Here is a 128,016-nt window from a genome sequence, read left to right on the forward strand (position 1 = left end):
TTTTAAACTCCGTCATTGGTGGGTCATAGCGGTAAGAGAAAATTCTTTACAAAATATGTTTAATTATATATTTTGTAGTTTCCCAAGCTGCTCTTATAATGGATCTTCTTTTTTCTTTCTCCTTTTCTCCTCTTCATCCCCAAGATCACTACATTGGTGTGTAGCACTTTCCTGATAGTGAAAGTGATCTTCTCAGATGTGAGTTCATGAAAAAACTGGGTTCTATTTGAAGTTTCTAATGGTTGGAGCAGATTAAAATATCCTGTATTAGGTCATGGGAATTTAGTTCATCATTAAAATTCCAGGGGTGTTAATGGGATTGGAGGTGCAAATGTGTGTTTACAAATAAAGTAGTTTATTCATAACAGCTGATCTTCCAAGATGGTGAATAATAGTCTTTAAGAAATTCTGAATACTGTATATTTACCTTTGTTAAGCTAACATCTCCAAATGTGTTGGCTGTAATTCCCATGCACTTTAGATAGTCCACGTTTAATGATTACAATTGAGACTATTAAGTGAAACTGCAGCGAGGCTTATAATCTTATTTCAGCTTCCTTTAGCAAACTTGTAAAGATCATAAATTCAAGGATTGAGTGTATAGTCATTTTTTCCATCACCATCATAACTGCAAACAATGCTAAATGAGGCAGTCACCATATGAAGTCTAGGGGTAATCAGTGGTCATTAATTGGTTGCCGATCAGTTTCTGGTCACAATTCAAAGTGTTGGTTATGACCTATAAAGCCCTTCATGGCACCGGGCCAGATTATCTCAGTGACCGCCTTCTGCCGCACGAATCCCAGCGACCGGTTAGGTCCCACAGAGTGGGCCTTCTCCGGGTCCTGCCAACTAAACAATGTCGGTTGGCGGAGCCCAGGGGAAGAGCCTTCTCTGTGGCGGCCCCGGCCCTCTGGAACAAACTCCACCCAGAGATTAGAATAGCCCCCACCCTCCTTGCCTTTCTTAAGCTCCTCAAAACCCACCTCTGCCGTCAGGCATGGAGGAACTAAGATAATCTTTCCCCCTAGGCTTCTACAATTTATGGATGGTATGTTTGTATGTATGATTGGTTTTATAACAAGAGTTTTTAGCTGTTTTTAGTATTGGATTTTTACATTCTGTTTTTGTCACTGTTGTTAGCCGCCCCGAGTCCACGGAGAGGGGCGGCATACAAATCCAATAAATAAATAATAAATAAATTATGCCTGGAATGTATGAAGGTTGTAGATCCAATCCGACTGGAAGGATCTAATGTTAAGTGATCTCCAATACATGCCTTGAAACATCTCTCCTTTTTTTCTTTCTTCATGCAACAGCTGCTGGCCAAAGGGGCATTTGGCTACCTTCTGCCCATCGTTTCCTTTGTCCTTTCCTGGCTAGAAACATGGTTTTTGGATTTCAAAGTCTTGCCACAGGAGATAGAGGAAGAACAATGTGAGTCTGCTTATCAAGTGAGGGCGGGTGTGTCAAATAAACCTGCTCTCCCACCTATTAAAATGGTGTTATCAACTTTCCTGGTGAGGCTTTTTCTGACCATAGACTTCCTTGTGAAATTCAGGGAAGCATTTGCTATTTTAGAAGAAAGTTAGAATTTACCCATGACAAATCCTTTCTTTCTATCTCATTTTATTTTTGACATACTGCAAAAAAAATTGTAAAGATGGTGGGATTAAGATGTCACCTTTAATCTAGAAATATAACCGAGATTGCTTAGATGAAAAAAGCTCTCTATTGTCTTTGACGGGCTGAAGAACTAATTATTGTTATTGTTGTGAGCCGCCCCGAGTCTACGGAGAGGGGTGACATACAAATCTAAATAATAATAATAATAATAATAATAATAATAATAATAATAATAATAATAATAAGCTAAGCTGAAAATAATAACAGCAGCAGCCACAACAACAACAGAGTTGGAAAGGACCTTGGAGGTCTTCTAGTCCAACCCCCTGTTTGAGTAGGAAACCCTACACTACTTCAGACACATGGTTATCCAACGTCTTCTTAAAAACTCTCAGCGTTGGAGCATTCACAACTGCTGGAGGCAAACTGTTCCACTGGTTAATTGTTCTAACTATCAGGAAAATTCTCAGCTCTAAGTTGCTTTTCTCCTTGTTTAGTTTTTACCCATTGCTTCTTGTTCTATCCTCAGGTGCTTTGGAAAATAATTTAATTCCCTCTTCTTTGTGGCAACCCTTGAGATGATGGAACACTGCTAATATGTCTCTCGTAATCCTTCTTTTCATTAAACTAGACATACCCAGTTCCTGCAACAGTTCTTCATATGTTTTATCCACCAATCCCCTAATCTTGTGAAAAGCTGTAATAGTTTGGCCAGCTGCTATATAAAAGCAAAATCTGCTTTTTAAAAAAAATCCAAACATGCTAGATAGAGTTGCTTATTTGTCCAGCAGAATGTACATGTTCATGATCTGCTATGGTGTAATTAGATTTTTATGTGACTTTGATGTAGTCGTGATTTGCAGCTGTTTGAAAAGCAGTAATGGCCTGGCAACTTTATAAAATAATGTTTATTTATTTTATTTATTTATTTTATTTTGTCCGATACACAATGAGGGTTTTAGTGGGTATATATCTATATACACATAGTAAAATACATGATGAGGGTTATAGAGGAGATACTCATAGTAAAATATATCTATGAAAGAATAGAAAAGAAGATACAGGAATAGAACATATCAATGAAAGAATAGAAGAAGAGATATAGGAATAGAAGAAAGGTATAGGAGATATAGGAAAGGGGACGGAAAGCACTCTAGTGCACTTGTACTCGCCCCTTACTGACCTCTTAGGAATCTGGAGAGGTCAACCGTGGATAATCCAAGGGTAAAGTGTTGGGGGTTTGGGGATGACACTATGGAGTCAGGTAATGAGTTCCACGCTTCGACAACTCGGTTACTGAAGCCATATTTTTTACAGTCAAGTTTGGAGCGGTTAATATTAAGTTTAAATCTGTTGTGTGCTCTTGTGTTGTTGTGGTTGAAGCTGAAGTAGTCGCCAACAGGCAGGACAGGACGTTGCAGCATATGATCTTGTGGGCAATACTTAGATCTTGTTTAAGGCGTCTTAGTTCTAAACTTTCTAGGCCCAATGTTCCAATAATCATGAAAATTCTAAATTTGCATTCTGGAAAAAAGACTGGGGATTTAAAATTGTACTTATCCTTTGAGGCTTTTGGATTCTGCTGATATATACTTTTGAGAAATAAATGGGCAAAATTGTTGGAAAATAAAGAATTGGTATGAGGCACTTTAAAAAAAAGCATTCATAGTAACTTTCACCTTGATGACAGAGTCATCATATGAACTGTTGCTTGACAGGATGTAGGATACATTTGTTTGTAGTGATCTCAATTGCTAGATCAGTGAACAGGTAGCCAGACCACCGAGCCTTTGCTAATCTGAATTGAAATTGCAATTTTCACTCCGATTTGCTTTTTATTCTTACACAGATAGATATTCCATGAAGTCCAAGCCAGTCCACATTAGACCAGCCTCTCCTAAGTAGGATTTAGACTTTTTAAAAACCTTTCTCATGAACAACTGATCAACATTTCCATGTCTTTCAGTCTCACCTGGATTTCAGTGAAAGTTATAGTCCCAGTTAGGGAAATTGTCTCATTCCTAAGAAGATTGCTCACTATTTTCAAATATCTTTTCCCCTTTCATCCAGTAGGCCTTCTCGTGTCATATATTGTGTAGACCAGTGTTTCCCAACCTTGGCCACTTGAAGGTATCTGGACTTCAACTCCCAGAATTCCCCAGCCAGCATTCGCTGGCTGGGGAATTCTGGGAGTTGAAGTCCAAATATCTTCAAGTGGCCAAGGTTGGGAAACACTGGTGTAGACTGAGCAATAAGCATTTGTATTTGTATTTATTAGATTTGTATGCCGCCCCTCTCCGAAGACTCGGGACGGCTAACAACAATAAAAAAGACAATGTGAACAAATCTAATATTAAAAATAATGTAAAAAACCCAATTTAAAGAACCAATCATACATACAAGCATACCATGTAAAGTATCACAGGATAGTGGCTAAGCCAATCAATTTTTCTCTTGTCTCTTCTCTTCTTTTCTCTTCTCTTCTTTTCTCTTCAGGGTACGTGGCAGCACAGGCTGCTGTGTCTCGAGGACCGCTCTTCTATTCAGGAGCACTTTCAGACGGCCAGTTCTACTCCCCTCCAGAATCTGTTGCAGGTGACTGATATTTATCCCTCTCAAACCCTTGCTAACCAACTTTTTATAAATGGTGGGTTTAAGAGTTGGCCTGACGGGGAAGATAGAAGTTATAAATTCACACATAACATTAACATTTGACTTTGTTTACTGTTTATTGACATTCACACCTTGGGTATGTTTTAGCAATTATTTTCTAAGGAAACTCGTATGCTTCCAGTAGGTAAAGTCTGCTGTGAACCCCAAAATCTTATATATACAGTGTATATCTAATGGTTTTTTCTCCTAATTTAGTGTTCAGATTATACCTAACGTCAACAGAATGGGATGGAGGAAATTGATGCAATTTTAATGGGAACATTTGATTCATAGTTCTGCAGAATTAGCATTAAATTATGTAATTCGCCTGGTGCACCAGTTGCGGCCCTACTTGGACCGGGACTCATTGCTTACAGTCACTCATGCCCTCATCCCCTCGAGGCTCGACTACTGTAACGCTCGCTACATGGGGCTACCTTTGAAGAGTGTTCGGAAACTTCAGATCGTGCAGAATGCAGCTGCGAGAGCAATCATGGGCTTTCCCAAATATGCCCATGTTACACCAACACTCCGCAGTCTGCATTGGTTGCCGATCAGTTTCCGGTCACAATTCAAAGTGTTGGTTATGACCTATAAAGCCCTGCATGGCACCGGACTAGATTATCTCTCGGACCGCCTTCTGCTGCACGAATCCCAGCGACCAGTTAGGTCCCACAGAGTGGGTCTTCTCCGGGTCCCGTCAACGAAACAATGCCGCTTGGTGGGACTCAGGGGAAGAGCCTTCTCTGTGGCGGCCCCAGCCCTCTGGAACCAACTCCCCCCAGAGATTAGAATTGCCCCCACTCTTCTTGCCTTTCGTAAGCTACTTAAAACCCATCTCTGCCGCCAGGCATGGGAGAATTGAGATACTCTTTCCCCCTAGGCCTTTACAATTTTATGCATGGTATGTCTGTATGTATGTTTGGTTTTTATATTAATGGGTTTTTAATCGTTTTTATTATTGGATTATTATTGTACACTGTCTTATTATTGCTGTTAGCCGCCCCGAGTCTCTGGAGAGGGGCAGCATACAAATCCAATCAATCAATCAATCAATAAATGAATAAATAATGTTTGATTTTGTTTACTCTTTATTGACATTCACACCTTGGGTATGTTTTAGCAATTATTTTCTAACGCACTAGTATGCTTCCAGTAGATAAAGTCTGCTGTGAACCCCAGAATCTTATATACACAGAAAGTGTATATCCAGTGGTTTTTTCCTAATTTAGTGTTCAGATTATACCTAACTTCAACAGAGTGAGATGGAGGAAATTGATGCAATTTGAATGGGAACATTTGATTCATAGTTCTGCAGAATTAGCATTAAATTATGTAATCTGCAAGCCTTCTTCCTTTACTTGAATTACATTCATATAGCACACATGTCTAATTGCTATTGCTATTTTAGACTTGCCTTCTTCAAGTTGTAAAACAAACCATTAATTCATACAGAAAATAATTAGTTTTTCTTAGGGTTAGCAGTTTTTATGCCTTGACATGTTCTAAAAGCAAACTCCGGACTGAATAATCTAAACTGGAATTTAAATATTTAGAATACATAACAGGAAATATCTAGAATTTCTTATTTCGTTTTAGTTTTCTCCCAGAATAGTTGGCTTTGTCAAGAAATTCTAGAGTTAGAAATGCTTCTTCCTACTTTACACGTAATACTTCTATTTTTTTTTCATATTTTTATTAATTTTTCTTAAAATAAACGAACACACATACAAACATTAAACATAGAGTGGGGGTACATTTCCCCCGCTTATCTTGAAAGTATAAATTCAAATACAGAAAAAGAATACATAGTTGAATATATATTGAATATTGAAAAAGTCTAGTATATTTGGGTTAAGATTTTCCAAATTTTTACTAATATATGTATATAAACCAAAATTCTTACTATGTTACTTATACATAAACTAATTGTAGCATAATCATCAAACGGTATGTTTAAACTAATGTTAACATTGTTATTACCCAGGTAAAAACAAACACAAGAAATTAACTAAAAGTAAATTTATATATCTTATTTTTTCTTATCTATCCATTTATAAACGTTGTTCCATGTTTCATAGAACTTAGAATCTTCTTGATCATTTAAACGTCTTGTCATCATATCCATTTCAGCGCAATCTAATATTTTTGCTATGACACGTGATACTTCTAAAAGTCATAACCAAGCTTGTAAATATTTACTTATTTTTCTCTCTAATGCAGGGTCGGATGACTCAGATGATGAAGTTATTGGGAAAAGTGCAGTGACTGCTGAGGTATGCCTCGATATAGCAAAACCCTTTGGGGCTGTACAATAGTGGGCAGCAACCCATAATGGAAAAGAATCAGGTGTCATTTATTAATGCCACCTCACCCATCTACCTATTCTACTTTGAAGGTGTATTAAATTTCTTTGCTAATCTTTCAGTTCACATACAGCTAGAAATGTGATGGGTTCTAAAATATCCACGGAAATATTTCCCAGGCAGGTGGTCAAATGTACTCTGTGGTTTTTATTCTGAGATATCTCAGCATTTATCACAGTGTTTATCTAAACACCATGCCTAAAACTTCCAGATCAGCTGCAGTGATCAGATGTTATATACCTGCCTGTTTTATTTTTATTTATTTATTTATTTTGTCCAATACATAATACACATTGAAGAGAATAGATATGTAGTAATATAAATTAAGAAAAGAATAGAAGAAAATATATAAAAGTATAGGTGAACATATTTGAAAGGAAGAAATGATAAATGAGACAAGGAGAGACAATTGGACAGGGGACAGAAGGCACACTGGTGCACTTATGCACGCCCTTTACTGACCTCTAAGGAACCTGGAGAGGTCAATTGTGGATAGTCTAAGGGAAAAATGTTGGGGGTTAGGGGATGATATTATAGAGTCCGGTAAGGAGTTCCACGCTTCGACAACTCGGTTGCTGAAGTCATATTTTTTACAGTCAAGTTTGGAGCGGTTAATATTAAGTTTGAATCTGTTGCGTGCTCTTGTGTTGTTGCGGTTGAAACTGAAGTAGTCATTGACAGGTAGAACGTTGCAGCATATGATCGTGTTTTAGGCATTGTAGTTCTAAGCTTTCAAGACCTAGGATTGATAGTCTGCTTTCGTAGGGTATTCTGTTTTGAGTGGAGGAGTGAAGGGCTCTTCTGGTGAAGTATCTTTGGACATTTTCAAGGATGTTGATGTCCGAGATGTGGCATGGGTTCCAGACAGATGAACTGTATTCGAGGATGGGTCTGGCAAAGGTTTTGTAGGCTCTGGTGAGTAGCGTGAGATTGCCAGAGCAGAAGCTGCGTAGGATCAGGTTAACAACTCTAGAAGCCTTTTTGGCGATATTGTTGCAGTGGGCTTTGGCACTTAGATCATTTGATATTAGTATTCCAAGGTCTTTTACTGAGTGGGAGTTGGCTGTGAGAGTTTGTTTATTCAGTTTATATATGAGGTTCGGATTCTTTTTGCCGATGTGGAGGGTAGAACATTTGCTGGTTGATAATTGAAGTTGCCAGGTGTTAGACCAATCTGAGACAAAGCTGAGGTCTTTTTGGAGAGTAGATGTGTTGTCTGTGGTGTTGAAAAGTTTTACATTGTATCAAATGTATCATGTATCAAATATGCAACCATTTCCGATGGGTCTTTGAAAATAGTATATTAATATTATATATTATTCATATTAACTTCATACTAATTCTATAATTAGGGTAGTATCTTACTCCTTGGAGAACCCCGTGATTTTCACAAAAATCTGAAATCTCTTCAGTTGTTTTGACCAAGCATCAAACAAAGCTGAATCTTTGCTGCAGAAATTTCAATAGTCACTGTACATCCCAGATCTTGTGGGTCCCAATTTTTTGCCTAGCCTGGGCCACATTGAATGAAGAGGGATTGTCTTGGGCCGCAAGTAGAATATATAATATACTTAATGTATATAAATCACAGAATCACGTCAAAAGTTTATGATCTTGCGGAACCACCTTACTAATTGTGCTGGGTCACATAACAGACCATGGCTTGGACATGCCTATCCTAGACTTATAAGAAAAATCCACTTGTTTTTGTTTCTTGCTATCCAGCAGGGGGCAGGATTATTCTGTCTAATATTTTCTACCAATTTCTCAAAGAAGCTCCAAATGGTCATCGTTTTTGGTACTATGCCGGTCCTGTTGTGACATGGGCAAACAATTGGTATTTGCTTCTCTGAATGAGTAATAGGTTTTTTGTTTTTAGTATTAGGAAAAATAAAACAGCAGAGATGGCTGGTGCCGATTTAGTCTGGGATAGCTAGCTTTTAAAAAATGTGTACGGCATAAAGCCTGGATTTGCCCATTCAGTCTTACTCTTAAAGCAATAAGACTTTTTTCAAAAGGTAGGCTATGCAACTAGAGCAATAATATTTAAACTGATCGTATAATTAAAATTTCTGTTTTGTTTTTAAGGAAACTCACACTTGTATAAGACTTCGCAATAACTAAGATATTAAAAATGACAGGACACTTGCTTGGGCATGTTTATATTTAGCCACTTCAGACAGTACTATTAAATATTTATGGAAAGATTACTGACTATTCAACTCACATAAAATAAAGAAGAAAGACATTTTCCCCTAATATAACCTGGGGGAAGGGACAGAAATTATCCTTCAATTCAATTTGACTACCCCAAGGTTCCATTTTAGTATTCTTCAATAGCTTCATAAATGATTTAGATGAGGAATTGAAGGGGACTCATCAGATTTGCAGATAACACTAAACTGGCAGGAATAGTCAACACCCCAAAGACAAGCTTAAGATCCAAAAAGGTCTTGACAGACTTGAACACTGGGTTTTGTCTAACAAAATAAAATTCAGTGGAGATTTATAGTTTTAGTTTAGTTTTACTTATAATAAAACTATAAGTTTTATAGTTAAGTAAGAAAAACCAACTATATAGGTACAGATTAAGTAAACATGGCTTAATGTCAGTAACTATGAGAGGGATGTTGGAGTCCTAGTGGATAATCACTTAAATATGAGCCAGCAGTGTGTGGCAGGCAGCCAAAGAAGCCAATGCAATCCTAGGTTGTGTTGAATCAAGATCACATGAAGTTCTAATACCAGTTTACAAAGCCTTAGTAAGACTCTACTTAGATTAATGCATCCAATCCTGGTCACCACAATACAAAAAAGATGTTGAGACTCTGGAAAGAATGCATAGAATTGCCAAAAACCAAAACATAATTAGGGTGCTGGAGGCTAAAACATACGAAGAACACTTATAGGAATTGGGTGTCTAATGAACAGAAGGAGGTGTTCCTACAAAGAAGAGGGATCAAACTATTTTCCAAAGCTCCAAAGACAAGAGAAGCATCCTAGAACTAAGGAGAAATTGGCTAATATTGAGAGCATTCAACCAATGCAATAGCTTCCCTTCAGCAGTTGTGGGTGTGCTCCATCACAGAACGTTTTCAAAAAGAGACTGCACAGTCATTTGTCTGAAAAGATATAGGGCAGTGATGGCGAAGCTTCTTTGGTTTGCGTGCCAAAGGGGGTGTCTGTGTGTGCTACTAACCCATTCCCTCCACCCACGCATGCACACCCCTCGCTGCCCTTCGCATATGCACTATCCCCCATCCCATGCATGCGCACAGGCCTCACTGAAACCTAGGACTGAAAAAACAGCCAAACAGGCAAACCAGAAATTCAGAAAAACACACTTCCGGTTCGCCCGTTGTACTGTTTTTCACACTCCAGAGGCTCTACGAAGCTTCCTGAAGCCCCGGAGTGCAAAAAACACATAGTGGGCAAACCGGAAGTCCGTTTTCTGAACTTCTGGCTTGCCCATTATGTGGTTTTTTTGAACTCTGGGGCTTCAGGGGAGGGGAAAACGGCCTTCCCCAAGGCCGGAAATCAGCTGGCTAGGACGTGCATGCGCCCTGGAGCTGACATAAGGCAACGCCTTGCATGCCCTCCAATACGGCTTTCTGTAAGCCACCACAAAGAGAAGGTCGGCCTATAAATGCAATAAATAAAGAAATGGCTCCACGTGCCCCCTATGGTATGCCTGCCATAAGTTCGCCATCTTGGATATAGGATCTCCTGTTCAAACGGGGTTGGATTAGAAGACCTCCAAGATCCCTTCCAAGTCTAGTTATTCTATGTTCTCCGTTCTTCTTTTCAAGAGAGCTGATTTTATTCTGATTCCATTGATAACAGTTTCTTCTTTCCTTCACCCTGAAATGGCGCCTGTCATAGAATGTGATCACTTTGTCCGCCAGGAACAGTATAGTGATATACAGGATGCAGATGGTAAATGAAGGTCTGGTTGGTGCTGCATGTAGCCAAGAGAATCCTTCTATCAGACTAGATTAAATTAAGTCTTGATCTAATGAACTTGAGATACCAGCATCTGCTGGGTATAAAATAAATTATGTGTTGCTAAGCTGTGTTTCATATTTTGGCCTAGGAGAGAGAATATGTCCGGCAAGGCAAAGTAGCAATGGAAGTGATGGATCAGATCTTAAGCCAAGAAGAAAACTGGATTTTTGAGAAATGCACAGTAAGTTTACATTTCTGAGTGACTGCTGGCAGAAATCCTTAGAACTAGTGTTCGGCGAATCCAACAACCCTTTGCCCTGAAGTTCGGGTGAGTTAGCCAAACCCGAGTAGCAGCACGCCGCTGCGGCGTCCTTTTCTGTAAAAATAAACAAGGAGGTGGGGAATTCCCCACCTCCTTTTGCTCCCTTTTATTTTTACAGAAAAGGATGCCGCAGCGGTGCTGCAAGCAAAAGTAGGTGGGGAATCCCATGATGGGATTCCAGGGGCGGGGCTTTGACGTCACGGAGACTCCTTCCTCCCCGTTTCAGCCGACCAGGAAGTAGTCTCCGTGACGTTAAAGCCCCGCCCCTGGAATCCCATCGTGGGATTTCTCACTTCCTTTTGCTTGCAGCACCGCAAGCAAAAGGAGGTGGGAAATCCCACAATGGGATTCCCCACTCTCTTCCCGGGCGGTGGCGTTTCGCGGTGTAAAACCCATGATAAACCCTAATGCAGTGTTTCCCAACCTTGGCAACTTGAAGATATCTGGATTTCAACTCCCAGAATTCCCCAGCCAGCGTTTGCTGGCTGGGGAATTCTGGGAGTTGAAGTCCAAATGTCTTCAAGTTGCCAAGGTTGCGAAACACTGCCCTAATGAACTATCCAAACAAATCCACATACAAACAGGGGCCTGTGAGCCTGCATTGTTTAGTCAATGGGACCTGGAGGAGGCCAACTCCTTGTGATCTAATTGGTCTGTAGGAAATATATGCCAGGAAATGGTCTCATAAATAGACTGGTCCTAAGCCACATATGGCGTTACAACTAATAACTAACATCTTGAATTGTGACCGGAGATCAATTGGCAGCCAGTGATCTTTCAATGTAACAATTTGGAGCACTTTTTCAGGGAAGAATGGGTAAAGATTCCCAAGGTAAGATGTGCCATGGTGATGGGCGTCTATTGCAACATGCTGTCATTAATGTAAAGGCAATTCACACTTAATGCAACCACATTTTGTAAAAAATTTTCCCCACCTGAAATATTTCAGTTTGTTTTTCAATTGACTTGTACCGTTTACCTGTTATATTAGAACAGTGCTTCTCAAATAGTGGCATTTTTGCCGCAGGGAATAGGGGTTTTCGCACCGAACAATAGCACACAGCACAGAGTAGGAGATACGAAGTGCATATAACAAACCTTTAAGAGACCCCATGGAAAAATATTTAACAGGAATGAAAAGAAAGGAGGAGAGAGACAGAGATAATGAGACAAACGTAAGTCTAACGAAAGCTAAGGCGAGGTAATATGATGAAGCATATGTAGCACTTGCCTTCACTGTGACCAGGCATGGGCAAGAGGCGGAACAGCATAGAACGCCATTCCACCAGTGGAAATGGAGCTGCGCGCGCTGCTCCATCATCGCCAGCTGTGCATGCGAGATTTGGCTTCTGCGCATGTGAAGCAGCTGAAAATTGCTGGCCCGGCGCCGCTCTCCCCAGACGAATCAGCTGCTGCTCAGAGGGCAAGGGGAGCAAACAGAGCACCCCTCCACAAGCAAGATCTTCCCTCCTCACCCACATCTGCACAGGTAAGATGTGAATGGAACAGAATGAGGGAGGCAGCGGGTGGAAGCGGTCTTACTTGTGCAGGGAGGATGGAAGATGTTGCTCGGCGGAGGGGTGTTCCCCTCGCCCACCACTGCTGCAGCCGATTCGCCTGGGTTCGGGCCCAGCGGCGCGCACTCTCCACCAAGCCCGGACAAATTGTCTGCAGCAGTGGAGGGCGAGGGGAACAGACAGACCACCCTTCCATTGAGCAACATCCTCCATCTTCCCTGCGCAAGTAAGACCACCTTCGCCCACCCCCCTCCCTTGTTCCGTTCCGAACCACCACGTCTTACCTGTGCAGAAGTGGGCGAGGAGGAGGGAGAACCTTGCTCTGTCTGCTCCCTGACCCACAAGAGCGATCTAGCAGGCCTGCGAATGGCTGCTCTTTACTGACTGTGATTACGGTGGGAGATGAAGAAAAACTGGCATCTTTAATGTGTCTGAAAATATTGGCAGCGGACAGCATGAAGCCAAATACATTAAGGTGTCACTTAAACACATTACACCTCAATCTGATAAGCCCCTTGATTTTTTTTTCAGCGAAAACATGTTGAATATTGCACATAATTATCCCAGTGGAGAATTGGTGTGTGTGTGCAAAATGTTTACTTCTTACTGGTGGGGGGTGCGTAACAGAAAGTGATTGAGAAGCATTGTATTAGAACTAGGAGGAAAGAGATTAAGGAAGGGGAGGAAGCAATATGGAGAGGGGCGGCATACAAATCCAATAAATAAATAAAATAAAATAAATAGGCCTAAAATTAAGGAGCACAGAAATAATAATTAGGTAGCCTTTTTTTTCAGCGACAGATACCTAGAATAAAGAGTTTTATGTACAGTAAGTAAATATCACAATAATAAGAATTTTTTGAAGATCCACTGTTAATTTAAAATTTGAGAATACAGTGGTCCCCCGAGTTTCGCGATCCCGATCTTCGCTAAACGCTATGTCGCGATTTTTCCACCCGGAAGTAAAAACACCATCTGCGCATGCGCGCCTCTTTTTTCTATGGCCACGCATGCGTAGATGGTGGAGTTTGCGTTCCCCCGGCAGATCAGCTGCTGGGCGGCTTCCCTGGGTCTTCCCCCTCTTGCTGGCGGGAGGGCGAGCGGCGGGCATCAGCGAGGAGCCGGGGTTTCCCCTTTGCGTGGGCGGCCGGTAAGACCCCAGCGCCGCTTCCCAGCTGAGTCCCGAAGCCAAACGCGGAAGTTCGCCTTTGCCTTCTGGCTTCAGGACTCAGCTGGGAAGCGGCACGAGCGAATGGCGTGGGCGGGCGAAGGGCGGGCGAGCGGCGGGCGCGCGGGCAGGCAGGCGGCGGACAAGCGGCGGGCGCGGCAGCAGTGAGGAGTTTGCGTGGGCGGCAGGGAAACCCCAATCTTCGGCTCCTCGCTGCTGCGGCGGAAGTAAAAACAGCATCTGCGCATGCGCAGATGGTGTTTTTACTTCCGCACCGCTACTTCGCGAAGAATCGATTGTCGCGAGGGGTCCTGGAACGGAACCCTCGCGATAATCGGGGGACCACTGTATACCATTAGTCTGTTAATTATGGGGTGGAAGGACGAAAAACACTCTGGGAAAGGGGCCATCCCAGTTAATTAAAAATGGGGGATGAGGGAGCGAGTGCTACAATCCTGGGAATTTTCATGAGACAATAAAAGGACAAATGCTGAACTCATGTGACTTTAATGCTTCTTGTGCAGGACTTTGGGGATACAATTCATTTTCTCGAAATGCCCTTCTATGGCAAGATTTTCATCCTGAAGGTAAGGTGCCTTTCAGCTTCCTTCCAAACTTTCTAGCCATCTTTTCTTTTCTTTCCTAAACTTTTTGTTGAGAATGGAGACAGTAAAGACGAGCAGATACAATCTATGTTTTGAAAGAGATACTATTTTTTAAATGAAAAATAGTTTCTCACAAACACATACAAAACAGACAAACCAATAGGGGTACAATTTCCCCATATTTACATCAAGCTTGCATCAGTAATTATCCACAATTATATTATCCATAGACATACATACAGACATTATTTATTTATTTATTTGCACTTTATAATTTACTTATTCTACATTTCTTTATTTTTAAATTTTCTATAATAAATTCCCTTTAACATTCTGAATAATCGTTTGCATAACAACAATCTCAATCTTTCAATACATTCCTTTAATTATTCTTCTCCTCCTCCTCCAACCATTCATATAGTTTATTCCATACTTATTTCCTTTGTTAATTTATCCATCTCGGCACATTCCAATATCATCTTTTGGTATGCTCTCATTTTTTCCAGAATTGCACATAAAGAAAGAGATGCTTTTTTGAGTGACTGGAGGGGAATATACAGTAGGGTGATTGCTTGCCACTCTGTTACACACATTTCTTATTGTCTACCCTGTATTTCATTCTTTCCAGCACTTCTCCCAATGATGTTGTTTGTTTGAGAGATTTTAAATTGGGGTTGTTCTGCCGGGCTCTCTGGTAGAAGCCTCCCGAAAATTCACGGGTACAAATTTCAGGCACACACAGGTTTGAAAATTCAAAACAATGTCCTTTATCACAAAATTCAAAAGAAACAAAGCACCCTTTTTGTATTGCAAAGAGCACTCTTCCCCAAAACAACCTTGTCCGCTGTACAGTCCTTAAGTACTTAGCTAGTAGCTGTGAAGAAACGTCACAGCCCTCCTTCTTCCCATGAAGTGAAACACACACACACTTTACTCTGCTTTGGTGTCAAAGGCATGAGAAATCCACAAACAAAGTTCAGACCCAGCGAGACACGATCCTGTAGAACTGCGATCAGATAATCTTCCACAACGGCCAAACTAGCACGCTGCTATTTATATCAGCAGCTCTAATTGCTGGAGCCCCACCCAAACACAGGTGGCCTCTCTTATCTCCTGTAATATGTCCTCAATTGGTCTGCTCTACCCATACCTCTGCGCCTGCGTGGGTCTAACACTTCCTCCTCCGAAACAACCGAAGATAATGAAGATTGGCTTCCTGGTGTGTGCCAAGGCCCCCTCTTCCAAGTCACCCCCACCTCCTTCTTCGTCTGAGGAAACTGCACTCCCTGACTCTGCCGGCAACAAAACAGGCCTAGGACATGTTGACGTTTCCCCTGTCTCCACCTCCACATTCCCTGGGGCAGGAGCTGGGCCAGAGCCAACCACAACAGGGGTATGGATACATTTCAGCTCCCATCAGGACTGGCTGACATGACTATCGGTTAGGAATGAAAGGGAGTTGGAACCCAACAACTTCTGAGCATCACAGGAGTCTCAAATGAATATTCCTTTTAATTATTGCTTTAGTGAATGTTGAGGATATGCCATTAAATGAGGTGTTGGGGTATTTATTTATTTTATTTATTTATTATTTAGATTTGTATGCCGCCCCTCTCCGAAGACTCGGGGCGGCTCACAACATCATCCTTTAATTTCCACTGACCGTTTAATGTTACCCTTTGTTACAAGTGTTTCTAGAGGCAGAGGCTCTGAAATGTAACCTGTGTCCCTCATTTGCAGGCTATTCTACAATGTCCAGCTGAGTTAGTATACCAAGAGCTGATTCTCCAACCAGAGAAAATGGTCCTATGGAATAAAACTTTACTAGCATGTCACGTACGTCTTTCCAAACAGGCTTGTAACCAAAAGTTATCACTAGCATTATTTGTAGTATTGATTATTCTAATCTCTCTAATCCCCGAAACTGAAATTCTGAAATATGCGTGGCTCTTCTTGCTATGAATTGCTATCTTCAGAAAATGATAGAGAGGTAGAGGAATTATTTCTACGCTGGTGGGTTTTTTATTTGTTTGTTTGTTTCTTTATTTGTTTATTTATTGGATTTGTATGCTGCCCCTCTCCGGAGACTCAGGGCGGCTAACAGCAACAATAAAACAGTGTACAATAGTAATTCAATACTAAAAACAATTAAAAACCCATTAATATAAAAACCAAACATACATACATACATACATACCATGCATAGAATTGTAAAGGCCTAGGGGGAAAGAGGATCTCAATTCCCCCATGCCTGGCGGCAGAGGTGGGTTTTAAGTAGCTTACGAAAGGCAAGGAGGGTGGGGGCAATTCTAATCTCTGGGGGGAGTTGGTTCCAGAGGGCCGGGGCCGCCACAGAGAAGGCTCTTCCCCTGGGTCCCGCCAAGCGACATTGTTTAGTTGACGGGACCCAGAGAAGACCCACTCTGTGGGACCTAACTGGTCACTGGGATTCGTGCAGCAGAAGGCGGTCCCTGAGATAATCTGGTCCGGTGCCATGAAGGGCTTTATAGGTCATAACCAACAATGTTCTGTTGGGCTTATCTTTTCAATAGTTATGAATCAAAAGCACATTTACTCATCCTTTTGTTTGCTAAAGACACTTGTGCTGTTTGATGCCACTTCCATAAGCATTACATATCAAGATTGAAAAGCTCAAAAACACCACCCCCACTGAATTAATCTATAATTTATAATTTTTAAATTAAAAATATACAATATTTATAAATAATATTTATAAAATAAGAGGATTTTTGAAATGCTACGGAGTTAACCAGGATTTTCTACTTAGATTTCATTTTCTATCCATTGGTTTCTGCCAACAGCAAGTATTTTTCTGCTTTTATTTAATGGCAAAGCCTATGACTTTTCATTTGTCTTGTGCTCTATAAATATATTGGTTCAGAATTTATTCTGTTACCAAATTAAATATATGAATGTTTACAATACCAATCAGTGATATTGTTTTTGTTCTGTGTAAATATGGAAGTTAATTTTGTGAACATACCTAAAATTAATCATCATTATTCTGATTTCTTCGCAAGTCAGTGTTCCTTTGCAAAGAAATCATGCCAAAGAAATACACTAAACTAGCTTATGTTGGCAGAAGTGGGAAAACCTTCTGTTTTCTTACCAGATCTTGGAACGGATTGATGATAACACAACTGTATCCTATGATGTAGCAGCTGGTGCTGCAGCTGGTGTTGTCTCTCCTAGGTAAGTTCTAATTCAGACTATTTTTTTCACTATCTATTTTGTTTTCATGAACTGATGTTTCACATGTGCTCTCTTTACAAATCAAGAGATTTTGTGAATGTGCGTCGGATTGAGAGAAGAAGAGACCGGTACATTTCATCAGGGATGGCAACAACTCACAGCTTGCGCCCTTCTTCATCCAAATATGTCAGGTATGAAAATCATATTATTGTCAGGTAGGAAAGGGTGGGGGTGGGGATATTAATTATAAAGCTTTTAGTTACTGTCTGCATCGGCAATGAAAAAAATACAGTAAAGAACTTCCTATATACCAACATTTTCTGAGTACCATATTTTCCGAAGAGGGTGGAAATGTTGGTGCATCTTATACACCAACTGCACACATTTTTGGTCTCCTGAAGTCCTGCCCAAGCGTCCCATTTTTGTGAAGCCTACAGAGTGCTCCTGGCAGCTGGGGGAAGACAAAAATACCCCCGTTTTTGCAAAACGGGGGGCAAAAAACTGGCAATTTTTTGCAAAGACGGGGCCGTGCGGGCCTCCCAAATCCTCTATGTGCATTGTTGTTGTTTTTTGCAAAAAATGTGCTGCACTGAGGGTTTGGAAAGCCTGCAAAATGCTCCCAGGGAATGGGGGAAGGCAAAAATGTATTCGTTTTTGCAAAAAACAGGCCCATTTTTGCAAAAAACAGGGCGCGCAGAGGATTTGGGAGACTTGCAGAGTGCTCCTTGGGGGCCAGGAAGGAGATAAACTTTTTTTCTTATTTTCCTCTTTGAAATCTTATATACCGGTGCGGCTTATAGCCCCAAAAATAGGGTAATTAGTTTGCTTTTGATCTTCAGTAACAGGGAAAAGAATTCATTGTTCATTTGATAATAATTGTAAATAATTTACGAACATTCTTGGATATAAGCAGAATTGCATAATAACAGCTCACATATACTTGGGGATTCTCCAGTATTCATAAGTCAAGTTTCCTTATTTTTTTTTAATTTATTATTAAATTTATTTGCTGCCCACCTCATTTCAAAGGAATTTGAGCAGATTTTTTTTTGGGGGGGGGGGGTGTATTATTTTTTTATTTCTTTCCTCCCCACCTTACAGAAATACAAATTCACATACCTTCAAGGTTGACTCAGCCTTCTATCCTTCTGAGGTGGGTAAAATGAGGACCCGGATTGTGGATGCAATATGCTGGGTCTGTTAAAAAGTGCTATTGCTAACATGTTGTAAGCCGCCCTGAGTCTAAGGAGAAGGGCAGCATTAAAAAAATTGAATAAGTAAGTAAGTAAGTAAGTAAATCTATATTCCAATAGCCACACTGACTGGGGGTGATTATAGACCGGCACAATACAGGTCCACTTTCAACAGTTCATTTAGTGACCATTCAAAGATACACTGAAAAGTGTGACTTACGACCAGTTATGACCTTTGCAACCTTCCCATGGTCATGTGAACAAAATTTGGACAATTGGCAACTGATTCATATTTGTGAATCTTGCTATGATGGGGGTCTTCGGCAGATTTAGAGATAAAGGCAAAATATTCAGTTTTCTACTTCCTGGAAGAATAGAAATTTGGAGTTTTTGTATCAGCAGAAATTCTTGAGTTTTATGTCAGCACTCTAGAGCAATGTTCCCTCTAATTTTCAGTGTGGGTGGAAAAGTATAGTGTCTGAGCGGCCATCCCTTTGGGACTGGGCAGCACAGAAGTCAATATATATATTGTTTGTTAGCTATGGATAAATTAACTGCCTTGAACTGGCTCTGGGTTGGGCGTAGAGGCAAAAAGGAGCTGTGACATTCCTTCAATATACCAGAGTGATCCAACAGAAAAAACATATAGCCCCTCCCTGGTACAAAGCTGAAGGGACCAGATCTGGTGGGCTAGAGGTTAATTCTCTACATTACAAGGCAGAAGCCCTGGGATCAAATGGGTATGGCTAGCTGATGAGGCTAGAACAAGACTGAAATAGCGCTATCCTAGTCTTCCTTAATTTTAAATATTCAGCAAAAATATGTGAGATATAGATATATATATATATATATATATATATATATATATATATATATATATATATATATAAATTATCTTTTTCTCCCATTTTTGCTTTCATTTCTTTATCTCTCTCTCCCTTCCTCTCCTTTTCTCTCTCTCTTGTTTTCTTTCTCTCTCACTCTCTTTCTCTCTCTTTCTTTCTCTCTTGCTATCTCTGCCTTTCTCTTTCTCTCTTTTTCTCCCTCTTTCTCTCTTCCTCTCTCTTTCTCTCTTGCTCTGTCTCTTGTTCTCTGTCTCTCTTGCTTTCTCTCTCTCTCTGTTCCTCTCCTTTTCTCTCTTTCTTGCTTTCTTTCTCTCACACTTTCTCTCTCTATCTTTATCTCTCGTACACCACCCTGGCAACAGAGAGAGAAAGAGAGAGAGAGAGAGAACGGAGAGAGAGCGGAGGGTGGCTTGCCAGTCCGCGGCCCCCTGGATGAGCGGCCACGCATGGCCAAAGCGCCGGACTCCGCCATTGCCTCCATACCCGTCCGGCTCTGCAGCTAAGAGGCAGCAACCACGTCCATCTCTTCGCCCTCCCAGGCATCCACGGTGCCCAGCGCCCGGCCCCGCGCCGCCTCCACGTAGCACGCCTGACCTCTACCTGCAGGAACGGGTGGTGTGGCGCCACAAAGGGCCGCGCTTGAAGGCTGCCACGGCACCATTGTCGTCGCGGCGCAAAGCCACGCAGTCCCGGATTGCTCGCTTCTCTGGCCAGCAAAGCCGGCTGCCCGGGAAAGCGGGCTTTGCTGGCCGGCGCAGGAAAGTGGCACGTTTAAAAAGCGTGCCGCTTTCCCGGGCAGCCGGCTTTGCTGGCCGGTGAAGCGAGCAATCCGAGAATTAACAGTGCTCTGGAGTTCCTTGTGCTAAAATAAATGGAACAATCATAGCACTCGCCCTTCACAGGGGTAGGTTCCTCTTGTCCTCTACTGATGGTGCGCTGCATGTGCATCACGACGTTTCATGTACATGTACACACATCCCCTCACACGATTTTGCTTTTTCGCATGCATAGAGGGACAATTTTCTTTCTGTGCATGCTCAGATAGCAACCTCCCCCCCCCAAAAAAAATCACAATTTTTTTTTTAAAAAAGATGGCACCACACATGGACCAGCAAAGATAGCACCTGAGCTGTCATGTGATAATTGCACAATCAGCAGGCCACTACCGGAGCGATGCAGTGGATGGTCTTTCGTGTGCTTGTAATGAAGGCTACATATGAATAAGATACACTTTGTGGTTTTAATGCAGAAGCCACCCCCGTGGGATGGAACATTTCAGAGCTTCCTACATAAAAGCATTTTCTAGGCAATTAGTTTGTTTTTGGCCTCTATATAATGTCTTGTGATGAGTAAATTCCAGTTGTGAGCAGTTTCCAACAAGGCCTCTGTTGTTGCTGCTGCTTTCTGCCTCGGGTGACCAGTCAGGGTATCTTTGTTCACCACCTTTAATTTTTCTGAGTAATAGCATTAAAACATCATTGGCCTTTAACTCAGAATTTGCATTGCAATTGGAAAGATATATGAGAGGGACTGTGTTCATTTCACATGTCAGTATGTATTATCGAGTGTTGTGCATCTTTATCTTGTTCAAGGAAATTGAGTTTCTGGTATTCAAAATGCTTTGTTAAAAAAAAACACAGTTTTTTGCATTTGTTATCAAGCTAGCATTAAAACATCGTTGGCCTTAAACTCAAGATTTGCATTGCAATTGGAAAGATATATGAGAGGGACTATGTTAATTTCACATGTCAGTATGCATTATCGAGTGTTGTGAATCTTTATCTTGTTCAAGGAAATTGAGTTTCTGGTATTCAAAATGCTTTGTTTTAAAAAACCAGTTTTTTGCATTTGTTATCAAAGATATCAAATACAGATAAAAACTAGCATCTTTTCACCTATTTCTTTTTCTCGGTTTTAAATTTGTGGGATATTATTCATAGTGAGGGCATCTTTTATGGTGAGAAGTCTAAGGTTGAGATTCATTTGGTTGATAGGATACTGGCATTTATGGACGTATCTGTAATAATGATTTATTTATAAATGCACCGGTATGGCATAATCGGTGCAAATCGGTGCTGTTTCTGTGGTTGGTGGCTTGCTCATAAATAAATTTCCCATGAAATGCAGCTTACATATTTTTTTAAAAGTCAGTAACTTGCAAATAATAGTATGGCCTGGACCTAGTATCACTGAGAGCTACATTCCCATCTGAAATAATATCGGTGTCTTTGAAATGATTGGTCCTCTCTTTGGCACTCAGTTGATGGAATGTTCATAAGGAAACTCCAAGCCAGTAGCTTATTTGTACTACTTTTAAGTAGCTGGATTGCAGTTGAACTAAAACAATAAATGATTCTAAAAAAGCATCATAAGGTATAATGATAGTGATAATGCTTAATTTGTTTACATAATGTAAATGTACATTGCCTTGAACTTTTCTGTTCATTGGTTGGTCTGCCCTTAAACTAAACTTTATCTTAGTTGTTTCTGTTCCATCAGTATATCTCCAACATTATTTATTCTTTTGGCTTTTTTCAGAGCAGAGAATGGACCTGGAGGTTTTGTTGCCCTGAAATGTCCAACCAATCCAAATATTTCTACCTTGTTCTGGATACTCAATACAGACCTTAAGGTAAAGTATATTTCATCTTTATATGTCTTGATTTAATACAGGCTTATAATTACAAATTGTTCCATTGTGCTTTTCTCTAGTCTAATATTTCTCAACACAACTGGCTGGCTATTACTGCATTGTCTTTGGCTCCTTGGTGCTTGTGGGATATACCAAACAGAACATTACATGGATTGCATAACAACTTAGATTCTGTTGCAATATAGTGTTCCCTCGATTTTCGCGGGGGATGCGTTCCGAGACCCCCCCGCGAAAGTCGAATTTCCGCGAAGTAGAGATGCGGAAATAAATACACTATTTTTGGCTATGAACAGTATCACAAGCCTTCCCTTAACACTTTAAACCCCTAAATTGCAATTTCCCATTCCATTAGCAACCATTTAGATTATTACTCACCATGTTTATTTATTAAAGTTTATTTTTAAAAAAATATTAAAGGCAGATGAAAGTTTGGCAATGACATATGACCTCATCAGGCGGGAAAAACCATGGTATAGGGGAAAAAACCATGAAGTATTTTTTAATTAATATTTTTGAAAAAAACGTGGTATAGACTTTTCACGAAGTTTGAACCCGCAAAAATGGAGGGAACACTGTACATACTTTACTTCCTGCTGTTCCTAGGAGGCTCAGTATTGTATAAATATCACAGATTATTTCATACATACTCAGGCGTTTTGCAAAATGAGGTCCCACTCATCTTTTTATTCTAACTGGCAATATGAATCTAGGAGCCTTGGTGATGCAGTGATTAGAATTCAGTATTGCAGGCTAATTCCGCTCACTGCCAGGAGTTCGATCCTTGCTGGCTCAAGGTTGACTCAGCCTTCCATCCTTCTGAGGTTGGTAAAATGAGGACCCACGTTGTTGGGGGCTGTTGCTGACTGTAAACAGCTTAGTGGGGGCCATATAGCACTATGAAATGGTATATAAATCTAACTGCTACTGCAAATGCTATTCTGATCTACAATATAGATATATTATGATATCCATAAAGTACTGTGATTACAAAGTTTACAGTATATAAATTATGAAGTTACCAATATGGGTTGAATTCAGTTGAGTGCAGTGGAAGTTTTTAGTTCCAGGTTAATTTTGTTTAGTTCCATTTGCTTTGTTGCTGCAATTCCCTCGTTAGAGATTCATGGGGAGAAATTGGTGGTGTTCTTTCTTATTAGAACACCCAGTAGAACCATTTTTAATTATTTCCTGGCTTCAAAAAACTGTTGTTGCCAGAAGAAATTGAGGGAAGAAATAAAAATGGTGAGAATGTGCTAATTAACCTGTGCCTCTCTAATAAATAAGCCACCATTTGTTTAAGTGAACTTAATAATAGCTCAATTTTGCAATTTCCCCCATTACATTATTCTAATCTTATGGTTAAAAATGGAACTATGTTGTGATGGGAAATTATGCTTTGTAAAATGTTGCAGATTTCATTTCTAAATATACTTGACCAAAAAAAAGTTGTCAGAAATACTGAGGTTCTGCTTGAAATTAATGTAGATGAAACTGAACTAGATAGGCTAGTTATACAAAGTAAGTTCTTGGATTCTTCGTTCGTTTTAAAAAGAGAGAGTAGCCATAGATTGTGGTTAACCTCATTTACTCAGTAATGCCTCAGGTAAAACTGAAGTTGGATGGCAGAACTGGGAAAGATCTTGCTCTATCTTAAGAGGCCACAATTATGTACCAAGTATTTGATAATTTGACTAGCTTAGAAAGGACCAATGAGCATTAAAATATATGAGCATTAAATTGATGTGTTTTGATTTGCTTGTTTTGTCCTATAGGGTCGGCTTCCCCGATATCTAATTAACCAAAGCTTGAGTGCCACCATGACAGAATTTATGTTCCATCTGCGTAAACGAATTATGGATACCACATCAAGATCTAATTCTTAAAACTTGGTTTAACATTGCCTTTTGAATGTTCTGTGAACTTAACAAGGCCCAAAGAAGTGGATACCTCTTCCTAACAGTTGGAAAAAATTATTCAGCTGTCATTCAGGATAAAAATGAAAAATGAGCCTGTGGCCAGTGATGTCAATGTATAGACATACATACATGCATACAATATATAGACATACATACATACAAAGATAATCATGTGGGAAGAGGAGATAAGACGGTTGATGGTTCAGAACAGAACATATTGAAGAGAAAAATTAAGACAAAAGTCTTTCAGATCTTTTGCTGATGATCAAAGTTGACACTGCAGCTGTGCCAAATTAATTCATGAACGTAATCGCAAAATCCTGTCGCTTAATAGCTAATACTTCTGCCTGTCCCTCTTTTCTCCCTTGACATGGTCATGCTATTTCTGACTAGTATAAACTCACAAACACATGGAAATGTGAAGAGCACCGTCAAGTAACCCTGCATATGAAGTAATACGGTTGGAGTGCTGCAGAATAAGCCAGATAATTTTCTAATCCCTGTTTTATCAACTCTGGACCTTCTTCCACTTTTCTAAACAAGTCAGAGGACTAAATTGCCCAAAGGTGTGACTGTAATTTGACTGTGTGTCCTTGGAAGAGGGGATGGTTTCAGGAAATGAAATTTCCACTATCTCCATTGAATACATGGACCGGAATTCTGCTTCAAATTGGTATGTGCCTTTCTGGGCTGCTATTCTAGTTCTAGTTCTATCATTATCATTGTTGTTGTTGTTTTTAAAAAAATCTCCTTTCTGAGAATATGAAGAAGGTCCCATCTCTGACTGCAGAACTGAACCTTCTACAGTGGTTGACATTTCATAGTTTGATTATGATATTCCCTCCTGTTGTGGGTAGGCTGGAGGACTTGCTAATTAAGGTCAAGATTTATATTCTGTATATTTCTAAATGGCTCCTTAATCCAGAAACAGTGAATTCCAGCCCTTTCCTTCAAGGATTCATGTTAACGCAAGAGAAGTTTACTTGAAAACACCTTGTCATCTGCTGCTTTTTCTTGCCCTAACAACACCATGAGGCAAGTGCTGGATTTGCCATAATAATGAATGGATCTTCTTAAGGCAAAGATAAGAACTATCAACGGAGCATGAGGATTATACTTCCCTAAAGTAGATACTTGTGGTCAATTTTCTCCCCCCAAAATTTATTTTCATGGAAGATGATTCCTTAATAAATGCAGGTTCTGAAAAGGTTGTAGGATATGAACCGGACTAGCAGTTCCATCTGTTACATTATATAAATATATATATATATATCTTGCCTATCATTATTGAAGTGAAACCTTACTGCCTATCATCTCCAGGAATAAGGAAAGTCATAAACAAGAAGCTGCTTTAAAATACTTTTTTAATTTTTTTTTTAATAGCCTGCCCCACTATGAAGTATGTGAATATATTCCCATTTCTAAAGATTAGCAATTAACCTTATTTAAATGCCTTCAATCACTTTCAAAAATTCTGGATATCATTGGGAAGTGGCTTGTACTTTTTGTAAATCTAACCCAGATTTCTTTGCCTTTCACCTCATAAAAAGTCACTTGAATTTTAAAAAAATATGCCTTTTGCTTCAAATATTTGAGAATTAATTAAATAAAGTAATAATAAAAACTTCACTGTCTCAATGTGCACTTCTTTTGAGCCTGATGTATCTTTTTGTGTTCAGCTTTGCTAATCTAATCTAAATCTAAACTTTGTTTTCATTGTTCTAAAGAAGTTTTTGCTTTTTTGTATGTGTTATGCAATTAGTGGGAGTTTATATATAAAATGACACAAAGCCTGCTTTCTCATAAGTACACATGTGTTCTGTTATAATTTATTCTTCATATCTCTGATTTTCTTTATTCTATTGCATTTAAATAATTTGTGAGAAAGAAATAACAAAGGCCCTTGTGGTACCTTAAAAATAGCACAAAATGATCTTAATGTATAAAATATAGGCAACAGAACTATGCCTTAAGAAATTATTTGCATTTTAGATATAGATTAATGTGGCTATTAGCTCAATTAAGATCAGTTACATATTTTGATACCTCACTTTGTGGCTTACACATCAGAACTGTTTGTTAAACATAATAGATCTTTCATCTACTTAACAATGTGGCATCCAAATTCAGGATTTCTATAGGATTGTAGTTTGAAGATCTGTACTGCAAACAAGCCACTTCTGGGAGCAATAATTTTTGTTCAAGCTGGATGCTGGCTGATTAAAAGACAGAATTGCCTGAGATTGCAGTATGAACCTATAGAGGTGGGTATTAAAACTGGTCCAAAGTATGGAGAGAACCAATGGAGCTATTTAAGTTGATTTGGCTAATGTGGAAGGGCTAATGATAATTTTTTTTGTTGGCAAAAGTCCAAGAAATAGGAAGAAAAACGCATGCAAACATTTCTGCCTCACTACTCAAAGTAGCGATAGATCTTGCAATGAGAAAGATTTCAATATGCTTGGATTGTAACTTACAAAAACAGCTGCTTATTAAGAAATATCCTAGTAACATCTTAACAAAAATCCTATTAATAACATTTCAGTAAAGCCAGATCTTGTCCCTTTGGTGGTTAAACAGAAAAGAAGCTATGGAAGATTATATCAATATAAGCAGCTATGATAAGATTATTATATGCACAGATGGAAAGATTCAACACCAACCACTTAGAGCAATGGTAATTGAAGCTGAATTTGCTACATTTTGCTGAAATGGATAAATTGTTTTCTTTAATTAGAGAAAAAAAATCTACATCTATTGGTAACTGGAAGCCTTTCATGAATTTTTTTACACATAAATGAACTTTTTATGGGTTTGATGATTAGACTCAGATTAGACTATAAAAAGAATAATAAGATGTAGCTTTAACAAGGTTAAAATATATATTTTACTTATAACTGCTGTGAAGAATATCAGAAGTCATTTCTTAGATCTTTTTTCTTTTATTTTGTTTATACTGTATTAGTCTATGTTAGGGTTTTTTTGTTTAAAAGTCATAAAAATATAGACAATAAAACAATCCTAGAGCAGATAAGTGTTCTGATTCCCAAATTAGCCTTATTAAATTAATGTTTATAGCTATTAAAAGTACTGTGACCACATGGAAATTTCATTCATTCATTTAAATCCTTATAAATTCCTACTTTCTGAGTGATATTAATGCAGAATTTTAAGGATGCAACACATATGAAACATATTCTAAAATCTAAAGTGCTTTGCTGGTGCTTTGCATATGAACCATAAAATATAGCCTAGGACAAAAAGAAAAATAAATCCCAAACCAATACAGGAATTTAATTGACATTGTGCCTGTGAACCTCTCTTCTATCTGCTTTATTATAAGTATTTGTTGTGATGTCCAAAGATATAATGAAAGATCACTTGAAAAAAAGAGAGTGGCTTATTTTTGTGCATTTCTCAGGGTGTAAAATTTTAGGTGAAGCAATTAGTATTAGCATTTAGACATGTATACTGCTTCATAGTGCTTTTACAGCCCTCTCTAAGCGGTTTACAGACTCAATATGCCCCCAAAATCTGGATTCTCATTTTACGCACCTCGGAAGGATGGCAGGCTGAGTCAACCTTGAGCTGGTGGTGAGATTTGAACTGCTGATTTACAGCTAGCAGTTAGATGAAGTAGCCTGCAGTGTTACATTCTAACCACTATGCCACCCCAGCTCTTGTGATTCATGTACCACAGCACCGTCAATTTTGTTATTGAAGCTAGATCATTTTTATTGCAACTTGACATCCAGATATCTTGGTGCCTGTAGTCCAATATAAAGTGTCCAGAACTGGAAGTTCTCGTCTCGAAATTGGGAAAACCCATTTAAAATATTGGGTTGATTTTTTCCCTTTGCAAGACTTGAAAAGCTATCAAGGCAAAATTATCTAGCTTAGGCACTCTATTCCTCCACTGAAATCAAACAGTGTTTCATCTCAGAAATGATGTTCACTTTTGTTTTGGCAGGCCAGCATTATAGTCTCATACCAATCATATACCATGGTTGTGAAATGAGTCCCATCTATGAATCTGTTTACTTGGGAATACTGGGTACTTTGTCTTTTTAAAAAATTGCAAGATAACTCACAACTAGACTAATTCTTTGTTTCAGAAGTCCTTAGGGACATCAGGAATTTTGAGGGTCAAGGGCACTGACAGAAACTGCCCATCATTTTGTGGACTGACCCATTTATTTAAAAGAAAAATGTTCTAAAAGTCAAATTAATACAGCAATTGCTCACTGTTTACCATTCTAACTTACCTTTTGTATAGTGAAGTATATTTCCTGACAAGCATGGATATGCAGCCTCCTTGTATTTTTATTTTTGAATTACATCCATTGAGTTTAAGTAAAGGTCATGGAACTACTTCTATTTTAAAAAAAAATTAAGGGAATAAACAAAATCAAGTCCAACTAATACCAGGTTAGAAAAGTATCTCCTAGAGGCACGTCATTATTTAATATTGCTTTAATAAGTCTTGAGGAAGATAATAAAAATGAACTTACTCTTCTTCCCATATAAATGCCAAATATACCACATTATGTTGAATTTTGTATGTCTTGCTCAAACGCCTTAAGCCATAGAGGATTGGAGGAAACATTTCACATGATCTCTGCTTATGACTGTCAGACACTATTTAAAAAGAAAAATATAAACAAATTTGCCTTTTTTCAAGTGCAGCTTCTGTTATCCCTACCATATACTCTGATATGCTAGTTATAGGCATATTTTATAATCTGCAGCTTTTGGAAGTGACATGGATTTCTTGGGCAAAGTGTGTTGTTGCTGTTACCACGATGAAGATGAATTAGAGAAGAATTCATTGATCACTGGGTATGTATTTTAGCATTTCACAATTATCTCAAGGTTCCATAAATATATGGTTGCAATGGTACGAATTTTGCATAATTCATATGAAAATCTTTTGCTTTGAAAATTAATGCTGGAAAGTCTTTAGATCCATCTCCAGGACTCTCCTAGCATTGTCAATTCTATGGCTTGTTGCCTTTTTTCCTGTGACTCCTCTCTAATTCCAACCGAAGGACAACTTTTTGTATTCAACATGTTCTGGTCTTACTAGGCTGAACTCTTCCCTATATTTTTCTATGCTTTTAGCAAGGGACAAAAATGTCCTGTACTTACATGGCGCCAAAGCAGGATTATCTCCCTTCACTGGTTTCTAGATTTAAATTTGGCAGAGTTGGACATGCTCCGAATACATTTATGGAGCAGTATCACCTAGAGCAGTGGTTCTCAACCTGGGGGTCAGGTGCCCTTTGGGGGTCGAATGGCCATTTCACAGGGGTCGCCTAAGACCAAGGGAAAAGACAAATTTCCCATGGTGAAAACTTCTATTCTGGTGCGTTGGAACATATTTTTACAATCCCACCAATCAGACGTTTACAGTGGGCATGTCCCTCTGACCTTCCTGCCAATCAGCTTAAAGATCTATTGGGAGAATTGGCACTAGACTTATGGTTGGGGGTCACCACAATATGAGGAACTGTAATGAAAGGGTCACGGCACTAGAAAGGTTGAGAATCACTGACCTAGAGGGCTGGATAAGCATGCTGGTTATGGTGCCCACCTTATATGGTAGAATGACCTCTACCTATAGTTAGAATGGCCTGACCCTTTTGGCCTTCAGCAAAACAGTGAAGATCTGTTCCTTTCCTCCAGGCACTGAGGCCAGGATTTGATAGTTTGAACCCTGGTGGGTGGATGATGGATGGATGGAAGTTTTTTTTTTAATTGAGACCTCAGCACAGTTTATTTCATTGAATTATTTTTAATGTTATTATGTTTTTATTTTGTTTGCTCCCTGGAGTTCCTTTGGGAAATGGGCTATTATACATGTTTGTTTAATAAATAAAATCAATATTTCTGCAGCCTGGAGATATTTGTTTATCTTTTCTGAAGCTATCTCTCTAGGTTTAGAGGCTGCTGTTTGAGCTGCATAAAGTAATGGTTCGTTATTAGTATAAATAGGACAGCATCTGTGAGTGCTTTTACTTAGCTTCAAGGCAGATTTCTCCTGTTCCTGTTTTCTACAGGATCTGATCTCTTAATCTCTTGAAATTAATTTCATTATGGCGGCATGTCTAATGTCAAAATATTTTGCTTTATTCTGTATTTCTACATGGGGCTACCTTTGAAAAGTGTTCGGAAACTTCAGATCGTGCAAAATGCAGCTGCGAGAGCAGTCATGGGCCTACCTAGGTATGCCCATGTTTCACCATCACTCCGCAGTCTGCATTGGTTGCCGATCAATTTCCGGTCACAATTCAAAGTGTTGGTTATGACCTTTAAAGCCCTTCATGGCATCGGACCAGAATATCTCCGAGACCGCCTTCTGCCGCACGAATCCCAGCGACCGATTAGGTCCCACAGAGTGGGCCTTCTCCGGGTCCCGTCGACTAAACAATGTCGGTTGGCGGGCCCCAGGGGAAGAGCCTTCTCTGTGGCGGCCCCGGCCCTCTGGAACCAACTCCCCCCAGAGATTAGAACTGCCCCTACTCTTCCTGCCTTCCGTAAACTCCTTAAAACCCACCTTTGCCGTCAGGCATGGGGGAACTGAAACATCTCCCCCTGGGCACGTTTAATTTATGCATGGTATGTCTGTGTGTGTGACTGTTAGCATATGGGTTTTTTTTAAAATATTTAAATATTTTAAATTTGTCTGATTGCTTATGATTTGTTTTTACATGTTGTGAGCCGCCCCGAGTCTTCGGAGAGGGGCGGCATACAAATCTAAGTAATAAAATAAATAAAATAAAATAATAATTTGTAAGTTGAATCTAAGTGCTGTTCTCCTTTAATCGTAATCATAATTCCTTTAAAAGTTACCTTTAGTATCTAACTTTCAAATTCCTATTCTTTTTTTTTAGATTTCAATCTTAGCCAAAGAGCAATGTAATACAATCCAACAAATAATAATAATAATAATAATAATAATAATAATAATAATAATAATAATAATAATAATATATTCAAACTTGACAGCCTAACCCTTTACTATCCTAACCTAATAGATGTACCTTGGAGATTTTAGGGAGTGGTTATTCTAAACCGTATCCTTTTTCCACAATGTAGTTTTGGGCTGTGTTTCCTCTTATCTCACACCATTCCTTGGAATGTGCTCACTTCTTCCAGTTAGCCTACTGTCAGGGGTGGGCTACTGCCCAGAGGGGGGGGCACAGTGGGGTAGTGAAAATGGAGCTCCACCCCAGAGCATCCAATTTGCACTGAAAGATGTTGAAAGAAAATGCAGGGCGTCCTGCACAGGCCACGCCCAAAGTGTGGTAGTAAAAATTTTGGTAGCCCTTCGCTGCCTACTATGTTACACAAACGTTTTCTGATGGGAAGCATTCTTATACAATAGTAAATAATTAATTCCAAAATCGTTACTTTCCAAAATCAAGCTTCTAATAACCTTTTTTGTTGGTTATTTGAACATTAAAAAAAATTAAAGCTGTATTTAAACTTCTTTCACTAATAATTAAAGGAAACTCATCCAATGTTTTAAGATTTGTTGACCCAAAGCTTGCTGATAGTTGAAAAACAGTTAACAAGCAATATTCAAAAGTGATTAGGAAATGAAGGATATGAACCCTGCATCCCTTTGAAGGTTCCAACCATGGTTTGAGCAAGCTGGCCATTTCTTCTTCTTCCAGAACTCTAAACTACGTAGAGGCAGTTGTCTATATTTATTTTTATTTATTTTTTTATTGTATTTATTTATTTATTTGTCATACAAATATAGTATTGTAGTATGTTTAACATAATATAAGTATAAAGTAGAGATCGAAAGGATAAAAAAAGACAGTAGGACAGAGGCACAAAGGTGCCCTTATACACGCTCCTTACACACCTCTTAGAAAAGGGGAGAGGTCTATTGTAGATAATGTAAGGTTGAAGATTTTGGGATTGAGGGAGGAAACAACAAAGTCTGGCAGTGAATTCCAGATGTTGACCACTCTATTGCTGAAGTCATATTTTCTGCAATCTAGTTTGGAGCGATTTACTTTTAGTTTGTATCTATTGCGTGCTCTTGTGTTGTTGTTGTTAAAGGTGAAGTAGTCGCTAACAGGGAGTACATTGTGATGTATGATTTTATGAACAACAGTTAAATCAGTTTGGAGGCAGCGTAGCTGTAAATTTTCTAAATGTAGTACAGTGTTCCCTCAATTTTCACGGGGGATGCGTTCCGAGACCGCCCGCGAAAGTCGAATTTCCGCGAAGTAGAGATGCAGAGGTAAATACACTATTTTTGGCTATGAACAGTATCACAAGCCTTCCCTTAACACTTTAAACCCCTAAATTACAATTTCCCATTCCCTTAGCAACCATTTAGATTATTACTCACCATGTTTATTTATTAAAGTTTATTAAAAAATATATTTATTAAAGGCAGATGAAAGTTTGGCGATGACATATGACGTCATCAGGCGGGAAAAACCATGGTATAGGGGAAAAACCCATGAAGTATTTTTTAATTAATATTTTTGAAAAACCGTGGTATAGACTTTTCGCAAAGTTCGAACCCGCGAAAATCGAGGGAGCACTGTAATTGAAGTCTGGAGGGGTAAGGTAATTTGTTGCGTGAGGAGGGGTGAAGGATTCTCCTTATGAGGAGCAGCTATCTGGAGCACTGGTGGGCAACCTCAAGTTCTTGTCTGTTTTCAAACTTATTGCCCTGGGTAAGGAATTCTGGGATCCCATATATCTCAAAGTTGCCAAGATTGAAAAAAAAAAAATACTGTTCCAGAGGAATAGTGATTGATCCACTAGCAAATGTGAAGCCCCACAGCCTGTGAATCACAATTCCAGACATAGCATTGAATATATCTAAACCCACAAAGCCCCCAGTCCCCTGGAAAGTCTGTGCAAGGCCTTTAAAGGTTTTGGATGAGATAAATGATACACGTGGAAAAGACTAGGCCAGCTTCAATAACTCCATTGCAATGCATTACTGTGGATTCTGCTCACATTGCCATCTAAGACAAATCCTTGACTCTTTTTCATTTGCTATTGCAGCGACACGTTTCAGCATTTCAATAAGTTGCGGAAATGGAGGCAGTCAGAGGCCGCTAACTTGTGGAATGAACCCGCAGATTCTGCTCACGTGGAGCGGGAAGATGACCATGAGCTTCACAAGCTGCTAGAGAAGAGGTCAAAAATGTGTCGTGGGTCAGAGGTCAGTGGCCCACACAGTGGGAGCTCTTTCAGTTGAATTTAATGGTGTGGAGTTCATGTTGCTTGATACTAAACAGTGTCATTTGGCGAGTCCCAGGGGAAGAGCCTTCTCTGTGGCGGCCCCGACTCTCTGGAACCAGCTCCCCCCCGGAGATTAGAACTGCCTCCACCCTCCTTGCCTTTCATAAACTCCTTAAAATCCACCTCTGCCATCAGGCATGGGGGAATTGAGACATCTCCCCCGGGCCTATACAGCTTATGCATGGTATGTTTGTGTGTATGTTTTTGCTTTTTAATAAGGAGTTTTTTAGTGACTTTTAAATTATTAGATTTGTTATACAGTGATCCCTCGATTTTCGCGATCTCAATCTTCGCGAAACGCTATATCGCGATTTTCCCCACCCGATGACGTCACTCTCTTCCTTTCTCATCTTTCTTTCTCTCTCTCTTTCTCTATCTTGCTTCTTCCTCTCTCACACTTTCTTCCTTCCTCTCTCATCTCTTTCTTTCCTTCTCTCTCTTTCTCTATCTCTCCCCCTCTTGCTCTCGTGCGGCGGGCGGGCGAGCGGCGGGCGGGCAGCAGCGAGGAGCCGAAGATCAGGGTTTCCCCTTTGCGTGGGCGGCGAGGAAGACCCAGGGAAGGTTTCTTCGGCCGCCCAGCAGCTGATCTGCTCGGCAGCGCCGCAGCAGCGAGGAGCCGAAGATCGGGGTTTCCCCTTTGCGTGGGCGGCGGGGAAACCCCGATCTTCGGCTCCTCGCTGCTGCGGCGCCGCCGAGCAGATCAGCTGCTGGGCGGCCGAAGAAACCTTCCCTGGGTCTTCCCCGCCGCCCACGCAAAGGGGAAACCCCGATCTTCGGCTCCTCGCTGCTGCGGCGCTGCCGAGCAGATCAGCTGCTGGGCGGCCGAAGAAACCTTCCCTGGGTCTTCCCCGCCGCCCACGCAAAGGGAAAACCCCGATCTTCGGCTCCTCGCTGCTGCGGCGCTGCCGAGCAGATCAGCTGCTGGGCGGCCGAAGAAACCTTCCCTGGGTCTTCCCCGCCGCCCACGCAAACTCCACCATCTGCGCATGCGCGGCCACGGAAAAAGGGCGCGCATGCGCAGATGGTGTTTTTACTTCCGCACCACTATATCGCGAAAAATCGAGTATCGCGAGGGGTCTTGGAACGTAACCCTCGCGATACTCGAGGGATCACTGTACATTGTTTTATTGTTGTTGTGAGCTGCCCCGAATCTACGGAGAGGGACGGCATACAAATCTAATAAATAATAATAATAATAATCATCATCATCATCATAAAAACTATTTTAAATGAATAAAAATAGAAAATGACTCTAGCTCAATGTTTGCTTAATTGGAGACTTAAAAGGATGCAAGGATCAACTTCACTGGTTAACTTCTGGTCAGTGGTGTTTTATGACTGGGTTCAACCATTGTGGTAGCCATGTTGTGAATGGACATATACCCTAGGCCAGTGTTTCCCAACCAGTGTGCCGCGGCACACTACTGTGCCGCAGGACATGGTCAGGTGTGCCGCGAGCCCGGCCTGGCTGGAGCTTCCCTGGCGGTGATGGCAAATGAGCTTTTGGGGCCCGGTGGGAGGACACCGGCCACTGTTGCTTCTAAGCTGCGTTGGCGTGTGCCTGCACAGCCATTCGGAAACACACACACACACCCGCAGAAACTTTTTCAGTGGCGCAAAGCCACGCAGTCCTGAATCGCTCCCTTCTCCGGCCAGCAAAGTTGGCTGCCCAGGAAAGCGCTGCGTTTGAAAAGTGCACGTTTAAAAAGCGCGCCGCTTTCCCAGGCAGCCGGCTTGCTGGCCGGAGAAGCAAGCGATCCGGGACTGCGTGGCTTTGCACTGTGATGACAACAACGGCGCCATGGCGGCCTTCAAGCGCTGCCCTTCGTGACGCCCCACCACCTGTTCCTGCAGGTAGAAGTCGGGCGGGGTACCGGGAGGCGGAGGCGGCGCATGGCCGGGCGCTGAGCGCCATGGACACCTGGGAGGGCGAAGGGGTGAATGTGGCTGCTGCCTCTTAGGTGGAGGCGGAGGTGACGGCGGAGTCCACGCTGGGGCCATGCGGGGCCGCTGATCCAGTGGGCCGCGGACCGGCAAGCCACCCTCCACTCTCTCTCCGCTCTCTCTCTCTCTCTGTTGTCGGCGTGGTGCACATGAGAGAAAGAGAGAGAGAGAAAAAGGAGAGAGAAGGAAAGCAAGAGAGAAATCAAGAGAGAGAGAGAGAAAGAGTGTGTGTGAGGGAGAAAGCAAGAGAGAGAGAGAAAGCAAGAAAGAGAGAGAGAGAGAAAGAAAGCAAAAGAGAAAGAGAGAAGGAAATCAAGAGAGAAAGCAAGAGAGAGAGAGAAAGCAAAGGAGAGAGAAAGAAAGAAATAGAGAAAGAGAGAGAGAGAAAGAGAGAGAAAAGGCAAGAGAGAGAAAAAGCAAGAGAGAAAGAGAGAAGGAAAGCAAGAGAGAGAGAGAAAGCAAGAGAGAGAGAGAAAGCAAGAGAGAGAGAAAGAGAGAGAGAAAGAATGCAAGAGAGAGAGTGAAAGCAATAAAGAGATAAAGAGGGAGGGAAGGAGGGAGAGAGAAAGAGCAAAAAAGAGAGGAAGGAAGAAAGAAAGAGGGAGGGAGAGAGAGAGAGAGAAATAGGGCGAAAAGGAGAAAGAGAGGGGTTTTTTGTCCAAACCTTTTTAGCCACCCCCCCCCCCGCTCAATGTTCCCCAGGATTTTGTAAATGTGAATAATGTGCCGCGGCTCAAAAAAGGTTGGGAAACACTGCCCTAGGCAACAATTAATTTTGATTGTGTGTAATTTATCCCCAAAATATTAATGGGTTCTCTGGTTCCACAAAGTTCGAGATCTCTGCACATACCTTGCCCTCTACAAGAGCTTGTATTTTGCTGTTCTGTATAGTTTGGTGATTCTTTTTTCCCCCCTGTTCTTTTTGTTCTGATTAAGGGATACCGACGTTTGAGCTTTGACATCATTGCCCACCGACAGATCCGTCGAAAGTTAAAGGATCGATGGAAACATATCTTGGAAGTCTTAGGTAAGTATCTTAATAAGAACATTTTTCTGTTAATTTATTTAATTGTTGTATATTCTTTTATTCTAAAGGAAAATTTAAAAAATTTAAAAAGGCCCTCAGATATTGTTTCTCCTGTTTCAGATTTTAAAACATAAAATAGTAAGAGGGTTTTTTTCCCCCATTGGCTGAGCTATTGTGGGATGTTAATTAATATCAACAAATACAGTATCCTAGATTCAAAGAATTAAATGTGCTGTTGTCTATTGAAAATAATTGTCAATTGGTTTCTGCAATTCTGACAACAAAAAAACCTATGGAAAGAAGGTGCCTATGTATTTACCATCTAAAGAGCTTTCATCTAACAAAAGTTGTTATTTTTAAAAAATCCAGAGAATTAAATAGATTGTATGGCATTTTCCCTTACTATATGATATTGCAAGATTTAGTAGGCTTTGATAATTGAAAGAGGAAATTTCAAATTATTCCAGACCGCAAAATCTATTAGTTAAAAAAAAATATATATCTTGCAATCCCTAATAAAGAGCCACAATCTGTCTGTCTGCTTATCTCTGGGTATGTTTAAACTGATCTGAACAACATTAAGTTAGTAGTTAATGGGGGTTGGGAACCTTCTCAGGGTTTAGGCTGATGCTAAATTTGGGCTACCTGGTCAAAAATTACTGTAGGTTTTCCCTCTACACCGGCTTTTGTCTGTGTCTATCTTGAAATCAGGCTTGGCTCTTGGCAACTCCTGAACTTAGTCTCTTCAGTCTTCTTAACAATGTCTTTTTTAAATGGTTTATCATTGCCCTCTTCTCATGGCTGAAAGCAGGGACTGGTCACTGTCCCAAAGTCAACCAGCTGGTTTCAGGCTTAAGACTGGACTACAACTCATGATTTCTTGATGCTTTTGCTGCCTAAAGCTTCAACCACTACATAAAAGTGGCTCTCCCATTGAATTTGATGGGAATTTATTCTTTGGTAGCTTCATTCTTGCGTTCTGTAAGACTTGGTAAAGTGAAAGATGGGATTGTAGAAATTTCAGCTGCACGGGGCTATAAGATTATATCTTAGTCTAAACATTTTCTATCAGTGCTTTTTGCTTGCACTTTCACTGAGCAACAGAAATTCTAACCTAGAGATTTTTTGGACCTTTTCAAACCACAAATGCCATTCTCCCCAATCCTTCCTCTCTATGTCCCTGGATTCAGGAATAACATTGAAAACTTTGATTTCAATGTTTTTTATTTCAATATAAATGGGAGGGTGGCAGGTATCATTTTTGGTGTAATTGATGTTTTGATTGATCTCCCGTGCTGTATGCTGTACCTATCTGAACTTTAATATCTTCTGTAACCTGTTTTAGGATAGTTAAAGTTAGAGGATGATTACGCTGTATAAAGCCTTTTCTCTTGTAGCACATTTGTAGCATGTTTTGTAGCGGGTTGATTTGTAGCACATTTCTATGTTCAATAATGGCTAAATTGCCATCTGAAATTAAGTGAACTATCCTTGTATATCTGTTTGAATGTGTATTTTAATGTTGGAATTTTTTTGGCAGTCGTATGATTGCAATAGAAGATCATTTAGTGAATTGCTATGAATGAAATATGAAGATTAATGGTACTTTCCCAATATAGGATTCAAAGCTGAAGCAGATGGCCTGCTCAATGTAACTTCATGCACTTCCTATGAATCTCTCCACAATCCTCAAGAGGCCCGCAGACTCCACACTATTCTGGCTGAAGAGACATCAATTTTTGGTCATCACCATGGTGGTCCACCAGAAAGATATCTCTTTGTCCTGGTGAGTAGGGAGGTTTGTGTGTGTGTGTGTTTATTTGAGTTGGAAGGAACCTCCGGAGTCTTCGGAAAAGGGCGGCATACAAATCTAATATAAATAAATAAATAAATAAATAAGCAAACAAACAAACTAACAAACTAACAAACCAACAAACCAACCAAACCAACCAACCAACCAACCCAACCAAACCAACCAAACCAACCAAACCAACCAAACCAACCAACCAACCAACCAACCAACCAACCCAACCAACCAACCAACCAAACCAACCAACCAACCAACCCAACCAAACCAACCCAACCAACCAACCAACCAACCAACCCAACCAACCAACCTTATAGGTCACCTAGTCCAACCCCCTGCTCAAGCAGGAGTCCCTACACATTTCAGACAAATGGCAGTCTAATCTCCCCTTGAAAGTCTCAAGTGTTGGAACTCCTATGACCTCCGCAGGCAAGCTGTTCCACCGGTTGATCGCCCTCACTGTCAGAAAGTTCCTCCTTATTTCCAAGTTGAATCTCTCTTTGGTCAGCTTCCATCCATTATTCATTGACTGGCCTTCTGGAAAACAGCTCGACCCCCTCCTCTCTGTGGCAGCCCCTCAAATATTGGAACATTGCTGTCATGTCATCCCGTGTCCTTCTCTTCGCCAGACTGGCCATGCTCAGTTCCTGCAACCGCTCTTTGTATGTTTCCAGTCCGCTTATCATCCTGGTTGCTCTCTTCTGCACTTTCTCTAGAGTTTCAATGCCTTTTTTGTAGTGTGGATGCAGTATTCTAGGTATAGTCTAACTAGCACTTTATAGATGGCATAAGTACCTCCCTAGTCCTAAATTATATCCCTCTGTTATGCAGTTTAGGATTGCATTGACCTTTTTGGCTGCTGCTGCACATTGCTGGCTCATTTTTAGTCCACCAAGACTCCAAGATCCCTCGTGCAGTCGCTGCTATTGAGTGTGGTTTCACCTATATATAGTCTATACAGTGCCATGTCAGAAGAAGCTCTGGATATTGCTCACAGCATCATGGAAACTATTTTAGTGGGTAGTAACAACAGCTGCACCTCTCCTAATTAATTGAAATTTGATGTTGGTCTCCCACAACGATTAACCTAATGTGGATCCAATGTAAGTTGATTCTTTCTAATGTACTTTGTGGTTCACAGCCTGGAAAAAGAAAAAAAAGATTTTTAAAGGTGGCCAGAGGCAAAAGCAATCCATTTTATAGTGGACAAGTAGAAGATTTTATTGCACAGGGCAAAGGAACTCACCCAGGTTGGGGGCCATCTGGGAGTTCAAATTAAATGAAATGGGGCTCCCCATATAGTTACCCGGGCTGCCATTGAACACACCTGCAAATTCTGAGGGTGATGTTGATAGGCATGTCAAGGGTCGTAGAGTGAATGACAGACACCGTGAGAACCAGTCGAGGCCCTGGAAGGATGGCAATTGTCCATTGACCACAATGAGTGGCAAAAGCCTTGTGAGTGACCTGGAATGAGCCAACAGTCTGAATCAATTTGCCCTGGTAGTCCTTGAGAGCGATTGTTCTGGCTCAGGCAATGTGTAACAGTCCAAGGAAAAGAAATCAAACACACACGTGCTCTGCTAATTAGCAAACTTGTATTAAATAAACAAAAAAGGGTTACTCAAAACAGTTCGTAGTGTCCGAAAACAATGCAAGGCTTACTTCAGCCACATACAAAAACACAGGAAAAAACAAACAAAGACCACCTGGAATGAGCAAAGACGTTTCAGGAGTCCTTTTGAATCTTTGGAGCAAACAGCAAGTCCCAGAGTTTTCACCTCCCACTTGTCTGAAAAAGCTGGGTTGAAAACTCCAATGGCACGGAACAGAAACTTCAGAACAGGAACCACAAAATAACACAGATAAACAGCCACAGTTTGCCTTGGGCCGTTGTTCCCTTTTATACCTTTAGCCCTCATTAAGGGAACCACACCCAGCCCTCAGTATAAGAACTACACCCAGCCCAGGTGCTCCTATAATGACTTGTAATACTCCTTAAAGCGATCCCTTCTTTGCATAGCTCTTCAGCTACACAGATCAATATATTGATCTGCAGAAGAACCCAGGGACGAAAGACTGTCTGAGGGACTGCATGCCAAATCCCCTGGGCTGTCTGCTGAATCCAGTGTCCCAGTGGCCTCGTCCTCCTGGCTGTCTGCCACATCTTCCTGGCTGTCAGCCAGGCTTTCACATTCACTTTGTGCCGCGTCTCTCCCATCTGTGGGAGCAACGGCTGGCCCAGGCCCAAACACAACAGCGATGGGGCAAGGTTGAACATACTGTTTGGTGAAATGGGGGCAACAACTTGGTTATTGTGGCCCCATGAGATAAGGAACCTGAAGAGATTTAAATTGAATTTTTCAATTCTTCTGAAATCTTAATTTTCTTAGACTTGCACCAGGAAGGACTTTGAATTTTCTAGATTCCAAAATAAATTCCTTCAAGCGTTTTTTGTTCCCCACTCACACCAAAAATGTGGAGGAACCACCATGAACAGTATTTTAAAAAGCCAAATAATGAAATCTGGCAAACCTAATACTATGTTTAACCAAACTTGGGAGACCTGTCACCCCCCCCCCCGGAACTATTTCAGAATCGTTACCTCCTCGTATTTACTATATCACATACGTTTTATAAGATGGAAATGTAATGTAACATATGCTTTACTGCTAATTGGGATTTTTGTGATTTGAGTAATTTCTTATCGTGTTTTGATGTATTTTTTCACCTTCACTGTACTGTTCAATTTATTTAGATTTTAATTTCTAATATTCTTATTTATATTTCTAATTTCAGGACCAGCTTATTCTTCTTGATGTGGGAGATGATTTTCTGTCAGCTGCCCGACACTTTTATCATGTGGAGGAAGAAGAAGATAACATATCTTCCAGCGATGAAGGACCATCTACTCCTGGTCCCATCTTAGTACAATTAAACAATGAAATTCAAAAAGAGGCTGAAGTAGAAGTAGGGAGGAATTAAATGAGGACGATGCGCATTTTGGAGAGGAAAAAGGAGGAAATTGTGAAACCTGAGGAAAGTACCCTAAAGAGAAACCAACTCAAATCATTTAGTATGGATCTATGAAGTGCAGTAGTACCTCTAGATACGAGCTGCTCCACATGCGAGTATTCCAAGTTACGAGCTGAGACGCAAGCAAAATTTCTGTTCGACACCCGAGCTCAAAATCGGGATACGAGCCGAGCGTCCACTAGGTGGTGCAAGAATTCCATTTTTTCCAGTTATCTCGGCGCGAAAAGCCAAATCTAAATGTATTCGTTCAAGATATGAATTGATCGACATACAAGCTCGGCTCTGGCACGAATTAAACTCGTATGTCGAGGTACCACTGTATTAGAGCAGGGATTACCATTTTTCATTTTCTAAAATTTCCCCTGTTATCATACAAAGTAGGATCCACGTAACACAAAATAAAACTCCCCATACACTGACAATGACAGCGGTATATTTATAAATAACCTGCTACTAAATTCATCATGTACAGTAAGTTTGAAAGACTTGAAATTTCATGTAGTTATTTTGTGTCCCATCTAGAGCAGTGTTTCCCAACCTTGGCAACTTGAAGATATCTGGACTTCAACTCCCAGAATATCCCAGCCAGCGAACGCTGGCTGGGGTATTCTGGGAGTTGAAGTCCAGATATCTTCAAGTTGCCAAGGTTGGGAAACACTGATCTAGAGTGCTTCTGACTGCCACTGATGCCATTATTGAATCTAAGCAACTTATATTATGGACTTTTTTAAAAGTTATTTTTCATATAATAAACTTATCTTTCCTTATTTCCCACCTCTTGTTTTCTTTTTATTATAAAATAAAATGTTTAAATAATATACTGTATAAGATAATCTTTGAAATTTATACTATAAGTCACTATCTCTTCTAAATGATAAAAACAGGAAGTGATAAACATTTGGGGGTAAATAACGAAGCAGAATTGTCTTTCTTTTCTCTATAATTTAATGTCTCTGCACTGCCCTTTGCTACTTTTGGCTGATACCTTATTTTGCATTGTGTTCTACAAGACTCAGAGTCTTTTTATGTCAGGTGCAACAAATGACACAAGGAGCTGATCAGAGTGGTATTTTTATTGCAGCTTGTCTATAGAAAGGAATCTAGCCAGACTAAAGCACTTGTCACATAACCAATAGAAAAACACTGTGAAGATTTAGGGAGGATCTCCTTTCAGCTGTTTCCTTCCCATCAACTCAACTCTAAGTTCCACCACATTTTATTTTTCATTTGTGAATATTTCTTACGCATGATAGAGGTTGAGAATGAGAAACGTAAAATTCTCCAAAGATAGCAATCACATCATCCACCCGTCGTACCCTGCACCAATGATGGTGAATCCTTTATTTTTTGGGTGCCAAAAGCATGTGTCCAAACCCATAATTTAGTGTGCCCCCCCTGTGCATGGACATGTGACATTCCCCATGCTGCCCCGCCCCATGCATACGAAACAATGTTGTCTGGCGGGACCCAAGGGAAGCGCCTTCTCTGTGGCGGCCCCGACCCTCTGGAATCAACTCCCCCCGGAGATTAGGATTGCCCCCACCCTCCTTGCCTTTCGCAAACTCCTCAAAACCCACCTGGAAATTGATTCCCTGGGGCCATTTTCGTTTTACGCAAGGTTTGTCTGAGATGTATGATTGTTTTTATACTAAGGGTTTTAAATTGCTTTTTATTGTTGGATTTATACCGTGTTTTGTGTTGTGAGCCGCTCCGAGTCTCCGGAGAGGGGCGGCATACAAATATAATAAATAATAACAATAACAATAATAATAATAATAAGTGCATGACACTGTTATATAAGAGCCAACATGCAAGGAGGAACACTCGCTTTATTGAAACACAGAACTGAACAGCAGGCAACAGTTAACAGTTGGCAGAAGAACTAAGCGCAAGGAATGCCTCCACAAAGTCTGACAGCTCTTTTATATGAGTTGTCAGAAAGAAAAACCAATCCGGTCTCAGAAAACTCCTGCTTCCCGAGCCAACCAATCAGGGAAGTTCTGGCTATTGCTATGGACACAACAGACACCACCAACCCCAAGCACCATTTTGGGTCTAGCAGGCCTCCCTGAAGCCTCTGGGGCTAGAAATGGATCATTTCTAGACTTCTGGTAGGCCCATTTTTCATCCTCACCAGGCTCCAGAAGCTTTCCTAAAGTCTGAGGAGGCCGAAAATGCCCCCACAGAGGCCCTCCACGGGCCAAAAATGCCCTCCAAGGGCCTCTGTGATGAGCCAAAAATCATCTGGGCAGTGCTGGAGCTGAGCTAGGGTGACAGTTTGCATGCCAGCAGATATGGCTCTGCGTGCCAGCTGTGCCATAGGTTCCCCATCACAGCCATACATAATAAGCCCAACTTAGAGTTTCTTGTATAACATAACAATATTTAATCTGCATACAAGAATGGCTTCAGATACCATGCTAAGCCATGATTTAATTAACCATGGTTTGTTGAACAGGTCAGTTCTCTAGTTTTTAAATGGAGGGGGATTTTTTCCTGTCCCCCCCCCCCTTTTGTGCATGTGCAAAAGCCGATTTCCAACACTGCACAAGCATCGCCATTTTGTTTTTTTATTTGGGGGGTGGGGTTTGCACATGCCCAGACAGTGCAGGGGAAAGCAAACCAGCTGTGAGGTAAATTAGAAACCACCTCTGATTGATGCCCAAACTCTGTGTGAGTTTCCTCAAAAGAGACTTTGTTCAGGTAAAGAGTTAAAAGGGGGGGAAATTATGTGTTAAAGCCCCCCCCCCCCGAAAATATATGCTTGAATCTCTTTGCAAAGATAGAAAATTTCTATGTGTTTATCTAGAAGTGAGCCTCAGCAGGAGGGAGGAAGGCACCTTCCCTGTATACAAAGAATGAGAGCAGATGAGGGTTGTCTTGGCAACTAAAGCCCCCCCCCCCCCCAAATTTGCATAACAGAGCTTGTTTTCCCTCTACTAAATCGTTCTGAATCTGCAAGTGAAAAGCATCGGAATGAGTCAAAGCCAGGCTCCAGCAATAAGGAAATCGTTTTAAAACACTACCAAGAATAGAGTGTGCTGCTTTGTGACAAATGCGACTAATATCCAGATGGGTTCTTTAACTTCTGTTTGGAAAAATAATTGGAAAAGCAACCCCCTACAAAGTTTTTACATAACTTTCATAGTCCAAACTGTTTTCCAATCTCTGGAAAGTTCCTTAGGAATCATTATTAGATTTAAACACATGGTAAAATTCGAGACAAAAGGGATGCTAACAATCAGTTTAGTCCAAGCATTAGTTAGTTCATAGCGCCTACTGGTGGCTCATTTGAAAACTACAAACTCATTTAAACTAAGCAAAGCACCCTAGTGGCTAAAAGATGATCTGCACCAAACACACTGGACTTGAACAACTCTCCCTAGTGTCCAAAAGTGAACTGCACCAACAACACCGTTCGCAAGCAACAAATCCTAGTGGCTAAAAGATGACCTACACCAATAATGTCACACACAAGCAACTTTCCCTAGTGGCTAACAGGTGAACTGTACCAAACGACCAGACACAAGCAACATTCCCTAGTGGCTAAAAGGTGAACTACACCAACAATGCTGCATGCAAGCAACACACACTAGTGGTCAAAGAATGAATTGCACCAACATTTATAAAAGTGTTTAGGAAATTGTCTTTTATCTTCCTAGTCATGGCAGAGGTTTCTGAAGTGCCAGAAGAGCTGCCCTTCCCAACAAGCCTTGACACAAATAGAGAAACCGATTTCTAAAATTTAAAATTGGCTGCCTAAAATTCAGAAGTAGAGGCATCTCATAGAGTCTATGATTTAAGGCCCTGTAGAAAGCTTACAAAGGACATATGGTCAAAACTGAATGGGATAACCACTATTGAAACCATACCAAATTCTGGAATAAATTAATATTTCTTCACAATATATCCAAAGAAGAGCTCTCTCCCAGGCTGCATGTGGGGGGGGGCAGCAGGGTTTTTTTGCATGCATGCATTGGAAAAGGGCATTGCCTTATGGGTGTGGGCACCCAAGCAAAAAAAGGGTTGCCATAACTACCCTGTACCATTTCTGACAGATAGACTGTCCAGTCTATTCTTGAAAGCTTCCAGTGATAAACCTCCCACAACTTGTTCCATTGGCTGATTGCTCTCACTGTCAGAAAATTTCTCCTTATTTCCAGGTTGAATCTCTCCTTGTTCAGTTCCCATTCATTATTCCTTGTCTAGCCTTCTGGTGCTTTGGAAAGTAGCCTGACTCCCACCTCTTTCTGGCAACCCCTCAAATATTAGAACACTGCTATCATGTCTCCCCTTGGTTACTATGCATTTCTATTGTGAATATTTTCAAAAGTACATTTATTCTTTTTTTATTATTTAAGAAAAGGCATTATGCATAGTAATGCCTGATAGTGATGGGCGAACCCAGCGGTGTTTGGGTTCGGCAAGTTCGGACGAACTTTACGCAAAATTCAGCCGAACCCGAACCGAACCCAAACTCGAACCCAAACAGGGAATCCCTCCCACGAAGAGATTCCGGGGGCGGAGCTTTGATGTCACCGGCAGGTTACTAAGGATGCCAAGGTGATCACTTCCTGGATTCCATGGAATCCAGGAAGTGATCACCTTGGCGTCCTTAGCAACCTTCAGGTGACGTCAAAGCTCCGAACGTCAAACACAACCCCGAACTTTGCCCGAAGTTTGAAAAAAAATCGTGTTCGTGTTCGGCATACTGAACACCACAAAATTCGGTACGGACCCAAATTGTGTGGGTTAGGTTCAGCCATCACTAATGCCTGATGAAACTCAGAAACCAGACACAAGCTTTCTGGGCTCTGCATGATACCTTTCCTTTTTCATAAATAATAAAAAATATATAGTTCAAAGAATACGCATGCCAGCCTACGCCCTTTTAATCCCACTTCTCTCAGGCAGTATTTAGAATACTTTAAGTGCTGAAATATATTCATTTACATTCATCTTTGCAAATTTATTTGGTGATTGCTCTTTTGCAATAGATTCCAGAGTACAGAATTTGAATATAAGGATCGAAATGTAGGGATTTTTATTAGCGTTGGCAGCAAGATAATTATATGCACAAAGATGGAAGAGTATTGAAATTCCCACAAGGGAGGATTGGATCGTAAAACTCTCAAAATTAGCAGAAAGGGCAAAACTGACTTATTGGTCAAAGAGATAACAGTTTCCTTTTTTTTGTGCAGATTGAAAACCTTATGGATTTTCCTAAAGAAAGAAAAAAGTGAAATAATGATCTATGGATTTAATCATTGAAAAATATGAGAATATAATATGGAAGACATACAAGGGAGCAGAGGATAGATTTGAAAATAAGTTTAAAATAAGTTTGAAAGTCATTTTCTTAAATAACACTTTTTTGATTTTGAATGTATTTTTTCTTTCTTTTCTATCTCTCTAATTTTACATTAAGCATCTCTCTCTCTCTCTCTCTCTCTCTCTCTCTCGATGCTTTTTGCTTAATGTAAAATTCTGAACACAATTTTTATAAAGATTTTTTCTTAATTTTAAGTACATTCCTAATGAGAAAATTACCTTTGATCTCCAGATTTAAAAATATATACGTATTAGTTCAAAAATGAATTCAGATAAGCAAACTCTGACTAAACAGGAAGTGAGTCTTACATGCAATACTTATCATTTGTTTCTATAGATACTGAACAAAAACTGCAAAATGTATCAGTTGTGCTGATTTGCAGGATATAAACAGCAGGATAGGTTCAGCTTTTGGCACAGAACATGTGTATATGAAACAAGAAAATGATGGGAAGTTTTAGTGTACAATATGAACTTGACGGGGCTTTCTTCTGTAATAGTGTTTTTCTATACTTTGAAAGATGAATCCTTTTTTTTTTTTAACTTGTTTTTCCCCTAGCCACATTTTCTGCTTTCTGGACACCTGTTCTCCTCTCATCATGTCTTTCTTACACAATCTCTGTGAACAAATTGTCCCTGTCGTACAAATGGAGCTTGGAGACAGAATTGTGGCTGCTTTCACTAATCTTTCTGGCTGTAGCTAAATAGCAGAGCCTCTAGTTTCTCAGAGCAAAGTTTCAACTTTCACTTCTTCTGTTTTCTCTCCTGAAACTTCATTCCCCTATGTGTCTTCTGCAAAAGCCCCAGCAGATTAGTGCTTAAAGTCCAGATCATAGAGGTCAAGCATCAACCAAAAAAGTGAGAAAATAAAGTAAGGAAATTTTGGGGCTTGCTTCTCCTGGCACAAACTTCCACCCCTTCTCTCACTATTTACTGCTCCATCAGCTGCCAGCTGTCAACTAATACACTCAGTTAACAAGTCTTTTATCCAGCTTGTTCTGAACTTCCTTATCAAGGGTTTTGTGGTTTTGCACTTTCCCAACAATCTTGACCTCCTGCAAGGGATTCTGAGTGTGTGGGTGAAGGTAATGGATATCAGCTGTCAAACTAAGGTTTCAAGAATCACACACACACACACACACACACACACACACACACACACACACACACAGGGGAATCAAGCTAGAGTGCACATCACTTGTATATGACCCTGTGATGCAGTTGCTTTGAAATAGGCTGATTTGTGCTCAGCAGAAAGTTAGCATTTTGCATTGCATGTGCCAATCACTGCAAATCTGAGATGAGCAATGATCTCTGGGCTTTCCCTGTTTTTGTCTCCAGTGCTAAGAGATGTTCTGCCGGGCTCTCTGGTAGGAGCCCCTCGAAAATTCAAGGGTACAAATTTCACACACACACACACACACACACACACACACACACACACACACGTTTGGAAATTCAAAACAATGTTCTTTATCACAAAATTCAAAATAAACTAAGCACTCTTTTTGTATTGCAAAGAGCACTCATCCCAAAACAACTGGGTAGCCTGTACAATTTCCCTTAAGCAGTCATTAAGTACTTAGCTAGCAGCTGTGAAGAAACTTCACACCCCTTCTTCCAACAAAGTGAGACACACACACACACACGTTGCTCTGCTTTGGTTTCAAAGGCATGAAAAATCAACAAACAAAGTCCAGAAAACAGCAACACAGGATTCCTGAAGAACTACGATCAGATACTCTTCCACAACAGCCAAGCCCACACGCTGCTATTTATAGCAGCAGCCCTAATTACTGGAGCCCCACCCAAACACAGGTGGCCTCTCTTATTTCCTGTAATATGTCCTCAATTGGTCTCTTCTACGCATAACTTTGCGCTTGCGTGGGTCCAAGACATCTTCATCCAAATCAATGGAAGATAATGGAGATTGACTGCCTGGGCTGTGTGCCAAGACCCCCTCTTCCAAGTCACTCCCACCTTCTTCTTCATCTGAGGAAACTAAACTCTGAACTGACTCTGTCGGCAATAACACAGGCCTGTGACATGTTGAAGTTTCCCCTGCATCCACCTCCACATTCCCTGGCGCAGGAGCTCGGCCAGAGCCAACCACAACAGGAGAGGGAACAACATTCTTGATATTTTACTTCAAATGATTTAGAAATTGTGGCTTGAAACATACACTAGATTATTGGTGCCTAAAGTTGGCTGTATTAAATTCAAATTTTAAATTATAATTCTTCGCTCATATTTTTATTGACAATTATAAAGAGGGAAACAACTGAATTGTGGTTTATTCCCCATACTTGAATGAAAGAAAAAGTAAGATGTTATCCAGAAAAGCGTGAATGTAATATTTAATCTTTTTTAAAAAATATATTTTTATTGATTTTTAACAAGTTTAATATTCACACAACATAAAACAGTGCATGGTGAAAAATGGCCACCCCCACCCCCGACACACACACATACCCCACCACCATATCGGGGGTATTTCTTATATAACCCACTGTAAGCCAAGAGCAAATTATCTATTTACATATTATAGAGTGATTTCAATTTATTTCTTGTAGCTTGGTCCCGGATTCTACTCGTCATATATCTTCTTACTTTGTTCCACCATCCCATCAGTTGTTTCAATTCAGTTTCATTATCCAAATTTATCCTTTTATCCATCATTTCAAATTGAATATGGTCCACCATGTACCTGTACCAATTTTACATTGTCCATTTTGTCACATCCTTCCAACCCAAAACTATTTTTGCCTGAGTGCTTTCTATTGCTGCTTGTTTTATTTCTCTAAATTCTCCCATCGCATTGCTTTTAACTAATACTGCCATTTTCTTAGTGATTGTCCATTGTATATTTAACATTCCATTTATGTCCTCTTGCACTTTTTGCCAAAATTCCTGCACTATGGGGCATTCCCAAATCATATGCATAAACACTCCTTTATCTTGACAGCCATGCCAACAATTTCCCCTAACCTTCTTCTGAAAGTGTGCGAGTTGAACGGGAGTATAATACCACTTATGTAATATTTTCCTTCTCATTTCCCTAATTCTTGTATTCTTAATTTTCCTTATATTTTCTACTATATCTTGCATCTCTTGTACCTCTACTTGTATCTCATTTTGCCACCAGTCAATCCTTCAATCGTGTCCTTGTCTGATTGCACTAACAGCTTATATATATTGGTTGTTTGCGCCTTTATATCCTCACTTTTTTCTCTTATTATTTTCTCTAACCCTGTCTCCTCCCTCAATACTACTTCTTTATTCTCCCTTTCATTAAGATATTTACATATTGCATTTATTTGTAGCCATCTTTCCTTACCTAATCAGCATTCTATACGATTTCTACTTGGCCTCCCATCCTTCTCATATAACTGTTCTATCTTGGTTATCCCTCTTCCCTTCAACTCTGTTATAACCCTATCCAAATTTGTTTCATTATCTCTATTTATTACATAAAGCGATGACAGTTTAGATTTATATACAGTGATCCCTCGATTTTTGCGGTCTCGATCTTCGCGAAACGGCTATACCACGGTTTTTCAAAAAATAATAATTTAAAAATAGTCAGCGGTTTTTTTTCTATACCACGGTTTTTCCCGCCCGATGACGTCATACGTCATCACCAAACTGACGTGTGCCATTGCTGATTGGCTGAAATCTTCTATGTTTCTATGGACGTGGGGGGGGGGGTTTGGGGGGGGGAACGCACGAGCTGCCGGAGCCTCCTTTTGTTGCAAATCCGCCTCCGTGTTTCCCTAGTCCAACAAAGCTCAACCAACACTACTAAGGCTTTCTCAAGCCCGCCTTCTCTCTCTCTACTGCCGCCAGGTAAGTTTACCTTTCCCAACACTTTCCAGTGGCAGTATCTCCTTCCCATGGTGGGGTCGGTGATAATCCGAGAGATCTCGGGCGCCGAGTGCAAATGGTGGTGGTGGTGGTGGTTGTGGCCGTCGGAAGACTCCGCCGCCTTCTTTCTCCGCGAGTCTCTGCCGCAGGCTTTGCCCAGCGCCTGCTCCCCCATTTTAGTGCCGGCGCTGCCGCCACCACCGCCACCTCCATTAGCGGTTGTACCGGCCGGCTGATAAGCGATAGTCCTCAGTAAATCCATGGCTCCATCGGCTGGCCCTTTACGCAGCTCCTCCAGCCAGCTCGTCCGTCCGCCCGCCTTGCTCCTCCTCTACCTCCTTCTACTACTACTCCTTCTCTTCCACTTGCCAGCCTCCGCACTTTCGCCGCCTCCAACTTCAAGCCCTTGCGCAGCCATGGAAAAAGGGCGCGCATGCGCAGATGCTGTTTTTACTTCCGCGCCGCTACTTCGCGGAAAATCGATTTTCGCGGGAGGTCTTGGAACGTAACCCCCGCGAAAATCGAGGGATCACTGTAATCCTATTTTCCCCTGCCATTTTTTCCAAATTTCCATAAACCCTCTGTTTTCTCTTCAGATCGTATAAATCTTTCGCCTTTTACTAATCATAATCTTTTGCTAATGCAAACCAGATATTTCCTACCATTCTGGATACCATCTAGAAATATTACATGGTACATATTTTAAAAAGGGATAAAAATTGAAACAAGGAATTAAGGAAGACAGAAGACAGCGGTATCTATAATGTTATCTTTGGCAATAATTTTCTACATTTCATTTCTTAAGTACCCTGATAGCTTGTTCAGCACAGAGAAACTGTACCTGCTCCCACAATGATTTATGGAATGTACTGATCTAAAACATGGTGCTATCCTCTAGCTGAGATATCTTGAGAAGACTTGAGAAGAAGAGGACAGAATTATTGATATTGAGTATTTGTTACATTCATTGGAATTCAGAAGCAGTTTAACTCCAGATTCAAGTGGTGGGGACAGAGAACTGGGAAGCCATTAGAATTCTTCATCTTTCTAGTAGTACAGCTACCAGATTGGGACTGCAGAAATATGGACTGCAACTAGGCAACAGCAAAATATGTTTTTGCTTCCATCTACTGCAATCTGGATATTTGTCACGCTGATCTGGAGTTTGGAAAAATAGGCCCACAACTCCATCAAGAAATGTGCTGACAGCTTTTGCTGAAAGCCAAGATAAAATTGTAAAGAACTTAGACCAAGCTTTCTCAGTCTGACGCTCTCCAGATATTATTGGTTCTACCTCAAAGTCCCTTTGGCATTTTTGGGAAATGTACCTAGGAGACTTCAGTTGCAATCAATCAATATCAACTTTATTTGATTAGTCAATTGACCATATCAAAGTGAGGAAAAGGACCACATCGGTCATCATAAAACTGTGACTGGTTAAAATACAATAAAATTGGCTAAAATAGAGGGAATTTGAATAAATAATAAGTTAAAATGCAGTATAATATGCTGAAATTGAGTAGTAAAACATGAGAATATAACTCGTGCAAAGGATTATATTAAACAAATCTAAGATACTGATATAAAATATTCTTAAGTGAGTTCATCTCCTTTGCATGCCACCCCAATATGTTCTATAAAGTATTCTCATCTGAACAGCCCTGACTATAAACTTAGTTGCAGAAGGTTGACCTTTCCCAATGCCAGCTTACAGCTCTGCCTTTTAGATGGGGAGCCAGAATAGATGACCTTGGAGTCCCTTCTGACCCGAAAACATAAAACCAGATCCGCTTAATTAGACTTGAGTTCTAACTAGCCCAGCATCTTGTTTCCAGCCGTAAATGATGCTGATCTGCCCCAAGAGGAATAAAGAAGAAACAGCTAAGCCTCTGTTTTCAAGTCAGGGGCTTTGGAGGCAAATAAGGTTGGCCCTCGGGAGCTACCCTTATCCTGCCTGCGTATCCCACTTGCAAACTGAACTTGTTCTGGGCGCTTTGTGTGGCTTGAACAGATGTCAGTCCCCCAAAACCAAGAAAGACATATGGTGATTCTTCCAAGGAGATTTTTTTTTTAATTGTTCCATGCCTACAGATAGAATCTAGCCAGACGGAAGCATTCTACTATCTACTTCAAGCATGTACTATTAAAAATATTAAGGAGAAATGAAACCGGAAATATTTTTGCTTGGTATTATTGAAAACCAGATGAAAAAGGAACAGTATTATTTGATACAACATTTAATAACGGCAACAAGAATAACCATAGCTCAATTCTGGAAAAACGAAGCAATACCGAACAAATGGAACTTAATTTAAAAAATGTTGGACTGTGCTGAAGCAGACAAGCTGACAATGGAGCTAAAAGAACAAGACAATTCAAAATACTATCGGATTTGGAAAGATTTCTACACGTGGTTGAACAAAAGAACAACTACTAGTAGTGCTGCGTTACAAAGAAATGTTATAAATCAAAACTACTAAAGTAGTTTAGTAGAGTCTTCGGAGAGGGGCGGCATACAAATCTAATTAATAATAATAATAATAATAATAATAATAATAATAATAATAATAATATACAACTCTTTTCTCTGTTTAATTAATAGAATGTATGCTTTCAAGTTATAAAATAAGAACTTAAGAATGCAATATTATATACTGTAAATCAAAAATTACATGTCATTGATTAAACCATTGGTTATAATACCGCTAAAAATTAAAATAAGGAGGCTGTCAATTGAACCAGCCTCAGGAGGGGAGAGGAGACATGCCATTTGCTCGTCTTTTAATTTTTTGTCTGTATTGTATGCAATGTACTGTTAGTTGTTATTGTTTATCTGTTTAATTGTTTATATGTAAATAAAAATTATTTTTTTAGAAATAAAAATATTAAGGAGAGGCTGTCTGGACTAAGACTACTACAATATCATAGTGGCAGAATCAGAAGAGAACCATCAAAATGGATAAAGAAAGAATACGTGGCCCCCGTCTCTCCCGTGGCTCTGAGAACGCCAGATAAGTCTGTGGACTTAATGCAATTGGGGCATCTTTTCTCCAAGATATTCTATAATCCTAATCCACAATCCTAAACTGCATCAACAAGGGAATACACTCCAAGACCAGGGAAGTCTTAATACCACTCTACTACGCCCTGGTCCGACCACACCTGGAGTACTGTATTCAGTTCTGGTCACCACCCTTCAAAAGAGACATTGAAACTCTGGAGAAGGTGCAAAAAAGAGCAACCAAGATGATTAAGGGATTGGAAACCAAGACTTACGAAGAAAGTCTGAGGGAACTGGGCATGGATAGCCTAGAGAAAAGGAGGGCCAGAGCGGACATGATAGCAGTCTACAAGTATACGAGGGGATGTCACAGAGAGGAGGGGATCACTTTATTCTTCAGGGCACCAGAGGGCCGGATGAGGAACAACGGCTGGAAGCTGACCAAGGAAAGATTCAACATGGAGATAAGGAGGAACTTCCTGACGGTCAGAGCGATCAACCAATGGAACAACCTTCCAGCGGACGTTGTGAACTCCAACACTCTGGACATTTTTAAGAGAAGATTGAACTGCCACTTGACTGGTGTACTATAGGGTTCCTGCTTGGGCAGGGGGTTGAACTCGATGGCCTTCATGGTCCCTTCAACTCTAACAATAAATAAATAAATAAATTTGCACTTAATCAACAGATAGGCCAGAACTGTAGCTTTCAGAAAATGAGCAAGTAAAGAGGATCAAAATGACATAATTAATATAAGAATCAAATTAGATTATTTTTAATGCACAGCATATTGGCACTGGAAATATCTTCTAACAGAATGTTATTTTTAAGGATGATCTAGAAGGAAATTATGCGATTGGATGGAGCATCCTGTGAGACAGGGCCAGATTTTTTTTTCTGCTCAGAGAATTAATTGGAAAAAATTACAATTGGAGACTAGTGCAGACAAAAAAATTACAATTGGAGACTAGTGCAAAAGTGAGATTTGGATAAGTTGTAGTTGAAACTACAGTGATGCCTCGTCTTACAAACGCCTCGTCATACAAACTTTTCGAGATACAAACCCGGGGTTTAAGATTTTTTTGCCTCTTCTTACAAACTATTTTCACCTTACAAACCCACCGCCACTGCTGCGATACCCTGCCTCCGGACTTCCATTGCCAGCGAAGCACCTGTTTTTCCCCTCCCAGCGAGGGGAGTCTCAGTGAAATCGCAGCATCGCAAAAACACAGAAGTCCAGAGATGGGGTTTCGAGGACTTCGGTGTTTTTCCAATGCTGCAATTTCATTGATGCTCCCTTCGCTGGGAAACCCCACCTCCGGACTTCCGTTGCCAGCGAAGCGCTTGTTTTTGCGATGCTGAGATTCCTCTGCTGGGATTCCCCTGCAGCATCGTAAAAACACAGAAGTCCGGAGGTGGGGTTTCCCATGGAGGGGAGCTTCAGGGGAATCCCAGCAGTGCAAAAACGGGTGCTTCGGCTGGCAAAAGGGGTGAATTTTGGGCTTGTACGCATTAATCACTTTTCCATTGATTCCTATGGGAAACAGTGTTTTGTCTTACAAACTTTTCACCTTAAGAACCTCGTCCTGGAACCAATTAAGTTTTTAAGACAAGGTATCTCTGTATCCCCATTTCATTCCCAGAATAATAGCCTTACTCATGTTATTATCCTACTTAAAAGATTAGGAATAAACACCACAGTTGTAGCACAATAAAGCCAACAGTGGTAAGCATTCTGGTACTTGGAAGCAAAGCTGCTGTATACATTTTCACCACGATGTGCTTCTAAACCTGTAATATCCCATTTCCCCCCAGCATTGGATTCTAGAAAAGGGAGGATCAGCAGGTGTGAGAAAAGTGAGATGTCCTTCCACTTGTTAACTCTCATACTTGTGCCTCACCCAGACATCGGGTGCTAGAAGGCGTCTGGGATCCGGAGCTTGCATTTGTTTCATGAAATGTGATTCTGCCTGCAAAGTTGGACGGTTACGTACACTTAGCAATGTGCATTTGCATTCAAGCCAAGATGTTAAAAGTTCAAGCAGTGTAACTTTTAGAAACCCAAACATTCCCTCCGCTAATATGTCAAATATGTGGAAGGGATCAGTTGGTTGTCCAGGCAGGAATTGCCTGAAAAGTCTGCAGAAAGAATGAGAAGTTCTCAGTACACTAGGAAACTTGTTGGTTTAATGGCTTCGGTATTCAGATGTGCTGAGCACGTAGAGCATAAAAAGAGATTGACAATCTGTGTTTTGTTTCCAGAATGGCAATGGAAAGTCCACAAGGAACACTTGGTTGGAATAGTGCTTCTCCTATCTTACATAAGTATTGTAATAATATGGGCAATCTTAACCTTGATTAATTTGGCCTCTGTTCTTTGAAACCATTAGCACTGCAAACAATGTTGATCCCATTAGTTAGCGATGTGCTGTGCAAGGAACATACCATAATTTTGGGTTTTTAAAATTTATTTATTTTTGCTGTAGTTATTAGAAAACTTTTGCTTTTTGTTGTTTGTCCCAGCAATCCACTCTCATTCTTTCTTTTTACCCCCCAATTGTAGAAGCTGACAACTATCTTTGGTAAATGGACATTGCTAGAGCTTATGAAATTGTATCTTGAATAGAATGGAATGGAATGGATTGGAATAGAATAGAATAGAATAGAATAGAATAGAATTTTATTGGCCAAGTGTGATTGGACACACAATGAATTTATCTTGGTGCACATGCTCTCAGCGTACATAAAAGAAAAATATACATTTGTCAAGAATCATGGGGTACAACACTTAATGATTGTCATAGGGGTGTCATCTTGAAACTGTAAGGACAACAAGGTATCCCATGTATTAATACTGTACATCTTTCATTACGTATTTTGTATTCAGTGTATAAAGGGTTGTTATCTTTCTGTTGATAAAAATAACTAATTAAATAAGAATACTCTCTTACATCAAGCTCAATTGTATGTGTCTAAATGGACACATCCATATAGTTTCCTTAATAGTATCAAAAGATTGCCACCTCTTTATTCCAGAAAGTTTTTTCAACTTCCAAGTCTACTTTACAGAGTTACGATGTCCTTGTGAAGTCTGATTCAACTGGTAACCTGGTTTTACCTCCACTGATTTTAAAGTCAGCCTGCAGGGTCAGCTCAGGGCTTGTACCTACTCAACTAAAGAAACTCTGAATCCAGAACCTATTATTCAGTCTATTGTCCCGAACTGTGGCCTTATATGGAATTATTCAGTAGAAACTCACATGCATCAAGTGTTAGTTCCAAGTGTATAATCTTCCTTTAGATGGCCTGGTTTCCAGCCACCCTGATTATTTAAAGCCTTTTTCTTCCTTCTGTGGATACAGGAGAAGGGAGCACAGGGATGATTTAAAGAGATGTAGCTGGCGTGGTTTTCTGCTGGAGCCTCGTGCTTTCTTCGCTCACCATATCTCTGGTCACATTGGAAGACCTGTGCTGATAAGTTGGGAACTGGTTCAGCTGGGCAGAGATGGGCTTTTTAAAAATAACTACAAAATGTTGTTGCTTATAAGGCTGTGGATTGGGGCAGGAGGTGCATTAATCTTTCTGCATTCACTTTTTATAATGTTTTCTGTTGTGGTTAGGAACTGCCAGTTCCCCTTCGCCCTGACCTATCCTGACATCCAAATATTACACACCCTGTTTGCCTCCCCGGCATATCACATGTGGATGATTCCTCGTCAAGTCCTATTTTTAAAGTCAAAGTCTATTTAAAGAGGAGTGAAAGAAAACATTGAATCCCCTTTCAAACGCAGGATACAAACAGTCTCTTTTGGTGTAAGAAGGGAGGGAGGAACAATATTGGTAAAGATTCATGCTATCAGCACTGTTTATGTTGATATTGACATATATGTCTCTTTGCTACAACTAATGGTCAAATGGCCATGATGATAGCAGGGATAGGTGGATCATGGACCTAGTGACATGCGTGAAGTGTCCATCTCTCCAATGTTATAAAAACACGTCCTATTTGGATTGAGTTCTGGATCTCAGCTACAAAAAGATATTGATAAAATTGAACGGGTCCAAAGACAGGCTACAAAAATGGTGGAAGGTCTTAAGCATAAAACTTATCAGGAAAGACTTAATGAACTCAATCTGGAGGAAAGAAGGAAAAGGGGGGACATGATCGAAACATTTAAATATGCAGAAAATAGTTGAATGTGTGAGTTAGTATCCCTGTCTCTGACAAGCTGAAGGATAGATTCACAAAATCTGAGGATTTTAAAATAATCCTTTATATAAACCAAAGCCCCTATCATTTTATCAGAAACAATAGAACTTTGTAAATATTGGGAGTAGACTAAGCCATTCAATGTCTATCTTATTGCAACATCTCCAACCTATGCTTAGAAACCAGAGTAATTAAACTCGATGTGCTGTGTGAATCCAGTTGTTATTTTAAGCTATGAATGTGATTTGTGAAATTTTGGCTTAGCAAGCCATCAGTCACCTTTTTCACAATGAAATTGGAGGCCTACAAATTTGGTGCATATTTAACACAGAGACGCTGTGATTTCTTAGCCCTGGTTTATGGTGGAGTGTGAATATAACCAATAGTAAAAGACAGAACTCTCCCGGGCTCATGCCTTTCATGTCTCAAGCACCTTACAGGGATTGGCATTGCATTTTTAAAATAAAGCAAAACAGTTTTGCTTTTATTTTTAAAGAAAATAACCTTTAACCCTGCTGTTCTGTTTGAAAAAACTCCCTAATGTTATGTTCCCGGGTCTATTTGACCCGGACTGCAAATTGATCATTTTAGGTACTTATATTTGGTCTTTTTGAAAGTTTTTTTCACCTGGAAACAAGTTTGAACATTTCTGCACACAATGGAATGAAAATTGAACTGAAAAAATTAATCCTTATTGGTTTATTTTGCACATAAATGTGCCTCCCCCCCCCGTTTTTGTGAAAGTTTTTTCAATTTATGGATAGTTTTGCTTGCAAAATCCATTCTATTTTACTAAAGTTGGTGTGGGATTGGTAGCTTGTACCTTTCTGAACATAATGATATGAAAATTGAACTGAAAAAAATGATCCTTATTGGTTTATTTTGCTCATAAATGGGCCCCCATGCTTATACTCAAATAGGCTTATACTCGAGTAGGCTTATACTCGAGTATAAAATGATATGGTCTTATATTCAAAAATAAACCAATAAGAATCATTTTTTTTTCAGTTCATTTCTATTTTTCTTATGTTTAGGATTGTTCAATTTAGTATATCAAAACTTTTGAGTTTATTGATAATTTTGCCTGCAAAATGCATTCTATTTTACTATTCTATTTTGGTGTGGGATTGGTAGCTTGAACCTTTCTGAACATAATGATATGAAAATTAAACTGAAAAAATGATCCTTATTGGTTTATTTTGCTCATAAATGGGCCCCCATGCTTATACTCAAATAGGCTTATACTCGAGTAGGCTTATACTCGAGTATAAAACAATAAACCAATAAGAGTCATTTTTTTCAGTTCATTTATATTTTTCTTATGTTCAGGATTGTTCAATTTAGTATATCAAACCTTTTGGGGGAAAATTCCATAGGGATTTGTAGCCTTAAAAAATATAAATTGACACGAAATTCAAAAAGGATGGGGGGAGGGGCTTTTTGATCAAAATAAAAATATAAGTCTCAATTTTTCCAGTTCAATTTTCATATCATTATGTTCATAAATGTTCAAACTAGTTTTCCAGTGGAAAAAGTTTTCAAAAAGACCAAATTCAAGTACCTAAAAAAAATCATTTTGATCCGGGTCTATATGACCCGAACAGAGTAAACGTGACTTTTTTTTTGCCAAGAAAAAAATTTTTCCCCCACCCCCACAAATATTTTTTTGATGATCAGCATTGTTAAATTGAGTAAATGAATGCCTAAGATTTTAAAGAATATTTCGGATTTGGAGCATAAAAAAATAAAAAGTGAAAATGGTTGCAAGCAGCCAAGGGGGGGGAGGCCTTATTTCTGATGTTAAAAAAACAGTAAGAATCATTTTTTTCAGTTCCTTTATATTTTTCTTATATTCAGAAATGTTCAAGCTACCAATCCCACACCAACTCCAGTAAAATAGAATGCATTTTGCAAGCAAAACTATCCATAAATTGAAAAAACTTTCACAAAAACGGGGGGGGAGGCACATTTATGTGCAAAATAAATCAATAAGGATTAATTTTTTCAGTTCAATTTTCATTCCATTGTGTGCAGAAATGTTCAAACTTGTTTCCAGATGAAAAAAGCTTTCAAAAAGACCAAATATAAGTATCTAAAATGATCAATTTGCAGTCCGGGTCAAATAGACCCGGGAACATAACATTAGGGAGTTTTTTTGCCCAGCAAAAACTAAGCCCCCCACCCCCCAAAATAAATTCTCATAGAGAGAACCCCTGAAATGATGAAAACTCATGAAATTTCAAGTTTCAGATATGCAGGGAAAATGTTTTACAGGGGACTCAAACTTGGTTTCGGGTCACATACGACCCGAACAGAACAGCAGGGTTAAAGCCCTACATGGCATTGGACCAGATTACCTCCGGAACCGCTACCGCACGAATCCCAGCGACCAATTAGGTCCCACAGAGTTGGCCTTCTCCGGGTCCCATCGACTAAACAATATCGTTTGGCGGGCCCCAGGGGAAGAGCCTTCTCTGTGGCAGCCCCGGCCCTCTGGAACCAACTCCCCCCGGATATTAGAATTGCCCCCCACCCTCCCTGTCTTTCGTAAACTACTCAAGACTCATTTATACCGCCAGGCATGGGGGAGTTGAGATATTCCTTCCCCCTAGGTCATTACAAGTTATGCATGGTATGTTTGTGTGTATGTTTGGTTTTTATAAATAAGGGTTTTTAGCTGTTTTATTATTGGATTGTCACATGCTGTTTTTATCATTGTTGTTTGCAGCCCCTAGTCTATGGAGAGGGGCGGCATACAAATCCAATAAATTATTATTATTATTATTATTATTATTATTATTATTATTATTATTATTAAGTTTCCATTCAATTTGTGAAGATTTTTTAAAAATAGTTTTTCCCTTACCTCTGTAACTTTTATTGTAAATATTGTCTGTATTTATCTGTAAATATTGTCACTTAATGTTAATTGAGTTACCTGGATGAAAAAACCCCATATAGCCTCTCTTTCCACTGATTCATATGGGAAATAGGATTGCCAAAGCCTTCTTTGACATACCCAGTGGAGGATGTGTCTTAGCAGTTCTACAGTGCAGGAATGAGAGATCTCAAAAGGCAAGTTGAAGCAAAATTTAAATTGTAAAGACAATCTAAAACACAGGCACCCAAACTTGACAACTTTAAAACTTGTGGACTTCAACTCCCAGAATTCTCCAGCCAGCTATGCTATGCTATGCTGGCTGGAGAATTCTGGGAGTTGAAGTCCACAAGTCTTAAAGTTGCCAAGTTTGAAGACCTTGGATCTAAAATGAAAGAACAGGTTCAACCAGTAGTAGGATTCAGCTGACCTTGGCTGGAATTGGAGACTAAATAAGACAATTTCAGAATCAATAACTAGACTGGGAAGTAAAAAAAAAAATCTTTAAAAATCTTTTTTTTAAAAAAAGTTTTAAAAAATCTTAGACAACAATGGCAAACCAATTCCATGACACTTCTAAGAAACTGCATGGATAGCCTAACTGAGGTCAGTTGAAGGTCTTCTTCCCCTTTTTAAATGGGTACATGAGAAAACTTCACAAGGGACATGTACAGCCACTGACATTTTACCCCTACCTCTGCGGCTTTTCTGCTCTCTCTCTTATTATGTTTCTGTTCTGCCAATCATTCGAACGGAGCCACACCAGGTGAAAGTTCCTAAATTGTCAATATCCCCTTTTTGCTTTGAGTCTACCCTGTTCCTCTTCAAAACTATTAATAGTATTAAAAATGTTGGCTTTGAGCATGCCAGGTCATACTGTCTCCCTTGTTGAGTTGTCGGAAAGAGACCTTGGAGCTTTGCCTTCTTGAATTATATAACTACAGTAATCACTTCATTCCTTGAATGGCTGCCAGGTCCCTTGGCCTCACTTGGGCACCATGAACAAGTCCCAAGCCTGGATTAGCTGTCCCCTCCTCCTCCTTCCCTCAGATCTCGCCCACCTTCCCAGCAGTCAAATAATCCTGTCCCTAGCAGCTTTGAACAATACACAAACAAGCACACATGAATCTGTATTATTATTATTATTATTATTATTATTATTATTATTATTATTATTATTATTATTATCATCATCATCATCATCATCATCATCATCATCATCATCATCATCCAGGAAAAAAGCCTTCTCTGTGGCAGCCCCGACCCTCTGGAACCAGCTTTCCCCGGAGATCAGAACTGCCCCCACCCTCCTTGTCTTTCGTAAAGTTCTTAAGACCCATCTCTGCCATCAGGCATGGGGGAACTGAGACATCTCCCCCGGGCCTATACAGTTTATACATGGTATGTTTGTGTGTATGCTTGCTTTTAATAATGGGGGTTTTAGTGTTTTTTAAATTATTAGATTTGTTCTTACATTGTCTTTGTTACTGTTGTGAGCCGCCCCGAGTCTATGGAGAGGGGCGGCATACAAATCTAATAAATAATTAAAATAATAATAATAATAATAATAATAATAATAATAATAATAATAATAATAATAATACTATTATAATTATTTATTAGATTTGTATGCCGCCCCTCTCTATAGACTCGGGGCGGCTCACAGCAATAATAAAAACAATGTAAAATAACAAATCTAATAACAGATCTAATATTTAAAAATATCTTAAAAACCCTTATTTAAAAAACAAGACATACACACAAACATACCATACATAAAATATAAAGGCCAGGGGGAGACATCTCAATTTCCCCATGCCTGACAACAGAGGTGGGTTTTAAGAAGTTTACGAAAGGCAAGGAGGGTGGGGGTAATCCTAATCTCTGGGGGAAGCTGGTTCCAGAGGGTTGGGGCCACCACAGAGAAGGCTCTTCCCCTGGGGCCCGCCAGACGACATTGTTTAGTCGACGGGACCCGAAGAAGGCCAACTCTGTGGGACCGAATTGGTCGCTGGGATTCGTGCGGCAGAAGGCGGTCCCGGAGATATTCTGGTCCGATGCCATGAAGGGCTTTATAGGTCATAACCAACACTTTGAATTGTGACCGGAAACTGTATTGCAGACTGCAGAGTGTTGGTGTAACATGGGCATACCTAGGGAAGCCCATAATTGCTCTCGCAGCTGCATTCTGCACGATCTGAAGTTTCCGAACACTCTCAAAGGTAGCCCCATGTAGAGAGTGTTACAGTAGTCGAACCTCGAGGTGATGAAGGAATGAGCGACTGTGAGCAGTGACTCCCAGTCCAGGTAGGGCTGCAACTGGTGCACCAGGAGAACCTGGGCAAACGTCCCTCCCTCGCCACAGCTGATGACACAGTTATTCTGAAGACTAACTGTTGCAGTTCAATCTGTCCAGCAGTTATTATTCACAAGGATTTGTTTGGGGTTGGGGTTTAATAGAAAAGTAGAACTAGCAGAGCAAAGTTGAACTGACCCCTAACTTGTGAGAGTGACTATTAGTGAAAATAATATTTATTCACCAGATTACTCTAACATTTTCTTGTTTTTCTGCTTCTCTAGTTTCCCCTTCTCCTCCCTTCACTAGTGGCCTTCATAGCTGTTATGGTATATACCAGCGTTTCCCAACCGGTGTGCCACGGCACACTAGTGTGCCGCGAGACACAGCCAGGTGTGCCGCCAAGCTCCTAGGGAAAAAGGAGAGCTTAAGGAGAGCCCTGCCCAGCTGGAGATTCCCTGGCAGCACCAGGTAGAAGCCAGCAATGCAGCACCCTTTTCCAGTGCCGTGCAAGGAGCTGGGCATTGGAGTTTGGGGTGGGGAGCGATGAAAGTGTGGAGGCCGGCGCCGTGGCTGCCCCCACCCCCCAGTGCCTCCGTTCCCCTCGCGCCCCTGGCTTCTCGCCGCTGACGCCTGCCCGCCCGCCCTCTCGCTCGATCTGCCTCTTTCTCCAGCTCCTCCGGCGAGCGCTCGGAGAAAACCTTCTCACAGCGGAGGTCGGAGAAGGTTCTTTGGAATGTCGGGGGTGCGCGCGCGTGCCCTTTTCCCCCAGCCAGCCTACCCGGAAAAGCTTTGCCGGCCTCCGCAGAGAAGGAAGAGAGAGAACAAGAGAGAGAAAGAAAGGAAGAGAGAGAAAGAGATAGCAAGAGAGACAGAATGAGAGAGAGAGAGAAAGAGAAAGAAAGAAAGAAAGAGACAGCAAGAGGGGGGAAGGAGGGAGATAGAAAGAGAGCCAAAGAGAGAGGAAGGAAGGAAGAGAGAAAGAAAGAGATAGCAAGACAGACAGAATGAGAGAGAGAGAGAAAGAGAAAGAAAGAAAGAGACAGCAAGAGGGGGGAAGGAGGGAGAGAGAAAGAGCAAAAGAGAGAGGAAGGAAGAGAGAAAGAAAGAGATAGCAAGAGAGACAGAATGAGAGAGAGAAAGGAAAGAAAGAAAGAAAGAAAGAAAGACAGCAAGAGGGGGGAAGGAGGGAGAGAGAAAGAGCAAAAGAGAGAGGAAGGAAGGGAGAAAGAAAGGGATGGAGAGAGAGAGAAAGAGGGAGGGAGAGAAAGAGGGAGGGAGAGAGAAATAGAGCGAAAGGGAGAAAGAGATATTTTTTTTGTCCAAACTTTTTTGCGCCCCCCCCCCTCAATGTTCCCCAGGATTTTGAAAATGTGAATAATGTGCCGCGGCTCAAAAAAGGCTGGGAAACACTGGTATATACAATGCCTCACTGCCAAATCCCAATATACTTCAGTGTTTTGCATAGAGCTCCCCCTGCATAGAACATGTGAAAAACGTAAGCCCTTGGTCTACTCTCCGGAGCTCGAGAACTATAATCATCTCTTTATTAGGTAGTGTTATTAATAGATCCTGCTCTATGTAACTCAGTATTACCTACACCACTCTTCCCCGAATTGATGACAACCTGTATAGCTTCCATAATCCCTAACCAACATGGTAGTCTAACTGTAACAGATGTTTCTGATTGAAGCAGCAATCCAAATATTTTAGAAAGCATCTAATGGGAGGGGTTGATATTTCGTAATTAGTAGTAGCTCACTTGGAGTTCAAACAGGCCTTTTTCCAATTCTAACTGGAGGTGCAGGTGAGACAGACTGGGATATTTTAAAGTACTGTACAAGTAAAGTTGAAGTTGGCTGTTAATTTTACTCTGGGGTTTTTTTTATTTAATTTGTCTCAGGGAGGCTGTGGGGTCTGGATGGAGAACCTTAATATATCCTTAACAACCTTAATAAAGCCAAGTGATTATGGGTTTTGGACTCCATAGGTCCTGGAACTGGAAAAATTCATATTTAACCTTGAATAGTATTGCCTTATTGCCTCAGATTCAGGGAACAATGAACTTATTACTCCTGCTTGAATAGCAGGAAGCAATTGTGCATCAATTATGATTGTTCTTGGACGTTGAGGCCCTGCTAAAGAACATTTATGTCTTAATCAGTTGCCGGATGGGTTATTTCAATGCAGTCTACATGGAGTGGCCCTTGAAGATATTGGAAGCTACAAGTGGTTCAGAATTTGTTAAAAACATTTATAAAGCCACTAACTTCCAACCAACTTTGAGTGGCTCTCAACCAACTCTGTTAAAATTATATAGCTTTCTACTCTGTAAACTGTACTGGATTCCTACAAGTAGTTCTTTATTTACAATCGTTTGATTAACATAGAAACATAGAAGATTGACTGCAGAAAAAGACCTCAGGGTCCATCTAGTCTGCCCTTATACTATTTCCTGTATTTTATCTTAGGATGGATATATGTTTATCCCAGGCATGTTTAAATTCAGTTACTGTGGATTTACCAACCACATCTGCTGGAAGTTTGTTCCAAGGATCTACTACTCTTTCAGTAAAATAATATTTTCTCACGTTGCTTCTGATCTTTCCCCCAACTAACCTCAGATTTTGCCCCCTTGATCTTGTGTTCACTTTCCTATTAAAAACACTTCCCTCCTGAACCTTATTTAACATATTTAACATATTTAAATGTTTCGATCATTTATTATTATTTATTATTTATTATTTAGATTTGTATGCCGCCCCTCTCTGCAAACTCGGGGCGGATCATGTTACATCCAAGTTACAACAGCATTGTAAGAAGCGACTTATAACTGGTCCTCACACTTACAACTATTGCAGTATCTCATAGTCACATGACCAAAATTTGGGTGCTTTGCAACTGGCATGTATTTATGACTCTCTTAATCTCCTGAGGTTCTGTGATTGCCATTTGCAACCTTCTCGATTGGTGTCCAACAAGTGAAGTCCGTGGCAGAAGGTGGATTCACAACATGATCCAAATTCCGGCTCTTAGCAACTGGTTCACATTTATGTTGCAGTTGCAGTGCCCATGTTTGCCATTAGTGACTTTCCTAGATGGCTTCCCAGTGGGGGAAGCCAGACTTGCTTAACAATTGTATGATTCACTTAACAACCACAGTGATTTGCTTAAGAAATTGTGGTGTTTTTTTTAAAGGTGCAGAATTGTGTGTGGCTCACTTAACAATCACATTTGTTTAGTATCAGAAATTCTTGTCCCAATTATGGTTGTAAGTTGAGGACTACCTGCATCGGCTTCTGGACGTGATTCATATTGCTGCCCATCACTTAGAACATGGGTCTCCAACCTTGGCAATTTTAAGGCTTATGGACTTCAACTCCCAGAATTCTTCAGGCAGCTTTGCTGGTTGAGGAATTCTGGGAGTTGTAGTCCACAAATCTTAAAGTTGCCAAGGTTGGAAACCCCTGACTTAGAAAATCCTGAATACCAAGGGACAATGATACATTCAGAATTACCTTTTTCACAGTAATATCTGCCTATCTCATCTGCTGCAACAGGGAAGGTACATCCTAAATCTCTTCTTTGAAATTACAGGTAGTCCTCGGTTTATTACCATAATTCAGCTCACCTCCTTTAGCAATGGAAGTGGAAATAAAAACTGTTGCCTGATTATGCTTGGTATTTCTGAAAATAATAAAGCACTCTCTATGGCAGTGTTTCCCAACTTTGGCAACTTGAAGATATCTGGACTTCAACTCCCAGAATTCCCCAGCCAGCATTTGCTGGCTGGGGAATTCTGGGAGTTGAAGTCCAGATATCTTCAAGTTGCCAAGGTTGGGAAACACTGCTCTATGGTATGTTGCAGTATTAAATACACTCTTCCTGTGAGCTGCCATGAATTAGCATTCAGCATTATGGTGGCTTTAAATCTTTAGCCATGCAACAGATTTATTACTTGTTTATTTATTAAATTTATATGCAGCCCATCTCACTGTTCAAAGCCACTTGCCTCTTAAATGTATCTAATGGAGGTTTATGTTCAAAAAAATGTGGCCAAATATGAAAGCAATTTGTTATCTTGTCAGGTTGGCAGAACTAAACTGATGCAAAAGTGTCCAAGTAAAAGAGATATACATTCCATCATTTTCTTTTTATTTCACCATTCCTTTAGAATACAGTCAAACAAAATCCATGTATCATTTTATTTTTAAAAGAAAACAATACAAGAAATAGAAAGCACTAGGAAAAATTCACAGTGGGGTCTTTCTTCCTCCTCAACTACTTGTACATGGAAGGGACAAGGAGGTGAAAGACTAAATCTATTCTTTATAAATTAAATCTGTTTCCTACCCTTTCTCTAAACCTCTTAATTCAATATTCTTTCATTACTTTCTCGTGGTGTACTTACTCTTCATTTTTCATGGCATATGTTCACTGACTGGGACATTTCCATGGGTATCTCCTAGTCTAAGTCACAAAACTAGGAAAGGAATATCAGAATACGATCCTAGAAGATAGTTCCTATTCTAAGCATTGCATTCCCTCCTGGAACAGAGACGACCAACAATTTCTTCCAAATTCTTGTACTAGCTACACCATTAAGCACCATTCTCCTGAACTTGAGAATAACTCCATCATAACTCTCACTTGCTAAACTCTTAGAAACTCTCAGTCTTAGTGGTTCGATCAGCCATTTCATCTACAAATTCATTTTTCACAGTAATTTTAGGCAATTATGTCTTTTTCTCCTTTATTCATGTAGCCCTTCCTTACTTCTCCAGTTAAAACATTAAAGAGGAGAAAAAGAAGAAAGAAGGAAAGGAAGGAAGGAAGGAAAGGAAAGGAAAGGAAAAAGATGCAGAATAATAAGCACTAGTCATAGAAATATGTAACATTATACATCTAATTATATATATATACACAAAGATATCCCACATCCTTGCCCCAAACACCCCATCCCCACTCCATCCAAAGTTCAATCCTACAAAGTCTTTTCTATATATCTGGGCTCCTTCAGGTTGTCCTCACGCAGCAATAGGTACATTGGCCCAAACCAGTTCCAAGTAGGAGAGTGGTTGAGTTGCTCAGCCTCTCTGGGCCTCCTGAGACATAGTGCGGGACAGCGAACGGCGCATGCCAGCTTGTTTGAAGTCGGGGCAGGTGGGCTGGACAACAAGGGGCAACTCTTTGGTGATCTCAAACACAGGTATCTTGTCAGGGCAGACCCCCGTGACTGGCAGCGACTCCACTGACTCTGATGGAGTTGGTGTCAGCTCCCGTTCAGCCTTGGTGCTCACTTTGACTGGTGTGAAGATGGGCAGAGGCAGAGCTCGCTGATAAGGTAGATGGTAAGAGGTCAGAGGCTCACCCAGCAGACCTAGGCGGAGGATGCCCCATGGTGATCGCTGAACTATGGCCCAATTCTCCTGTTGTTGGTGGTAGGTCTCTTTGCGCTGATTGTCCATCTCAGAGTGAGAGCAGCTATATGGATGTGAGCACAGTATGAATTAAAAATCCACCCTACAACATCTCTTAATAATTCTGCCTTGACACCAACCTTACAACATACATTGCTAGCAGAAACAGGGAAACTGAGTTCTTTCATCTGGAAGAATGGAGCCATCAAGAATATCGCCGTTCAAACATTATATTCTCAATTGGCTTATTTAAAGTCCATGTTCCATTTGTCAAAAGGAAGAAATTAGTAATGCAATAAGAGCAGGCAAACTCCAGTCTCTCTGTTTCAACCCAGCGCTTCCCATGGTTTAACATCTACACTGGGAGGAGGTTTATTTCTGATTGGAAGTTCCTTTCATACATCCTTTAGAGCAGTGTTTCCCAACCTTGGCAACTTGAAGATATCTGGACTTCAACTCCCAGAATTCCCCAGCCAGCATTCGCTGGCTGGGGAATTCTGGGAGTTGAAGTCCAGATATCTTCAAGTTGCCAAGGTTGGGAAACACTGCTTTAGAGCCCCGATCTTCCACGATTGTCAATCACATAGCTTGCCTCTAAAAATTGAGAAAGCCAGCAAAAAGAAAAGATACAGGAGCTCTTGCCCAAAAGACTCATGCCCAGTTTTACTTTCACCTGGTAGCAGTTTGTTGAGAGGAGAACATCTAAGTAGGGCTTTATAGGTTTATAGAGGTTCATGAAGGACATTCTGATTGAAAATACTTATCTGTGACAGCTACAAAGTGGAAGTAGTTAGTTCCAAATGGAATTGTGGAGATCCCCCCCCCCCGAAAAAAAAATCTATCCAGTTTAGGTGAATGAAGAACACAATAGCAAATAGAGGTCAATGTAAGGGAGATACACTATCTCCAAAACAGATTAATAAATATCCTAACCACTTCCACTTTGTAGCTGTCACAGATAAGTATTTTCAATCAGAATGTCCTTCATGAACTTCTATAATCCTATAAAGTCCTACTCGTTCTAACTGGTTCTTCAGGACCATTAGTAACTCAGTGATGATATCATGGGGCCGGTTCTGTCAGTATCTCCGTGGATGCCACCATCCTGGATTTTGCTTCTGCGCATCTGCAGAAACTAATTTTTGCTTCTGTGCATGCGCAGAAGTTATTTTTTGTCTAGAAATTTGCTCTTACAGCCAGAGGTAACATAGTTTTGTAAACAACGGAGGACAATCAACTCTGTCATAGCCTGCTTGAACCAACAAAGCAGTCAATCCATCTACTAAAATGAATTGAATAAGAGTAGGAAAATCTACTTTTAAAAATCCTGGCTGCAATGACCATGAACATACCATTCTCCTTTCAAGCCAGCTCACCTTTTTCAATGCTGTATCACTGATGCTGTGATTTAATGTCACATACCTATTCATTTAAGTTGCCATAACCTAAATACAAGCTTGGAGAGTATGGAGATTCATATTCATGTCCATCCTTTGGTTGTGCCTTTCCCCTTCTATCTTTTCTGCCCTTATTTGTAACTTACAGTAGGCATATACTGTATCTGGTGCTATACATAATCATAACCTCAGAAACACTTCAATCCAACCCCATATTAAGTTGTTGCTTTTCAATAAAAGAAATACATCAACTTCTTGAAAAATCCAGCTGTTCTCCACCTCCTGATGAATGCAGTACTTCCAAGATTTGATTATGTTAGATTTCTTAAATGAATGTACCACAATTTTACTTTGTGCAGACATGTTAATAGGTGTCCCAGTAGTCTATCCTCCAAGTTTATTTATTTTATTTATTTTATTTATTTTTGTCAAGCATGTATTGGTAATATACAAAGATATAACAATGTTTTATATACATGATACTAGTAAGAGGGGAACATTAGGATGGGTCGGAAAGCTCGCTGGTGCAATTATACACGCCCTATATGTGCATAAGAAGGAAGGAAAGAAAGAAGGAAGGAAGGAAAGAAAGAAAGAAGGAAAGAAGGAAGGAAGGAAAGAAAGAAGGAAAGAAGGAAGGAAGGAAAGAAGGAAGGGAAAATAGTAGAAAGAGGTAATAAATATCTAGGTAGGTAGGTAAGATATTTATTTATTTTATTTATTTATTTTATTTATTTATTTTTGTCAAACATGTATTGGTAGTAGAAACAACTGGGGAATCTCCCCTCACCTATCTGCTGGAATAAATCATTTTCGCTCAAGTCTAATGCGATCTTCACCTAATCAAAGGGAAGCACTTACCCTTCTTCAGGCCTTGAGGTGAGTGACAAGTCTTTCCATTCAGCATTGAAGGATTCCTTCCGGCCATCATCCTTCTCAAACACCTGGCAGGCCAGTTCAGCTGCAGACAAAGTTCCGGAACTTTGGAGAATCACACTCTTGCCATGCATCTTTGCGTTTAAAGGTCTGTTTGAAATAAAACAAGATCTGTAAATCTCAATTCTGCCTAGTGTTTGGTCCCTGCTTAGGTGGTTTATATAGTTTCAGGATAGCTCATTCCTTCGGGGTGGTGCTGGATCTAAATTAGTCTTGCAGAGTCACTGCTCCAGCATTCCAATACCCCTTTGCTCTCATGGGATATATGTATTACTGGAATCCACATTAGTGACATTACTTTAAAATAGTTTTAAAAGGCTCTTTTATTTCTGTGCTTCCTGGCAATAGGATGGATTGGTAATTTAATTAATTCACTATTTGGAGATGAAAGGGAAGTTTGTAAGTTGCAAATCCACAGCATCTTTAACTTGGATGGACATTAAAGCAATCGAACACTGCAAATTAAAATGTACTGAACTCATGAAAAGCCATAACTTTATTTTGGGTCTCTCTCAAGGAGAAAGTGTTTCTCTAGAGATACAAAGCTTCTTAATGCCTTTAGAACAGCCCAAAGATTTAAACAAAAAAATATATTTGATTTTGCAGAGTATACAAGTATTTTACATCATTAAAGATTTGTGAAAATAGAGTAAACATTAGGTTATATTTCCTCCTCCTCCTCCTCCTCCTCCTCCTCCTCCTCCTCCTCCTCCTCTTCTTCTTCTTCTTCTTCTTCTTCTTCTTCTTCTTCTTCTTCTTCTTCTTCTTCTTCTTCTTCCTCTTTATTATTATGGCTCTTTTCAGAGTCAGCCAGATATTTGGAGAGGACCTGCCATTTTGTTCCACCTATCAAACCATTCCCAAAGACCTAGAATAGGCAGATGTTCTTCAATGGTTGCAGGATGTAAACTGTAAACTCTTCAAGTCTAACCGTAAACTGCTTTTTATAATTGACTGAGATGATTTCATCAACGCCAATAATGGTCAAGAGATGCTCAATATGTTTTGGGATTGCCTGTTAACTCTAGGTCCTACCTTTGCTTTCTTTTGCCATTATTATACTTCCATTTGAACATCTTTCTACTTCATCCTTTTTTTTATGCTGTTCTGCTGTCTCCACTGAGACTTTTTTTTGTCTTTCTCATTGACAGTTGTTAATTATTATTATTATTATTATTATTATTATTATTATTATTACAATCTGTTGACAACAGTGAAAAGTCAAAGCAGCCAGTTCTTCAATTGGCATTGACCTTGATATGCATCATTTTTTCCCAAGAACCTGGACTATCATAATGTATTTACAGTATGTAGCATTTATGCAGATTCATGTAAGTTTATACTATTATGTAAAATAATGCACAATTTCATAAGTGCTTCAATACTAATACTATCTATTATTGTCAGAATATATACAATTGTATATTCACCATCAAACACCTGTAATCATTATACTAGAAAGCACCAGTGTGCAAAGTGTATATATGCAGAGAGTATTTGGAGTCAGTTCTTCTAAGAATTTTTGACTTCAAATTCATTTCAAGCTTTATTTTTTTCATTGAAAAATAATTATTATTATGGATGAGTGTGGTGCCGTGGATATTGCCTACCTGGACTTCAGCAAAGCCTTTGATACGGTTCCACATAAAGAGCTGATAGATAAATTAGTGAAGATTGGACTTAATCCCTGGATAGTTCAGTGGATTTCAAGCTGGCTGAAGCGTAGACATCAGAGAGTTATTGTTAACGGCGAGTATTCTGAGCAGAGTCAGGTTACAAGCGGTGTGCCACAAGGGTCTGTTCTGGGTCCTATTCTTTTTAATACGTTTGTGAGTGACATAGGGGAAGGTTTGGTAGGGAAGGTTTGCCTATTTGCCGATGAATCTAAAGTGTGCAATAGGGTTGATATTCCTGGAGGCGTCTGTAATATGGTAAATGATTTAGCTTTACTAGATAAATGGTCAAAGCAATGGAAACTGCAGTTTAATGTTTCCAAATGTAAAATAATGCACTTGGGGAAAAGGAATCCTCAATCTGAGTATTGTATTGGCAGTTCTGTGTTAGCAAATACTTCAGAAGAAAAGGATTTAGGGGTAGTGATTTCTGACAGTCTCAAAATGGGTGAACAGTGCAGTCAGGCGGTAGGGAAAGCAAGTAGGATGCTTGGCTGCATAGCTAGAGGTATAACAAGCAGGAAGAGGGAGATTATGATCCCGCTATATAGAATGCTGGTGAGACCACATTTGGAATACTGTGTTCAGTTCTGGAGACCTCACTTACAAAAAGATATTGACAAAATTGAACGGGTCCAAAGACGGGCTACAAGAATGGTGGAAGGTCTTAAGCATAAAACGTATCAGGAAAGACTTAATGAACTCAATCTGTATAGTCTGGAGGACAGAAGGAAAAGGGGGGACATGATTGAAACATTTAAATATATTAAAGGGTTAAATAAAGTCCAGGAGGGAAGTGTTTTTAAAAGGAAAGTGAACACAAGAACAAGGGGGCACAATCTGAAGTTAGTTGGGGGAAAGATCAAAAGCAACATGAGAAAATATTATTTTATTGAAAGAGTAGTAGATCCTTGGAACAAACTTCCAGCCGACTTGGTAGATAAATCCACAGTAACTGAATTTAAACATGCCTGGGATAAACATATATCCATCCTAAGATAAAATACAGAAAATAGTATAAGGGCAGACTAGATGGACCAGGAGGTCTTTTTCTGCCGTCAGACTTCTATGTTTCTATGTTCAGTTATCGGGAGTCCTGATCAAGGGCTAATAATTCAAGAAGGTAACAGAAGGAAGATTTGCAGAACTTGTTGATAGAATAATGGGAGGCCTGCTTTGCAAACACACAGCTCTATGACAATTCTGCAGGATGAAGTCATTTGGAAAAACTTTTCCACTCCTCCCCCCCCCTCAGATTTCAGGAGCACCATAGTCCCTCAGAGGCAAGCTGATGCTCACTTTTCTCAACTCCAGAGAGACCCAATGCCAAAACTTTGGTGTAACTGGGAGAAAATGTCCTGCATGTTCCTGGAGGGTAGATAGGGTCGGGGCAACATGAGATGTTGACTTGGCAAGCAGTCCCTACCAAGAGGCATGGAAATGCTGGGAGTAGAAGAAGCATGACTATTGCAGTATGCGTCAAATCGAAAACTGCAAAGACAAGAAGGAACTCACAAGCCAGGAAGGAGAATCAGCATGCCTTTTGCATTATAAACTTTTAAATGGCACCAGTTAAAAGGCATGAGAAGCGGTCATATGTGACTTACTGACTGACTATGTGTGAATAGACATATTGGTGCACATGGCTTGATTTAGTCCTAGCATAAGCAAACTTTCCATAACTTAATTCTATTGATATAGAAATAAGAATCCCTGCTTTGCCAGTCACAAGCAACTCAGGCAGGCAGTCTCTTCTGCAGTTGGAAAATAACCTTGAACTTGGATTCAAGGTTATTCTTGGATTAAGCAATATATAAACCCATCCCAAGAATGCCTTGGGAATGCATCAATTCAATCTTACCTATGAGACAGTCCCATGAAACTCAAAGGAATTTAAATCTGAATCAATATGCATTGAATTGTTCTCAAGTGATACCATGCTTATTTATTCTCTCCCCCCCCCTCCACCCTCTACAATATTTCCAAAATCAAAGAATAAGGCCTTGGTATCATTCAGCATTGTGTGGGATATTTAGTCTGTGAATTTTAGAAACCCAGTAGCTGATAACCTGGCGTTGCCCAGGTACTTATTTATCACAATCCTGCATTAGGCAGGAAAAAGAATGAATTATATCTATAGTGTCAAATGATTGTCCTGGCCAACACCATGGGAAAAATTCTATAGGGAAGAGACTTTGAGGCAATTACCTGAATTATCTCCCCAGACAACTTGCTCTCTTTGCTTGAAGCTGAGGGCCTAGACACACACAGAGACACATACACAAAGACCTAGGGGTACTAAGGGTGCCTTGCACCTCACAGTATTTGTTTCCAGATAGTAAGTAATCTGTGTATCAGGTTTGGTTGAAATCGCTCAGGGCATTTTAGAGCAGTATTTCCCAACCTTGGTGACTTGAAGATATCTGGACTTCAACTCCCAGAATTCCCCAGCCAGTGAATGCTGGCTGGGAAATTCTGGGAGTTGAAGTCCAAATATATTCAACTTGCCAAGGTTGGGAAACACTGTTTTAGAGTTATGCTGGAACACACACACACACGCACACACACACACACACACACTATAGATAGATAGATAGATAGATAGATAGATAGATAGATAGATAGATAGAGAGATAGAGAGATAGAGAGATAGAGATAGAGATAGAGATAGAGATCAGCTGTTCTTTGTTACTATCAGTAACAAAGAACTAATTGTTGACACCAGCCAGCACAAAAAAATGAGATGACTCCTTAAAGCCAGTTGTTTGTTCAGTATCATAATGAGAAACAGAGTAGGCTGTGGGTTTGCAGGGGTTTAGGAGAACCTATAGCTAAGATTCTGTGCAGTTCGGAGACTCCCCTCAAAATCCCACTCCTGGCTGATCCCGCCCACCCTGCCCCGCCTCTACCAGGTGTCCCTATGAGTCCTATTTTAGATGCAGGTAAGTGCAAGGCATACAAAAAGGCTCAAAACTAACCTACTAGTAGTTCGGCCTGCAAAACAGGCCTGTTTCCAGCTTCCAGGGGGCCTCCAGAGCCTGGGGAAGCTGTTTTTGCCCTCCCGGAGCCTTGGCAAGGACAAAAGGCCTCTAGAGCTAGGCGAGGGCAAAAACACCTCTCTCCACACACACACACACACACACACACACACACACACACACTGTGGTGTACAAAACCAACTAGGCAACACCCACCAGGGCCACACTCCCCCTGTAACCAAGCAGAGAATCCCCTGTTAAAAATTTTGAAGTCCACCCCTGCAATAGATGTACAATTATTTCAATAGGCAGCTGTAAAGGATAATTATCCCTGGCTCTTACTTGATGTGACCTTAATGCTTTTTCATCTGGTTGCAATAAGTTGCAGTTTCTAACTATATCTCGGTCTGGGATAAATAAAGCAAATTAGAGCAAAGAACTAACAAAAATAAGTAGCTAGCATAATATGAAAGCATAATTACTCCTCTGGGTATCTCAGAAGAAAGAAAAGAATAGTACAGGTGGAATACTGTACTTTGGAAACCCCATTCCATACTAATCTTCAGTTTTACAGAAAACAATTATTTGTGTACAGTGGTACCTCTACTTAAGAACTTAATTTGTTCCGTGTCCAGCTTCTTAAGTAGAAAAGTTTGTAAGTAGAAGCAACATGAGAAAATATTATTTTACTGAAAGAGTAGTAGATCCTTGGAACAAACTTCCAGCAGACGTGGTTGGTAAATCCACAGTAACTGAATTTAAACATGCCTGGGATAAACATAGATCCATCCTAAGATAAAATACAGAAAATAGTATAAGGGCAGACTAGATGGACCATGAGGTCTTTTTCTGCTGTCAATCTTCTATGTTTCTATGTTTCTAAGCAATTTTTCTCATAGGAATCAATGTAAAAGCAAATAATACGTGCAAACCCATTAGGAAAGAAATAAAAGTTTGGAATTTGGGTGGGAGGAGGAGGGGGAAGAAGAGGAGGAGGACAGTTGCTGCCCAGAGCGAAGGGAGCATTTATTTTCTCTGGGTGCTGGCAGAGGTTTATTCCCTCTCTAAGCGCCCAGAGAAAGGAAAATGCTTCATTCGCTCTGGGCTGCCAAATCCTCCTTATGCGCCACTAAAAGGCTCCTCTGGCCCGAGATGGCCGGGATTAAAGGGGGAATGGCAAAAAAACTGGCCGGGACTTTGTGCCGCTCTCAAATTTCCTGGGGAATTTTTCTGGGCTCAGGTTCTTAAGCAGAAAATGGTTCCTAAGAAGAGGCAAAAAAATCTTGAACACCAGGTTCTTATCTAGAAAAGTTCATAAGTAGAGGCGTTCTTAGGTAGAGGCACCACTGTACTCAGTTTTACCAGATTTTAATAAGATCAAGTCATACCAGATTTCTTTGGTGAAGGTGAACCATTTTCCTTAATTTGACTGCTGCATTATTAAAATAATTTGTTATGTCCTGAAGAAGTTGGGAAGTCTGACAGGGAAGTAAAGTAGGAAAAATCTGATTGCTTCCCTGCCAGATTACGGTAGCTCCCTCTTTAAACCCTCTGCTTTTTGTATGCTGCTGCTGGAAGTTACTCCCTGCAACCTAATAAAAAGCTGAAGTCACTCCACCAGTCCCCTGTCTCTTCAATATTGGAACTCAACATGATACCATGGTTAAGCAAATCAACAGAAAAGAGATATTAAAACATTGAAGTTAGCTCCCATAAAAGACATATAGTTCTACCAATGCCTTTTTAGAAAAAAAAATGCTTTTCATCCCCCCCCCCCCTTCCAATAAGGCATTTTCCATCACAGCAGGTAGCTTACAGCAGTGATTTTCAACCTTTTTTGAGCTGCGGCACATTTTTTACGTTTACAAAATCCTGAGGCACACTACCAAAATCCTGGGGTACACCACCAACCAACTGCTCCTTCTCTCTCTCTCTCTCTCTTGCTTTCTTTCTCTTTCTCTCTCTCTCTCTCTTGTTTTTTTTTTTCTCTCTCTCTCTTTCTATTTCTATTTCTCTCTCTCTCTTGCTTTCTTTCTCTCTTTCTCTCTCATACTCACTCTCTTTCTCTCCCCTCTCTCTCTTACTCTCACTCTTTCTCTCTTTCTCTTTCTCTCTCTCTCTCTCTTTCTCTTTCTATTTATTTCTCTCTCTCCGGGACCGCCTTCTGCCACATGAATCCCAGCGACCAGTTAGGTCCCACAGAGTTGGCCTTCTCCGGGTCCCATCGACTAAACAATGTCGTTTGGCGGGACCCAGGGGAAGAGCCTTCTCTGTGGCGGCCCCGACCCTCTGGAACCAACTCCCCCCAGAGATCAAAATTGCCCCCACCCTCCTCGCCTTTCGTAAGCTCCTTAAAACCCACCTCTGTCATCAGGCATGGGAGAATTGAGATATTCCCTTCCCCCTAGGTCTATACAATTTATGCATGGTATGTTTGTGTGTATGTTTGGTTTTTTAAATAAGGGTCTTTTAATTATTTTAAATATTAGATTTCTTATATGTTGTTTCATTATTGTTGTTAGCCGCCCCGAGCCTACGGAGAGGGGCGGCATACAAATCTAATAAATTAATTAATTAATTAATTAATTAATTTTGGGAAACTGTTGCGGTCTCTATGATCATAGGTTTGGCGTGGCGTAGGTCATTTTTGCCATTGAATTATGGATGTGGGCACTTGTGCATGCACAATAGTACATACACATGCACTTTCGGCACCTGAAGGGGGGGAAAAAAGGTTCACCACCATTGGTGTAGGATCTCCTGCTTGGGCAGAGGGTTGGAATACAAGACCTCCAAGGGGCCTTCCAATTCTACTATTGTGTTCTGTTCTCTTCTGTTCTGTCCCAGTTCTATTCCAAGAAAAGTTGTTGAGAGTGAGGATACTCCTTTTTGTTTCGCTGTGCTTTATTTTTTTTTAAATAATTTTATTGATTATGAAGAAGAAAACAAAAAAACAAACATAACACATGAGACATAACAAAACATTAAATGAGCATTTCCAAAATGTAAACTGTAGGTGGTACACATCACAAAAGTAAAAACTTAATGGTATGACTATGAAAAGTGATTTTCATGGATATATCCAGTTGATATATATTAATTTATCACTAAGTAGGGATAACATATATAAGTTGAGATTAACATAATTTACATTTTCATTCTTATTTTACGTATATTTGGAACTTATATAGTCAAATTTAAACTCTATAGAATTGTAATGATACCATCCAAAGATCTGTACTATTGACTATCAGACTATCAATCCTAGGTCTAGAAAGCTTAGAACTACGATGCCTAAAACACGATCTAAGTATTGCCCACAAAATCATATGCTGCAACGTACTGCCTGTCAATGACTACTTCAGCTTCAACCGCAACAACACAAGAGCATGCAACAAATTCAAACTTAATATTAATCGCTCCAAGCTTGACTGTAAAAAATATGACTTTAGCAATCGAGTTGTCAAAGCGTGGAACTCATTATCTGACTCAGTAGTGTCAACCCCTAACCCCCAACATTTTTCCCTTAGACTATCCACAGTTGACCTCTCCAGGTTCCTAAGAGGTCAGTAAGGGGCGTACATAAGTGCACTGGTGTGCCTTTCGTCCCCTGTCCAATTGTCTTTCCTTTTCTCATATCTCATATATCTTTTATCTCTTTCATATATCTTCTCTATTTTTATATCTTTTCTTTATATATAATACTTCATGTCTATTCTCTTCAATGTGTATTGTGTATTGGACAAAATAAATAAATAAATAAAGATTTGTCAACTATATTGTTGATCGCTTTATTTTAAAACGTTTGGTGTTCTGATTGCAAATCTCCTATATAATGTGTAGTCTGGTCTGAAGTAATGAAAGATTGGCATCTCCTGGTGGGGGCTGGGGGAGAGTCATTGCCCCATCTGGATTATGTCTCAGGTGATTTGATGATAGAGAAGGAACGTGATTTACAGCCGCTATTTCCTGTCTCTCAAAAGTGGGAAGGTGGATCATACATTAAATTCAAGAGCTATGCATTGTTTGTGAACAAGATCCTTCCTCGAAAGACAGTGGTATCTGTCATGCTATATTGCCCTCCCTGGTTCTTGACACTAATTTTGTTATACTGAATGTACAACCTCAATAAAGTGTCCTTTCAATACAGTTATTAAATGACTGTCCAGTACAAGATACACACTCCATTCCCTTGCCTTCCCTCAAGAGCTTTGCCAGAGCCTTCATCCAGCTCTTTAAAAGGTCTTCTCAATTACTCTATGGAAGGGCGTGGATGTGTATTGGACAAATGACTCCAATTTACAAATACCCTACAGGGAATGTCTGATGGTATCAGCTCAAAGTACTTGGCACTAATTGCATTGGGTCCATTAACTTGTTCTAATACCTTGGGCGCACAGGGCTATAAAACCACCACATGTCAACTCCAAGCACAGTAGGTGAACTGAACACAGGTAAGTATCTCCAAAGCCATGAATGCCATTGGTATTGCAGCTATGGCTGAAAACTACCAGAAGTTCAACCCCATGGCTTACTTGCAGAACAACTACGTGCCACCACGTGCCAATTTCACTAGCGAGGAGTTTGTGGTACCCTGGAAGCTTCGTTGCTTGGCAGATGCCTTTGCCACAGGTAAGGAGTTACCAAAGTTTCCATTGGTTGGAAAGAACTCCTGATACTTAAAATTATTTTTTTTCTCTGGCTGGAACATTCTGTGGTCTCCCCTTCTAGATCATCTCCCCTCCTGTTAATAGAATATTTGTTCATACATTTTCAAAATGCTAATCTTGGTAACCAGGAAAAGACTAGACTAAAGACTAGACTATAGGCTAGGCTAGACTACGCTAGATTAGACTAGACTAAATACTTTATTATAAGGGTGATTGGATACAATCAGCCTCTCTACATGGGGCTACCTTCGAAAAGTGTTCGGAAACTTCAGGTCGTGCAGAATGCAGCTGCGAGAGCAATCATGGGCTTTCCCAAATATGCCCATGTTACACCAATACTCCGCAGTCTGCATTGGTTGCCGATCAGTTTCCGGTCACAATTCAAAGTGTTGGTTATGACCTATAAAGCCCTTCATGGCACCGGACCAGACTATCTCAGGGACCGCCTTCTGCCACACGAATCCCAGCGACCAGTTAGGTCCCACAGAGTGGGTCTTCTCTGGGTCCCGTCAACTAAACAATGTCGCTTGGCGGGACCCAGGGGAAGAGCCTTCTCTGTGGCGGCCCCGACCCTCTGGAACTAACTCCCCCCAGAGATTAGAATTGCTCCCACCCTCCTTGTCTTTCGTAAGCTTCTTAAAACCCACCTCTGCCGCCAGGCATGGGAGAATTGAGATACTCTTTCCCCCTAGGCCTTTACAATTTTATGCATGGTATGTCTGTATGTATGTTTGGTTTTACAATAGGGGTTTTTAACTGTTTATATTGGATTGTCATATGCTGTTTACTACTGTTGTTAGCCGCCCCGAATCTACGGAGAGGGGCGGCATACAAATCCAATCAAATCAAAATCAAATCAAAATCAAATAAGCTCTCAGGGTATATACATACAACATCAAAGTTTTAGGGCATAGATAATAAATCGTAGTTACAATCATTAATTACATGATACAAACAAGTGATAAATAACAAGAAAACAATAAGGGAGGGTAGTAGGGAAGATGATAAATGATAATATGAGAAAGATGATAATAGCAATACAGCCTACTGCATGGTTAAATATCTTAGGCCTAAGACAATGCTGTGGGAATTAAGTGTTCAGCAGAGTGGTGGCATGAAGGGAGAAACTTGTTTTGGCATGCGTCTCTCTATCACTGTCCTGAGAGGAGAAGTTAAAACAGATTATGTCCAGCATGTGAAAGGTCTGTAGATATTTTCTTAGCCCTCTTTCTAGTTGCGACGGACGCCGGAGTAATCAGACGAACCACAGCGCTGGGATTTAATGGGTCACTTTATTGAATCAGGACATGTAGAGGTGAAATAAATGGGGTGGAAATCAAGTTCAACATACTTGGGCAACTATAGGCAGGGAAAAGAGGGCGGGGCACAGCGAGCCTGTGCCTATATATGGCTTGCCATTCCGCCCTCAAAATACATCGTGATAGGTGACTGTGCCGGGCCGTGGTCATCCAGGAATGCCTTGCGGCACTGGCAATGGTCTGTGCTGCCTGTCGCCGCCACATTCTAAAATCTATTTCCTGCAATATTCAGACCTTAATGGAAGGCAGGCTGGCTGAAATTATTTTTTTCTGCAGTCCTAATTATCCATTAAAATTTGTACCTGTTCGATTTGGTTGCTGTGCCAAACCAGGCAGTTATTGAGATATAAATGACAGACTTAGTAATTCCTCTGTAGAACTGTATCATGAAATCGTTGGGCATTCTGAGCTTTCTGAATTGATACAGGAAAAACATTTGTTTTTATGCCTTCGTAATGATTGTTCTAATGTAAGGTGTCCATTTCAAGTCCTGGGAGATAATACAACCCAGACACTTGAAGGTTCCTATTGTTAATACTGTTTGTCTAACATTATAAGTGATGTGAACGGGTCCAAAGACGGGCTACAAGAATGGTGGAAGGTCTTAAGGATAAAACGTATCAGGAAAGACTTAATGAACTCAATCCGTATAGTCTGGAGGACAGAAGGAAAAGGGGGGACATGATCAAAACATTTAAATATGTTAAAGGGTTAAATAAGGTTCAGGAGGGAAGTGTTTTTAATAGGAAAGTGAACACAAGAACAAGGGGACACAATCTGAAGTTAGTTGGGGGAAAGATCAGAAGCAACATGAGAAAATATTATTTTACTGAAAGAGTAGTAGATCCTTGGAACAAACTTCCAGCAGACGTGGTTGGTAAATCCACAGTAACTGAATTTAAACATGCCTGCGATAAACATATATCCATTGTAAGATAAAATACAGGAAATAGTATAAGGGCAGATTAGATGGACCATGAGGTCTTTTTCTGCCGTCAGTCTTCTATGTTTCTATGTTTAAGGGGTGAGTTGATCAAAGTGTATAAAATCATGCATGGGATAGAAAAGGTGGATAGAGAAAAAATATTTTCTCTATCACACAATACTAGGACAAGGGAGCACTTCCTAAAGCTCATAGGTAAGAAAGCGAGGACAAATCAAGGGAAATATTTCTTCACCCAGAGGGTCGTTGGTTTATGGAATTCACTTCCAGAATAGGTTGTGACAGCTGTCAGCCTTGATAGCTTCAAGGCAGGATTAGACAGATTCATGGATGCCAAGTGTATAGGTGGTTATTGAAACGGATGTCCATGTGCCGCCTCTATGTTGCTTGAGGCAGGCAGGATTCCCTTGAGTACCATTTGTTGGGGGTCAAGGGAAAGGGAGGGTTTTGCCTTCTCTTTCTGCTCAATATCCCCATGCACAATTGGTGGGCCACTGTGACACAGAATGCTGGACTCTATGTGCTTTGGCCTGATTCAGCACGGCTCTTCTTATGTTCTTATGTGTTAAAATAGGAGAGCTTCTTCTAAAATCTACTATCATCTCTACAGTTTTAAGATTGTTCAGCTCCAGTTCAGTTCCAGCTGCGCCAGTTAATCTACCTCTTGTCTATGTGCAGACTTTAAGGGAGTGCAGAAGAGAGCAACCAGGATGATATAGGGTCTGGAATATAAGGGAATAGTGTAATCCTTGTCCATCCTATCTTGGATCTTCCCCATGGAAGAGCAATTATCATAGTTTGGTTTTAATTAACATTCATCTTATTTATGAACCTGCAGATAATGAAATCCCCAAAACTTGTTCTCATCAGATTTGGTGGCAATCTTTTTAATTTAAATGCTTATTTGCTAAATGGGTGAGATTTTGATTTTTGAAACTTGAGTTCAACAAACCAGGTTGAAACAAAGCATTGTCTTTTATCTAACTGCTCAGTGACTAGTCAGTTTCACAAGACAAGTCTTATTTGTTTATTACCACTTAGTTCAACTAGAATAGCTATTGTGACTGTATACTTTCTTCTTGACAAAATGTTGTGATCTAACTGAAGGGCTATCAAAGAAGGATGTGCAGACACCTTGTGCCTGAAGATTAGGAATTCTGCATTTAATGTAAGAATTAGTAAGGAAGGAGAACAGGGTTCTTGAAGTGACCCCTCTGTATAGTGGACCGTGTCTGGTCTTCCGGCAAGTATGCTGTGTTTTTATTCAAATCTAGTAAAGATGTCTAAATATTTGTGCATATTTATAAATTTTAAAAAATGCAGATATGAAGCAGCCTTGTCCACTCTCTGATGAATTATTGACTTCTTTGATGGTGGAAAGACAATATACAAGTTGCTGTTAAATATATGGTTAAGCATCATGAAATAATTCTATAAAAAGCTCTTGCTGCAAAACCTGAAATTTTCAGTGAAATTTGCCTGCCTCCTGGCAAGTCAAATGGGCTAGTGTTCTATTTCTGTCAAGGCAACTGCTTAATTTCTTACAATAACAGCACCTGAGCTGATCAGCACAAAGCTAAACAGGAAACTCAAAATGAATAACAGTTACTACTTAATATTATATTTTTGCCTAGAGAGCCAATTCCCTGCTTTCTTTCCACACATGCTCTTAGGATTCTATAGTGCGGTGATGGTGAATCTATGGCATGGGCGCCACCGGTGGCACACATGGAGCCATATCTGTGGCACACGAGCCGTTGCCCTAGCTCAGCTCCAACGTGCATGTGTGTACCCACCAGCTGATATTTAGCTCGCCAGAGACTCTGGGAGGACATTTTTCCCTTCCAGAGAGCCTCCAGGAGAATGAGGGGGGGGCGTTTTTACCATCCCCCAGGGAAGCCTTTGGGGCCTGGGGAGGGCGAAACACGAGCCTACTAGGCCCACCAGAAGTTGGGAAACTGGTCATTTCCTTCCTCCAGAGGGCCTCCAGGGGATGGGGGGAGCTGTTTTAGCCCTCCCCAGGCATTAAATTATGTACGTGGGCACTTGTGCATGAGCGATAGCACACGCGCACTCTCCTTTGGCACCCAAAGGAAAAAAAGGATCACCATCACTGCTATAGTGGTTGTGATGAAAAGCAAAATTGACCTATAAAGCCCTTCATGGCATCGGACCAGAATATCTCCGGGACCGCCTTCTGCCGCACGAATCCCAGCAACCGATTAGGTCCCACAGAGTTGGCCTTCTCTGGGTCCCGTCGACTAAGCAATGTCGTTTGGCGGGTCCCAGGGGAAGAGCCTTCTCTGTGGCGGCCCCAACCCTCTGGAACCAGCTCCTCCCTGAGATTAGAACTGCCCCCACCCTCCTTGCCTTTCGCAAACTCCTTTAAACCCACCTCTGCCGTCAGGCATGGGGGAACTGAAATATCTTCCCCAGGCCTATACTGTTTATATATGGTATGTTGTGTGCATGTTTTTTAAATTATGGGTTTTTAGCTTTCTAATTATTGAATTTGTATTACACATTGTTTTCTGTTGCTCTTGTGAGCCACCCCGAGTCTGCAGAGAGGGACGGCATACAAATTAGATAGATAGATAGATAGATAGATAGATAGATAGATAGATAGATAGATAGATAGATAGATAGATAGATAATTTTCTGGATGACCCTTTGGGGTCAATGGGATTTAGTATGACAAAGGCCTCTCAAGATATCTCAAGATATTCAAGCATCACATTCCAATAGCTCCTCCTTCTCCTCCTCCTCTAATTCTACTTCACTCTCACTAGCTAGCCTAAGTTTTGATATTTAAATAAACATTTCTGATTTTAGCAAATCTTGATTTTCCCTCCCCTCCCCTTACAGGAAAAATCACTGGCCACACTCTGATTGATATTGGAACAGGCCCCACCATCTATCAGCTCCTCAGCGCCTGTGATCACTTCGAGGAGATTGTAGCCACTGACTTCCTGGAAGTGAACCGGACTTTCATTCACAACTGGGTGCACAAGGAAGACAAGGATGGCTTTGACTGGTCTCCTTTTATCCAGCATGTTTGTAAAATTGAGGGCAAAGGGTAAGAAACTGAGAAGGGGTTTTGCTTTTGGATTTGGAGAAAAGCTATATATCCTTGGAATTTATGTCCACTTTAAAAAAAATGCTTGTGAGGGCCCCAACATGATTTGTGGGGAAAGGAAGTGAATGTTATATTGTACCTGGAAATATGAACCAGGAGCCGGACTGATCAATGGGCCATTTCATGTAATACAGTTACAGTGGTACCTCTATTTACGAACTTAATTTGTTCCGTGACCAGATTCTTAAGTAGAAAAGTTTGTAAGAAGAAGCAATTTTTCCCATAAGAATCAATGTAAAAGCAAATAATGTGTGGGTTTGGGAAAACCATAGGGAGGGTGGGGGTCCTGTTTCCTCCTTGGAGTAAAGTGACAAGACGTCCCGCTGTCAGTGGGACAGTCACACTTTTTGATCATTTGTCACGCGACCCGCTCCGTTTGAAAAATGTCCCATTTTTTTCCTCCCAACCAGCCCCTTTGGGAAGAGACTGGAGGGAGGGGATTCCTGGCTCTCCGCTACTGCCTCGCCTTCCCCACCTCTAACCCAGCTTGTCTGGAGGTCTCTGTGGGGAGGGAGAGGACTCTGCACCTGAGGAAGAAAGAGCGAGAGGGCCCACCAAGGAAAAGGGGCACTGCAGCGGTGGCGGGTGAGGTGCGCACTTGCTGAGGGGAGATGGTGGCACTGGGCGCTCGGTAGAGCTTCGGTTGCCTCGGTGGTTCTGGAGGCTCGGGCCAGCCTGAGGGTGAAGTCCAGGCGCTTCCCTCCAGGCTGCGCACAGTCTGTCCTGGTGCCTCAGGAGCTGGTGGAGCCCGCCTGAGTGTGCTCAGGGGCATCCTGAGGTGGGATTCTCCCCTCGCCCCCCATTTTCCCCCTACCCTCCAAGCCCGGGTTTGACCGAAGGAGCAGGTGGGGGGAGCTGGGGGCGCCCGGGCAGAAGGAGCCTCCCGCTGAAGGGCCTGGCCCGAAAGGGGGAAAAGTGGGGGGGAGGCCAGACCAGGCTGCCTTTGTGTCTCTCTTCCAGGAGACGGAGCGCCTACTGAGCCCCGGGAAGGGGGCTGAGTTCATGGCGGGGAGGCCCTTATGAAGAGAAGGGAGGGGGGAAGAAGAAAGAGCGAGGAAGAGCGAGAGGGAAGGAGGGAGAGAGAAATAGAAATAGAGAGGGAGGGAGAGAAAAAAGAGAGGGAGATAGAAAGAGGGGGGAGGGAGGGAAATAGACAGAGGAGGGAGGAAGGGAGAGAAAGAGAGAGAGAGAGAAAAGAGGAAGGGAGAAAGAGAAAGAAAGAAGCTAAGCCCCCACCCCATCCCGCTCAATGGTATCCTTCTTTACCAATGCTAAAATCTGGTCACTTTAGCCTAGAGAGGCCTCATGGAGGCTTCTCCCCGCCTTTTCCAGCCCTGTTTCCTCCCAGGAGATTCCTAGAGAGGCCCCACGGAGGCTTCTCCCTGCCTTTTTCGGCCCTGTTTCCTCCTAGGAGATTCCTAGAGGCCCCTGCCTTCTCCCTGCGTTTTCCAGTTACAGTTTCGGAGCCTCAGGTTTGTAAGTGGACAATGTTCTTAAGAAGAGGCAAAAAAAATCTTGAACACTGGTTCTTATCTAGAAAAGTTTGTAAGTAGAGGCGTTCTTAAGTAGAGGTACCACTGTATTTGACACATGAATAGAATAACGGGACCTTGGAGGTTTTCTAGTCCAACCTCCTGCGTAGGCAGGAAACCCTACACCTATATGACCCTGTTTCTATATTAGAATTAAACTTTCCATGTCTCATACCAGCCATATTTTTTTTCTTTCTTCCTGGTGACTATAGGGAGCTGTGGAAGGAGAAAGAGCAAAAGCTGAAAAAGAAGCTGAAAAAGATCCTTCCCATTGACATCCACCAACCCGACCCACTGGGTTCTTTGCTCAGCCAGCCAGCTGATGCTTTGGTGTCCACCTTTTGCCTAGAGGCTGCGAGCCCTGACCGCCCAAGCTTTGATAAAGCTTTTCAGAATGTCACCAAACTCCTTAAACCTGGTGGCTATTTTCTTATGATAGGAGCTTTGGAAGAGTCCTTCTACTTAGCAGGAGAAGTAAAGCTGACGGTGGTGCCCCTGAGCGAAGCAGACATCAAGGAATCCTTTGCAAAAAATGGCTATCACATTCACGACTTCCATTCCTACAAGATGCCTCCAACTCTGAAGATCGGAGTTGATGACGTACAAGGGATCTTTTTCATCCATGCACAAAAGTTTGCTTGATTCCATTTTGCCTCGAAGTTGTTGGGTTTTTTTTCTGTTGTCAAAGAAAAATGGTGTTGCATAAAAACTCAGCTTGCTCATTCTTCCCATTACTTTTTGGGTTGGGACTCAGAGTCTCTATGCTTAGATCTTATTGCCTGTTTTGATCTTACCTGAATTCACGTTTAATGCCAAGAGGATGGTTTCGGCAATATGAACCAAATCCCTTTGCAGATTTAATCATTTTTACTGTCCGTAGAATGAAATAATTCATTGCCCAAATTATATAGCCCACCTATGGTGCAGATCAGGGACAGCATGCATATTTTTCATTTAGAAGAAGAGCAAAATTATACCCCTAAAAACTGCAGTAAAAAGGAGGGGCAGTTTTCCCCAGTTTAACATTCTCCAGATGTGTAGGACTTCCAAGACCATGGTGGTTGGCAAATACAACATTTGGAGCCCAGTATATTTAAAGAATACCAAGCTGGAGAAAAATATATTGCAGAACAAAGCTAAGCAAGCAATCCACAATTGGACACAAAATAGCCTATTTCAATATATATATGTGTCACATGTTTTTTTTGCTGAATTTGAAAATTAAGGGAGACTAGGATAGATCTATTTCGGCCTTATTTTGGCCTCATCAGCTAGCCATACCCACTGGGACTTGAACCTGCAACCTTTGCCTTGTAAGGCAGAGAATTATCCTCTAGGCTACAGTATCCAATCCCTTCAGCTCTGCACCAGGGAAGGGTTACATATTTTTGTGCTGAATCACCCTGGTGTATTGAAGGAACATCACAGCTCCTTATTTGCCTCTCAGCCCAACCCAGGGCCATTTCCAAGGCAGTTAATTTTATTGATAGCCGACAAATATAGAATTGTCAGCTATCAATAAAATTAACTGCCTTGGAAATGGCCCTGGGTTGGGCTGAGAGGCAAATAAGGAGCTGTGATGTTCCTTCAATACATATATATGTGTGTGTGTGTGTGTGTGAGAGAGAGAGAGAGTGAGAGAGAGAGAGAGAGAGAGAGAGAGAGAGAGAGAGAGAGAGAGAGAACCCTGCTCTGGTGTTCTATAGAACAGACTGGATACTTCCCAATATGGTTTTCCTGATTGCCTGTGAAAATTACTGCTACAATATTTTCTGAGCAATTATCTTTTAAATCAGAGGTCTTCAAACTTTAACTTTTAAGACTTGTGGATTTCAACTCCCAGAATTCTCCAGCCAGCTAGGTCCATAAGTCTTAAAGTTGCAAGGTTTGGGGACCCCTGTACTAAATCCTCTATTCTCAGTGTAATGGCATGAGTATCATTGACCATGTAATCAAGCTTCATAACCACAAGAGAAATAATTCCAGAAATATTTATCACAAGTTCTAAAAAGCTTTATAGAAAAAACCTCTAAGAAGGGAGATGTATCATAAACAACTGATTTCTTTAGTATAATATATTAAGGTATGATTTGCTTAACTGTGGTTTTAAAAAGTCACAGTTGCTTGAATTTTCATGTCACATTATGTAACCCAGATTAATGAGGAGTCTAACTGGTGAGAGAAGAAAGGAAGAAAAATCAGGAAGAAGAAATGATACAAGATCTCGGAAAATTGCTACCCACAAAAAAAATAAGTGCACTAGATTTCAATAGATTTATATAAAATATGATTAAAACTGGATCCACCCCAATATTGAGACAGAAAAGTAAATAAATATTACATCATATGTTATAAAAAATATCTGAGCACACTGGGTAGCTTTCATTTAAAAGTCAACCACTTTGGCTTAACCACTTTGAATTAACAAATAGTTTTTAAAATTTTATCTTCCATCTCAAATGTGTTAACTGGAAAGAAATTTGCCATGAATCGTCACCATCTATTATGGCACTTAGAAGAAATTGCAATTTTTAAAAAAAAAAAAAAAAGTTGCTTGGAATGTAAATTGAACTTGTCTGTAATACTTTATTTCAGTTTATTTTCCCTTCACCCTAATTTAATTGCCTTACCTGAGGAGTTAGGGTTTGGGTATATTGACAATAAAACACAAATAGTAGGTGTTGTGATTTTAATTATGTCGTAAGCAGCATCAACCATAGCCAAGGCATTAGGTAAATTCTGCAGACTGTATGGTTCCTTAATTCCCAAAAGTTATTTTCAGATTAAAAGAGAACATATTAAAAGCAGAGGATCTTATATAATGTACATGCATTTTTCTTGAAAAACAAGAACAACCAGACTATTTAAATGACTATGTCCAAGGCTTGGTGGTACCAAAATCATTGCAAATATTTCCACCACCTATTGCTGCCCCCCTCTATGTGTGTGTGTGTGTGTGTGTTTTGGTGTTGTTATGGAATTTCTGACACAAAGACATTATCCCGGAATTAAACTTATCTTACAACCAAATGTTTCTAAAACTAAAATGTAGTATTTTAAGTAATTCGTTACATCTACTGAATTTTCCACTTGCAAATCTGTGATTGAGTTGTGCCATTTCAGAAATCAGGTAGGAGGAATGTGATGGTTACTCATAGGAGGGTGACTTCTTAGCACAATTGGTGGAATAGATCTATCTTCTGCCTACAGGCTGCCTTTTTTAAAAGTCAAATTCCCCGATTTAAGAAAAAGGGAGTTTGCAGGCAGAAGATAGATCACTGACTTGCTTGCCTGTAAACATTCTCATACACTGGGAAACTCACTGACTTCAGCAGCTGCCCTTTAACCAAGCCAAGCTTCAAAGACAAATGGAGATTAAAGGGATAAGTAATATGATGGAAGGATTTTTCGTGGCAGTTACAGGCTGCTAAATAAGGTCATCAAGAGTTTAGCATTTAAACTGAATCATTTTTATTGGAAATTGCACACACATTAAAAAAAAACCCAGCAGAAATTCAATTACAGCAGGATGTCTCCTTCAGAAGAGTCTGTACAATGTAACCCATTAAGAGGAATGCAGTTGACCAGTATGTTATCTGGGATTTAATAGTTTCTTTCATTTCAGCAGAAGTAACAATAAAATAATTACCAAGTACCTGGGAGATGGATATGTCTGGACAGATGAGTGTAGTTTAAACAGAATAAATTATCTTTTATGCGATGTTTTAATAAAATTGTGCTTTTCCTTCTTGACATATAAAATCTTAGGGCAGGCAAAGATATTTCACAGTTGAATCTCCACCCTTGCCCTATTCAAGAGAAAGAAGGGAGTTGACTGCCTAGGAACTTCATCTAAGCTATTTGCAAAGGAAAGGCAGGATTTTAACTTAAATCCTGGTATCACATTTATAAGGATATGATTTATTTTGAGTCCCAGAAGAAAGAATGGGTGCTTTTTAATGATTTTCCCATAATTTCCAACCCATTTGAAAAAAGCGTTAGATTCGAAACAGAATTGGGACTAAGAATATCACCCAGGAAAAAAAAAAGTTATCGGATTTCTCTTCTGGAATGGAAAGATTGGGGGGGGGGGGGGGAGAGGAGGAACAACACATCAAGCAACACCATGAAAAAGCCCCATTATTACAATTTAGCTTTCATTTGAGACATTAGAGCACTTACTATCATGGTGAAAACATATCAGATATCAAAAATTAGCATGAGTTCTGGATCTTCTTTTCACAGAACTCCTTCTCAGCAAAGTGGGGAGAGGGGCGGCATACAAATCCAATAAATAATAATAATAATGAATGGTATTACTCAGATTAGGACTGAGTCCATAGTAAACCAAGGTTTGATCCCCCTCCCCAGGATTTACTTAATAAACTATACTTGGCTTAATTGCACAATGTACTCATGGTCTATAAACTGCCTAGCTGACATATAAAACAGGAAGGCCACGTGATCTTGATGGGTTAGCAAGGACTTATAGGAACGCACCCACAGCCTTCTGGATAGGAAACTAGCTCTTCTCTTACCAGTTTATCTTCCGTACCATCATTTTTCATGATTGATTGATTGCACTATTCCTCCCATGCATACCACATCTGGAGCTTCTAGCTTAGTTCTGTTTGCACAAATTGCTGGTATAGGGCTTACTAGACTATGGTCTACCAAATTAAATCAACTGCTTTCACACAACATAGTTATGAAACTAGCATACTCTAGATATGTTTTCACAAATAAGTGGCCCTTAACAGGCATAGGAAAAAGGCTTTCCTCCCATTGACCTCTAGGTCAAGATCTGAATGTAGAATAAGGTTGGAAGATCTTGGAAATCTTCTGATCCAAATCCCTGTTCAAGCAAATACACCCTATACAGTGATACCTCGTCTTACAAACGCCTCATCATACAAACTTTTTGAGATACAAACCCGGGGTTTAAGATTTTTTTGCATCTTTTTACAAACTATTTTCACCTTACAAACCCACCGCCGCCACGAGGATGCCCCGCCTCTGGACTTCTGTTGCCAGCGAAGCACCCGTTTTTGCACTGCTGGGATTCCCCTGAGGCTCCCCTCCATGGGAAACCCCACCTCTGGACTTCTGTGTTTTTGCGATGCTGCAGGGGAATCCCAGCAACACAAAAACAGGTGCTTCGCTGGCAACGGAAGTCCAGAGCTGGGGTTTCCCAGCGAGGGGAGCCTCAGTGAAATTGCAGCATCGCAAAAACACAGAGGTCCGGAGGTGGGGTTTCGAGGACTTCGGTGTTTTTGCGATGCTGCGATTTCACTGATGCTCCCTTCGCTGGGAAACCCCACTTTCATTTTTGCGATGCTGGGATTCCCCTGCAGCATCCCCAAAACACAGAAGTCCGGAGGTGGGGTTTCCTATGGAGGGGGTTCTCGGGGGAATCCCAGCAGTGAAAAAATGGGCGCTTCGGCTGGCAAAAGGGGTGAATTTTGGGCTTGCACGCATTAATCGTTTTTCCATTGATTCCTATGGGAAACATTGTTTCGTCTTAGAAACTTTTCACCTTAAGACCCTCGTCCCGGAACCAATTAAGTTTGTAAGACAAGGTATCACTGTATCTTTTCAGACAAACGGCTGTCCAATCTCTTCTTGAAAACCTCCAATGATGGAGCACACACAAACTTCAAAACACCCTTCTCAGCACAGAACCCGGAACAGCTTTAGAACAGGAGACCCACAGCTCCAATTACAATTGTTCCTTTGAGATTTTAGTCACAGAAACTGAAAACTCTTCTATAGTGATTCTACCACATACATGTTTCCTATTCCATTCTATTTTCCGCTAAGGAACGAAAAAGCTCTAGCAGCAGCCTCTCCTAAACAGGAAAGCAGCTCTTGGACCTTCAGCAAAAATGCCATCAATCTCATATATTTAAACACTGGGCGGTCAGTCGGTCAGGACTGCTCTGCAGGGGCACAATTGGAAACCGTTCTTCTGGCTACCAACTTTCAATTTCAATGCTTGCGCAAGAGCCCCTCCCCATGCAGGGGTGGGCTACTAGCCAGGATGCCCAATTGGGCTCGCCTCGGCGGCTCTGGAGGTCCCGTGAGTTCAAGTGGAGTTATGCTGCTTCGCCCGTGCAGGTAGCGAAATCGTGCACAGACGCAGGTGCGCCCATGTTCCGGTGAGGTTTTTTGCTTCCGCGCAAACTCACGGGACCTTCTGAGCCGCGGAGGAGAGCTCAATAGGTGTAGCCCAACCTTGCCCCCATGCCTTCAGAACCAGTATTTTTAGCTCCCTTTTTTTTTTTATTAGCTATCCAAGATGTGGGTGACCCGAGGCCCTCAAGAGAATAGTCAGTCAACATTGACCTTTCTGATAGAGTGAAATAATATTGAGCAATCCAGATTGCCCGACCAGAAACAAACAAAGCAAAGCCCCCCCAAAAATATGCACATCATGTTTTGTTCTCTTTGGTTAGACCAACTAAGGCGCAGCCTAATATAGATCCCCGGAGCTAGTAACAGGACATCTTCAGCTGTCCAGGCTCCAAGCTGCCAGCCAAAACAATTGGCAAAACTTGTGGAAAGTACATCCCTTTAAAACAGGATGGGGGAACATAGTGACTTTTGGAAAGTAACAATAGGATTACTATTAATCCAATTCACACATCTAACCTGAAGGTGGATGTACTACTGTATAAAATTAGACATGCAAAAACAGCCCCGCATTTAAAAAGTGGGGCCTGCTGTATCTGGGCAGCAAAAATAAGCATCTCTCACAAATATGGCTCTCAGGACCTTTGGACAACCCTGGGCTTTTTCCATTTTCAGCCCCACTTCAGCTGTGTCTGCAAGACAGCAGAAAAACTTGACACAATTGCTACAACCATGCAACCAAAGTCCAGCCTCCTTTAAAGTGTGTTTTGATGCATGTAAAAAAAAAGAGTAAGGCTTAAATTTTATGAATATGGTGGCCATCCTGACAATTTTGAACCATCCGTTTAACTCTGGCACACTCTTCAGTTTTGTCAAGCAGCCCTTTTGAACAGAAGTACTGACTCACAAAAGGCAATCCAGACAAAGTCGGATTTCCAAGACTCCTGTTTCTGCTTTCACACGTTTAGGTTCTACACAATGAGCAGCTTCTCCTGCTCGCTATTGTTCCATGCACAATGCTGGCCTGCAGAATGCTGTCGGAAGATGGTTCAGTCGACTAAGCTTTCATCTTTGAAGAACTCTGCACACTCCACTGCAAAATGGGGCACCTGTTTACGATTGCACAAAAGAAGATTTCATTTGTCTGATTTGTCCTGTGTAATTAAGACATGCAAAAGAACAAGAAGGCCAGTGGACTCTAACATTTAAGTCTGAAATCATTCCCAAGCTTGTTTGATTGCTTCCAGAAGAACAACAAAATCTCTAACTGCAGCAAAACATAACAAAGAAAGTCTGTGGCACTTTAAAGATAAAATCTTCAAGTCAAGCTTAAGTTTTTGGGAAACTGTTTAACACATCTTCTCCTTCCTCCTCCTCCTCCTTCTCTTCTTGGGTCCCGTCGACTAAACGATGTCGTCTGGCGGGACCCAGGGGAAGAGCCTCCTCTGCGGCGGCCCCGACCCTCTGGAACCAGCTCCCTCCAGAAATTAGGATTGCCCCCACCCTCCTTGCCTTTCGAAAGCTTCTGAAGCTTCTGCCGTCAGGCATGGGAGAATTGAGACATCTCCTCCTATCCTATATAATTTATGCATGGTATGCTTGTGTGTGTGTGTGTGTGTGTGTGTGTCTGGCTTTTTAAATAAGGGGTTTTTAGAGACTTTTTAATATTAGATTTGTGATACATTGCTTTTTATTATTGTTGTGAGCCACCCCGAGTCTGCGGAGAGGGGCGGCATACAAATCTAATAAATAAATAAACATCTATATAATTTCCATGGCAACATTCCAGAAAAGGCTTGTTGTTGCATACTGGTATTCCCCCAGACATGTCCCATCCAAGAACTAACCAGACCCTGCCCTACTACTTCTCCAAAGAGGGAAATTTACCATTCCTGGAACTCTGCCAGATCTTGCCAACACCAGAAGACTAAATTTAAGATCAGCTATTTTCCCCAGATATCATCATTCAATAAACCAGCCTAGATTCCCCCAGTTAAAATCATCACCAAGTCATCCAAGATGCTCAATGTTTGTCTATTTTAATTACTTCAACCTGGTATTCTCGCAGAAAAGTTTGCGAAAGCAGCATTGATGCATGGCATTTCATGTGAGAAGGCCAACATCTTGTAAGATAATGACTTTTGTTGCTGAATCTAGCCATCTGGAACTTCACCCCGATGATCTCGTCTTGTGTTTTGCAAATTAATTGGGCCCAGCCACTCAGGCATTGAGCAAGAAATCACTAAGTGAAACAACTCTACTTACTTCAGCTTTCCTTTGCTTTAAAACCTGTGGAGGTCATAAGCACAGCACTTGGTTGTAAGCTTATTTGTTCACCACTCAGTAATTGTGAACATCTGATAAACAAAAGCAGTCACCAAACAAGGATCTCCTCTCTAGGTAGACATCGCATAAGATTGCACTGTTAGTCTTGGAGATATCTGAATTTTTGCCAGAGAAAGGCAACCAGGTTTCATAGAAACATAGAAGACTGACGGCAGAAAAAGACCTCATGGTCCATCTAGTCTGCCCTTATACTATTTCCTGTATTTTATCTTACAATGGATATATGTTTATCCCAGGCATGTTTAAATTCAGTTACTGTGGATTTACCAACCACGTCTGCTGGAAGTTTGTTCCAAGGATCTACTACTCTTTCAGTAAAATAATATTTTCTCATGTTGCTTTTGATCTTTCCCCCAACTAACTTCAGATTGTGTCCCCTTGTTCTTGTGTTCACTTTCCTATTAAAAACACTTCCCTCCTGAACCTTATTTAACCCTTTAACATATTTAAATGTTTCGATCATGTCCCCCCTTTTCCTTCTATACAGATTGAGTTCATTAAGTCTTTCCTGATACGTTTATGCTTAAGACCTTCCACCATTCTTGTAGCCCATCTTTGGACCCGTTCAATTTTGTCAATATCTTTTTGTAGGTGAGGTCTCCAGAACTGAACACAGTATTCCAAATGTGGTCTCACCAGCGCTCTATATAGCGGGATCACAATCTCCCTCTTCCTGCTTGTTATACCTCTAGCTATGCAGCCAAGCATCCTACTTGCTTTCCCTACCGCCCGACCACACTGCTCACCCATTTTGAGACTGTCAGAAATCACTACCCGTAAACTGAGGTGAATTAAAAAGCTATAATAAAAGGCGCTCCTTTTGTCTCCCAGAAGTGAAAGTGGGAATGCATGTAGTAGAGCGGAATTTTAAATCAACGCTGCTAATGTGAACCCTTTTCATACTGAACAAATACCAAGCACTTCCATCAGGGTTGGGGAGTCACCATCAAAAGTATCTCCCCTAAGTCAAGCAGAACAATACAGCAAGCAATAAATGGGATTCCCCGTGACTGTTTCTTAAAAGGGATGAGGATAAGCAAACTGTTGTTCAGGCAAGTCTAGCGGTTATTGCCAATTTTCCTGTGCAGCAGCCTGATAACATAAATTAATTAAAGGCTCCTCTGTTTAAAATTACATTACAATAAAAACCAAAACTTTGTGTTTTAAACACTACTTCCAAATCACAGATGAATTGGCAACCACTGCCATCTGGTGGCTGAATGGAGGCAAAGTACCCACATGAACAGTCTCGCTCCATTGCTCATTTTATTTTGATTTTTCACTGGTCATAAGCAATTTCTGAATCCTTTGGCACTCTTCAAGCAAAAGACACTTTGGCCCCAGGTTACTTTTTCTAGTTTTCCCACAGGCAGAAAATTGCTCAAGTGTTCACAGTCAACATGTAATGAGTTCTTTTAAGCGACTTAAGTGTCGCTGAATTGAATGCCCTGGAAGGCTTCAACAAGAAAAATTTAATGAACAACAAAATCCTGATCTCATCTATCTCTGCAAATGATCAACATTAGTTGGCATAAATATTCAGGCACTTTGTCATCTTCAGAGTCAGACGGGCATCGCTTAACTTAAGCCTTCCTACAATTAAAGGAAAGAAAATGGCTGAACCCCAAAATAAACTATAGGAATAGCCTGCTTTTGAATACAAATGGATTTGGTTGGTCCAGCGATGGAGCATCGCTGGACCAGCCAAAGGGTAGATAGATGAGAGCAAACTTCCTCGGGGACTTTGAGTGACAAATGATTCAGGAAAAATAGAACACTGACCAAGATGGAATTTGGTGGGAAGGTGAGTCTTATCTAACATATATATACAGATATACTGTTTCCCCACTCTCCAGTGTGTGCATTGTTATTTTAAAAACATGGAGCAGATGTGGAAAAGAGGAGAAATGCTATTTATGTCCCCTCCAAATCTGTTTTGCACTTTGTCTCGAAATTTCTCAAACAGCTTTTGCAGCTTGCTAGGAATAGTTTGTGCCATTAAAATGTCACAAATTAATCCCCAAAGATTAATTAAAATATTTTTTAAATAATTCCCCATAATTTCCCCCCTCCAGTTGGAAGCTAATTCTGATGACGGTGTTGTTGTTCTCAAGATTTCTGGAGCAACTTAATAATACAGTACACAATGGAATGATGTGGCTGAGCACGTCCATGAAAAAGAAAGAGTAAGGATTACTGTAATGGAATGAATATATACAAACAGAGCTTTGGAGACAGAAGACAGTTGACCCCAGCACCTATTGTTTTTTTTTAAGAGTCACTGCAGTATAGAACCCATTTTCTAATTTTCTCATGATTGACAAGAAAGTAGGGAGCATAGTGCTAAACTCCCAATGGCTTGTTAAAAAACAGGGAGCTTCGCAGTGAAGCAGCATTGTAAGACCACTTGTCTGAAAATATGGATTTCAAGTCAACAGCGGCATAAAGATGGACTGTGGCTTACCAGACCTGCTGCTGCCCCTTATTTCCCCAAGAAGCTTGCAAAGTCCTTTCAATGCAGTCTATTGGACCAGCCAAAAACCCACAGAACTGCATTTGTAAAAAATGAAACCCAGTGAAATAAATAAAGCTTTCCCTGCTCTCTTCAGAGAAGTGTAGGAAGAACTGGAAAAGGCAAATGAAAAGACCCAAAATAACCCCAGGGAGACAAGAGGCGTGTCTCGATACATTCAAGCAAAAAGAAAAGAAAAGGCAACCAGGTTATCACACTATGGCAACAGAATTCTGAAAGGGAAGCTGGTGAGATGTAAAAAACAGAAGCAAGAGAGAGGAAATTGTCACCAATCGTCTGAGCCAAGTGGGCTTAGAAGATCAAACTCCTCAGATGCCAGAAGTCAAAGCAATGGGGTGTCTTTTATGGATGGCAGCCCATGGTTTTTTCCAAGTTACTCTCTGCCACATATTTTAGTCTATTTTAAGAATCTCAGAGTTGGCCTTGAGAAGATAAAGGCTGTCATCGACAAGGAAACTGTAAAGAAAAGAAAGAAGAAAGTTACTAGGATGAATGATCAGCAATGGATTAAGGCTAATTTTAAATTCAGGATACAGATGGACTTTTTTTTTCATAAGCTGCAATCACTGTTCAAAAAAATGATAGGAGAGAGTGGAAAAAATAAACAGGGCTTAAATTAGGCTATGTAATAATGATAATTTATCATTAATATTATTTCTTAGTGATTTTTTTTAAATTTTTAGTGATTTTTGGTTTTAAAACAAAACAGAAGAAAAAAACACAGACAAAAACACATAACATTAAAAAAAGGAGCTCCATTCTTTTCAAAAGTCGCAGGAGTTCTTATATATCATATTTAACGAGAAAAAGGTAAATAAAGAAACAAGTATCATTTATGTATTATTCTAAGCACTTATTTACAGGTTTTGCATATTTTTATACCATCTATTATGAGCATGCAATGTTATTTCTTAGTGATTTAAGTGGCCTTTTCTGATGATGATTCTTGGCCCTGAACCAATAAATATGGAATCTATTTCAAATTTTTAGCCCACTGAAATCAAAGCTATTCTCAGCAGAAAGAGCTCAGGATAGGGGACATACATGTTGTCTTTTTCTTCCAAATATAATTGGGATTGGAACCTCCATTGCTAAGCAATATGGTTATTAAGTGAGCCACATCAAATGTTACAACTGTTTTTGTAAATCACCATATTTATTAAGCAAATTTGGCTTTGCACATTGACTTTGCTTGTCAGAAGCTGCCCTGGCCATCAAATGATACCACTGTAAATGCAAGCTGTTTGCCCATGTGACTGTGAGAATGCTGCAACAGTAATAAGTCCGAAAACTGCTCACAAGTAACTTTTCTTAGCACCATCATAATTTTGAACGATCATTAAACAAATGGCTGTAAGCAGAGGACTAAATTGCATAAGGAAGAATCCATAATCAGGTGAAAACCAATCCCAATTATCATTTAAAACCATCCACGAAAACATTACTCCCCTCCAGAATTACAGAATTACTCCAAAACATTACTCCCCTCCAGAATTTAAAAAGAAAAACAGAAAAAGGCAGAAAGCAGTAAGCAGCCAAGAAAACAAGGTGGAATCAAATAGAAACTTTTTTAAATGGCATCTTGAAATTTTTTAAAAAAAATTTTTTCCTGAAAGTTAGCAAGAAAGGAACCAGCTTGATCTACATGGGGAAGCTCTTCCCAAACACTGGTGGTGTTGCACAAGGGCAATCCTTTCTCGCTTCAGCCTCTGAAACCTCCAAAACATATAGAATTAGGAGTAATTTCTCCCTAGACCTTTTAATAGTTTGAGCTGAAGGTGATTAAGGCTGATGATCCTGTATATAATCAGGTGCCAAGCTACATACGCTTCTATGTATTCCGAAAACCAATCAATAACCCACAACTGACATACACATTTAATAAATGAATGAATGAATGAATAAATAAATTAATTAATGAAATAAATACCAGTTAACATAGACCCCTCTAGTCGCAGCCCCATTCCAAATGCAGGGGGCCATCGGACTGATATTTCCCTCCACTATCTCAGACTTAAATTGCCTACTGAGCAAGGAATAAACCCAACCCCTGTAGACAATTAAATGGATGTCGAGATCGATGGTATTATTAAGAACAAGACCAAGATACTCTCCCCATCCAACCTAGATGTAGGTCACCCACGGGAGACCAATATTGTCTCTCTTCCATGCTGGACTTGAAAAAAGTCTGAAAAAAGTTCTAGATAATTCACTGTGTCTAGACTGCTATCAAGCTGGACAGACACCATGATCTTAATGACCCTGTCCCCAAATGTTGGGTCATTTTCACATTTTTGCAACGGCGCCTGCAGAGGTTCACCCGCAGAAGCCCACCCAGAAAGGAAGTAGGAAGGAAGAAGCATGCGAAATAGGCTGACCTGTAGAAAAGGATATTGACAGGGATAGTACTGATGTGCCAGATGGCATGGGCGTCAAAGACCCAAAACAGGGGTGGGAAATCCAGGAGTTCCAGGAGAGCCAAAGCCTGGAGAAGAAGGACAACGACCACGCACTTCCAGACGTAGGGCAGGCGCTGCTGGTTCTGCATACACCAACCCAGCCACCAGACGAGGTTGAGAAGGCCTGCAAGGTACGGAACAACACTTCGTGTCAATGTCACTTTTACTACTCATCGGTCACGGCAGAAAGAAGCAGCTTTTGTTGCAATGGACACTGGGCATTCCAATACTACCAGAGCTCTACTCGTATTGCTCCCTCCCCAGCATTAAATGTTGTATGCATCCCATTTGTCCATAGAAGAAAGGCACAGAGAGGACGGAAAGGGGAGGGAGAAAAAGGAGGAGGGGGAGAGAGAGGAGGAGGGGGGAGAGTGAAAGGGAGGAGGAGGAAGAGGAGGAGGGGGAGGAAGAAGGAGGGAGAAAGGGAGGAGAGGGAGGAAGAGGAGGAGGAGAGGGAGGAAGAAGAAGAAAAGGAAAGTTTGGGAAAAGGCAAACAGGAGAGAGAAAAGTCTCATAAGGCAGTAAGAATATTCAACGTTTAGAAAAAACACTGAAACAAATTAACTAAAGCTATTTCACATAAATAAAATAAAAATATTTATTCCTCGGGTCTCACCAATTGTCACATTGGCAGCCATGTTGTAACCATAATCAAAGCGCACCAGGGTCAGGTAGGAAACGTGGCAGGCCAGGAAAAGGATCAGGAACCCTCCAAAGGCGGTGGCAAAAGCCGGACGTTTCAACCCTAGGGTTCTGCAAATAAAACACAAATGAAGCTGAGGGTATTTCAAAGAACTGCCTCATTTCACACAGGCGATTTTTCTATCCCTTGATTTAGACTAAATGGGAAAAGAAATGTTTTTTCTCAACACAGATTACAGTGGTACCTCTACCTACAAACACCTCTACTTACAAACTTTTCTAGATAAAAACCAGGTGTTCAAGATTTTTTTTTTTGCCTCTTCTCAAGAACCATTTTCCCCTTACAAACCCGAGCCTCCGAAACTGTAACTGGAAAAGGCAGGGAGAAGCCTCTGTGGGGTCTCCCTAGGAATCTCCTGGAAGGAAACAGGGCCGGAAAAGGCGGGGAGAAGCCTCCATGGGGCCTCTCTAGGAATCTCCTGGGAGGAAACAGGGCTGGAAAAGGTGGGGAGAAGCCTCTGTGGGGCCTCTCTAGGAATCTCTTGGGAGGAAACAGGGCCGGAAAAGGTGGGGAAAAGCCTCCTTTGGGGCCTCTCCAGAAATCTCCTGGGAGGGAAACAGGGCTGGAAAAGGTGGGGAAAAGCCTCTGTGGGGCCTCTCCAGGAATCTCCTGGGAGGAAACAGGACCTCCACCCTCCCTGTGGTTTCCCCAATCGCACGCATTATTTGCTTTTACATTGATTCCTATGGGAAAAATTGCTTCTTCTTACAAAGATTTCTATTTAAGAACCTGGTCATGGAACGAATTAAGTTCGTAAGTAGAGGTACCATTGTACTTACAGCTACAGAAGAAAATCATACGTTAATTCAAATAAGGAATTGTATGCTACCCTTTGGCAACTTTCCATCACCAAGATGCATTGTTTCCTAACTAACCCTTCAAAGTTGAAGATTTGGAGGCAGCTATTTAGGGAAGCCCTTTAAAAAATTAATATAGGGAGTAATTGTGGGGTTTAGAAATTGTCATGACTGTAACCCTATGGGGTTTTTTTTAGGAAAGTCAATGGCTATTCCAACGAGCCTTGGTGCAGATTTATTAAGAAGAAAATTGTCTAGTTAGGGATTTCTGTATTTTGATAATTATTCCTCAAGTACTGAATTAATTGATGAATGTTCTTAGACTGAAGAGTACAAGTCGTTCAGAGTCTGGATTGGAATAGGAAACAGATTGCAGTAAATAATGTGTGACTAGAGCTTGCTTATTGATTGCATATAAATATATGGCTTTCGTGGTAAAAAAAACATTTCTTATCCTGTCTCATCATTTCCGACAGATGGCATGTACACTATGGTAAAGTATTGTTAAGAGGCTGCCTTGAACAGATAAATTACGTTTCTCTTTCTCTAAATTCTTTTCTCTTATCCAAATTGGCCCCCTTCAAATATTTTGGAGCTTCCTCTTCCAAGAACTCTAGTCAACACAGGAATATATGATTAAGAATATGGGAAGCTGAGCTCCCAACATACCAAAAGGAAATGAACTTGGGAAGGATGCTCTAGAGATAACAGAAGGAAAATTCAGAATTGGACATAACAAAATATATCAGTTGAACTATTTTTCACATTAATTAATCAAATTCACATTAATTAATCAAATTCTACACCACTTTCCATGGGATAAGACGTCTTAAAATGACAGAGACATTTTAATCAAATAACAGTAATGAAAATGAAGACAAAAACCACCGAACGATAAGGTGAACTTTGGTGTTATGTAGCAACTTACCTGACACAACACAAGTACACAGAGTAAAGGATGACTGCGGATGCACAGAAATAGTCCATTTTCTATGGGAGGAGAAACTGAATTAGAGATGTGGGCCAGACCTTGTCCAATGTGCATGCCACCTGAAAAACGACGTACTTTGACGTACCTGCCTCCCGGCTGCGTTACAACAACCTGCCTTCCTGGTAGCTGGGTTGGTGGTGAAGTTCCCCAGACTTTTGGTGCTGGAGTTCAATTTACCGACTTCAATTTACGCGTCTTTGGAGTTCATGGCTTTCATGACAACCATGGACCTGTCCCAAGGTCCAACTCATGGGGGGGGGGGGGAGAGAGAGACACTTGTGTTCCTCTCGGGGCAGGAGAGACATGATCTGGAGTTAAGGGGTATAGACGTTTCTCCCTTGTCATGGTCAGATCATTTCCTGCTGAGGTTGGACTATAAGGTACCGCTCCTCCATCGCGGGGAGGCAGAGCCGATGAAGTGTTCCACCCCGTGGGGTGCCCCAGGTTCAGTCCTCTCTCTTTTGTTTAACCTTTATATGAAACCACTGAGTTGAGATCATCCGATGACATGGGGTGAGGTATCAGCAATATGCTGATGATACCCAGCTATATATCCCTAACCCGTGTCAGTTCAGTGAAGCGGTGGGTGTGATGTGGCCGCTAGATGGGAGTTAACAGGCCCAAACTTAACCCTGACAAGACCGAGTGGCTAAGGGCATTGCCTCTGAAAGGTTACATTGATTGTCCATCTTTGGTTCTGGGGGGGCGGAGGGGGAAATTGCTACCCTCAGAACGGATTCGTAATTTGAGTGTCCTCCTAGACTCACAGCTAGGATTAGATCAACATAGGGGGGACCTTTACACAGGTTCGTCTAGTGCGCCATATATTGATCAGGAAGCTCTTCTCACAGTCACTCATGCCCTTATCATCTCACAGTTAGATTATTGCGACGCGCTCTAGGAGACTGCAGGTAGTCCAGAATGAAGCCGCGCGAGCCGTTGTGGGTGCACCTAGGCACATCCACACAACACCAAATCTCTGCAGATTGCACTGGTTCCCGATTGGTCTCCGGGCACAATTCAAGGTTTTGATTATCACCTTTAAAGCCCTAGATGGGTTAGGACTAGACTATCTTCGAGACCGTCTCCTATCGCATACCTTCCAGTGACCAATAAGGGCCCACAGGGTTGCTCTTCTCCAAGTCCCGTCAACTAAACAATGTCAGCTGGCGGGCACTCTGTGGCTGCTCCGGCTCTTTGAGACCAGCTACCTCCGGACTGCTCCCACCCTACTGACCTTCCAAAAAGCCATAACGACCCGGCTTTTCCAGCAGGGCTGGGGTCGCTGATCAGGTGGTACACCATTAGGGTCTGGCCACAAGGAACATGCATGGTTTTTCTTAACTGTGTTGCTTGATTTTTGGTTTTAGATGTTTCAAACTGTTTTTAGGAGGTTTTATGTTTTTTATTTGTCTGTTTATTTATTTTTTCCCCAGGCATGTGGAAATTGATATATCCCTCGGCTGTTCCGCTTTATGTATGATTTGTTTGGATTGCATGATTGTTCTTAATAAAGGTTTTTAATATTGTTTTTAATATTGGATTTGTATATTGTATTGTTTGTTGTGAGCCGCTCCGAGTCCTCAGAGAGGGGCGGCATACAAATCTAAATAATAATAATAATTATTATTATTATTATTGTTGTTGTTGTTGTTATTGATTGATTGATTGATTGATTGATTGACTGATTGATTTGATTTTTATGACACCCTTCTCCTTAGACTCAGGGCGGCTTATAACATGTCAGCAATAGCACTTTTTAACAGAGCCAGCATGTTGCCCCCCACAATCTGTGTCCTCATTTTACCCACCTTGGAAGGATGGAAGGCTGAGTCAACCTTGAGCCGGTGATGAGATTTGAACCGCTGACCTGCAGATCTACAGTCAGCTTCAGTGGCCTGCAGTACAGCACTCTCCCTGCTGCGCCACCCGGCTCATATTTTATTTGTATTTGGCCGTGAGCCACCCAGAGTCCTTGGGTGACATATGAGTACAAATAAATAAATATGATATCACAATACAAAAGCTCACCTCAGTCAGATTTGTTTCTCGTGTATGAAAAACCATGGACCAGAACCAGGCATTTAAAGACACCTGAAGGAAAAACGCAAGGAAAAATTGGTCTGAGCATACCACAAGATTCAATCACAAAGTAGTGGCACAGAGGAAATGTAGGAAAAAGCCCATTCTTTTAAGTGCCTATGTGGCTAATCAAATGGTAATTGACTATATCAGGGGCGTCCAACCTTGGCAACTTTATGGCTTGTTAACGTCAACTCCCAGAATTCCCCAGCCAGCACTGATGTCCATAAATCTTAAAGTCTGGAGGACAGAAGGGAAAGGGGTGACATGATCGAAACATTTAAATATGTCAAAGGGTTAAATAAGGTCCAGGAGGGAAGTGTTTTTAATAGGAAAGTGAACACAAGAACACGGGGGCACAATCTGAAGTTAGTTGGGGGAAAGATGAGAAGCAACGTGAGAAAATATTATTTTACTGAAAGAGTAGTAGATCCTTGGAACAAACTTCCAGCAGACGTGGTAGATAAATCCACAGTAACTGAATTTAAACATGCCTGGGATAAACATATATCCATCCTAAGATAAAATACAGAAAATAGTATAAGGGCAGACTAGATGGACCATGAGGTCTTTTTCTGCCGTCAGACTTCTATGTTTCTATGTTGCCAAGGCTGGACAGCCCAGGATTTCATTTATAAACCTGAATAGCCTACTGATCCAAAATTGAAGACAACTAGAAAGGAAACCTGATCCTCAAACCCTCTTTTCTCCCTTGCTTAGACACTAACGTTTGGAAAGGAGTTTAAAAAACTGAACATCTTCTTGTCAATTTCCCCCCCCCCCTCCTATTTAGCTTGTTGGCCTAGATCAGTGCTTCTCAAATAGTGGGGTGTCCCACGATTCCTCTCGATCGATTCCCCTGGATGGGGAGTTTTTTCCTAGTTACGTGCTGCTCTGAACCCGGAAGAGAAGGCAGCCAGGTAGGGCAGGGTGGGGGTGGCTGCCTGGATTCTTGTTGTTCTCAGCGGGCACTGCGATAGCCATGAACAGTGTGTTAAACCTGCTGCTGGACAAGGAGGAGCATCCTCTGCAACTGGCCAAAAGCTTCGATCAGCGCCCTAAAGCCTCCTTCCACACCATTCACTGTGAGTGCCCGGCAGGGGCGGTGCTTATGGGCCAGGCCAAAACATTGACTTGATTAAGCTGTCCTGGCTCCATGTCAAAAGAAGGTCCTATGCCTGCTCCACTGAGTTCAGTGTGACTTACTAGAATAGAATAGAATATTATAGAATAGAGTAGAGTAGAGTAGAGTAGAGTAGAGTAGAGTAGAGTGAGTAGAGTAGAGTAGAGTAGAGTAGAATAGAATTCTTTATTGGCCAAGTGTGATTGGACACACAAGGAATTTGTCTTGGTGCATAAGCTCTCAACATACATAAAATAAAAAGATACATTTGTCAATAATCATGTGGTACAACACTTAATGATTGTCATAGGGGCCAAATAAGCAATGAAGAAACAATCAACATTAATAAAAATCTTAGGATACAAGCAATAAGTTACAGTCATACAGTCCTAAGTGGGAGGAAAAGGATGATAGGAATGATGAGAAAAACTAGTAGAAATAGAAGTGCAGATTTAGTAAAAAGTCTGACAGTGTTGAGGGAATTATTTGTTTAGTAGAGTGATGGCGTTCGGGGAAAAAACTGTTGTTGTGTCTAGTTGTCTTGGTGTGCAGTGCCCTGTAGCAACGTTTTGAGGGTAGGAGTTGAAACAGTTTTACTTCCAGGTAAATGGGTAGAGTAGCCTTCCCCAGTCAATAGTTTGCTTACAGCTTATAATAAATAAAATATTAGCACTAAAATTCCTTTGGGGCTCAGACTGGAGAGTTGGGGCGTGGTAGTGAAATGTTTACTTCTTCTTGGTTTGGGCGTAACAGAAAATAATTGAAAAGCACTGGATTAGACAGACTTCCTCTCTCTTTCTCTCTCTACCTCTCTTGCTATCTCTTTCTCTCTCTTTCTCTCCCCCCCTCTCTTCCTCTCTTTCTCTCTCTCCCTCTCTTGCTATATCTTCCTCTCTCTTTCTCTCTCTACCTCTCTTGCTATCTCTTTCTCTCTCTTTCTCTCCCCCCCTCTCTTCCTCTCTTTCTCTCTCTCCCTCTCTTGCTATATCTTTCTCTCTCTTTCTCTCCCCCCCTCTCTTCCTCTCTCTTTCTCTCTCTCCCTCTCTTGCTATCTCTCTCTCTCTCCCCCCTCTCTCCCTCCCTCTCTTGCTATCTCTTTCTCTCTTTCTATCCCCCCCTCTCTTCCTCTCTCTTTCTCTCTCTCCCTCTCTTGCTATATCTTCCTCTCTCTTTCTCTCTCTACCTCTCTTGCTATCTCTTTCTCTCTCTTTCTCTCCCCCCCCTCTCTTCCTCTCTTTCTCTCTCTCCCTCTCTTGCTATATCTTTCTCTCTCTTTCTCTCCCCCCCCTCTCTTCCTCTCTCTTTCTCTCTCTCCCTCTCTTGCTATCTCTCTCTCTCTTCCCCCTCTCTCCCTCCCTCTCTTGCTATCTCTTTCTCTCTTTCTATCCCCCCCTCTCTTCCTCTCTCTTTCTCTCTCTCCCTCTCTTGCTATCTCTTTCTCTCTCTTTCTCTCCCCCCTCTCTCCCTCTCTTTCTCTCTCTCCCTCTCTTGCTATATCTTTCTCTCTCTTTCTCTCCCCCCCTCTCTTCCTCTCTCTTTCTCTCTCTTTCTCCCAGTAGCCGTGGGGCGACGGCAGGGTGATCAGCTGTAAGCTCCAGAACGGAGGCACAGACGGCGGTGGCTAGACGCCGTACATTTCTGGCGTTGTGCTGGGCATGGATGTGGGGCTTGAGCCTCCGTCCTGGTCCAGCCAGCAGGCAAGTGCCAGCCACACAATTCCAGCATTTCCAGCCACCGCCGTGGGTGCCTCTGTTCCTCTGTTCCGGAGCTCCGCCTCACAGCTGATCACCCTGACGTCGCCCCACGGCTACTGGGAGAAAGAGAGAGGGAGAGAGGGGAGAGAGAAAGAGAAAGCAAGAGAGGGGGAGAGAGAGAGGGACCACCCTGCCACCGCCCCACGGCATGGCTCCTGCCCGCTGCCGCTGCCGCCGCCATCACCCTCCCGCTGCCGCTGCCCTCCCACCAAGCCCCAAAGCTCACCTGCTGACAGGGAAGCTCCAGCCGGGCGGGGCGCCGCAGCTGCTGGAAAACTTGGAAGGCGCAAAGAAGCAAGCTCAGCTTCCGGTCTCACAACTTTTTTCTCTTCGCAAAAAGTTGCGAGACCAGAAGCTGAGCTTATTTCTTCGCGGCACACCTGACCATGTCTCGCGGCACACCAGTGTGCCGCGGCACACCGGTTGGGAAACACTGGCTTAGAATGCTATAAATGTCTGCTCTAAACCATATTTACATATCATGATGACAAAACTCATCCAATAGTTTAACACTAACAAGTCACAAGGTGGTTTAGGATGTTATGTGAGCCCAGCTTGCTTTGTACAATAATTTTCTTTCACCTGGTAAAGAAGATAAGGAAGCTGAGATTCTTGTTTAAAATGACTTACCCAAGAAAAGGCAATGCAGGTATGGTACATGGGAGAAGAACGGGGAACAGTGGCTTTATATCTGTTCAGCATCACCAAATTGGCAAGACCATTAAGGAATGAAGCAAAGGCAGAAGCAGGCTCCTGAAAAAACAGGAAACGAGAAAAGGGCCACTAAGGGCAAAGCAGGGAGGGGAAAGAGAAGAAGATGATAAAGAATGTTATCAAATGGAAATGAGGTTATCTGCATATTGTCCTATGATTTCTTAAACCAATTCCTAAAATTCTGCAGGTCACTTTTTTCCAAAATAACTGAGATTTTCTGCCCTTTTTTAAATCAAGGACTATTCCATTTGAAATTGCACAGCTAATTTCTGAAATAAGTAAATACTTGGGCCTGACTATGGGTGCTGACTTCAAGGAGTGTCTCTTATTCACCTATTATATTTCCAATCCACGGCAAACTAATTGGATAAATTAGTAGATTAGTAGAAGTTTTCCTTGAAATGCAGTTTCTCTTTTCCACCCATTTTAGGATTTGGTTTAAGGAGATTTGGGAAGAGAAAAACATTCCCATTCTTGACCCCAGAGCTCTCTTTGGGCTGCCATGTATTCTGTACATGTTGTGATTGCCAAGAAATACCATATTTTTGGAGTATAGGGTGCACCTCCCCACCCCTCCCAAAACAGGCTGAAAATTTGGGTGTATCTTATACTCCGAATGTAGCTTTTTCAAAGCTTTTTTTTCCAGTCCTAACATGGTGTTAACAATCTTCCTGGCTTTTCCTAGGATTTTGCAGGCTTGTTTTCATTCCTACTCCCTCTGAAGAAGTTTCTTTCCAACCCTAAGACTTTGCAGGCTTGTTTTCATTGCTACTCCCTCCAAAGAAGATTTTTTTTCAGCCCTAACCAGGGGCTAAAATTATGTGCTAAAACTGACTAAACTAAGGACGCTAGCCATGTGAATATACCAGGTAGATTTTCTCGCCTATTTTCCTCCCCCAAAACCAAGGTGTGTCTTATATTCCAGTGCGTCTTATATTCAAAAAAAATGTAATACTTTAGTTGCAATTAGCCCACCAGTATATCTTTTTTACATAGAAACATAGAAGACTGACCGCAGAAAAAGACCTCATGGTCCATCTAGTCTGCCCTTATACTATTTCCTGTATTTTATCTTAGAATGTATATATATATTTATCCCAGGCATGTTTAAATTCAGTTACTGTGGATTTACCAACCACGTCTTCTGGAAGTTTGTTTCAAGCATCTACTACTCTTTCAGTAAAATAATATTTTCTCATGTTGCTTTTGATCTTTCCCCCAACTAACTTCAGATTGTGTCCCCTTGTTCTTGTGTTCACTTTCCTATTAAAAACACTTCCCTCCTGAACCTTATTTAACCCTTTTTTTCTGGTGCTTAGAGGTTTGAAATGTGTAAAGGGCTGGTGCAGACTACAGAAAAATTTGGCAGAGTCTCACCTTTTTGCTTGCACTATTTTTTCTTACTAGTGCACAAAAAGGGAAATATTTCCTTGCTGTCTGGCATATATACAGATTTTGCTTGCTCAAAACCTAAGAGGGAAGGCCTGGATCTCACACAGTATAACTAATAAATGATCTGCTGAAAAAAAAAGGCAGCCCAAGTAGATAAACTGAGTTAAATGGACAAAAGAGCTGAATCGACATGTACTGTTTAGACCAGTGTTTCCCAACCTTGGCAACTTGAAGATATTTGGACTTCAACTCCCAGAATTCCACAGCCAGCAAATGCTGGCTGGGGAATTCTGGGAATTGAAGTCCAGATATCTTCAAGTTGCCAAGTTTAGGAAACACTGGTTTAGACAACCTGGCTTCATAAACAAGGCTTACCTTTCCATGAAACTGAGGCACTTTGGATCCCTCCTGGAGGTAAAGCCCCACAGTCACCCACATACATTCATATTTGCAATCGTCTCTGCAGGTCCACCCTAGAATATAAAAAATTATAAGCCTAGTAAAATTAGAGTAAGCGATACAGTTGGATAACACTTGATAGCAGTGTATTATTGCAATAATCCTAAAGTAATGAGATGAAGATACTCAGATTTGCATAGCATATTTTATTTCATTGAAAAAACTATTTATTTATTTATTTATTTATTTAAGGTGTTTTTAAGGTGTGGTGACTTGCCTCGTTCTGATTTTATATTCTTCTTGCCAGGTTTCTGTGGCTGAAACTAACCTGTCTCATGTTCCTTCCTTTTATTAAGTTTACACCACACTTGTTGTCATGGGCTTACACCTCGGACAATAATGGAAACTAAAATACAAACACCATTTTAGAATCATGATCTGATATCCAGTATGGATTTCTTAGAAATGAAATTTCTAAGTAGTTGAGAATAGAGGAAATGGAGGAGGGAAATAAAGTTTGGTGAAAAATACTTGTATTTTGTACTCCCTGGACTCTAATGCTTTTTGGTGTGTGCATAACAGCAATGGGAAATAAAACAACCAAATCTGAATGCCAAGGTTTAGATCATCACAAAATGGTCACAAAAAGTTAGGCAGATTTTTAAATAATAATAATAATAATAATAATAATAATTATTATTATTATTATTATTATTATTATTATTTATTAGATTTGTATGCCGCCCCTCTCCGAGGACTCGGAGTGGCTTCCAACAAACAATACAATCTACAAATCCAATATTAAAACAAAACATATTAAGAAACCCTTATTAAAAACAATCACACAACTCCAAACACCATGCATAAAACTGGACAGTCGGGGGAATCAATTTCCCCATGCCTGGCGACATAGGTGGGTTTTTAAGAGTTTGCGGAAGGCAAGGAGGGTGGGGGCAGTCCTAATCTCTGGGGGGAGCTGATTCCAGAGGGTCGGGGCCGCCACAGAGAAGGCTCTTCCCCTGGTTCCCACCAAACAACATGGTTTTGTCGACGAAACCCAGAGAAGGCTGACTCTGTGGGACCTAATCAGGTGCTGGGATTAGTGCGGCAGAAGGCGGTCTCAAATGTATTCTGGTTTTGGGGGGGGGTTTTTGGTTTTTTGGTTCATGTTTGGCAAACACTATTCAGGCATTTAGAGCAGGGTGCTATCAGTATGCGGATTAAATCCAGATTTACTTCTCTTTAACATCAGGAAATAACAGGGGATTCCAAATGTTTGCCTGAAGTCATTAATAAAGTAAATGAGGAACAACACATTGAAAGTGAATCTAGACCAGATAAAGAAGTTCCTTGTGAGGATCACAATTTGAGAAGATGTAGTTCTCTTTGTCCTGAATAGGATTCCCTTTTTCCAAAAGGAACAGATACAGCTGGGGAATATATGGGCATTTGGGCCTCTCTTTAGCTTTAGGCAACAGCCAGAGAAAACATTTATGTTATTGTAGCATTTACAACTTTCTCTGATACGCCTACTTGCATTCCTTCTTGGAAGAAAATGATTTTGAAATAGTGGTGCATATCCTGGTAATTGCCATCATTATTCTTACAACTGGTTGTATACACGGAGCTGCCTTTGTGTCAAGTCTAAAAACTTCAGTCCATACAGAACTCAACAGAAAGACCTCAAAGATTATTTTAGCAGGGCAGGGTGGAATAAAGTGATCCGTAGACCTTTTAAAAGTCTACTTAAAGGATCCAGTCTTTCTTTATAAAGCATACACACGAGACACAATGATGATGTGGGGAAGCTCATCTAGAGTTGCTATTGGTCTGTTTCTCAGCATCTCAGGGTCAAGTCTTTTTTTGGGTGCCACAATTTTTAGAAGACATCTTGTTTCTTTTTGGAAAGAGGTTTTGAACTAATACACCAAAAATGGGCAACTTGAATATAAGTATAAACAAGGTAGAGCATAGGCCCCCTCAGTGTGACTGAGGGGTCCTACATCAAACTGTAGGTGACACAGTGACTAGCTGTAAATTGAGGGCATATACTGGTCCAGTATCTCATTTTTCTCTCTCTCACATAAATGATGCTATAAAGCCCTTCATGGCATCGGACCAGAATATCTCCGGGACCGCCTTCTGCCGCACGAATCCCAGCGACCGATTAGGTCCCACAGATTTGGCCTTCTCCGGGTCCCGTCGACTAAACAATGTCGTCTGGCGGGACCCAGGGGAAGAGCCTTCTCTGTGGCGGCCCCAGCCCTCTGGAACCAACTCCCCCCAGATATCAGAGTTGCCCCCACCCTCCTTGCCTTTCGCAAGCTCCTCAAAATCCACCTGTCGTCAGGCATGGGGGAATTGAGATATTTCTTCCCCGTAGGCCTATACAATTTATGCATGGTATGTTTGTGTGTATGTTTGGTTTTTAATAAGGGTTGCCCCCACCCTCCTTCCCTTCCCCCTAGGCTTATACAATTTATGCATGGTATGTTTGTATGTATGATTGGTTCTTTAAATTGGGGTTTTTTAGATTATTTTTAATATTAGATTTGTTTACATTGTCTTTTTATTGTTGTTAGCAGCCCCGAGTCTGCGGAGAGGGGCGGCATACAAATCTAATTAATGAATAATAAATAAATAAATGTTTCAATTGGATGGCCTAGACCAGTGATGGCAAACTTATGCCACGGGTGCCACCAGTGGCACACGGAGCCGTATCTGCTGGCACGCGAGCTGTTGCCCTAGCTCAGCTCCAAAGTGCATGTGTGTGCCAGCCAGCTGACTTTTGGCTTGCACAGAGGTTCTGGGAGGGTGTTTTTGGCTTCCAGAGAGCCTCCAGGAGGGCTCCAAGGAAGCCTTTTCCAGCCTCCAGAGGGCCTCTGGGAGGTGGGGGAAGCTGTTTTCGCCTCCCCCAGGCATTGAATTATGGGTGTGGGCACTCTGGCATGCACGATAGTACACACCCATGTTCTTTTGACAGCCAAGGGGAAGAAAGGTTCACCATCACTGGCCTAGACATTGGTGTCTGAATATAGATTTTTTAAACATTCATATTTTACTGTGCTTTTAATCTAAGTGAAATGTTGATACCCAAAATAAGATCCTGTCTTATATTTTTAATAATAATAATAATAATAATAATAATAATAATAATAATAATTTGTATTTTGTTGTGAGCCTCTCCAAGTCTTCGGAAAGGGGCGGCATACAAGTCTAAATAATAATAATAATTATTGTTATTATTATTATTATTATTATTATTATTATTATTATTATTTAGACTTGTATGCCGCCCCTTTCCGAAGACTTGGAGAGGCTCACAACAAAATACAAAGCACAAATCTAATATTAAAAACAATTATAAAAACCCACTATAAAACAGTCATACCATCCAATTAAACCATACATAAACTGAAACAGCTAAGGGTCAGTTATGTCCCCCAAGCCTGGCAGCATAGGTGGGTTTTCAGTAGTTTGCGAAAGGCAAGGAGGGTGGAGACAGTCCTGATCTCCAGGGAGAGTTGATTCCAGAGGGCCGGGGCCACCACAGAGAAGGCTCTTCTCCTGGGCCCCGCCAAGCGACATTGTTTTGTCAACGGGACCCGGAGAAGGCCAACTCTGTGGGAACTGATCGGTCGCTGGGGTTCGTGCAGCAGAAGGCGGTCCACTTGGCCTTACTGCCATGCATTCAAAATTGGGTTTATTATCAGGGGATGACTTATTTTGGGGAAAACAGGGTATATATTGCAAAGTCCATGTATAAAATGCTGTATGTTAAATAAATAAAACAAAATAAATCAAACCTCAAAAGTGTGCCTAAAGTGTATGGTATGCATATGAAACTCATATGTACACTGAGAGTAGATGCACCAAAGACGAAATCCTTATGTGTCCAATCACACTTGGCCAATAAAGAATTCTATTCTAAATAATTCTATTCTATTAGGATATGTATCCTCTCTAAGTAGCTAATATTATATCTCCAATAGGCTTGTCACCTATTTTAATTACCATATTTTTCAGAGTATAAAATGCACCTTTACATACGCACCCAAAAAAGAGTCTGAAAATTTGGATGCTTCTTACATTCCAGAATGTAGCTTTTACTAAGCTTTTTCTAAACCCCAACGGGGTGCTAACATGATCTTCCCTTTGCCTGCTTCTTCCATTGCTGCTCCCTCCGACAATCAGCTAAGTCTTTTTTCAGCCCTAAGGATAAGCAATCGTCCCTTTCCCTGATTTTCTCGTTGTTTCTCTCTGAAGAGAGAAAAGTGGAGTGTCTTAGAAACTAGGGGATAAAAAACAAGCACATGGGCTCAAAACCAGCAAACTAATGTGCTGAAGATGACCAGACTAAAACTAGCCAGATGAATACCTGGTAGGAGATTATTTTTTCCCTATTTTCTTTCCCCCAAATTAATGTGTGTCGTATACATTGAAAAATATAGTAATAAATTTGCTTCTCTTTGGAACAGCATGCTGCAAGAGAACTGAAATACTCATGATGATAGTATATAAACACTGTCCAAAGATTTGGAAGGCCAATCATATTTTGCTTACATATCCAACAATGTTTTATTGAGAAATTGCTTGCTTTTTTCCAAGCTAGGTAGACTAAAAGTAGTCCTTGACATATGATCACAATTGAGTCCAAATGTCTTTTGTTAAATGAGGCATTTATTAAGTGAGTTTTGCCCCATTTTACGACCTTTCTTGCCACAGTTAAGTGAATCACTGCAGCAGCTAAATTAGTTATATGGTTGTTAAATGGATCTGGTTTTCCTATTGATTTTGCATGTCACAAGGTTGCAAAAGGATTTCACATGATCCTGGAGCACTGCAACCATCATGAATATGAACCAGTTGCCAAATCTCTGAATTTTGATCATGTAACTACGGGGATACTGCAACGGTTGTAAATGTGAAAAACTGGTCACCACTTTTTTCAGTGCTGCTGTAACTTTGAACAGTCACTAAGTGAACTATTGTTAAGTCAGGGGACACCTGTATTTAAGACAAGCAAGAGTTCCTAAATCCCAAAGAGCCTTAATTGTGACAATTTCTAACAGCAGGTTTTAAGGACAAATTATATGATATCCATCTGAACAAAACTCTGTCACTGTGGAGTTGCTAAAACATAAAGTTGTATTTTCCTATATTGCAGTGATGATGAAGTTATTTTTGGTTCAGGTGCCGAAAGGGTGTGTATGTATGTGCTAGCATGTGTGCATGCGCCCGCACCCATTCTCTTCCCACCACCACGCATGCACAGCCGCTGCCTAAGCTGCCCCTGCCCCAGCGCACAATCTCTCCCCCCCCCCCGTCCCTGTGTGTACACACAGGCCTCACTGAAGTGTAGGATGGTGGAAAAAATGGCCAAACCGGAAGTTTGGGAAAATGAACTTCTGATTTGCCTGTTGAGCTATTTTTTGCATTCCGGAGCTTCAGGAAGCTTCCCAGAACCCTGCGTAGTGCAAAAAACAGCACAACAGGCAAACTGAAAGTTCATTTTTCTAAACTTCTGGTTTGCCCGTTGGGTGGGTTTTTTTGTACTCCCTGAAGCCTCCAGAAGGTGAAGCAGCCTTCCCCATGGCTGAAAATCAGCTGGCTAGTGCACGCATGCGCATTTGAGCTGACATTGAGCAACGACTTGCGTGCCCTCCAATATGGGTCCGCATGCCATCTGTGCACAAGTGCCATAGGTTTGCCATTACGGCTACATAGTACAGTGATACCTTGCCTTATGAACTTAATTGGTTCCAGGATGAGGTTCATAAGGTGAAAAGTTCGTAAGACGAAACAATGTTTCCCATAGGAATCAATGGAAAAGCGATTAATGCGTGCAAGCCCAAAATTCACCCTTTTGCCAGCCGAAGTGCCCGTTTTTGCGCTGGTGGGATTCCCCTGAGGTTCCCCTCCATGGGAAACCCCACCTCCGGACTTCCGTTGCAGGGAAATCCCAGCAGGGAAATCCCAGCATCGCAAAAACGGGTGCTTCGCTGGCAACGGAAGTCTGTAGGTGGGGTTTCCCAGCGAGGGGAGCCTCAGCAAAAGGGTTCGTAAGACAAGGTATCACTGTATTGTCCTTCTTATAGAAATTCCTATCGGTATCTCTGCCTAATTAGATTTCCAAGTCACACAGATCCATTATATTTACTGCTGTGATTCTCTGATGAATGTGGATTGATTTCTCTAAACATAGCTAGGTTCTGTTTTGCTTTAAATAAGATAGCCATACTTCAACCATTTCAGTTTTATAATTATTAAGTTTTACAATGACTTTTGTTTAATGTCTCAGAATTTGTTTTTAATTTTGAACTGGTCAATGACTGTAACAGAGTTTAATATTACTATTTTACAGCAACCCTGAGATGTAGATTAAGGCTGAAATTTATTATATGAGTTTTATAAACAAATAAGGATTTGAAACTTGATCTTCTCAGCTATTGTTCGGCATTCTAAATATTACAATATGTTTACTTGGGACAATGCTGTGTTTTTTTTAACTGAAGTTGCTGAATACATATGTACAGGATCCAATTTCATGTAAACCTTTTATACTACTCACAAAGAACTGATTAAATAACTATGACTTGTTTCACGTAACACTCTAACCTCAAATGAACTTAAAGGCTGCCAAAGGGCTAAACTGCATAGACAGGATTTTAAAATGAGGTGTTTTACTACATAAATGTAAAACATAAAGAAACTGCGAGAAATAAATTCAACCAGGGAAGAACCAATTGGGAGGTATGTCTACTCCGATAAGCTTTAAAAACATTAAAATAGGATTACAGTACTAACTACAGTACTAATATTCTCAACAATGGCTTATTATATTCCCCATTTAGCTGCATTGTACCATAAACTAACTATACTCACTATGCTCATGTAACACACTCAGCTCCAAACCGAAAAACAAAATCTTCAAGGAAGCTTGACTTCCAGGAAGAGAAATTAAATACACAGGGAATTTTTTTTTCCAGCAATGTAAAAGTAACTTGCCATTATATTCTTTGGGGATATTTTTCTGACATTCCATTTTAGTCTACAGCAGGGGTGTCAAACTCAAAGCCCGTGGGCTGGATCCAGGCCTTGAGGTGCTTAGATATGGCCCACAGGGCTGCCCTGCAAACAGGGAAAACCGAGTTGCAGCTCAGGAACTTGGTAGAGTGCTCAGACCGACACAGGAGCCCCCAAAACGAGTGATGTCAAGCTGCCTACACCCACCCAGAACCCCAAGGTCAAACGCAACCCTCAATTAAATTTGAGTTTGATCCCCCCTGGTCTACAGCTTTGGAATTCAATGGAAGTCTCCCATTCTAATACGAATAGTCTTCAGCCCCTCTTTTAGGGACTATTCAAAATTACAATAGCACTGTAAAAGAAAAATATGACTGGTACTGCCGCTTATGACCACTGCAGCATTCCCACAGTTATATGATAAAAAATTCAGCATTTATCAACCAGCAAATATTTACGCAACATCCTGGAGTCATCCATTTGTATGCCGCCCCAGTCTTCGGAGAGGGGCGGCAAACAAATCTAATAAATTATTATTATTATTATTATTATTATTATTATGTCAATACAACACAGCAAACAAAATCACTATGCTAGATTTTGTATTTCATCACCAGTTGGGCACTTCCCAAGCGCCTAGGACTGCGTGATGTAGCAGCGAATTATGTTTGCCGATCCCAGTAAAGCGGCTTTTTCCAATTGACAGATGGAGATTTTGTCAATTCCGATGGTTTTCAAATGTCTGCTGAGATCCTTTGGCACTGTGCCCAGCGTGCCAAGTACCACTGGGACCACTTTCACTGGCTTATGCCAGAGTCGTTGCAGCTCGATTTTTAGATCTTCGTATTTCACTAATTTCTCTAGCTGCTTCTCCTCAATTGTGCTGTCCCCTGGGATTGCGATGTCGATGATCCATACTTTCTTTTTCTCCACAGTCAGGATGTCTGGTGTGTTATGCTTCAGAATTCGGTCAGTCTGAATTTGGAAGTCCCACAGTAGTTTTGCTTGCTCATTTTCGACCACTTTTTCGGGCTTATGATCCCACCAGTTCTTTGCCACTGGTTGTTGTTGTTGTTGTTGTTGTTGTTGTTATTATTATTATTATTATTATCTGATCACCATTAGCTTCCAACAAGCAAATCAAAAGGGAAAATTATTTTTATTTTATTTTATTATTTTATTTATATGCCACCCAACTCCCGGAGGACTCTGAGCAGTGTACAGAAAAGACATCTATAAAACAGTTTAAAAGAACAATTTGAAACCCCTTATAAAAACACTTATATCCTTTGTGGCTGGATCTACAAGATTTCTCATTTGCTCAATGGCCCCTGTTGGCAGAGCCCAGTTTTAAGGCTTTCCGGAAGGCCAGTAGGCTGGGGTAAGTACGGTTCTCAGGAGGTAGCTGGTTCCAGAGAGCCTGTGCCACCACAGAGAAGGTCCTCCCCCATGGCCCCACTAACCAACACTGCTTAGCCGATGGGACCCAGAGAAGGCCAACCATTATCGGTCGTTTCGAGCTGTGAGGCAGGAGGTGGACTCTGTACTAAACGACCCTATGATTCTCTTAACAACTGCAGTGATTTGTTTCACAACCAGGGCAAAAAAGTCTAAGGAGAAGGGCGGCATAAAAATTGAATGAATGAATGAATGAATAAATAAAAATGAGTCAGGTGAACTCATTAACAACTCCTTCTTAGTAATGGAAATTCTGGTGCCCATTGTAGTAATGAACTGTAGATTACCTGTATTTCTTGTTTGGCAGTTGTTCGGTTGCGTCTGACACATTTTACTAAAATTGTTGTTAGTAATACTATTTTGAGTTCTTTTAAAAAACTCCTGCTTGTGCTTTCTATCACTGACAGATGAGACAGCTAAATGATAGCAGCCTCTTTTTCAATTGATTTGCAAGTATCAAGATCTTTAATAATTCTTATTTTTTTATTATAGATCCAAAATAGTTTAGCTTCCTTCTTGGAATCTCCAGAGAATAGTTTGAATTTTATTTCATTTATGGTACAGAGAGTATTAACAGTAGTATTCTCCAGTACCACAATTCAAACACATCATTTTTTCATTGTTTGACTTGTCTAATCCAACTGCAGACATATTTCAACTAGGATAACCATAGCTTTGAAAATGCATATTTTTGTGGCCAGAGTAATGTCCCACATTTCAATATTTTCCCTAGATATGTCATAGACCTTCTCCCAAGTAGATATTTCCTTGTTTCACAATTGCAATACCTGCAAATCTTCGAGCCTAGGAATATAAAATACTGTATGTTATTACAGTACCTCAACTTTTTCTCTGCTTATTTGTATTGTGATGGTACCAACAAACCTTTAGTCCCTTTAATACCAAGTTGCAGACCAACTTTTGCACTTTCTTCTGCCTTATTAAAAAAAAGATTTATTGAAGCTTATTCCTGTAATCAAAATGGCATTGGCATCAATGTGCCTCAGATGACTAATTCTACAAGTAACAGATTCTATTTGTTCTTATCAAACATTACTCAAAATATAAATACAAAAAGTATTTAGTCAAACATTACTCACAACATATTCTGCATATATTAAACAAATAAAGCAACAGAATATAGTGATGCTGCAAACTATTCCTAACATGGAAGCATTTAATTGTTCCATATTCCATTATAACAAATGGACTGCCACATTTGTTTTTAAAGTTTGTCAGCTTACCTTCACAACCCTGAAAATCTAGTCAGGTGTTGCCATTGATCAGTCATATTTTTTTACCAACCATTGTGAATTTAACATAGTTTTTTTTATTTGCCTTTAATCAACTTGAAAGTTGTAAACTATTCAACCACCTAAAAAATGTATCAACTTCCTTTCTTTGAAATTTCATTATTTATTCTTCCAAGAAAGGGAATAAGGTGATGTGTGAGAGCTCTCCCGTGCATTCATTATCACAGTTTGCAGACTTAGGTGGATAGATGTTGAACACATAGTGATTTCATTTGAACAGTTAACTTGAATCACAGCCGAATTAAGTATATGGCACAGTGCAGGAGACCCACTGAGGTATCAAATATAACCAGGCAGGCTGGATTGGTACAACAAACACTAGATTAAATACCATAGCCTGATTCCTGGCTCAGCGCATTCCATGAATACTGGGTACTTCTAGGGATGGTTCCTGTCAATGTGAGGACAGTCAGATACACTCTCCTCCAACATTACTATGGCGACCCTAGGAAGAAATGGCGACGGGAAAGCACCCAAACAGTCTTGCCCATATCACCAAAGGAACAACCTGCTTGCCACGCATTGGGCGGGACCTTTCCTGGTGGGCGGGGCTATGCAAAACAGGCATTCCGAAACACCCCTCGCTAGATCCCCGGTGTGGGCGTGGCCCTGCTTCGGCTTAGGTAAACGTCCCGCAGGGCCATTCCGTACCTGTGAGGCTCATGTAGAGCGGCTGGCGGGAGCGGAAGTGCCGTAGCCCGGCCTCAGAGCAGTTGCGCCTCTCGCATTGAGCCACGCAATCGCGGTAGACGGGCTCTCGGTCCCCCCGCGAGCCTTGGGAGGGGACGGGACCCACTCCCGCCGCTCCCAGAAGAAAGAGCAGCGCGGTCCAAGCCGCCATCCCGCCTCCGGGGAGCTCTGACGCTCCACTTCTGGGTTGCGTCAGAAATAATCGTTATCTTCCCCAAGCGAGGGAAACCACAAAGTTGTGGAAACCCGAGCTGCATTCTCAAAGTTTCCGTGAGGGCAAGGGGTTGTGGGTAGTGTAGTTTTCCTTTTATCCTCTCGTTTAAACGAAGCCGCAAGAAAATGCTGAAAATGTTGAACTGGAAAAAAAGCGCTCGCCTTTAGAAAACTATAACTTTCACGGAGGAGAGTTTCCGGAAGATTTGTTAGGGCAGGGGTAGGCAAAGTCGGCTCTTCCTATTACATATGGACTTCAACTTCCATAATTTCTGAACTAGCATGCTTGGCTCAGGAATTCTGGGAATTGAAGTCCATTGGTCATAGAAGAGTAGACTGCCTACCCCTGTGTTAGGGTCTTATACAGTACACTGTACTTCGTTTTTTCAAAGCAAGCAAAGCAAAGGGGTTTATGAAGCAGCACAGTGTCGCTAAACAATTTTTTTTTAAAGTTTCCGGTTTCTCCGCATAAACCTAATGTATCATTTCAGCAGTAATTCATGCAGAGAAGTTGGGTACGAGAAAAATACTGATTTAGTTAAAATCTTTTCAGGCAGATGTAAGTGAGAAAGAACTGCCTGTGTAGAAACGCTGGTTTCACATGTTGGTGAAGCTCCTATTGATAACTGATTGGAATTTAGATATGTGTGTTATCTCACCTAAATATTACTGCTAGCTATCTAATATTTTAATTAATGCAATTACAGGGGCACAGTGCAAACAATGGTGCTAGTTTTAAAATGTACTCCTAATTCCATTTGCAAAATATTGTAAGCCAGGCATGCTTCTCTGCCTTCAATATTTGCATAATAAATAGAAGTGCAAGAGGTGCATTTCCCATCAGTACCACAGTTGTTGCACTTCTGTCTGCTATGTAGGAGCCCTACCAATATTTTTAAAAGGATAAACCTCTGCTAAACAACTAATTTTTAAAAAAATTATGGGGTTTTAGATATTTTTAAATATTAGATTTGTTATTGTACAGTTTTTATTACTGATGTGAGCCGCCATGAGTCTACGGAGAGGGGCGGCATACAAATATAATTAATAATAATAATATAATAATAATAATAATAATAATAATAATAATAATAATAATAATAATAATACGATCCAAAATGCAGATGAAACAATCGATCACATACTGCAAAAAGATCGCACAGACTGACTACAAGCATAGACACGATGCTGTGGCACAGATGATCCACTGGAAGTTGTGCCAGAACTACCATCTACCAGTGACAAAAAACTGGTGGGATCATAAGCCCGAAAAAGTGGTCGAAAACGAGCAAGCAAAACTACTGTGGGACTTCCGACTTCAGACTGACCGAATTCTGAAGCATAACACACCAGACACCCTGATTGTGGAGAAAAAGAAAGTATGGATCATCAACATCGCAATCCCAGGAGACAGCAGTATTGAGGAGAAGCAGCTAGAGAAATTAGGGAAATACGAAGATCTAAAAATTGAGCTGCAACGAGTCTGGCATAAGCCCATGAAAGTGGTCCCAGTGGTACTTGGCACGCTGGACACAGTGCCAAAGGATCTCAGCGGACATTTGAAAACCATCGGAATTGACAAAATCTCCATCTGTCAATTGCAAAAGGCCGCTTTACTGGGATCGGCAAACATAATTCGCCGCTACATCACGCAATCCTAGGTGCTTGGGAAGTGCCCGACTGGTGATGAAATACAAAATCCAAAAACAATGTTTTTTATCACAAAATTCAAAAGAAACAAAGCACCCTTTTTGTATTGCAAAGAGCGTTTTTCCCAAAACAACCTTGTCGGCTGTAAAAACCCTTTAAACAGTCCTTAAGTACTTAGCGAAACATCACAGCCCTCCTTCTTCCACGAGTTGAAACACACACGCTTTGCTCTGCCTTGGTTTCAAAGTCTTGAAAAATCAACAGAGTCCTGAAATAGCAAGTCACGTCCCAAACCAGTATGATCAGATAATCTCCACACTGCGTGGCCAGCACGCTGCCAATTTAACAGCAGCCCAACCACAGGTGGACTCAATTATCTCCTATAATACTTTTTAAGCTGTTCACTCCTATGCATAGCTCTACACATGCGTGGATCTATCATTATTTCCTCATCCGAATCTAAGGAAGATAAGGGTGATTGACTTCTTCCTGGATTGTCTTCCAAGCCCCCCTCCTCCATCTCACCGTCTCTTCCTTCTGCAGAGGACAATTCACTGTCTGACTCTGTCGGCAGCAAAACAGGCCTATGAAATGTTGATTTTCCCCCCGCATCTACCTTCTCAGTCCGTGGGGCAGGAACTGGGCCAGAGCTAACCACAACACTACCTGGTCGCAACCCAGGGTTTGGGGACCCCTGATTTAGATCTTATAGGGCAGTGATGGTGAACCAAAAGAGCATGGGAGAATGCTATTGCGCATGCACAAGTGCCCACACTCATAATTCAATCTCTGGGGAGGGCGAGAATATCTTCCCCCATTCACCGGAGGCCCTCGAGGCCAAAAACGGCCTTTTCCCAACTTCTGGTGGGCCCAATAGGCTCATGTTTCGCCCTCCCCAGGCTCTAAAGTGTTCCCCCATCCCCCAGAGGCTCTCTAGAAACCAAAAAGGTCCTCCCAGAACCTCTGTGCGAGCCAAAAATCAGGTGGCCAGCACACACATGCACATTGGAGCCAAGCTAGGGCAATGGCTCGTGTGCCAGCAGATATGGCTCACCGTGCCACCTGTTATAGGGTCACCATGCACCAAGTTCTTTTGACTAAATAATGTAATTTGTTGGTACCCCAGAAGCACTTTCCTAAGGTCCTAAAATAGGGAAAACTCACTTAGCAACCACCTTGCTTAGAAATGGAATAGAATAGAATAGAACTTTTTTATTTTATTGGCCAAGTGTGATTGGACACACAAGGAATTTGTCTTGGTGCATATGTTCTCAGCGTACATAAAAGAAAAATATACATTTGTCAAGAATCATGTGATACAACACTTAATGATTGTCATAGGGGTCAAATAAGCAATGAAGAAACGATCAATATGAATCTTAGGATACAAGCAACAAGTTATAGTCATACAGTCCTAAGTGGGAGGAAAAGGATGAAAGGAATGATGAGAAAAACTAGTAGAAATAGACGTGCAGATTTAGTAAAAAGTTGAGGGAAATATTTGTTTAGTAGAGTGATGGTGTTTGGGAAAAAACTGTTCTTGTGTCTAGTTGTCCTTTGAGGGTAGGGGTTAAAACAGTTTGTGTCCAGGATGTGAGGGGTCAGTAAATATTTTCCCCGCTTTCTTTTTGACTCGTGCAGTATACAGGTCCTCAATGGAAGGCAGGTTGGCAGCAATTGTTTTTTCTGCAGTTCTGATTATCCTCTGAAGTCTGTGTCGGTCCTGTTGGGTTGCAGCACCAAATCAGACAGATATAGAGGTGCAGATGACAGACTCAATGATTCCTCTGTAGAACTGTATCAGCAGCTCCTTGGGCAGTTTGAGCTTCCTGAGCTGGCGCAGAAAGAATATTCTTTGTTGTGCTTTTTTGATGATGTTAGGTGACCATTTTAGGTCTTGAGATATGATAGAACCTAGAAATTTGAAGGTCTGTAATGTTGATACTGTGTTGTCTAGTATTGTGAGAGGTGGAAGGGTGGAAGGGTTTCTCCTAAAGTCTACCACCATTTCTATGTTTTTGAGTGTATTCAGTTCTAGATTGTTCTGGTCACATCACAAGGATAGTTGTTCAACCTCCCGTCTGTGTCTGTATGTGGATTCATCATTGTCTCGAATGAGTCCGATCACTGTTGTATCATCTGCAAACTTCAGTAGTTTAACAGATGGATCGTTTGAGATGCAGTCATTAGAGTATAGAGAGAAGAGAAGTGGTGGGAGTACACAGCCTTGCGGGACACCTGTATTTGGGCTAAAGACTACCTGTATATTTTCTTAAATGGACCTGATTTTCTTTTAGGCAGACATTAGCAGCCAAGTCCCAAGGTATGATTTGGAATTCTTGAACAAAGCTGTTGGAAATATTCAGAGGTGTCCACAGAGCATAGTTTAATATATGATGATAGCAGCAATAACATGATTGAAGCTCTAGCTGTTTTTATATTGTATGTATTATGTGCAATACCCATAAAAAGCAGGTGCAGCTTTGATTGTACTTTTTATCACAACTGGTAAAAATATTTTATTTTCTGGTTGCAAACAGCACATATTAGTTAAAACTTTTCAACTATTTTATAGACATACTCTTTGCTTAGGGATAAATGAGTAATTAATAGACAAATATAAATTTGGCTAATTTCTTTTTAACCTAACATTTTAGAGATTGTGTTTACTCTTGTTTTTCAAATTTTTCTGCATAACTATTATGATATTAACTCTGGATATTATTAGCACACATACATATTTGGTAATGTGTACATTTTAGATGCTGCCTTATGGAAGACACAACTTGCACACTTTATAAATAAATTCCCTATGTTTATTATAAATTGCATTGAATATGTTTAACTTCTGAAACTACTGCTGCTAATCTGCATTGGATGATGGTCTTGTGTTTAACACTTCTTCCTAGCTATGCTTTCCATACTATCTGGCATTTTGCAAATCTCTGTTTCTCCTATTTCCCAATAAATATATCTTTAACTTTTTTTAGCTTTTCCCCACATCTCCAGTGGAAAAAAATCTGCCTTCTCTTGGTATTTTACAGCTCATCCTGTGTAGCCCCAATTCAATTCAATTCAATTTATTAGATTTGTATGCCACCCCTCTCCGAACACTCGGGGCGGCTCACAACAATAATAAAAACAATATTCCAGCGAAAACAAATCTAATATTAAAAAGCACATAAAACCCTATCATATTTAAAAAAGCAAACAACATATACATACCCAAACATAAATATAAAAAAGCCTGGGGGAAAGGTGTCTCAACTCAATCTTAGAGCGTCAGAGAATACCAGAACAATCTGACTGGAAAAAAAAATATTCTGGAAGGAGACAAATGTATATCCTTTCTGTACTGTTGCCAAAAAACCATGGACATTGGCCATTAGGTCACCTGTGTTTTGTTCACTTCGAAGGAGACCTTATCTTTATGCATGTCTGCCTCCACCTAGGGCTTAGCAATTAATTGCTGTAGTCCACAGGTCACCAGTCAGCTCCAAGCCTTCCTTGGGTTCCTTAATTTTTACAGTATTTTCCTGCAGAACAAGGCCACTGTAGCCGACTCCCTACATAGACTTCTAGCAAAGAACACACCCTGGGTTTGAGGCCCCAGGGAAGCCACAGCCTTCAGTGCGGTCAAAAAATTCAGAATTGGGTTGAATTATGCAAACCCTGCCAGGATTCTGGGCCAGTTCCCCCTAGGTCCCCTGTATGTGATTGGGAACTGCTAAAAACCCCTCAGTCTCAACCGCATGTCAATTCTGCAGGTGCTTTTCATGGGAAAATTTTTATGATCTTCGTCGATGCCTACTCGAAATGGATCGAGATTTTCCTCATGGGCTCGACCACTGCCGAGGCCATAATCAAGGTCCTCGGGCACCTAATTCACCACTCACTGGCTACTAGACATCCTAATGTCGGATAATGGGTCATAATTTCCCAGTATTCAATTTGAGGGGTTCCTAGCAGAAGTGGGAGGCCCGCCCTGCTCTATCCTATCCATCCTATCAGGCCATGAATGACCTAGCTAGCAGAACACTTCATGCAGGTCAGCAAAGGAGGCCTTAGGAAGGCTAGGACCCAGGATAGACAAGTTTCTTTTAGCCCAACATATTATGCTCAATGCTACCACAAGCTGCAGATCACCCAAACTCCTCATGGGCCGCAGGCTCCACAGGTGGTCTCATCAGGACCGGGATCATATGCACCAAAGACAAATTCCTTGTGTGTCCAACCACACTTGGCCAATAAAGAATTCTATTCTATTCTATTACACTCCATTCTATTCTATCCTATCCTATTACACTCCATTCTATTCTATCCTATCCTATTACACTCCATTCTATTCTATGATATTCTATTCTATCCTATTACACTCCATTCTATTCTATGATATTCTATGATATTTTATTCTATTCTATCCTTTTCTGTTCTATTACTCTCCATTCTATTCTATTCTATTATATTACACTCCATTCCATTCTATTCTATTCTATCCTATCCATTCTATTCTATTCTATTCTATTATATTATATTATATCTACAGTATTCTATTCTATTCTATTCTGGGATGCAAGGAGAATTTTCAGACTAGACTCTGATGATGAAACGTGATGCCACACCGCAGAAGACAAGGAGCACTTCAACAATGGTTATCAAGAGCTGAGCCTGCTAGGAAAGAAAATGTCCATTCTTCTCCTTGAGATGATAGCCCATCTTCCCTTTCACAGAAGCAGGAAAAAGCATTTATCTGGGCAGCAGATCAGTTCTTCTTCTTGAATAAAGTTTTGCCGAATGGTCAAAAGTTAGCAATCCTCTCTGTTTCAGGTCTGCGGGAACAAGGAGCTGGCAACCTCGTGGACAAGCCTGCCGGCAGGGCAGAGAAGCATATCACAGAGCCATGCATACCAAAGAGCCAATTTGTGATTGATATGACCCAGAGGTCATCCTGTTGCTATGCTGAGGCTAAAAGCAGAAATGTTATACTGCGTGTCCATTCCTTTGAAAACTTTAGAAGCAAATTCTTCCATGGCTCCTTAAATTTGAAGCTGGTTTCACAATTGTTGATGTTCTTAATTTAGTTATCCTGAACTTTTGGACAAAGTTTGCTACCCATTGCAGATACTAGCTGGGGCCCTTGCAAATGCTCGCCTCTCTCAAGGAGCCCGGCCAAAGTTTCCTGCGGCGTTTCAAATGCTGGTGCCGCACCACAGCTGACAGAAACACTTCAGCCAGGCTCCTTGAGAGAAGAGACGAGAGACAAAAGCTCTCTCAAGGAGCCCGGCTGAAGTTTCCTGTGCTGCTTCAACAAGCGTTCCCTGAGAAATGAGAGTTTGCAGCTAGTGTGTACAATGGACAGCAAACTCTGTCCAATAGTAGCTCCATGGCACCCTTTTCTGTCCCTCCTCCTGGGCCAGGCAGGCTAGTCTCCCAGGAGGCAGGGAAAGGTGAGAAAGGTGGGAGATAGTTGGCCACTAACCAGACAGGGCTTACAGCGAGGGGAGGGAAACGTCTTGGGGGGACTGCGCTGGCTCAACCGT

General features: G+C 40.9%; 5 protein-coding genes across 7 annotated transcripts in view; 3 read left to right on the forward strand and 2 right to left on the reverse strand.

Moving 5' to 3' along the window:
- STARD3 (StAR related lipid transfer domain containing 3) overlaps window positions 1–25,645 on the forward strand; it is a 45,670-nt gene extending 20,025 nt beyond the window's left edge. The window contains exons 4-15 of the mRNA XM_070728981.1: window positions 1–31; window positions 145–198; window positions 1,320–1,437; window positions 4,123–4,221; window positions 6,502–6,554; window positions 10,738–10,830; window positions 14,121–14,183; window positions 15,942–16,037; window positions 17,335–17,414; window positions 17,501–17,605; window positions 21,991–22,084; window positions 23,878–25,645. The exon at window positions 1–31 is cut by the window's left edge and continues 47 nt beyond it. Coding sequence (XP_070585082.1) covers window positions 1–31; window positions 145–198; window positions 1,320–1,437; window positions 4,123–4,221; window positions 6,502–6,554; window positions 10,738–10,830; window positions 14,121–14,183; window positions 15,942–16,037; window positions 17,335–17,414; window positions 17,501–17,605; window positions 21,991–22,084; window positions 23,878–23,988 — 997 coding nt within the window. The 3' untranslated portion in view covers window positions 23,989–25,645. The remainder of the gene's footprint in view (window positions 32–144; window positions 199–1,319; window positions 1,438–4,122; window positions 4,222–6,501; window positions 6,555–10,737; window positions 10,831–14,120; window positions 14,184–15,941; window positions 16,038–17,334; window positions 17,415–17,500; window positions 17,606–21,990; window positions 22,085–23,877) is intronic.
- Window positions 25,646–26,666: 1,021 nt separating this feature from the next.
- Window positions 26,667–41,673, forward strand: MREG (melanoregulin). The gene is made up of 6 exons (XM_070730034.1): window positions 26,667–26,698; window positions 28,770–28,860; window positions 33,064–33,223; window positions 36,184–36,274; window positions 37,894–38,060; window positions 40,881–41,673. Exons 2-6 carry the CDS (start codon window positions 28,784–28,786, stop codon window positions 41,064–41,066), a joined length of 681 nt encoding a protein of 226 aa, XP_070586135.1. The 5' UTR covers window positions 26,667–26,698; window positions 28,770–28,783; the 3' UTR covers window positions 41,067–41,673.
- Window positions 41,674–66,878: 25,205 nt separating this feature from the next.
- TCAP (titin-cap) lies at window positions 66,879–70,597 on the reverse strand. Its single transcript, XM_070767431.1, has 2 exons — window positions 70,376–70,597; window positions 66,879–68,181 (listed from the first exon to the last, which is right to left on the reverse strand). The coding sequence occupies exons 1-2, from the start codon at window positions 70,522–70,524 to the stop codon at window positions 67,785–67,787; spliced, it is 546 nt and encodes a 181-aa protein (XP_070623532.1). The 5' UTR covers window positions 70,525–70,597; the 3' UTR covers window positions 66,879–67,784.
- An 8,967-nt stretch (window positions 70,598–79,564) lies between these two features.
- PNMT (phenylethanolamine N-methyltransferase) lies at window positions 79,565–87,388 on the forward strand. Its single transcript, XM_070767310.1, has 3 exons — window positions 79,565–79,733; window positions 84,899–85,109; window positions 86,914–87,388. The coding sequence occupies exons 1-3, from the start codon at window positions 79,574–79,576 to the stop codon at window positions 87,341–87,343; spliced, it is 801 nt and encodes a 266-aa protein (XP_070623411.1). The 5' UTR covers window positions 79,565–79,573; the 3' UTR covers window positions 87,344–87,388.
- Window positions 87,389–92,974: 5,586 nt separating this feature from the next.
- PGAP3 (post-GPI attachment to proteins phospholipase 3) lies at window positions 92,975–120,836 on the reverse strand. Of its 3 annotated transcripts, none has more exons than XM_070726533.1 (8): window positions 120,575–120,836; window positions 110,103–110,200; window positions 108,252–108,404; window positions 104,694–104,756; window positions 102,600–102,661; window positions 100,788–100,924; window positions 100,091–100,295; window positions 92,975–98,168 (listed from the first exon to the last, which is right to left on the reverse strand). In XM_070726533.1, exons 1-8 carry the CDS (start codon window positions 120,762–120,764, stop codon window positions 98,105–98,107), a joined length of 972 nt encoding a protein of 323 aa, XP_070582634.1. In that variant the 5' UTR covers window positions 120,765–120,836; the 3' UTR covers window positions 92,975–98,104. The 3 variants fall into 3 exon arrangements, with proteins under 3 accessions (XP_070582634.1, XP_070582635.1, XP_070582636.1); XM_070726534.1 differs by having other exon boundaries at window positions 98,023–98,168; window positions 108,252–108,374; XM_070726535.1 differs by lacking the exons at window positions 92,975–98,168; window positions 102,600–102,661 and having other exon boundaries at window positions 100,206–100,295.
- Between the last annotated feature and the right edge of the window lie 7,180 nt (window positions 120,837–128,016).

This window comes from Erythrolamprus reginae, chromosome Z (assembly GCF_031021105.1).
Source record: "Erythrolamprus reginae isolate rEryReg1 chromosome Z, rEryReg1.hap1, whole genome shotgun sequence".
Lineage (NCBI taxonomy): Eukaryota > Metazoa > Chordata > Lepidosauria > Squamata > Dipsadidae > Erythrolamprus > Erythrolamprus reginae.

Coding starts and splice junctions, on each gene's coding strand:
- MREG (XM_070730034.1), top strand. CDS start 28,784: ATGGATTTCTTGGGCAAAGTGTGTTGTTGCTGTTACCACGATGAAGAT. Junction 28,861..33,063: donor AAGAATTCATTGATCACTGG/GTATGTATTTTA, acceptor TTGCTATTGCAG/CGACACGTTTCAGCATTTCA. Junction 36,275..37,893: donor ACATATCTTGGAAGTCTTAG/GTAAGTATCTTA, acceptor TTCCCAATATAG/GATTCAAAGCTGAAGCAGAT.
- TCAP (XM_070767431.1), bottom strand. CDS start 70,524: ATGCATGGCAAGAGTGTGATTCTCCAAAGTTCCGGAACTTTGTCTGCA. Junction 68,182..70,375: donor ACCTCAAGGCCTGAAGAAGG/GTAAGTGCTTCC, acceptor ACATCCATATAG/CTGCTCTCACTCTGAGATGG.
- PNMT (XM_070767310.1), top strand. CDS start 79,574: ATGAATGCCATTGGTATTGCAGCTATGGCTGAAAACTACCAGAAGTTC. Junction 79,734..84,898: donor GGCAGATGCCTTTGCCACAG/GTAAGGAGTTAC, acceptor CTCCCCTTACAG/GAAAAATCACTGGCCACACT. Junction 85,110..86,913: donor TGTAAAATTGAGGGCAAAGG/GTAAGAAACTGA, acceptor TGGTGACTATAG/GGAGCTGTGGAAGGAGAAAG.
- PGAP3 (XM_070726533.1), bottom strand. CDS start 120,764: ATGGCGGCTTGGACCGCGCTGCTCTTTCTTCTGGGAGCGGCGGGAGTG. Junction 110,201..120,574: donor GCTCTACATGAGCCTCACAG/GTACGGAATGGC, acceptor TTTATATTCTAG/GGTGGACCTGCAGAGACGAT. Junction 100,925..102,599: donor GTGTACTTGTGTTGTGTCAG/GTAAGTTGCTAC, acceptor TTTTATTTGCAG/AACCCTAGGGTTGAAACGTC.